The sequence below is a fragment of the Pseudophryne corroboree genome, assembly GCF_028390025.1.
Source record: "Pseudophryne corroboree isolate aPseCor3 chromosome 7 unlocalized genomic scaffold, aPseCor3.hap2 SUPER_7_unloc_11, whole genome shotgun sequence".
NCBI lineage: Eukaryota > Metazoa > Chordata > Amphibia > Anura > Myobatrachidae > Pseudophryne > Pseudophryne corroboree.
Genome location: NW_026967610.1, coordinates 313,460 through 457,638, shown reverse-complemented (window position 1 = coordinate 457,638; position 144,179 = coordinate 313,460).

Sequence of the window (144,179 nt, the reverse complement as noted above, 5' to 3'; positions counted from 1 at the left end):
ACCAGGATGGTTATCACCATATACTACCACAGGACAAGACTGACCACAGTGCTACACCAGGATGGTTATCACCATATACTACCACAGGACTAGAGATGAGCGCCTGAAATTTTTCGGGTTTTGTGTTTTGGTTTTGGGTTCGGTTCCGCGGCCGTGTTTTGGGTTCGAACGCGTTTTGGCAAAACCTCACCGAATTATTTTTGTCGGATTCGGGTGTGTTTTGGATTCGGGTGTTTTTTTCAAAAAACCCTAAAAAACAGCTTAAATCATAGAATTTGGGGGTAATTTTGATCCCAAAGTATTATTAACCTCAAAAAACATAATTTACACTCATTTTCAGCCTATTCTGAACACATCACACCTCACAATATTATTTTTAGTCCTAAAATTTGCACCGAGGTCGCTGTGTGAGTAAGATAAGCGACCCTAGTGGCCGACACAAACACCGGGCCCATCTAGGAGTGGCACTGCAGTGTCACGCAGGATGTCCCTTCCAAAAAACCCTCCCCAAACAGCACATGACGCAAAGAAAAAAAGAGGCGCAATGAGGTAGCTGTGTGAGTAAGATTAGCGACCCTAGTGGCCGACACAAACACCGGGCCCATCTAGGAGTGGCACTGCAGTGTCACGCAGGATGGCCCTTCCAAAAAACCCTCCCCAAACAGCACATGACGCAAAGAAAAAAAGAGGCGCAATGAGGTAGCTGTGTGAGTAAGATTAGCGACCCTAGTGGCCGACACAAACACCGGGCCCATCTAGGAGTGGCACTGCAGTGTCACGCAGGATGGCCCTTCCAAAAAACCCTCCCCAAACAGCACATTACGCAAAGAAAAAAAGAGGCGCAATGAGGTAGCTGTGTGAGTAAGATTAGCGACCCTAGTGGCCGACACAAACACCGGGCCCATCTAGGAGTGGCACTGCAGTGTCACGCAGGATGGCCCTTCCAAAAAACCCTCCCCAAACAGCACATGACGCAAAGAAAAAAAGAGGCGCAATGAGGTAGCTGACTGTGTGAGTAAGATTAGCGACCCTAGTGGCCGACACAAACACCGGGCACATCTAGGAGTGGCACTGCAGTGTCACGCAGGATGTCCCTTCCAAAAAACCCTCCCCAAACAGCACATGACGCAAAGAAAAAAAGAGGCGCAATGAGGTAGCTGTGTGAGTAAGATTAGCGACCCTAGTGGCCGACACAAACACCGGGCCCATCTAGGAGTGGCACTGCAGTGTCACGCAGGATGTCCCTTCCAAAAAACCCTCCCCAATCAGCACATGATGCAAAGAAAAAGAAAAGAAAAAAGAGGTGCAAGATGGAATTATCCTTGGGCCCTCCCACCCACCCTTATGTTGTATAAACAAAACAGGACATGCACACTTTAACCAACCCATCATTTCAGTGACAGGGTCTGCCACACGACTGTGACTGATATGACGGGTTGGTTTGGACCCCCCCCAAAAAAGAAGCAATTAATCTCTCCTTGCACAAACTGGCTCTACAGAGGCAAGATGTCCACCTCATCTTCACCCTCCGATATATCACCGTGTACATCCCCCTCCTCACAGATTATCAATTCGTCCCCACTGGAATCCACCATCTCAGCTCCCTGTGTACTTTGTGGAGGCAATTGCTGCTGGTCAATGTCTCCGCGGAGGAATTGATTATAATTCATTTTAATGAACATCATCTTCTCCACATTTTCTGGATGTAACCTCGTACGCCGATTGCTGACAAGGTGAGCGGCGGCACTAAACACTCTTTCGGAGTACACACTTGTGGGAGGGCAACTTAGGTAGAATAAAGCCAGTTTGTGCAAGGGCCTCCAAATTGCCTCTTTTTCCTGCCAGTATAAGTACGGACTGTGTGACGTGCCTACTTGGATGCGGTCACTCATATAATCCTCCACCATTCTATCAATGTTGAGAGAATCATATGCAGTGACAGTAGACGACATGTCCGTAATCGTTGTCAGGTCCTTCAGTCCGGACCAGATGTCAGCATCAGCAGTCGCTCCAGACTGCCCTGCATCACCGCCAGCGGGTGGGCTCGGAATTCTGAGCCTTTTCCTCGCACCCCCAGTTGCGGGAGAATGTGAAGGAGGAGATGTTGACAGGTCGCGTTCCGCTTGACTTGACAATTTTGTCACCAGCAGGTCTTTCAACCCCAGCAGACCTGTGTCTGCCGGAAAGAGAGATCCAAGGTAGGCTTTAAATCTAGGATCGAGCACGGTGGCCAAAATGTAGTGCTCTGATTTCAACAGATTGACCACCCGTGAATCCTTGTTAAGCGAATTAAGGGCTGCATCCACAAGTCCCACATGCCTAGCGGAATCGCTCCGTGTTAGCTCCTTCTTCAATGCCTCCAGCTTCTTCTGCAAAAGCCTGATGAGGGGAATGACCTGACTCAGGCTGGCAGTGTCTGAACTGACTTCACGTGTGGCAAGTTCAAAGGGCATCAGAACCTTGCACAACGTTGAAATCATTCTCCACTGCACTTGAGACAGGTGCATTCCATCTCCTATATCGTGCTCAATTGTATAGGCTTGAATGGCCTTTTGCTGCTCCTCCAACCTCTGAAGCATATAGAGGGTTGAATTCCACCTCGTTACCACTTCTTGCTTCAGATGATGGCAGGGCAGGTTCAGTAGTTTTTGGTGGTGCTCCAGTCTTCTGTACGTGGTGCCTGTACGCCGAAAGTGTCCCGCAATTTTTCTGGCCACCGACAGCATCTCTTGCACGCCCCTGTCGTTTTTTAAAAAATTCTGCACCACCAAATTCAAGGTATGTGCAAAACATGGGACGTGCTGGAATTTGCCCATATTTAATGCACACACAATATTGCTGGCGTTGTCCGATGCCACAAATCCACAGGAGAGTCCAATTGGGGTAAGCCATTCCGCGATGATCTTCCTCAGTTGCCGTAAGAGGTTTTCAGCTGTGTGCGTATTCTGGAAAGCGGTGATACAAAGCGTAGCCTGCCTAGGAAAGAGTTGGCGTTTGCGAGATGCTGCTACTGGTGCCGCCGCTGCTGTTCTTGCGGCGGGAGTCCATACATCTACCCAGTGGGCTGTCACAGTCATATAGTCCTGACCCTGCCCTGCTCCACTTGTCCACATGTCCGTGGTTAAGTGGACATTGGGTACAACTGCATTTTTTAGGACACTGGTGAGTCTTTTTCTGACGTCCGTGTACATTCTCGGTATCGCCTGCCTAGAGAAGTGGAACCTAGATGGTATTTGGTAACGGGGGCACACTGCCTCAATAAATTGTCTAGTTCCCTGTGAACTAACGGCGGATACCGGACGCACGTCTAACACCAACATAGTTGTCAAGGACTCAGTTATCCGCTTTGCAGTAGGATGACTGCTGTGATATTTCATCTTCCTCGCAAAGGACTGTTGAACAGTCAATTGCTTACTGGAAGTAGTACAAGTGGGCTTACGACTTCCCCTCTGGGATGACCATCGACTCCCAGCGGCAACAACAGCAGCGCCAGCAGCAGTAGGCGTTACACGCAAGGATGCATCGGAGGAATCCCAGGCAGGAAAGGACTCGTCAGACTTGCCAGTGACATGGCCTGCAGGACTATTGGCATTCCTGGGGACGGAGGAAATTGACACTGAGGGAGTTGGTGGGGTGGTTTGCGTGAGCTTGGTTACAAGAGGAAGGGATTTACTGGTCAGTGGACTGCTTCCGCTGTCACCCAAAGTTTTTGAACTTGTCACTGACTTATTATGAATGCGCTGCAGGTGACGTATAAGGGAGGATGTTCCGAGGTGGTTAACGTCCTTACCCCTACTTATTACAGCTTGACAAAGGGAACACACGGCTTGACACCTGTTGTCCGCATTTCTGGTGAAATACCTCCACACCGAAGAGCTGATTTTTTTGGTATTTTCACCTGGCATGTCAACGGCCATATTCCTCCCACGGACAACAGGTGTCTCCCCGGGTGCCTGACTTAAACAAACCACCTCACCATCAGAATCCTCCTGGTCAATTTCCTCCCCAGCGCCAGCAACACCCATATCCTCCTCATCCTGGTGTACTTCAACACTGACATCTTCAATCTGACTATCAGGAACTGGACTGCGGGTGCTCCTTCCAGCACTTGCAGGGGGCATGCAAATAGTGGAAGGCGCATGCTCTTCACGTCCAGTGTTGGGAAGGTCAGGCATCGCAAACGACACAATTGGACTCTCCTTGTGGATTTGGGATTTCAAAGAACGCACAGTTCTTTGCGGTGCTTTTGCCAGCTTGAGTCTTTTCAGTTTTCTAGCGAGAGGCTGAGTGCTTCCATCCTCATGTGAAGCTGAACCACTAGCCATGAACATAGGCCAGGGCCTCAGCCGTTCCTTGCCACTCCGTGTGGTAAATGGCATATTGGCAAGTTTACGCTTCTCCTCCGACAATTTTATTTTAGGTTTTGGAGTCCTTTTTTTTCTGATATTTGGTGTTTTGGATTTGACATGCTCTGTACTATGACATTGGGCATCGGCCTTGGCAGACGACGTTGCTGGCATTTCATCGTCTCGGCCATGACTAGTGGCAGCAGCTTCAGCACGAGGTGGAAGTGGATCTTGATCTTTCCCTAATTTTGGAACCTCAACTTTTTTGTTCTCCATATTTTATAGGCAGAACTAAAAGGCACCTCAGGTAAACAATGGAGATGGATGGATTGGATAGTTTACTAGTATACAATTATGGACGGACTGCCACGGTTAGGTGGTATAAAAAAACCACGGTTAGGTGGTATATATTATAATAATAATACAATTATGGATGGACGGACTGCCTGCCGACTGCCGACACAGAGGTAGCCACAGCCGTGAACTACCGCACTGTACACTGGTTGATAAAGAGATAGTAGTATACTCGTAACAACTAGTATGACACTATGACGACGGTATAAAGAATGCAAAAAAAAACACGGTTAGGTGGTATATATTATAATAATAATACAATTATGGATGGACGGACTGCCTGCCGACTGCCGACACAGAGGTAGCCACAGCCGTGAACTACCGCACTGTACACTGGTTGATAAAGAGATAGTAGTATACTCGTAACAACTAGTATGACACTATGACGACGGTATAAAGAATGCAAAAAAAACCACGGTTAGGTGGTATATATTATAATAATAATACAATTATGGATGGACGGACTGCCTGCCGACTGCCGACACAGAGGTAGCCACAGCCGTGAACTACCGCACTGTACACTGGTTGATAAAGAGATAGTAGTATACTCGTAACAACTAGTATGACACTATGACGACGGTATAAAGAATGCAAAAAAAACCACGGTTAGGTGGTATATATTATAATAATAATACAATTATGGATGGACGGACTGCCTGCCGACTGCCGACACAGAGGTAGCCACAGCCGTGAACTACCGCACTGTACACTGGTTGATAAAGAGATAGTAGTATACTCGTAACAACTAGTATGACACTATGACGACGGTATAAAGAATGAAAAAAAAACCACGGTTAGGTGGTATATATTATAATAATAATACAATTATGGATGGACGGACTGCCTGCCGACTGCCGACACAGAGGTAGCCACAGCCGTGAACTACCGCACTGTACACTGGTTGATAAAGAGATAGTAGTATACTCGTAACAATTAGGATGACACTATGACGGTATAAAGAATGAAAAAAAAACCACGGTTAGGTGGTAGGTATATAATAATAAATAATACAATTCTGGTCGGACGGACTGCCTGCCGTGTGCCGACACAGAGGTAGCCACAGCCGTGAACTACCGCACTGTACACTGGTTGATAAAGAGATAGTAGTATACTCGTAACAATTAGGATGACACTATGACGGTATAAAGAATGAAAAAAAAACCACGGTTAGGTGGTAGGTATATAATAATAAATAATACAATTCTGGTCGGACGGACTGCCTGCCGTGTGCCGACACAGAGGTAGCCACAGCCGTGAACTACCGCACTGTACACTGGTTGATAAAGAGATAGTAGTATACTCGTAACAATTAGGATGACACTATGACGGTATAAAGAATGAAAAAAAAACCACGGTTAGGTGGTAGGTATATAATAATAAATAATACAATTCTGGTCGGACGGACTGCCTGCCGTGTGCCGACACAGAGGTAGCCACAGCCGTGAACTACCGCACTGTACACTGGTTGATAAAGAGATAGTAGTATACTCGTAACAATTAGGATGACACTATGACGGTATAAAGAATGAAAAAAAAACCACGGTTAGGTGGTAGGTATATAATAATAAATAATACAATTCTGGTCGGACGGACTGCCTGCCGTGTGCCGACACAGAGGTAGCCACAGCCGTGAACTACCGCACTGTACACTGGTTGATAAAGAGATAGTAGTATACTCGTAACAATTAGGATGACACTATGACGGTATAAAGAATGAAAAAAAAACCACGGTTAGGTGGTAGGTATATAATAATAAATAATACAATTCTGGTCGGACGGACTGCCTGCCGTGTGCCGACACAGAGGTAGCCACAGCCGTGAACTACCGCACTGTACACTGGTTGATAAAGAGATAGTAGTATACTCGTAACAATTAGGATGACACTATGACGGTATAAAGAATGAAAAAAAAACCACGGTTAGGTGGTAGGTATATAATAATAAATAATACAATTCTGGTCGGACGGACTGCCTGCCGTGTGCCGACACAGAGGTAGCCACAGCCGTGAACTACCGCACTGTACACTGGTTGATAAAGAGATAGTAGTATACTCGTAACAATTAGGATGACACTATGACGGTATAAAGAATGAAAAAAAAACCACGGTTAGGTGGTAGGTATATAATAATAAATAATACAATTCTGGTCGGACGGACTGCCTGCCGTGTGCCGACACAGAGGTAGCCACAGCCGTGAACTACCGCACTGTACACTGGTTGATAAAGAGATAGTAGTATACTCGTAACAATTAGGATGACACTATGACGGTATAAAGAATGAAAAAAAAACCACGGTTAGGTGGTAGGTATATAATAATAAATAATACAATTCTGGTCGGACGGACTGCCTGCCGTGTGCCGACACAGAGGTAGCCACAGCCGTGAACTACCGCACTGTACACTGGTTGATAAAGAGATAGTAGTATACTCGTAACAATTAGGATGACACTATGACGGTATAAAGAATGAAAAAAAAACCACGGTTAGGTGGTAGGTATATAATAATAAATAATACAATTCTGGTCGGACAGACTGCCTGCCGTGTGCCGACACAGAGGTAGCCACAGCCGTGAACTACCGCACTGTACACTGGTTGATAAAGAGATAGTAGTATACTCGTAACAATTAGGATGACACTATGACGGTATAAAGAATGAAAAAAAAACCACGGTTAGGTGGTAGGTATATAATAATAAATAATACAATTCTGGTCGGACGGACTGCCTGCCGTGTGCCGACACAGAGGTAGCCACAGCCGTGAACTACCGCACTGTACACTGGTTGATAAAGAGATAGTAGTATACTCGTAACAATTAGGATGACACTATGACGGTATAAAGAATGAAAAAAAAACCACGGTTAGGTGGTAGGTATATAATAATAAATAATACAATTCTGGTCGGACGGACTGCCTGCCGTGTGCCGACACAGAGGTAGCCACAGCCGTGAACTACCGCACTGTACACTGGTTGATAAAGAGATAGTAGTATACTCGTAACAATTAGGATGACACTATGACGGTATAAAGAATGAAAAAAAAACCACGGTTAGGTGGTAGGTATATAATAATAAATAATACAATTCTGGTCGGACGGACTGCCTGCCGTGTGCCGACACAGAGGTAGCCACAGCCGTGAACTACCGCACTGTACACTGGTTGATAAAGAGATAGTAGTATACTCGTAACAATTAGGATGACACTATGACGGTATAAAGAATGAAAAAAAAACCACGGTTAGGTGGTAGGTATATAATAATAAATAATACAATTCTGGTCGGACGGACTGCCTGCCGTGTGCCGACACAGAGGTAGCCACAGCCGTGAACTACCGCACTGTACACTGGTTGATAAAGAGATAGTAGTATACTCGTAACAATTAGGATGACACTATGACGGTATAAAGAATGAAAAAAAAACCACGGTTAGGTGGTAGGTATATAATAATAAATAATACAATTCTGGTCGGACGGACTGCCTGCCGTGTGCCGACACAGAGGTAGCCACAGCCGTGAACTACCGCACTGTACACTGGTTGATAAAGAGATAGTAGTATACTCGTAACAATTAGGATGACACTATGACGGTATAAAGAATGAAAAAAAAACCACGGTTAGGTGGTAGGTATATAATAATAAATAATACAATTCTGGACGGACTGCCTGCCGTGTGCCGACACAGAGGTAGCCACAGCCGTGAACTACCGCACTGTACTGTGTCTGCTGCTAATATAGACTGGTTGATATTTAAAGAGATATTAGTAGTATACAACAATACTATACTGGTGGTCAGGCACTGGTCACCACTCCTGCAGCAAAAGTGTGCACTGTTAATTAATATAATTGTACTCCTGGCTCCTGCTAACAACCTGCAGTGCTCCCCAGTCTCCCCCACAATTAATTATAAGCTTTTAATTTATACATTGATGACTGTGCAGCACACTGGGCTGAGCTGAGTGCACACAGACTGAGTCACACTGTGTGACTGACTGTGCTGTGTATCGTTTTTTTTTTCAGGCAGAGAACGGATATAGCAGAGAGAACTGAACGGATATATTATATTAAATAAAAGTTAACTAGCAACTGCACTGGTCACTGACTGTGGTAAACTAACTCTGTCTGCGACTCTGCACAATCTCTCTCTATCTAATCTATCTATCTCTATTCTAATGGAGAGGACGCCAGACACGTCCTCTCCCTATCAATCTCAATGCACGAGTGAAAATGGCGGCAACGCGCGGCTCCTTATATAGAATCCGAGTCTCGCGATAGAATCCGAGCCTCGCGAGAATCCGACAGCGTCATGATGACGTTCGGGCGCGCTCGGGTTAACCGAGCAAGGCGGGAAGATCCGAGTCGCTCGGACCCGTGGAAAAAAAAGTGAAGTTCGTGCGGGTTCGGATTCAAAGAAACCGAACCCGCTCATCTCTACACAGGACAAGACTGACCACAGTGCTACACCAGGATGGTTATCACCATATACTGCCACAGGACAAGACTGACCACAGTGCTACACCAGGACGGTTATCACCACATACTACCACAGGACAAGACTGACCACAGTGCTACACCAGGATGGTTATCACCACATACTACCACAGGACAAGCCTTACAACAGTGCTACACCAGGATGGTTATCACCACATAACACCACAAAACAAGACTAACCACAGTGCTACACCAGGATGGTTATCACCATATACTACCACAGGACAAGACTAACCACAGTGCTACACCAGGATGGTTATCACCATATACTACCACAGGACAAGACTAACCACAGCGCTACACCAGGATGGTTATCACCACATAGTACCACAGGACAAGACTAACCACAGCGCTACAGCAGGATGGTTATCACCACATACTACCACAGGACAAGACTGACCACAGTGCTACACCAGGATGGTTATCACCCCATACTACCACAGGACAAGACTGACCACAGTGCTACACCAGGATGGTTATCACCAAATTCTACCACATGACAAGACTGACCACAGTGCTACACCAGGATGGTTATCACCATATACTACCACAGGACAAGACTAACCACAGTGCTACACCAGGATGGTTATCACCATATACTACCACAGGACAAGACTTACCACAGCGCTACACCAGGATGGTTATCACCACATACTACCACAGGACAAGACTGACCACAGCGCTACACCAGGATGGTTATCACCATATACTACCACAGGACAAGACTGACCACTGTGCTACACCAGGATGGTTATCACCATATACTATCACAAGACAAGACTGACCACAGTGCTACACCAGTATGGTTATCACCATATACTACCACAGGACAAGACTGACCACAGTGCTACACCAGGATGGTTATCACCACATACTACCACATGACAAGACTGACCACAGCGCTACACCAGGATGGTTATCACCCCATACTACCACAGGACAAGACTGACCACAGTGCTACACCAGGATGGTTATCACCACATACTACCACAGGACAAGACTTACCACAGTGCTACACCTGGATGGTTATCACCCCATACTACCACAGGACAAGACTGACCACAGTGCTACACCAGGATGGTTATCACCACATACTACCACAGGACAAGACTGACCACAGTGCTACACCTGGATGGTTATCACCCCATACTACCACAGGACAAGACTGACCACAGTGCTACACCAGGATGGTTATCACCAAATTCTACCACATGACAAGACTGACCACAGTGCTACACCAGGATGGTTATCACCATATACTACCACAGGACAAGACTGACCACAGTGCTACACCAGGATGGTTATCACCATATACTACCACAGGACAAGACTAACCACAGTGCTACACCAGGATGGTTATCACCACATACTACCACAGGACAAGATTGACCACAGTGCTATACCAGGATGGTTATCACTGCATACTACCACAGGACAAGACTTACCACAGTGCTACACCAGGATGGTTATCACCGCATACTACCACAGGACAAGACTTACCACAGCGCTACACCAGGATGGTTACTTATCACCATATACTACCACAGGACAAGACTGACCACAGCGCTACACCAGGATGGTTATCACCACATACTACCACAGGACAAGACTGACCACAGTGCTACACCAGGATGGTTATCACCACATACTACCACAGGACAAGACTAACCACAGCGCTACACCAGGATGGTTATCACCACATACTACCACTGGACAAGACTTACCACAGCGCTACACCAGGATGGTTATCACCGTATACTATCACAGGACAAGACTGACCACTGTGCTACACCAGGATGGTTATCACCATATGCTACCACAGGACAAGACTTACCACAGTGCTACACCAGGATGGTTATCACCATATGCTACCACAGGACAAGACTGACCACAGTGCTACACCAGGATGGTTATCACCACATACTACCAGTCTACCACAGGACAAGACTAACAACAGTGCTACACCAGGATGGTTATCACCATATGCTACCCTAGGACAAGACTGACCACAGTGCTACACCAGGATGGTTATCACCATATACTACCACAGGACAAGACTGACCACAGCGCTACACCAGGATGGTTATCACCACATACTACCACAGGACAAGACTAACCACAGTGCTACACCAGGATGGTTATCACCATATGCTACCCTAGGACAAGACTGACCACAGTGCTACACCAGGATGGTTATCACCATATACTACCACATGACAAGACTGACCACAGTGCTACACGAGGATGGTTATCACCACATAGTACCACAGGACAAGACTAACCACAGTGCTACACCAGGATGGTTATCACCATATACTACCACATGACAAGACTGACCATAGCGCTACACCAGGATGGTTATCACCACATACTACCACAGGACAAGACTTACCACAGTGCTACAAAAGGATGGTTACTTATCACCTCATACTACCACAGGACAAGACTTACCACAGTGCTACACCAGGATGGTTATCACCATATACTACCACAGGACAAGACTGACCACAGTGCTACACCAGGATGGTTATCACCATATACTACCACAGGACAAGACTGACCACAGTGCTACACCAGGATGGTTATCACCATATACTACCACAGGACAAGACTGACCACAGTGCTACACCAGGATGGTTATCACCACATACTACCACAGGACAAGACTTACCACAGTGCTACACCTGGATGGTTATCACCATATGCTACCACAGGACAATACTGACCACAGTGCTACACCAGGATGGTTATCACCATATACTACCACAGGACAAGACTTACCACAGTGCTACACCAAGATGGTTATCACCATATACTACCAAAGGACAATACTGACCAGAGTGCTACACCAGGATGGTTATCACCATATACTACCACAGGACAAGACTGACCACAGTGCTACACCAGGATGGTTATCACCATATACTACCACAGGACAAGACTGACCACAGTGCTACACCAGGATGGTTATCACCGCATACTACCACAGGACAGGACAAGACTTACCACAGCGCTACACCAGGATGGTTATCATCATATACTACCGCAGGACAAGACTTACCACAGTGCTACACCAGGATGGTTATCACCACATACTACCGCAGGACAAGACTGACCACAGTGCTACACCAGGATGGTTATCACCATATACTACCACAGGACAAGACTAACCAAAGTGCTACACCAGGATGGTTATCACCACATACTACCACAGGACAAGACTGACCACAGTGCTACACCAGGATGGTTATCAACATATACTACCACAGGACAAGACTGACCACAGTGCTACACCAGGATGGTTATCACCACATACTACCACAGGACAAGACTGACCACAGTGCTACACCAGGATGGTTATCACCATATACTGCCACAGGACAAGACTGACCACAGTGCTACACCAGGATGGTTATCACCATATACTACCACAGGACAAGACTGACCACAGTGCTACACCAGGATGGTTATCACCGCATACTACCACAGGACAAGACTAACCACAGTGCTACACCAGGATGTTTATCACCACATACTACCACAGGACAAGACTGACCACAGTGCTACACCAGGATGGTTATCACCACATACTACCACATGACAAGACTGACCACAGTGCTACACCAGGATGGTTATCACCACATACTACCACATGACAAGACTGACCACAGTGCTACACGAGGATGGTTATCACCACATACTACCACATGACAAGACTGACCACAGTGCTACACCAGGATGGTTATCACCACATACTACCACATGACAAGACTGACCACAGTGCTACACCAGGATGGTTATCACCATATACTACCACAGGACAAGACTTACCACAGTGCTACACCAGGATGTTAATCACCACATACTACCACATGACAAGACTGACCACAGTGCTTCACCAGGATGGTTAATACCATATACTACCACAGGACAAGACTTACCACAGTGCTACACCAGGATGTTTATCACCACATACCACCACATGACAAGACTGACCACAGTGCTACACCAGGATGGTTATCACCATATACTACCACAGGACAAGACTTACCACAGTGCTACACCAGGATGGTTATCACCACATACTACCACAGGACAAGACTTACCACAGTGCTACACCAGGATGGTTATCACCACATAGTACCACAGGACAAGACTGACCACAGTGCTACACCAGGATGGTTATCACCACATACTACCACAGGACAAGACTGACCACAGTGCTACACCAGGATGGTTATCACCACATAGTACCACAGGACAAGACTGACCACAGTGCTACACCAGGATGGTTATCACCACATACTACCACAGGACAAGACTGACCACAGCGCTACACCAGGATGGTTATCACCACATAGTACCACAGGATAAGACTAACCACAGCGCTACACCAGGATGGTTATCACCACATACTACCACAGGACAAGACTGACCACAGTGCTACACCAGGATGGTTATCACCACATACTACCACATGACAAGACTGACCACAGCGCTACACCAGGATGGTTATCACCACATACTACCACAGGACAAGACTAACCACAGCGCTACATCAGTATGGTTATCACCATATACTACCACAGGACAAGACTAACCACAGTGCTACACCAGGATGGTTATCACCACATACTACCACAGGACAAGACTGACCACAGCGCTACACCAGGATGGTTATCACCATATACTACCACAGGACAAGACTTACCACAGTGCTACACCAGGATGGTTATCACCATATACTACCACAGGACAAGACTGACCACAGCGCTACACCAGGATGGTTATCACCATATACTACCACAGGACAAGACTTACCACAGTGCTACACCAGGATGGTTATCACCATATACTACCACAGGACAAGACTTACCACAGTGCTACACCAGGATGGTTATCACCATATGCTACCCTAGGAGAAGACTGACCACAGTGCTACACCAGGATGGTGGATGGTTATCACCATATACTACAACAGGACAAGACTTACCACAGTGCTACACCAAGATGGTTATCACCATATACTACCACAGGACAATACTGACCACAGTGCTACACCAGGATGGTTATCACCATATACTACCACAGGACATGACTGACCACAGTGCTACACCAGGATGGTTATCAGCACATACTACCACAGGACAAGACTGACCACAGCGCTACACCAGGATGGTTATCACCATATACTACCACAGGACAAGACTGACCACAGTGCTACACCAGGATGGTTATCACCACATACTACCACAGGACAAGACTGACCACAGCGCTACACCAGGATGGTTATCACCTCATACTACCACAGGACAAGACTTACCACAGTGCTACACCAGGATGGTTACTTATCACCATATACTACCACAGGACAAGACTGACCACAGCGCTACACCAGGATGGTTATCACCACATTCTGCCACAGGACAAGACTTACCACAGTGCTACACCAGGATGGTTATCACCACATTCTACCACATGACAAGACTGACCACAGCGCTACACCAGGATGGTTACTTATCACCACATACTACCACAGGACAAGACTGACCACAGTGCTACACCAGGATGGTTATCACCACATTCTACCACATGACAAGACTGACCACAGCGCTACACCAGGATGGTTATCACCATATACTACCACATGACAAGACTTACCACAGTGCTACACCATGTTAGGGTCTCCTGCTCTGTGCTGCCACGTCGTCATGGCAACCGGGAGACAAGTGCTAGCGGAGTAACCTGAGCGTAGCTGATACTCCGGTTCGGGTCTTTTGCTGTGCAGTGGTTACAGGCTCTGTGCACGGCAGGGGATCCGGTGCTGGTTTTTGTGCTCACAGTCTGTGAGGTCTGAGTGGGGCGTGGACAGCACCTGCTATATAAACCCTCTTCTCAGGTTAGGCAGATGCTGCTGAATCTTTGTTGGTTAGTCAGTTCCTGAAAGCTAGCTAGTACTGTGTAAACTTTGTATTTGTTTGTTGCTTACTGCAAATAGGCCTTGGGATTTGGTATTACACTCTGCCAATCCAGACCTAGCAGTAAGACTGGAGTCAGTCGTTTAACCTGCTGGGGTTCTTTTGCTACTCTGTGAACCTAGCAAGTTTGCGGCTGTATTCTCAGACTTGCCTGCCAAAATCCTTTCTCACTGTGCAAGGTGTTCAGGTGTCAGTTTAGTGGCAGTAAGCTGAACCAGTGCACTGCAAGTGAGGACTATGATTGTGCAGACTCTCCTTGTGTCTATTATTCCATCTCTGACCAAGGAGTTTACTGCCACACCCGTTGGTAACCCTTTAGGGTTTTGCTGTTGCCCTTAGCAACAGCATTTCGGGTTCTCTACGTATTAAATCACTACATCTCGCTTCTTTCCATCTGAGCATTCCTAATACTAGGGAGACACCCAGTTTCTTAGCCTTTGGGCTTCTCTGTTCACTTTGTGTTTATTTTGTTACCCTATCACCTTCTGTGCATGTAATGTCATATTCCCCAGTCTGTCTGTGAGTTCATTTGTTTTGCATCCCTCACCGTTCAGACACCAGTACATTCCTGCTGGCACTGGTGTGCATAACACACTAGGATGGTTATCACCGCATACTACCACAGGACAAGACTAACCACAGTGCTACACCAGGATGGTTATCACCATATACTACCACAGGACAAGACTAACCACAGTGCTACACCAGGATGGTTATCACCACATACTACCACAGGACAAGACTAACCACAGTGCTACACCAGGATGGTTATCACCATATACTACCACAGGACAAGACTAACCACAGTGCTACACCAGGATGGTTATCACCACATACTACCACAGGACAAGACTGACCACAGTGCTACACCAGGATGGTTATCACCACATACTACCACAGGACAAGACTGACCACAGTGCTACACCAGGATGGTTATCACCATATACTACCACAGGACAAGACTTACCACAGTGCTACACCAGGATGGTTATCACCACATACTACCACAGGACAAGACTGACCACAGTGCTACACCAGGATGGTTATCACCACATAGTACCACAGGACAAGACTAACCACAGCGCTACACCAGGATGGTTATCACCACATACTACCACATGACAAGACTGACCACAGTGCTACACCAGGATGGTTATCACCACATACTACCACATGACAAGACTGACCACAGTGCTACACCAGGATGGTTATCACCACATTCTACCACATGACAAGACTGACCACAGTGCTACACCAGGATGGTTATCACCACATACTACCACAGGACAAGACTGACCACAGTGCTACACCAGGATGGTTATCACCACATACTACCACAGGACAAGACTGACCACAGTGCTACACCAGGATGGTTATCACCATATACTACAACAGGACAAGACTTACCACAGTGCTACACCAGGATGGTTATCACCACATACTACCACATGACAAGACTGACCACAGCGCTACACCAGGATGGTTATCACCACATACTACCACAGGACAAGACTAACCACAGCGCTACACCAGGATGGTTATCACCACATACTACCACAGGACAAGACTAACCACAGTACTACACCAGGATGGTTATCACCATATACTACCACAGGACAAGACTTACCACAGTGCTACACCAGGATGGTTATCACCACATACTACCACATGACAAGACTGACCACAGTGCTACACCAGGATGGTTATCACCACATTCTACCACATGACAAGACTGACCACAGTGCTACACCAGGATGGTTATCACCATATACTACCACAGGACAAGACTTACCACAGTGCTACACCAGGATGGTTATCACCACATACTACCACAGGACAAGACTTACCACAGTGCTACACCAGGATGGTTATCACCGCATACTACCACAGGACAAGACTTACCACAGCGCTACACCAGGATGGTTACTTATCACCATATACTACCACAGGACAAGACTGACCACAGCGCTACACCAGGATGGTTATCACCACATACTACCACAGGACAAGACTGACCACAGTGCTACACCAGGATGGTTATCACCACATACTACCACAGGACAAGACTAACCACAGCGCTACACCAGGATGGTTATCACCACATACTACCACTGGACAAGACTTACCACAGCGCTACACCAGGATGGTTATCACCGTATACTATCACAGGACAAGACTGACCACTGTGCTACACCAGGATGGTTATCACCATATGCTACCACAGGACAAGACTTACCACAGTGCTACACCAGGATGGTTATCACCATATGCTACCACAGGACAAGACTGACCACAGTGCTACACCAGGATGGTTATCACCACATACTACCAGTCTACCACAGGACAAGACTAACAACAGTGCTACACCAGGATGGTTATCACCATATGCTACCCTAGGACAAGACTGACCACAGTGCTACACCAGGATGGTTATCACCATATACTACCACAGGACAAGACTGACCACAGCGCTACACCAGGATGGTTATCACCACATACTACCACAGGACAAGACTAACCACAGTGCTACACCAGGATGGTTATCACCATATGCTACCCTAGGACAAGACTGACCACAGTGCTACACCAGGATGGTTATCACCATATACTACCACATGACAAGACTGACCACAGTGCTACACGAGGATGGTTATCACCACATAGTACCACAGGACAAGACTAACCACAGTGCTACACCAGGATGGTTATCACCATATACTACCACATGACAAGACTGACCATAGCGCTACACCAGGATGGTTATCACCACATACTACCACAGGACAAGACTTACCACAGTGCTACAAAAGGATGGTTACTTATCACCTCATACTACCACAGGACAAGACTTACCACAGTGCTACACCAGGATGGTTATCACCATATACTACCACAGGACAAGACTGACCACAGTGCTACACCAGGATGGTTATCACCATATACTACCACAGGACAAGACTGACCACAGTGCTACACCAGGATGGTTATCACCATATACTACCACAGGACAAGACTGACCACAGTGCTACACCAGGATGGTTATCACCACATACTACCACAGGACAAGACTTACCACAGTGCTACACCTGGATGGTTATCACCATATGCTACCACAGGACAATACTGACCACAGTGCTACACCAGGATGGTTATCACCATATACTACCACAGGACAAGACTTACCACAGTGCTACACCAAGATGGTTATCACCATATACTACCAAAGGACAATACTGACCAGAGTGCTACACCAGGATGGTTATCACCATATACTACCACAGGACAAGACTGACCACAGTGCTACACCAGGATGGTTATCACCATATACTACCACAGGACAAGACTGACCACAGTGCTACACCAGGATGGTTATCACCGCATACTACCACAGGACAGGACAAGACTTACCACAGCGCTACACCAGGATGGTTATCATCATATACTACCGCAGGACAAGACTTACCACAGTGCTACACCAGGATGGTTATCACCACATACTACCGCAGGACAAGACTGACCACAGTGCTACACCAGGATGGTTATCACCATATACTACCACAGGACAAGACTAACCAAAGTGCTACACCAGGATGGTTATCACCACATACTACCACAGGACAAGACTGACCACAGTGCTACACCAGGATGGTTATCAACATATACTACCACAGGACAAGACTGACCACAGTGCTACACCAGGATGGTTATCACCACATACTACCACAGGACAAGACTGACCACAGTGCTACACCAGGATGGTTATCACCATATACTGCCACAGGACAAGACTGACCACAGTGCTACACCAGGATGGTTATCACCATATACTACCACAGGACAAGACTGACCACAGTGCTACACCAGGATGGTTATCACCGCATACTACCACAGGACAAGACTAACCACAGTGCTACACCAGGATGTTTATCACCACATACTACCACAGGACAAGACTGACCACAGTGCTACACCAGGATGGTTATCACCACATACTACCACATGACAAGACTGACCACAGTGCTACACCAGGATGGTTATCACCAAATACTACCACATGACAAGACTGACCACAGTGCTACACGAGGATGGTTATCACCACATACTACCACATGACAAGACTGACCACAGTGCTACACCAGGATGGTTATCACCACATACTACCACATGACAAGACTGACCACAGTGCTACACCAGGATGGTTATCACCATATACTACCACAGGACAAGACTTACCACAGTGCTACACCAGGATGTTAATCACCACATACTACCACATGACAAGACTGACCACAGTGCTTCACCAGGATGGTTAATACCATATACTACCACAGGACAAGACTTACCACAGTGCTACACCAGGATGTTTATCACCACATACCACCACATGACAAGACTGACCACAGTGCTACACCAGGATGGTTATCACCATATACTACCACAGGACAAGACTTACCACAGTGCTACACCAGGATGGTTATCACCACATACTACCACAGGACAAGACTTACCACAGTGCTACACCAGGATGGTTATCACCACATAGTACCACAGGACAAGACTGACCACAGTGCTACACCAGGATGGTTATCACCACATACTACCACAGGACAAGACTGACCACAGTGCTACACCAGGATGGTTATCACCACATAGTACCACAGGACAAGACTGACCACAGTGCTACACCAGGATGGTTATCACCACATACTACCACAGGACAAGACTGACCACAGCGCTACACCAGGATGGTTATCACCACATAGTACCACAGGATAAGACTAACCACAGCGCTACACCAGGATGGTTATCACCACATACTACCACAGGACAAGACTGACCACAGTGCTACACCAGGATGGTTATCACCACATACTACCACATGACAAGACTGACCACAGCGCTACACCAGGATGGTTATCACCACATACTACCACAGGACAAGACTAACCACAGCGCTACATCAGTATGGTTATCACCATATACTACCACAGGACAAGACTAACCACAGTGCTACACCAGGATGGTTATCACCACATACTACCACAGGACAAGACTGACCACAGCGCTACACCAGGATGGTTATCACCATATACTACCACAGGACAAGACTTACCACAGTGCTACACCAGGATGGTTATCACCATATACTACCACAGGACAAGACTGACCACAGCGCTACACCAGGATGGTTATCACCATATACTACCACAGGACAAGACTTACCACAGTGCTACACCAGGATGGTTATCACCATATACTACCACAGGACAAGACTTACCACAGTGCTACACCAGGATGGTTATCACCATATGCTACCCTAGGAGAAGACTGACCACAGTGCTACACCAGGATGGTGGATGGTTATCACCATATACTACAACAGGACAAGACTTACCACAGTGCTACACCAAGATGGTTATCACCATATACTACCACAGGACAATACTGACCACAGTGCTACACCAGGATGGTTATCACCATATACTACCACAGGACATGACTGACCACAGTGCTACACCAGGATGGTTATCAGCACATACTACCACAGGACAAGACTGACCACAGCGCTACACCAGGATGGTTATCACCATATACTACCACAGGACAAGACTGACCACAGTGCTACACCAGGATGGTTATCACCACATACTACCACAGGACAAGACTGACCACAGCGCTACACCAGGATGGTTATCACCTCATACTACCACAGGACAAGACTTACCACAGTGCTACACCAGGATGGTTACTTATCACCATATACTACCACAGGACAAGACTGACCACAGCGCTACACCAGGATGGTTATCACCACATTCTGCCACAGGACAAGACTTACCACAGTGCTACACCAGGATGGTTATCACCACATTCTACCACATGACAAGACTGACCACAGCGCTACACCAGGATGGTTACTTATCACCACATACTACCACAGGACAAGACTGACCACAGTGCTACACCAGGATGGTTATCACCACATTCTACCACATGACAAGACTGACCACAGCGCTACACCAGAATGGTTATCACCATATACTACCACATGACAAGACTTACCACAGTGCTACACCATGTTAGGGTCTCCTGCTCTGTGCTGCCACGTCGTCATGGCAACCGGGAGACAAGTGCTAGCGGAGTAACCTGAGCGTAGCTGATACTCCGGTTCGGGTCTTTTGCTGTGCAGTGGTTACAGGCTCTGTGCACGGCAGGGGATCCGGTGCTGGTTTTTGTGCTCACAGTCTGTGAGGTCTGAGTGGGGCGTGGACAGCACCTGCTATATAAACCCTCTTCTCAGGTTAGGCAGATGCTGCTGAATCTTTGTTGGTTAGTCAGTTCCTGAAAGCTAGCTAGTACTGTGTAAACTTTGTATTTGTTTGTTGCTTACTGCAAATAGGCCTTGGGATTTGGTATTACACTCTGCCAATCCAGACCTAGCAGTAAGACTGGAGTCAGTCGTTTAACCTGCTGGGGTTCTTTTGCTACTCTGTGAACCTAGCAAGTTTGCGGCTGTATTCTCAGACTTGCCTGCCAAAATCCTTTCTCACTGTGCAAGGTGTTCAGGTGTCAGTTTAGTGGCAGTAAGCTGAACCAGTGCACTGCAAGTGAGGACTATGATTGTGCAGACTCTCCTTGTGTCTATTATTCCATCTCTGACCAAGGAGTTTACTGCCACACCCGTTGGTAACCCTTTAGGGTTTTGCTGTTGCCCTTAGCAACAGCATTTCGGGTTCTCTACGTATTAAATCACTACATCTCGCTTCTTTCCATCTGAGCATTCCTAATACTAGGGAGACACCCAGTTTCTTAGCCTTTGGGCTTCTCTGTTCACTTTGTGTTTATTTTGTTACCCTATCACCTTCTGTGCATGTAATGTCATATTCCCCAGTCTGTCTGTGAGTTCATTTGTTTTGCATCCCTCACCGTTCAGACACCAGTACATTCCTGCTGGCACTGGTGTGCATAACACACTAGGATGGTTATCACCGCATACTACCACAGGACAAGACTAACCACAGTGCTACACCAGGATGGTTATCACCATATACTACCACAGGACAAGACTAACCACAGTGCTACACCAGGATGGTTATCACCACATACTACCACAGGACAAGACTAACCACAGTGCTACACCAGGATGGTTATCACCATATACTACCACAGGACAAGACTAACCACAGTGCTACACCAGGATGGTTATCACCACATACTACCACAGGACAAGACTGACCACAGTGCTACACCAGGATGGTTATCACCACATACTACCACAGGACAAGACTGACCACAGTGCTACACCAGGATGGTTATCACCATATACTACCACAGGACAAGACTTACCACAGTGCTACACCAGGATGGTTATCACCACATACTACCACAGGACAAGACTGACCACAGTGCTACACCAGGATGGTTATCACCACATAGTACCACAGGACAAGACTAACCACAGCGCTACACCAGGATGGTTATCACCACATACTACCACATGACAAGACTGACCACAGTGCTACACCAGGATGGTTATCACCACATACTACCACATGACAAGACTGACCACAGTGCTACACCAGGATGGTTATCACCACATTCTACCACATGACAAGACTGACCACAGTGCTACACCAGGATGGTTATCACCACATACTACCACAGGACAAGACTGACCACAGTGCTACACCAGGATGGTTATCACCACATACTACCACAGGACAAGACTGACCACAGTGCTACACCAGGATGGTTATCACCATATACTACAACAGGACAAGACTTACCACAGTGCTACACCAGGATGGTTATCACCACATACTACCACATGACAAGACTGACCACAGCGCTACACCAGGATGGTTATCACCACATACTACCACAGGACAAGACTAACCACAGCGCTACACCAGGATGGTTATCACCACATACTACCACAGGACAAGACTAACCACAGTACTACACCAGGATGGTTATCACCATATACTACCACAGGACAAGACTTACCACAGTGCTACACCAGGATGGTTATCACCACATACTACCACATGACAAGACTGACCACAGTGCTACACCAGGATGGTTATCACCACATTCTACCACATGACAAGACTGACCACAGTGCTACACCAGGATGGTTATCACCATATACTACCACAGGACAAGACTTACCACAGTGCTACACCAGGATGGTTATCACCACATACTACCACAGGACAAGACTTACCACAGCGCTACACCAGGATGGTTATCACCACATAGTACCACAGGATAAGACTAACCACAGCGCTACACCAGGATGGTTATCACCACATACTACCACAGGACAAGACTGACCACAGTGCTACACCAGGATGGTTATCACCACATACTACTACAGGACAAGACTGACCACAGTGCTACACCAGGATGGTTATCACCACATACTACCACATGACAAGACTGACCACAGTGCTACACCAGGATGGTTATCACCACATACTACCACATGACAAGACTGACCACAGCGCTACACCAGGATGGTTATCACCACATACTACCACAGGACAAGACTAACCACAGCGCTACATCAGTATGGTTATCACCATATACTACCACAGGACAAGACTAACCACAGTGCTACACCAGGATGGTTATCACCACATACTACCACAGGACAAGACTGACCACAGCGCTACACCAGGATGGTTATCACCATATACTACCACAGGACAAGACTTACCACAGTGCTACACCAGGATGGTTATCACCATATACTACCACAGGACAAGACTGACCACAGCGCTACACCAGGATGGTTATCACCATATACTACCACAGGACAAGACTTACCACAGTGCTACACCAGGATGGTTATCACCATATACTACCACAGGACAAGACTTACCACAGTGCTACACCAGGATGGTTATCACCATATGCTACCCTAGGACAAGACTGACCACAGTGCTACACCAGGATGGTGGATGGTTATCACCATATACTACAACAGGACAAGACTTACCACAGTGCTACACCAAGATGGTTATCACCATATACTACCACAGGACAATACTGACCACAGTGCTACACCAGGATGGTTATCACCATATACTACCACAGGACATGACTGACCACAGTGCTACACCAGGATGGTTATCACCACATACTACCACAGGACAAGACTGACCACAGCGCTACACCAGGATGGTTATCACCATATACTACCACAGGACAAGACTGACCACAGTGCTACACCAGGATGGTTATCACCACATACTTCTACAGGACAAGACTGACCACAGTGCTACACCAGGATGGTTATCACCTCATACTACCACAGGACAAGACTTACCACAGTGCTACACCAGGATGGTTACTTATCACCATATACTACCACAGGACAAGACTGACCACAGCGCTACACCAGGATGGTTATCACCACATTCTGCCACAGGACAAGACTTACCACAGTGCTACACCAGGATGGTTATCACCACATTCTACCACATGACAAGACTGACCACAGCGCTACACCAGGATGGTTACTTATCACCACATACTACCACAGGACAAGACTGACCACAGTGCTACACCAGGATGGTTATCACCACATTCTACCACATGACAAGACTGACCACAGCGCTACACCAGGATGGTTATCACCATATACTACCACATGACAAGACTTACCACAGTGCTACACCATGTTAGGGTCTCCTGCTCTGTGCTGCCACGTCGTCATGGCAACCGGGAGACAAGTGCTAGCGGAGTAACCTGAGCGTAGCTGATACTCCGGTTCGGGTCTTTTGCTGTGCAGTGGTTACAGGCTCTGTGCACGGCAGGGGATCCGGTGCTGGTTTTTGTGCTCACAGTCTGTGAGGTCTGAGTGGGGCGTGGACAGCACCTGCTATATAAACCCTCTTCTCAGGTTAGGCAGATGCTGCTGAATCTTTGTTGGTTAGTCAGTTCCTGAAAGCTAGCTAGTACTGTGTAAACTTTGTATTTGTTTGTTGCTTACTGCAAATAGGCCTTGGGATTTGGTATTACACTCTGCCAATCCAGACCTAGCAGTAAGACTGGAGTCAGTCGTTTAACCTGCTGGGGTTCTTTTGCTACTCTGTGAACCTAGCAAGTTTGCGGCTGTATTCTCAGACTTGCCTGCCAAAATCCTTTCTCACTGTGCAAGGTGTTCAGGTGTCAGTTTAGTGGCAGTAAGCTGAACCAGTGCACTGCAAGTGAGGACTATGATTGTGCAGACTCTCCTTGTGTCTATTATTCCATCTCTGACCAAGGAGTTTACTGCCACACCCGTTGGTAACCCTTTAGGGTTTTGCTGTTGCCCTTAGCAACAGCATTTCGGGTTCTCTACGTATTAAATCACTACATCTCGCTTCTTTCCATCTGAGCATTCCTAATACTAGGGAGACACCCAGTTTCTTAGCCTTTGGGCTTCTCTGTTCACTTTGTGTTTATTTTGTTACCCTATCACCTTCTGTGTATTTAATGTCATATTCCCCAGTCTGTCTGTGAGTTCATTTGTTTTGCATCCCTCACCGTTCAGACACCAGTACATTCCTGCTGGCACTGGTGTGCATAACACACTAGGATGGTTATCACCGCATACTACCACAGGACAAGACTAACCACAGTGCTACACCAGGATGGTTATCACCACATACTACCACAGGACAAGACTGACCACAGTGCTACACCAGGATGGTTATCACCACATACTACCACAGGACAAGACTGACCACAGTGCTACACCAGGATGGTTATCACCATATACTACCACAGGACAAGACTTACCACAGTGCTACACCAGGATGGTTATCACCACATACTACCACAGGACAAGACTGACCACAGTGCTACACCAGGATGGTTATCACCACATAGTACCACAGGACAAGACTAACCACAGCGCTACACCAGGATGGTTATCACCACATACTACCACATGACAAGACTGACCACAGTGCTACACCAGGATGGTTATCACCACATACTACCACATGACAAGACTGACCACAGTGCTACACCAGGATGGTTATCACCACAATCTACCACATGACAAGACTGACCACAGTGCTACACCAGGATGGTTATCTTATCACAACATACTACCACAGGACAAGACTAACCACAGTGCTACACCAGGATGATTATCACCACATACTACCACAGGACAAGACTGACCACAGTGCTACACCAGGATGGTTATCACCACATACTACCACAGGACAAGACTTACCACAGTGCTACACCAGGATGGTTATCACCACATACTACCACATGACAAGACTGACCACAGCGCTACACCAGGATGGTTATCACCACATACTACCACAGGACAAGACTAACCACAGCGCTACACCAGGATGGTTATCACCACATACTACCACAGGACAAGACTGACCACAGTGCTACACCAGGATGGTTATCACCACATACTACCACAGGACAAGACTGACCACAGCGCTACACCAGGATGGTTATCACCATATACTACCACAGGACAAGACTTACCACAGTGCTACACCAGGATGGTTATCACCACATACTACCACATGACAAGACTGACCACAGTGCTACACCAGGATGGTTATCACCACATTCTACCACATGACAAGACTGACCACAGTGCTACACCAGGATGGTTATCACCATATACTACCACAGGACAAGACTAACCACAGTGCTACACCAGGATGGTTATCACCATATACTACCACAGGACAAGACTAACCACAGTGCTACACCAGGATGGTTATCACCATATACTACCACAGGACAAGACTAACCACAGTGCTACACCAGGATGGTTATCACCATATACTACCACAGGACAAGACTGACCACAGCGCTACACCAGGATGGTTATCACCATATACTACCACAGGACAAGACTAACCACAGTGCTACACCAGTATGGTTATCACCATATACTATCACAAGACACGACTGACCACAGTGCTACACCAGTATGGTTATCACCATATACTACCACAGGACAAGACTTACCACAGTGCTACACCAGGATGGTTATCACCACATACTACCACATGACAAGACTGACCACAGTGCTACACCAGGATGGTTATCACCACATTCTACCACATGACAAGACTGACCACAGCGCTACACCAGGATGGTTATCACCACATACTACCACATGACAAGACTGACCACAGCGCTACACCAGGATTGTTATCACCACATACTACCACAGGACAAGACTGACCACAGTGCTACACCAGGATGGTTATCACCATATACTATCACAAGACAAGACTGACCACAGTGCTACACCAGTATGGTTATCACCATATACTACCACAGGACAAGACTAACCACAGTGCTACACCAGGATGGTTATCACCACATACTACCACATGACAAGACTGACCACAGTGCTACACCAGGATGGTTATCACCACATACTACCACATGACAAGACTGACCACAGTGCTACACGAGGATGGTTATCACCACATTCTACCACATGACAAGACTGACCACAGTGCTACACCAGGATGGTTATCTTATCACCACATACTACCACAGGACAAGACTAACCACAGTGCTACACCAGGATGGTTATCACCACATACTACCACAGGACAAGACTGACCACAGTGCTACACCAGGATGGTTATCACCACATACTACCACATGACAAGACTGACCACAGCGCTACACCAGGATGGTTATCACCACATACTACCACAGGACAAGACTAACCACAGCGCTACACCAGGATGGTTATCACCACATACTACCACAGGACAAGACTAACCACAGTACTACACCAGGATGGTTATCACCATATACTACCACAGGACAAGACTTACCACAGTGCTACACCAGGATGGTTATCACCACATACTACCACATGACAAGACTGACCACAGTGCTACACCAGGATGGTTATCACCACATTCTACCACATGACAAGACTGACCACAGTGCTACACCAGGATGGTTATCACCATATACTACCACAGGACAAGACTGACCACAGTACTACACCAGGATGGTTATCACCATATACTACCACAGGACAAGACTTACCACAGTGCTACACCAGGATGGTTATTACCACATACTACCACAGGACAAGACTAACCACAGTGCTACACCAGGATGGTTATCACCGCATACTACCACAGGACAAGACTAACCACAGTGCTACACCAGGATGGTTATCACCACATACTACCACAGGACAAGACTGACCACAGTGCTACACCAGGATGGTTATCACCATATACTACCACAGGACAAGACTGACCACATGCTACACCAGGATGGTTATCACCATATACTATCACAAGACAAGACTGACCACAGTGCTACACCAGTATGGTTATCACCATATACTACCACATGACAAGACTGACCACAGTGCTACACCAGGATGGTTATCACCACATACTACCACATGACAAGACTGACCACAGTGCTACACGAGGATGGTTATCACCACATTCTACCACATGACAAGACTGACCACAGTGCTACACCAGGATGGTTATCACCACATTCTACCACATGACAAGACTGACCACAGTGCTACACCAGGATTGTTATCACCACATACTACCACAGGACAAGACTGACCACAGTGCTACACCAGGATGGTTATCACCATATACTACCACAGGACAAGACTTACCACAGTGCTACACCAGGATGGTTATTACCACATACTACCACAGGACAAGACTTACCACATTGCTACACCAGGATGGTTATCACCGCATACTACCACAGGACAAGACTAACCACAGTGCTACACCAGGATGGTTATCACCATATACTACCACAGGACAAGACTAACCACAGTGCTACACCAGGATGGTTATCACCACATACTACCACAGGACAAGACTGACCACAGTGCTACACCAGGATGGTTATCACCATATACTACCACAGGACAAAACTTACCACAGTGCTACACCAGGATGGTTATCACCACATACTACCACAGGACAAGACTGACCACAGTGCTACACCAGGATGGTTATCACCATATACTATCACAAGACAAGACTGACCACAGTGCTACACCAGTATGGTTATCACCATATACTACCACAGGACAAGACTAACCACAGTGCTACACCAGGATCGTTATCACCACATACTACCACAGGACAAGACTGACCACAGTGCTACACCAGGATGGTTATCACCATATGCTACCACAGGACAAGACTTACCACAGTGCTACACCAGGATGGTTATCACCACATAGTACCACAGGACAAGACTAACCACAGCGCTACACCAGGATGGTTATCACCACATACTACCACATGACAAGACTGACCACAGTGCTACACCAGGATGGTTATCACCACATACTACCACATGACAAGACTGACCACAGTGCTACACCAGGATGGTTATCACCACATTCTACCACATGACAAGACTGACCACAGCGCTACACCAGGATGGTTATCACCATATACTACCACAGGACAAGACTGACCACAGCGCTACACCAGGATGGTTATCACCACATACTACCACATGACAAGACTGACCACAGTGCTACACCAGGATGGTTATCACCACATACTACTACAGGACAAGACTGACCACAGTGCTACACCAGGATGGTTATCACCATATACTACCACAGGACAAGACTTACCACAGTGCTACACCAGGATGGTTATCACCACATACTACCACAGGACAAGACTGACCACAGTGCTACACCAGGATGGTTATCACCATATACTATCACAAGACAAGACTGACCACAGTGCTACACCAGTATGGTTATCACCATATACTACCACAGGACAAGACTGACCACAGCGCTACACCAGGATGGTTATCACCACATACTACCACAGGACAAGACTGACCACAGTGCTACACCAGGATGGTTATCACCATATACTACCACAGGACAAGACTGACCACAGTGCTACACCAGGATGGTTACTTATCACCACATACTACCACACGACAAGACTGACCACAGCGCTACACCAGGATGGTTATCACCATATAATACCACAGGACAAGACTGACCACAGTGCTACACCAGGATGGTTATCACCATATACTACCACAGGACAAGACTGACCACAGTGCTACACCAGGATGGTTATCACCATATACTACCACAGGACAAGACTGACCACAGTGCTACACCAGGATGGTTACTTATCACCACATACTACCACAGGACAAGACTGACCACAGTGCTACACCAGGATGGTTATCACCATATACTACCACAGGACAAGACTAACCACAGTGCTACACCAGGATGGTTATCACCATATACTACCACAGGACAAGACTGACCACAGTGCTACACCAGGATGGTTATCACCATATACTACCACAGGACAAGACTGACCACAGTGCTACACCAGTATGGTTATCACCATATACTACCACAGGACAAGACTGACCACAGTGCTACACCAGGATGGTTATCACCATATACTACCACAGGACAAGACTAACCACAGTGCTACACCAGGATGGTTATCACCATATACTATCACAAGACAAGACTGACCACAGTGCTACACCAGTATGGTTATCACCATATACTACCACAGGACAAGACTGACCACAGTGCTACACCAGGATGGTTATCACTGCATACTACCACAGGACAAGACTTACCACAGTGCTACACCAGGATGGTTATCACCATATACTACCACAGGACAAGACTAACCACAGTGCTACACCAGGATGGTTATCACCATATACTACCACAGGACAAGACTGACCACAGTGCTACACCAGGATGGTTATCACCATATGCTACCACAGGACAAGACTAACCACAGCGCTACACCAGGATGGTTATCACCATATACTACCACAGGACAAGACTAACCACAGTGCTACACCAGGATGGTTATCACCATATACTACCACAGGACAAGATTGACCACAGTGCTACACCAGGATGGTTATCACCATATACTACCACAGGACAAGACTTACCACAGCGCTACACCAGGATGGTTATCACCACATACTACCACAGGACAAGACTAACCACAGCGCTACACCAGGATGGTTATCACCATATACTACCACAGGACAAGACTAACCACAGTGCTACACCAGGATGGTTATCACCACATACTACCACAGGACAAGACTGACCACGGCGCTACACCAGGATGGTTATCACCATATACTACCACAGGACAAGACTGACCACAGCGCTACACCAGGATGGTTATCACCATATACTACCACAGGACAAGACTTACCACAGCGCTACACCAGGATGGTTATCACCATATACTACCACAGGACAAGACTTACCACAGCGCTACACCAGGATGGTTATCACCATATACTACCACAGGACAAGACTAACCACAGTGCTACACCAGGATGGTTATCACCATATACTACCACAGGACAAGACTAACCACAGTGCTACACCAGGATGGTTATCACCATATACTACCACAGGACAAGACTAACCACAGTGCTACACCAGGATGGTTATCACCACATACTACCACAGGACAAGACTAACCACAGCGCTACACCAGGATGGTTATCACCATATACTACCACAGGACAAGACTGACCACAGCGCTACACCAGGATGGTTATCACCATATACTACCACAGGACAAGACTGACCACTGTGCTACACCAGGATGGTTATCACCATATACTATCACAAGACAAGACTGACCACAGTGCTACACCAGTATGGTTATCACCATATACTACCACAGGACAAGACTGACCACAGTGCTACACCAGTATGGTTATCACCATATACTACCACAGGACAAGACTGACCACAGTGCTACACCAGGATGGTTACTTATCACCACATACTACCACAGGACAAGACTGACCACAGTGCTACACCAGGATGGTTATCACCATATACTACCACAGGACAAGACTAACCACAGTGCTACACCAGGATGGTTATCACCACATACTACCACAGGACAAGACTTACCACAGCGCTACACCAGGATGGTTATCACCACATACTACCACAGGACAAGACTAACCACAGCGCTACACCAGGATGGTTATCACCATATACTACCACAGGACAAGACTAACCACAGTGCTACACCAGGATGGTTATCACCATACACTACCACAGGACAAGACTAACCACAGTGCTACACCAGGATGGTTATCACCATATACTACCACAGGACAAGACTAAACACAGTGCTACACCAGGATGGTTATCACCATATACTACCACAGGACAAGACTAACCACAGTGCTACACCAGGATGTTTATCACCATATACTACCACAGGACATGACTGACCACAGTGCTACACCAGGATGGTTACTTATCACCACATACTGCCACAGGACAAGACTGACCACAGCGCTACACCAGGATGGTTATCACCACATAGTACCACAGGACAAGACTTACCACAGTGCTACACCAGGATGGTTATCACCACATACTACCACAGGACAAGACTGACCACAGTGCTACACCAGGATGGTTATCACCATATACTACCACAGGACAAGACTTACCACAGTGCTACACCAGGATGGTTATCACCACATACTACCACAGGACAAGACTTACCACAGTGCTACACCAGGATGGTTATCACCACATACTACCACAGGACAAGACTAACCACAGCGCTACACCAGGATGGTTATCACCATATAATATCACAAGACAAGACTGACCACAGTGCTACACCAGTATGGTTATCACCATATACTACCACAGGACAAGACTAACCACAGTGCTACACCAGGATGGTTATCACCACATACTACCACATGACAAGACTGACCACAGTGCTACACCAGGATGGTTATCACCACATACTACCACATGACAAGACTGACCACAGTGCTACACCAGGATGGTTATCACCACATACTACCACATGACAAGACTGACCACAGTGCTACACGAGGATGGTTATCACCACATTCTACCACATGACAAGACTGACCACAGTGCTACACCAGGATGGTTATCTTATCACCACATACTACCACAGGACAAGACTAACCACAGTGCTACACCAGGATGGTTATCACCACATACTACAACAGGACAAGACTTACCACAGTGCTACACCAGGATGGTTATCACCACATACTACCACATGACAAGACTAACCACAGTGCTACACCAGGATGGTTATCACCACATACTACCACATGACAAGACTGACCACAGTGCTACACCAGGATGGTTATCACCACATTCTACCACATGACAAGACTGACCACAGTGTTACACCAGGATGGTTATCACCATATACTACCACAGGACAAGACTAACCACAGTGCTACACCAGGATGGTTATCACCATATACTACCACAGGACAAGACTTACCACAGCGCTACACCAGGATGGTTATCACCACATACTACCACAGGACAAGACTAACCACAGCGCTACACCAGGATGGTTATCACCATATACTACCACAGGACAAGACTAACCACAGTGCTACACCAGGATGGTTATCACCACATACTACCACAGGACAAGACTGACCACAGCGCTACACCAGGATGGTTATCACCATATACTACCACAGGACAAGACTGACCACAGCGCTACACCAGGATGGTTATCACCATATACTACCACAGGACAAGACTTACCACAGCGCTACACCAGGATGGTTATCACCATATACTACCACAGGACAAGACTTACCACAGCGCTACACCAGGATGGTTATCACCATATACTACCACAGGACAAGACTAACCACAGTGCTACACCAGGATGGTTATCACCATATACTACCACAGGACAAGACTAACCACAGTGCTACACCAGGATGGTTATCACCATATACTACCACAGGACAAGACTAACCACAGTGCTACACCAGGATGATTATCACCACATACTACCACAGGACAAGACTGACCACAGTGCTACACCAGGATGGTTATCACCACATACTACCACAGGACAAGACTGACCACAGTGCTACACCAGGATGGTTATCACCACATACTACCACAGGACAAGACTTACCACAGTGCTACACCAGGATGGTTATCACCACATACTACCACATGACAAGACTGACCACAGCGCTACACCAGGATGGTTATCACCACATACTACCACAGGACAAGACTAACCACAGCGCTACACCAGGATGGTTATCACCACATACTACCACAGGACAAGACTGACCACAGTGCTACACCAGGATGGTTATCACCACATACTACCACAGGACAAGACTGACCACAGCGCTACACCAGGATGGTTATCACCATATACTACCACAGGACAAGACTTACCACAGTGCTACACCAGGATGGTTATCACCACATACTACCACATGACAAGACTGACCACAGTGCTACACCAGGATGGTTATCACCATATACTACTACAGGACAAGACTAACCACAGTGCTACACCAGGATGGTTACTTATCACCACATACTACCACAGGACAAGACTGACCACATGCTGCACCAGGATGGTTATCACCACATACTACCACAGGACAAGACTGACCACAGCGCTACACCAGGATGGTTATCACCATATACTACCACAGGACAAGACTAACCACAGTGCTACACCAGTATGGTTATCACCATATACTATCACAAGACAAGACTGACCACAGTGCTACACCAGTATGGTTATCACCATATACTACCACAGGACAAGACTTACCACAGTGCTACACCAGGATGGTTATCACCACATACTACCACATGACAAGACTGACCACAGTGCTACACCAGGATGGTTATCACCACATTCTACCACATGACAAGACTGACCACAGCGCTACACCAGGATGGTTATCACCACATACTACCACATGACAAGACTGACCACAGCGCTACACCAGGATTGTTATCACCACATACTACCACAGGACAAGACTGACCACAGTGCTACACCAGGATGGTTATCACCATATACTATCACAAGACAAGACTGACCACAGTGCTACACCAGTATGGTTATCACCATATACTACCACAGGACAAGACTAACCACAGTGCTACACCAGGATGGTTATCACCACATACTACCACATGACAAGACTGACCACAGTGCTACACCAGGATGGTTATCACCACATACTACCACATGACAAGACTGACCACAGTGCTACACGAGGATGGTTATCACCACATTCTACCACATGACAAGACTGACCACAGTGCTACACCAGGATGGTTATCTTATCACCACATACTACCACAGGACAAGACTAACCACAGTGCTACACCAGGATGGTTATCACCACATACTACCACATGACAAGACTGACCACAGCGCTACACCAGGATGGTTATCACCACATACTACCACAGGACAAGACTAACCACAGCGCTACACCAGGATGGTTATCACCACATACTACCACATGACAAGACTGACCACAGTGCTACACCAGGATGGTTATCACCATATACTACCACATGACAAGACTGACCACAGTGCTACACCAGGATGGTTATCACCACATTCTACCACATGACAAGACTGACCACAGCGCTACACCAGGATGGTTATCACCATATACTACCACAGGACAAGACTGACCACAGCGCTACACCAGGATGGTTATCACCACATACTACCACATGACAAGACTGACCACAGTGCTACACCAGGATGGTTATCACCACATACTACCACAGGACAAGACTGACCACAGTGCTACACCAGGATGGTTATCACCATATACTACCACAGGACAAGACTTACCACAGTGCTACACCAGGATGGTTATCACCACATACTACCACAGGACAAGACTGACCACAGTGCTACACCAGGATGGTTATCACCATATACTATCACAAGACAAGACTGACCACAGTGCTACACCAGTATGGTTATCACCATATACTACCACAGGACAAGACTGACCACAGCGCTACACCAGGATGGTTATCACCACATACTACCACAGGACAAGACTGACCTCAGTGCTACACCAGGATGGTTATCACCATATACTACCACAGGACAAGACTGACCACAGTGCTACACCAGGATGGTTACTTATCACCACATACTACCACACGACAAGACTGACCACAGCGCTACACCAGGATGGTTATCACCATATAATACCACAGGACAAGACTGACCACAGTGCTACACCAGGATGGTTATCACCATATACTACCACAGGACAAGACTGACCACAGTGCTACACCAGGATGGTTATCACCATATACTACCACAGGACAAGACTGACCACAGTGCTACACCAGGATGGTTACTTATCACCACATACTACCACAGGACAAGACTGACCACAGTGCTACACCAGGATGGTTATCACCATATACTACCACAGGACAAGACTAACCACAGTGCTACACCAGGATGGTTATCACCATATACTACCACAGGACAAGACTAACCACAGTGCTACACCAGGATGGTTATAACCATATACTACCACAGGACAAGACTGACCACAGTGCTACACCAGGATGGTTATCACCATATACTACCACAGGACAAGACTGACCACAGTGCTACACCAGTATGGTTATCACCATATACTACCACAGGACAAGACTGACCACAGTGCTACACCAGGATGGTTATCACCATATACTACCACAGGACAAGACTAACCACAGTGCTACACCAGGATGGTTATCACCATATACTATCACAAGACAAGACTGACCACAGTGCTACACCAGTATGGTTATCACCATAAACTACCACAGGACAAGACTGACCACAGTGCTACACCAGGATGGTTATCACTGCATACTACCCCAGGACAAGACTTACCACAGTGCTACACCAGGATGGTTATCACCATATACTACCACAGGACAAGACTAACCACAGTGCTACACCAGGATGGTTATCACCATATGCTACCACAGGACAAGACTAACCACAGCGCTACACCAGGATGGTTATCACCATATACTACCACAGGACAAGACTAACCACAGTGCTCCACCAGGATGGTTATCACCATATACTACCACAGGACAAGATTGACCACAGTGCTACACCAGGATGGTTATCACCATATACTACCACAGGACAAGACTTACCACAGCGCTACACCAGGATGGTTATCACCACATACTACCACAGGACAAGACTAACCACAGCGCTACACCAGGATGGTTATCACCATATACTACCACAGGACAAGACTAACCACAGTGCTACACCAGGATGGTTATCACCACATACTACCACAGGACAAGACTGACCACAGCGCTACACCAGGATGGTTATCACCATATACTACCACAGGACAAGACTGACCACAGCGCTACACCAGGATGGTTATCACCATATACTACCACAGGACAAGACTTACCACAGCGCTACACCAGGATGGTTATCACCATATACTACCACAGGACAAGACTTACCACAGCGCTACACCAGGATGGTTATCACCATATACTACCACAGGACAAGACTAACCACAGTGCTACACCAGGATGGTTATCACCATATACTACCACAGGACAAGACTAACCACAGTGCTACACCAGGATGGTTATCACCATATACTACCACAGGACAAGACTAACCACAGTGCTACACCAGGATGGTTATCACCATATACTACCACAGGACAAGACTAACCACAGCGCTACACCAGGATGGTTATCACCATATACTACCACAGGACAAGACTGACCACAGCGCTACACCAGGATGGTTTTCACCATATACTACCACAGGACAAGACTGACCACTGTGCTACACCAGGATGGTTATCACCATATACTATCACAAGACAAGACTGACCACAGTGCTACACCAGTATGGTTATCACCATATACTACCACAGGACAAGACTGACCACAGTGCTACACCAGTATGGTTATCACCATATACTACCACAGGACAAGACTGACCACAGTGCTACACCAGGATGGTTACTTATCACCACATACTACCACAGGACAAGACTGACCACAGTGCTACACCAGGATGGTTATCACCATATACTACCACAGGACAAGACTAACCACAGTGCTACACCAGGATGGTTATCACCACATACTACCACAGGACAAGACTTACCACAGCGCTACACCAGGATGGTTATCACCACATACTACCACAGGACAAGACTAACCACAGCGCTACACCAGGATGGTTATCACCATATACTACCACAGGACAAGACTAACCACAGTGCTACACCAGGATGGTTATCACCATACACTACCACAGGACAAGACTAACCACAGTGCTACACCAGGATGGTTATCACCATATACTACCACAGGACAAGACTAAACACAGTGCTACACCAGGATGGTTATCACCATATACTACCACAGGACAAGACTAACCACAGTGCTACACCAGGATGTTTATCACCATATACTACCACAGGACATGACTGACCACAGTGCTACACCAGGATGGTTACTTATCACCACATACTGCCACAGGACAAGACTGACCACAGCGCTACACCAGGATGGTTATCACCACATAGTACCACAGGACAAGACTTACCACAGTGCTAAACCAGGATGGTTATCACCACATACTACCACAGGACAAGACTGACCACAGTGCTACACCAGGATGGTTATCACCATATACTACCACAGGACAAGACTTACCACAGTGCTACACCAGGATGGTTATCACCACATACTACCACAGGACAAGACTTACCACAGTGCTACACCAGGATGGTTATCACCACATACTACCACAGGACAAGACTAACCACAGCGCTACACCAGGATGGTTATCACCATATACTACCACAGGACAAGACTAACCACAGTGCTACACCAGGATGGTTATCACCATATAATATCACAAGACAAGACTGACCACAGTGCTACACCAGTATGGTTATCACCATATACTACCACAGGACAAGACTAACCACAGTGCTACACCAGGATGGTTATCACCACATACTACCACATGACAAGACTGACCACAGTGCTACACCAGGATGGTTATCACCACATACTACCACATGACTAGACTGACCACAGTGCTACACCAGGATGGTTATCACCACATACTACCACATGACAAGACTGACCACAGTGCTACACGAGGATGGTTATCACCACATTCTACCACATGACAAGACTGACCACAGTGCTACACCAGGATGGTTATCTTATCACCACATACTACCACAGGACAAGACTAACCACAGTGCTACACCAGGATGGTTATCACCACATACTACAACAGGACAAGACTTACCACAGTGCTACACCAGGATGGTTATCACCACATACTACCACATGACAAGACTGACCACAGTGCTACACCAGGATGGTTATCACCACATACTACCACATGACAAGACTGACCACAGTGCTACACCAGGATGGTTATCACCACATTCTACCACATGACAAGACTGACCACAGTGCTACACCAGGATGGTTATCACCATATACTACCACAGGACAAGACTGACCACAGTACTACACCAGGATGGTTATCACCACATACTACCACATGACAAGACTGACCACAGCGCTACACCAGGATTGTTATCACCACATACTACCACAGGACAAGACTGACCACAGTGCTACACCAGGATGGTTATCACCATATACTACCACAGGACAAGACTTACCACAGTGCTACACCAGGATGGTTATTACCACATACTACCACAGGACAAGACTTACCACATTGCTACACCAGGATGGTTATCACCGCATACTACCACAGGACAAGACTAACCACAGTGCTACACCAGGATGGTTATCACCATATACTACCACAGGACAAGACTAACCACAGTGCTACACCAGGATGGTTATCACCACATACTACCACAGGACAAGCCTGACCACAGTGCTACACCAGGATGGTTATCACCATATACTACCACAGGACAAGACTTACCACAGTGCTACACCAGGATGGTTATCACCACATACTACCACAGGACAAGACTGACCACAGTGCAACACCAGGATGGTTATCACCATATACTATCACAAGACAAGACTGACCACAGTGCTACACCAGTATGGTTATCACCATATACTACCACAGGACAAGACTAACCACAGTGCTACACCAGGATGGTTATCACCACATACTACCACAGGACAAGACTGACCACAGTGCTACACCAGGATTGTTATCACCATATACTACCACAGGACAAGACTTACCACAGTGCTACACCAGGATGGTTACTTATCACCACATACTACCACACGACAAGACTGACCACAGCGCTACACCAGGATGGTTATCACCATATAATACCACAGGACAAGACTGACCACAGTGCTACACCAGGATGGTTATCACCATATACTACCACAGGACAAGACTGACCACAGTGCTACACCAGGATGGTTATCACCATATACTACCACAGGACAAGACTGACCACAGTGCTACACCAGGATGGTTACTTATCACCACATACTACCACAGGACAAGACTGACCACAGTGCTACACCAGGATGGTTATCACCATATACTACCACAGGACAAGACTAACCACAGTGCTACACCAGGATGGTTATCACCATATACTACCACAGGACAAGACTAACCACAGTGCTACACCAGGATGGTTATCACCATATACTACCACAGGACAAGACTGACCACAGTGCTACACCAGGATGGTTATCACCAAATACTACCACAGGACAAGACTGACCACAGTGCTACACCAGTATGGTTATCACCATATACTACCACAGGACAAGACTGACCACAGTGCTACACCAGGATGGTTATCACCATATACTACCACAGGACAAGACTAACCACAGTGCTACACCAGGATGGTTATCACCATATACTATCACAAGACAAGACTGACCACAGTGCTACACCAGTATGGTTATCACCATATACTACCACAGGACAAGACTGACCACAGTGCTACACCAGGATGGTTATCACTGCATACTACCACAGGACAAGACTTACCACAGTGCTACACCAGGATGGTTATCACCATATAGTACCACAGGACAAGACTAACCACAGTGCTACACCAGGATGGTTATGACCATATGCTACCACAGGACAAGACTAACCACAGCGCTACACCAGGATGGTTATCACCATATACTACCACAGGACAAGACTAACCACAGTGCTACACCAGGATGGTTATCACCATATACTACCACAGGACAAGATTGACCACAGTGCTACACCAGGATGGTTATCACCATATACTACGACAGGACAAGACTTACCACAGCGCTACACCAGGATGGTTATCACCACATACTACCACAGGACAAGACTAACCACAGCGCTACACCAGGATGGTTATCACCATATACTACCACAGGACAAGACTAACCACAGTGCTACACCAGGATGGTTATCACCACATACTACCACAGGACAAGACTGACCACAGCGCTACACCAGGATGGTTATCACCATATACTACCACAGGACAAGACTGACCACAGCGCTACACCAGGATGGTTATCACCATATACTACCACAGGACAAGACTTACCACAGCGCTACACCAGGATGGTTATCACCATATACTACCACAGGACAAGACTTACCACAGCGCTACACCAGGATGGTTATCACCATATACTACCACAGGACAAGACTAACCACAGTGCTACACCAGGATGGTTATCACCATATACTACCACAGGACAAGACTAACCACAGTGCTACACCAGGATGGTTATCACCATATACTACCACAGGACAAGACTAACCACAGTGCTACACCAGGATGGTTATCACCACATACTACCACAGGACAAGACTAACCACAGCGCTACACCAGGATGGTTATCACCATATACTACCACAGGACAAGACTGACCACAGCGCTACACCAGGATGGTTATCACCATATACTACCACAGGACAAGACTGACCACTGTGCTACACCAGGATGGTTATCACCATATACTATCACAAGACAAGACTGACCACAGTGCTACACCAGTATGGTTATCACCATATACTACCACAGGACAAGACTGACCACAGTGCTACACCAGTATGGTTATCACCATATACTACCACAGGACAAGACTGACCACAGTGCTACACCAGGATGGTTACTTATCACCACATACTACCACAGGACAAGACTGACCACAGTGCTACACCAGGATGGTTATCACCATATACTACCACAGGACAAGACTGACCACAGTGCTACACCAGGATGGTTACTTATCACCACATACTACCACAGGACAAGACTGACCACAGTGCTACACCAGGATGGTTATCACCATATACTACCACAGGACAAGACTGACCACAGTACTACACCAGGATGGTTATCACCACATACTACCACATGACAAGACTGACCACAGTGCTACACCAGGATGGTTATCACCATATACTACCACAGGACAAGACTGACCACAGTGCTACACCAGGATGGTTATCACCATATACTACCACAGGACAAGACTTACCACAGTGCTACACCAGGATGGTTATCACCGCATACTACCACAGGACAAGACTAACCACAGTGCTACACCAGGATGGTTATCACCATATACTACCACAGGACAAGACTAACCACAGTGCTACACCAGGATGGTTATCACCACATACTACTACAGGACAAGACTGACCACAGCGCTACACCAGGATGGTTATCACCATATACTACCACAGGACAAGACTAACCACAGCGCTACACCAGGATGGTTATCACCATATACTATCACAAGACAAGACTGACCACAGTGCTACACCAGTATGGTTATCACCATATACTACCACAGGACAAGACTAACCACAGTGCTACACCAGGATGGTTATCACCACATACTACCACAGGACAAGACTGACCACAGTGCTACACCAGGATTGTTATCACCATATACTACCACAGGACAAGACTTACCACAGTGCTACACCAGGATGGTTACTTATCACCACATACTACCACACGACAAGACTGACCACAGCGCTACACCAGGATGGTTATCACCATATAATACCACAGGACAAGACTGACCACAGTGCTACACCAGGATGGTTATCACCATATACTACCGCAGGACAAGACTGACCACAGTGCTACACCAGGATGGTTATCACCATATACTACCACAGGACAAGACTGACCACAGTGCTACACCAGGATGGTTACTTATCACCACATACTACCACAGGACAAGACTGACCACAGTGCTACACCAGGATGGTTATCACCATATACTACCACAGGACAAGACTAACCACAGTGCTACACCAGGATGGTTATCACCATATACTACCACAGGACAAGACTAACCACAGTGCTACACCAGGATGGTTATCACCATATACTACCACAGGACAAGACTGACCACAGTGCTACACCAGGATGGTTATCACCATATACTACCACAGGACAAGACTGACCACAGTGCTACACCAGTATGGTTATCACCATATACTACCACAGGACAAGACTGACCACAGTGCTACACCAGGATGGTTATCACCATATACTACCACAGGACAAGACTAACCACAGTGCTACACCAGGATGGTTATCACCATATACTATCACAAGACAAGACTGACCACAGTGCTACACCAGTATGGTTATCACCATATACTACCACAGGACAAGACTGACCACAGTACTACACCAGGATGGTTATCACCACATACTACCACATGACAAGACTGACCACAGTGCTACACCAGGATGGTTATCACCATATACTACCACAGGACAAGACTAACCACAGTGCTACACCAGGATGGTTATCACCATATGCTACCACAGGACAAGACTAACCACAGCGCTACACCAGGATGGTTATCACCATATACTACCACAGGACAAGACTAACCACAGTGCTACACCAGGATGGTTATCACCATATACTACCACAGGACAAGATTGACCACAGTGCTACACCAGGATGGTTATCACCATATACTACCACAGGACAAGACTTACCACAGCGCTACACCAGGATGGTTATCACCATATACTACCACAGGACAAGACTAACCACAGCGCTACACCAGGATGGTTATCACCATATACTACCAGATGACTAGACTAACCACAGTGCTACACCAGGATGGTTATCACCACATACTACCACAGGACAAGACTGACCACAGCGCTACACCAGGATGGTTATCACCATATACTACCACAGGACAAGACTAACCACAGCGCTACACCAGGATGGTTATCACCATATACTACCACAGGACAAGACTTACCACAGCGCTACACCAGGATGGTTATCACCATATACTACCACAGGACAAGACTTACCACAGCGCTACACCAGGATGGTTATCACCATATACTACCACAGGACAAGACTAACCACAGTGCTACACCAGGATGGTTATCACCATATACTACCACAGGACAAGACTAACCACAGTGCTACACCAGGATGGTTATCACCATATACTACCACAGGACAAGACTAACCACAGTGCTACACCAGGATGGTTATCACCACATACTACCACAGGACAAGACTAACCACAGCGCTACACCAGGATGGTTATCACCATATACTACCACAGGACAAGACTGACCACAGCGCTACACCAGGATGGTTATCACCATATACTACCACAGGACAAGACTGACCACTGTGCTACACCAGGATGGTTATCACCATATACTATCACAAGACAAGACTGACCACAGTGCTACACCAGTATGGTTATCACCATATACTACCACAGGACAAGACTGACCACAGTGCTACACCAGTATGGTTATCACCATATACTACCACAGGACAAGACTGACCACAGTGCTACACCAGGATGGTTACTTATCACCACATACTACCACAGGACAAGACTGACCACAGTGCTACACCAGGATGGTTATCACCATATACTACCACAGGACAAGACTAACCACAGTGCTACACCAGGATGGTTATCACCACATACTACCACAGGACAAGACTTACCACAGCGCTACACCAGGATGGTTATCACCACATACTACCACAGGACAAGACTAACCACAGCGCTACACCAGGATGGTTATCACCATATACTACCACAGGACAAGACTAACCACAGTGCTACACCAGGATGGTTATCACCATACACTACCACAGGACAAGACTAACCACAGTGCTACACCAGGATGGTTATCACCATATACTACCACAGGACAAGACTAACCACAGTGCTACACCAGGATGGTTATCACCATACACTACCACAGGACAAGACTGACCACAGTGCTACACCAGGATGGTTATCACCATATACTACCACAGGACAAGACTAAACACAGTGCTACACCAGGATGGTTATCACCATATACTACCACAGGACAAGACTAACCACAGTGCTACACGAGGATGTTTATCACCATATACTACCACAGGACATGACTGACCACAGTGCTACACCAGGATGGTTACTTATCACCACATACTGCCACAGGACAAGACTGACCACAGCGCTACACCAGGATGGTTATCACCACATAGTACCACAGGACAAGACTTACCACAGTGCTACACCAGGATGGTTATCACCATATACTACCACAGGACAAGACTAACCACAGTGCTACACCAGGATGGTTATCACCATATACTACCACAGGACAAGACTGACCACAGTGCTACACCAGGATGGTTATCACCATATACTACCACAGGACAAGACTTACCACAGTGCTACACCAGGATGGTTATCACCATATACTATCACAGGACAAGACTAACCACAGCGCTACACCAGGATGGTTATCACCATATACTACCACAGGACAAGACTAACCACAGTGCTACACCAGGATGGTTATCACCATATACTATCACAAGACAAGACTGACCACAGTGCTACACCAGTATGGTTATCACCATATACTACCACAGGACAAGACTAACCACAGTGCTACACCAGGATGGTTATCACCACATACTACCACATGACAAGACTGACCACAGTGCTACACCAGGATGGTTATCACCACATACTACCACATGACAAGACTGACCACAGTGCTACACCAGGATGGTTATCACCACATACTACCACATGACAAGACTGACCACAGTGCTACACGAGGATGGTTATCACCACATTCTACCACATGACAAGACTGACCACAGTGCTACACCAGGATGGTTATCTTATCACCACATACTACCACAGGACAAGACTAACCACAGTGCTACACCAGGATGGTTATCACCACATACTACAACAGGACAAGACTAACCACAGTGCTACACCAGGATGGTTATCACCACATACTACCACAGGACAAGACTGACCACAGTGCTACACCAGGATGGTTATCACCACATACTACCACATGACAAGACTGACCACAGTGCTACACCAGGATGGTTATCACCACATTCTACCACATGACAAGACTGACCACAGTGCTACACCAGGATGGTTATCACCATATACTACCACAGGACAAGACTGACCACAGTACTACACCAGGATGGTTATCACCACATACTACCACATGACAAGACTGACCACAGCGCTACACCAGTATTGTTATCACCACATACTACCACAGGACAAGACTGACCACAGTGCTACACCAGGATGGTTATCACCATATACTACCACAGGACAAGACTTACCACAGTGCTACACCAGGATGGTTATCACCACATACTACCACAGGACAAGACTGACCACAGTGCTACACCAGGATGGTTATCACCATATACTACCACAGGACAAGACTGACCACAGTGCTACACCAGGATGGTTACTTATCACCACATACTACCACAGGACAAGACTGACCACAGTGCTACACCAGGATGGTTATCACCATATACTACCACAGGACAAGACTAACCACAGTGCTACACCAGGATGGTTATCACCATATACTACCACAGGACAAGACTAACCACAGTGCTACACCAGGATGGTTATCACCATATACTACCACAGGACAAGACTGACCACAGTGCTACACCAGGATGGTTATCACCATATACTACCACAGGACAAGACTGACCACAGTGCTACACCAGTATGGTTATCACCATATACTACCACAGGACAAGACTGACCACAGTGCTACACCAGGATGGTTATCACCATATACTACCACAGGACAAGACTAACCACAGTGCTACACCAGGATGGTTATCACCATATACTATCACAAGACAAGACTGACCACAGTGCTACACCAGTATGGTTATCACCATATACTACCACAGGACAAGACTGACCACAGTGCTACACCAGGATGGTTATCACTGCATACTACCACAGGACAAGACTTACCACAGTGCTACACCAGGATGGTTATCACCATATAGTACCACAGGACAAGACTAACCACAGTGCTACACCAGGATGGTTATGACCATATGCTACCACAGGACAAGACTAACCACAGCGCTACACCAGGATGGTTATCACCATATACTACCACAGGACAAGACTAACCACAGTGCTACACCAGGATGGTTATCACCATATACTACCACAGGACAAGATTGACCACAGTGCTACACCAGGATGGTTATCACCATATACTACGACAGGACAAGACTTACCACAGCGCTACACCAGGATGGTTATCACCACATACTACCACAGGACAAGACTAACCACAGCGCTACACCAGGATGGTTATCACCATATACTACCACAGGACAAGACTAACCACAGTGCTACACCAGGATGGTTATCACCACATACTACCACAGGACAAGACTGACCACAGCGCTACACCAGGATGGTTATCACCATATACTACCACAGGACAAGACTGACCACAGCGCTACACCAGGATGGTTATCACCATATACTACCACAGGACAAGACTTACCACAGCGCTACACCAGGATGGTTATCACCATATACTACCACAGGACAAGACTTACCACAGCGCTACACCAGGATGGTTATCACCATATACTACCACAGGACAAGACTAACCACAGTGCTACACCAGGATGGTTATCACCATATACTACCACAGGACAAGACTAACCACAGTGCTACACCAGGATGGTTATCACCATATACTACCACAGGACAAGACTAACCACAGTGCTACACCAGGATGGTTATCACCACATACTACCACAGGACAAGACTAACCACAGCGCTACACCAGGATGGTTATCACCATATACTACCACAGGACAAGACTGACCACAGCGCTACACCAGGATGGTTATCACCATATACTACCACAGGACAAGACTGACCACTGTGCTACACCAGGATGGTTATCACCATATACTATCACAAGACAAGACTGACCACAGTGCTACACCAGTATGGTTATCACCATATACTACCACAGGACAAGACTGACCACAGTGCTACACCAGTATGGTTATCACCATATACTACCACAGGACAAGACTGACCACAGTGCTACACCAGGATGGTTACTTATCACCACATACTACCACAGGACAAGACTGACCACAGTGCTACACCAGGATGGTTATCACCATATACTACCACAGGACAAGACTGACCACAGTGCTACACCAGGATGGTTACTTATCACCACATACTACCACAGGACAAGACTGACCACAGTGCTACACCAGGATGGTTATCACCATATACTACCACAGGACAAGACTGACCACAGTACTACACCAGGATGGTTATCACCACATACTACCACATGACAAGACTGACCACAGTGCTACACCAGGATGGTTATCACCATATACTACCACAGGACAAGACTGACCACAGTGCTACACCAGGATGGTTATCACCATATACTACCACAGGACAAGACTTACCACAGTGCTACACCAGGATGGTTATCACCGCATACTACCACAGGACAAGACTAACCACAGTGCTACACCAGGATGGTTATCACCATATACTACCACAGGACAAGACTAACCACAGTGCTACACCAGGATGGTTATCACCACATACTACTACAGGACAAGACTGACCACAGCGCTACACCAGGATGGTTATCACCATATACTACCACAGGACAAGACTAACCACAGCGCTACACCAGGATGGTTATCACCATATACTATCACAAGACAAGACTGACCACAGTGCTACACCAGTATGGTTATCACCATATACTACCACAGGACAAGACTAACCACAGTGCTACACCAGGATGGTTATCACCACATACTACCACAGGACAAGACTGACCACAGTGCTACACCAGGATTGTTATCACCATATACTACCACAGGACAAGACTTACCACAGTGCTACACCAGGATGGTTACTTATCACCACATACTACCACACGACAAGACTGACCACAGCGCTACACCAGGATGGTTATCACCATATAATACCACAGGACAAGACTGACCACAGTGCTACACCAGGATGGTTATCACCATATACTACCGCAGGACAAGACTGACCACAGTGCTACACCAGGATGGTTATCACCATATACTACCACAGGACAAGACTGACCACAGTGCTACACCAGGATGGTTACTTATCACCACATACTACCACAGGACAAGACTGACCACAGTGCTACACCAGGATGGTTATCACCATATACTACCACAGGACAAGACTAACCACAGTGCTACACCAGGATGGTTATCACCATATACTACCACAGGACAAGACTAACCACAGTGCTACACCAGGATGGTTATCACCATATACTACCACAGGACAAGACTGACCACAGTGCTACACCAGGATGGTTATCACCATATACTACCACAGGACAAGACTGACCACAGTGCTACACCAGTATGGTTATCACCATATACTACCACAGGACAAGACTGACCACAGTGCTACACCAGGATGGTTATCACCATATACTACCACAGGACAAGACTAACCACAGTGCTACACCAGGATGGTTATCACCATATACTATCACAAGACAAGACTGACCACAGTGCTACACCAGTATGGTTATCACCATATACTACCACAGGACAAGACTGACCACAGTACTACACCAGGATGGTTATCACCACATACTACCACATGACAAGACTGACCACAGTGCTACACCAGGATGGTTATCACCATATACTACCACAGGACAAGACTAACCACAGTGCTACACCAGGATGGTTATCACCATATGCTACCACAGGACAAGACTAACCACAGCGCTACACCAGGATGGTTATCACCATATACTACCACAGGACAAGACTAACCACAGTGCTACACCAGGATGGTTATCACCATATACTACCACAGGACAAGATTGACCACAGTGCTACACCAGGATGGTTATCACCATATACTACCACAGGACAAGACTTACCACAGCGCTACACCAGGATGGTTATCACCATATACTACCACAGGACAAGACTAACCACAGCGCTACACCAGGATGGTTATCACCATATACTACCAGATGACTAGACTAACCACAGTGCTACACCAGGATGGTTATCACCACATACTACCACAGGACAAGACTGACCACAGCGCTACACCAGGATGGTTATCACCATATACTACCACAGGACAAGACTGACCACAGCGCTACACCAGGATGGTTATCACCATATACTACCACAGGACAAGACTTACCACAGCGCTACACCAGGATGGTTATCACCATATACTACCACAGGACAAGACTTACCACAGCGCTACACCAGGATGGTTATCACCATATACTACCACAGGACAAGACTAACCACAGTGCTACACCAGGATGGTTATCACCATATACTACCACAGGACAAGACTAACCACAGTGCTACACCAGGATGGTTATCACCATATACTACCACAGGACAAGACTAACCACAGTGCTACACCAGGATGGTTATCACCACATACTACCACAGGACAAGACTAACCACAGCGCTACACCAGGATGGTTATCACCATATACTACCACAGGACAAGACTGACCACAGCGCTACACCAGGATGGTTATCACCATATACTACCACAGGACAAGACTGACCACTGTGCTACACCAGGATGGTTATCACCATATACTATCACAAGACAAGACTGACCACAGTGCTACACCAGTATGGTTATCACCATATACTACCACAGGACAAGACTGACCACAGTGCTACACCAGTATGGTTATCACCATATACTACCACAGGACAAGACTGACCACAGTGCTACACCAGGATGGTTACTTATCACCACATACTACCACAGGACAAGACTGACCACAGTGCTACACCAGGATGGTTATCACCATATACTACCACAGGACAAGACTAACCACAGTGCTACACCAGGATGGTTATCACCACATACTACCACAGGACAAGACTTACCACAGCGCTACACCAGGATGGTTATCACCACATACTACCACAGGACAAGACTAACCACAGCGCTACACCAGGATGGTTATCACCATATACTACCACAGGACAAGACTAACCACAGTGCTACACCAGGATGGTTATCACCATACACTACCACAGGACAAGACTAACCACAGTGCTACACCAGGATGGTTATCACCATATACTACCACAGGACAAGACTAACCACAGTGCTACACCAGGATGGTTATCACCATACACTACCACAGGACAAGACTGACCACAGTGCTACACCAGGATGGTTATCACCATATACTACCACAGGACAAGACTAAACACAGTGCTACACCAGGATGGTTATCACCATATACTACCACAGGACAAGACTAACCACAGTGCTACACGAGGATGTTTATCACCATATACTACCACAGGACATGACTGACCACAGTGCTACACCAGGATGGTTACTTATCACCACATACTGCCACAGGACAAGACTGACCACAGCGCTACACCAGGATGGTTATCACCACATAGTACCACAGGACAAGACTTACCACAGTGCTACACCAGGATGGTTATCACCATATACTACCACAGGACAAGACTAACCACAGTGCTACACCAGGATGGTTATCACCATATACTACCACAGGACAAGACTGACCACAGTGCTACACCAGGATGGTTATCACCATATACTACCACAGGACAAGACTTACCACAGTGCTACACCAGGATGGTTATCACCATATACTATCACAGGACAAGACTAACCACAGCGCTACACCAGGATGGTTATCACCATATACTACCACAGGACAAGACTAACCACAGTGCTACACCAGGATGGTTATCACCATATACTATCACAAGACAAGACTGACCACAGTGCTACACCAGTATGGTTATCACCATATACTACCACAGGACAAGACTAACCACAGTGCTACACCAGGATGGTTATCACCACATACTACCACATGACAAGACTGACCACAGTGCTACACCAGGATGGTTATCACCACATACTACCACATGACAAGACTGACCACAGTGCTACACCAGGATGGTTATCACCACATACTACCACATGACAAGACTGACCACAGTGCTACACGAGGATGGTTATCACCACATTCTACCACATGACAAGACTGACCACAGTGCTACACCAGGATGGTTATCTTATCACCACATACTACCACAGGACAAGACTAACCACAGTGCTACACCAGGATGGTTATCACCACATACTACAACAGGACAAGACTAACCACAGTGCTACACCAGGATGGTTATCACCACATACTACCACAGGACAAGACTGACCACAGTGCTACACCAGGATGGTTATCACCACATACTACCACATGACAAGACTGACCACAGTGCTACACCAGGATGGTTATCACCACATTCTACCACATGACAAGACTGACCACAGTGCTACACCAGGATGGTTATCACCATATACTACCACAGGACAAGACTGACCACAGTACTACACCAGGATGGTTATCACCACATACTACCACATGACAAGACTGACCACAGCGCTACACCAGGATTGTTATCACCACATACTACCACAGGACAAGACTGACCACAGTGCTACACCAGGATGGTTATCACCATATACTACCACAGGACAAGACTTACCACAGTGCTACACCAGGATGGTTATCACCACATACTACCACAGGACAAGACTGACCACAGTGCTACACCAGGATGGTTATCACCACATACTACCACAAGACAAGACTGACCACAGTGCTACACCAGTATGGTTATCACTATATACTACCACAGGACAAGACTAACCACAGTGCTACACCAGGATGGTTATCACCACATACTACCACAGGACAAGACTGACCACAGTGCTACACCAGGATGGTTATCACCATATACTACCACAGGACAAGACTTACCACAGTGCTACACCAGGATGGTTATCACCACATAGTACCACAGGACAAGACTAACCACAGCGCTACACCAGGATGGTTATCACCATATACTATCACAAGACAAGACTGACCACAGTGCTACACCAGGATGGTTATCACCATATACTACCACATGACAAGACTGACCATAGTGCTACACCAGGATGGTTATCACCACATTCTACCACATGACAAGACTGACCACAGCGCTACACCAGGATGGTTATCACCATATACTACCACAGGACAAGACTGACCACAGCGCTACACCAGGATGGTTATCACCACATACTACCACATGACAAGACTGACCACAGCGCTACACCAGGATGGTTATCACCATATACTACCACAGGACAAGACTGACCACAGCGCTACACCAGGATGGTTATCACCACATACTACCACATGACAAGACTGACCACAGTGCTACACCAGGATGGTTATCACCACATACTACCACAGGACAAGACTGACCACAGTGCTACACCAGGATGGTTATCACCATATACTACCACAGGACAAGACTTACCACAGTGCTACACCAGGATGGTTATCACCACATACTACCACAGGACAAGACTGACCACAGTGCTACACCAGGATGGTTATCACCATATACTATCACAAGACAAGACTGACCACAGTGCTACACCAGTATGGTTATCACCATATACTACCACAGGACAAGACTGACCACAGCGCTACACCAGGATGGTTATCACCACATACTACCACAGGACAAGACTGACCACAGTGCTACACCAGGATGGTTATCACCATATACTACCACAGGACAAGACTGACCACAGTGCTACACCAGGATGGTTACTTATCACCACATACTACCACACGACAAGACTGACCACAGCGCTACACCAGGATGGTTATCACCATATAATACCACAGGACAAGACTGACCACAGTGCTACACCAGGATGGTTATCACCATATACTACCACAGGACAAGACTGACCACAGTGCTACACCAGGATGGTTATCACCATATACTACCACAGGACAAGACTGACCACAGTGCTACACCAGGATGGTCACTTATCACCACATACTACCACAGGACAAGACTGACCACAGTGCTACACCAGGATGGTTATCACCATATACTACCACAGGACAAGACTAACCACAGTGCTACACCAGGATGGTTATCACCATATACTACCACAGGACAAGACTAACCACAGTGCTACACCAGGATGGTTATAACCATATACTACCACAGGACAAGACTGACCACAGTGCTACACCAGGATGGTTATCACCATATACTACCACAGGACAAGACTGACCACAGTGCTACACCAGGATGGTTATCACCATATACTACCACAGGACAAGACTGACCACAGTGCTACACCAGGATGGTTATCACCATATACTACCACAGGACAAGACTAACCACAGTGCTACACCAGGATGGTTATCACCATATACTATCACAAGACAAGACTGACCACAGTGCTACACCAGTATGGTTATCACCATATACTACCACAGGACAAGACTGACCACAGTGCTACACCAGTATGGTTATCACCATATACTACCACAGGACAAGACTGACCACAGTGCTACACCAGGATGGTTACTTATCACCACATACTACCACAGGACAAGACTGACCACAGTGCTACACCAGGATGGTTATCACCATATACTACCACAGGACAAGACTAACCACAGTGCTACACCAGGATGGTTATCACCATATGCTACCACAGGACAAGACTAACCACAGCGCTACACCAGGATGGTTATCACCATATACTACCACAGGACAAGACTAACCACAGTGCTACACCAGGATGGTTATCACCATATACTACCACAGGACAAGATTGACCACAGTGCTACACCAGGATGGTTATCACCATATACTACCACAGGACAAGACTTACCACAGCGCTACACCAGGATGGTTATCACCATATACTACCACAGGACAAGACTAACCACAGTGCTACACCAGGATGGTTATCACCATATACTATCACAAGACAAGACTGACCACAGTGCTACACCAGTATGGTTATCACCATATACTACCACAGGACAAGATTGACCACAGTGCTACACCAGGATGGTTATCACCATATACTACCACAGGACAAGACTTACCACAGCGCTATACCAAGATGGTTATCACCATATACTACCACAGGACAAGACTTACCACAGCGCTACACCAGGATGGTTATCACCACATACTACCACAGGACAAGACTTACCACAGCGCTATACCAAGATGGTTATCACCATATACTACCACAGGACAAGACTTACCACAGTGCTACACCAGGATGGTTATCACCATATACTACCACAGGACAAGACTTACCACAGCGCTACACCAGGATGGTTATCACCACATACTACCACAGGACAAGACTAACCACAGCGCTACACCAGGATGGTTATCACCATATACTACCACAGGACAAGACTAACCACAGCGCTACACCAGGATGGTTATCACCACATGCTACCACAGGACAAGACTAACCACAGCGCTACACCAGGATGGTTATCACCACATACTACCACAGGACAAGACTGACCACAGCGCTACACCAGGATGGTTATCACCATATACTACCACAGGACAAGACTTACCACAGCGCTACACCAGGATGGTTATCACCATATACTACCACAGGACAAGACTTACCACAGCGCTACACCAGGATGGTTATCACCATATACTACCACAGGACAAGACTAACCACAGTGCTACACCAGGATGGTTATCACCATATACTACCACAGGACAAGACTAACCACAGTGCTACATCAGGATGGTTATCACCATATACTACCACAGGACAAGACTAACCACAGTGCTACACCAGGATGGTTATCACCACATACTACCACAGGACAAGTCTAACCACAGCGCTACACCAGGATGGTTATCACCATATACTACCACAGGACAAGACTGACCACTGTGCCACACCAGGATGGTTATCACCATATACTATCACAAGACAAGACTGACCACAGTGCTACACCAGTATGGTTATCACCATATACTACCTCAGGACAAGACTGACCACAGCGCTACACCAGGATGGTTATCACCACATACTACCACAGGACAAGACTGACCACAGTGCTACACCAGGATGGTTATCACCATATACTACCACAGGACAAGACTGACCACAGTGCTACACCAGGATGGTTACTTATCACCACATACTACCACACGACAAGACTGACCACAGCGCTACACCAGGATGGTTATCACCATATAATACCACAGGACAAGACTGACCACAGTGCTACACCAGGATGGTTATCACCATATACTACCACAGGACAAGACTGACCACAGTGCTACACCAGGATGGTTATCACCATATACTACCACAGGACAAGACTGACCACAGTGCTACACCAGGATGGTTACTTATCACCACATACTACCACAGGACAAGACTGACCACAGTGCTACACCAGGATGGTTATCACCATATACTACCACAGGACAAGACTGACCACAGTGCTACACCAGGATGGTTATCACCATATACTACCACAGGACAAGACTAACCACAGTGCTACACCAGGATGGTTATCACCATATACTACCACAGGACAAGACTGACCACAGTGCTACACCAGGATGGTTATCACCATATACTACCACAGGACAAGACTGACCACAGTGCTACACCAGGATGGTTATCACCATATACTACCACAGGACAAGACTGACCACAGTGCTACACCAGGATGGTTATCACCATATACTACCACAGGACAAGACTAACCACAGTGCTACACCAGGATGGTTATCACCATATACTACCACAGGACAAGACTAACCACAGTGCTACATCAGGATGGTTATCACCATATACTACCACAGGACAAGACTAACCACAGTGCTACACCAGGATGGTTATCACCACATACTACCACAGGACAAGTCTAACCACAGCGCTACACCAGGATGGTTATCACCATATACTACCACAGGACAAGACTGACCACTGTGCCACACCAGGATGGTTATCACCATATACTATCACAAGACAAGACTGACCACAGTGCTACACCAGTATGGTTATCACCATATACTACCACAGGACAAGACTGACCACAGTGCTACACCAGTATGGTTATCACCATATACTACCACAGGACAAGACTGACCACAGTGCTACACCAGGATGGTTACTTATCACCACATTCTACCACAGGACAAGACTGACCACAGTGCTACACCAGGATGGTTATCACCACATACTACCACAGGACAAGACTAACCACAGCGCTACACCAGGATGGTTATCACCATATACTACCACATGACAAGACTAACCACAGTGCTACACCAGGATGGTTATCACCATACACTACCACAGGACAAGACTAACCACAGTGCTACACCAGGATGGTTATCACCATACACTACCACAGGACAAGACTAACCACAGTGCTACACCAGGATGGTTATCACCATATACTACCACAGGACAAGACTAACCACAGTGCTACACCAGGATGGTTATCACCATATACTACCACAGGACAAGACTAACCACAGTGCTACACCAGGATGTTTATCACCATATACTACCACAGGACATGACTGACCACAGTGCTACACCAGGATGGTTACTTATCACCACATACTGCCACAGGACAAGACTGACCACAGCGCTACACCAGGATGGTTATCACCACATAGTACCACAGGACAAGACTTACCACAGTGCTACACCAGGATGGTTATCACCACATACTACCACAGGACAAGACTGACCACAGTGCTACACCAGGATGGTTATCACCACATACTACCACAGGACAAGACTTACCACAGTGCTACACCAGGATGGTTATCACCACATACTACCACAGGACAAGACTAACCACAGCGCTACACCAGGATGGTTATCACCATATACTACCACAGGACAAGACTAACCACAGTGCTACACCAGGATGGTTATCACCACATACTACCACAGGACAAGACTGACCACAGCGCTACACCAGGATGGTTATCACCATATACTACCACAGGACAAGACTTACCACAGTGCTACACCAGGATGGTTATCACCATATACAGCCACAGGACAAGACTGACCACAGTGCTACACCAGGATGGTTATCACCACATTCTACCACAGGACAAGACTGACCAATGCAGGGAACTGGCAGCTATGATCCCATGTGAATGTATTTATCTCTGATGTTTTATTTTTCCCATTAATGTAGCAGCTGCATAATGAGGGTCAGGTACAATGATGGAGATTGCTGGTCTATTCAGGGAGTGAGGGAGATCGTTGCTATTTCAGGGAGTCTCCTGCAGAATGAGGGATGGTAGGCAACTATGCGATATGATGGAATATATTATAGTCTATGTCCTTTATCAGAGAACCTGGCTGCATTGTGTGTGACCCAGAAGTAAAGTGTATTTGGAAAGCCCAGGTTTCTTTGACCTATTATCATTAGCAGAAAAGGAAATATATACGTTATGATGCTCAGGTCTTGTTGTTTACGGTCGGATGAAGCGGAGGACTCTCTTTGATTGGGCTGCAGGTGTTCCTCAGTCTTACATTTGCCTTCTGAAGTGAGAAATCCCAGGATTTAAGTTTTTATAATTGTGAAGAAGAAAAAACATGAGAGCAAAGCCAAGACCTTAATACTGTAATAACACATTAGTGCAACCGTCTAGGTTACACAAACAGAGCTGAATGGAGAGCAGCCAGCCATGGGCTAATCAGCTATGTACAGGCTTCCATTGCACATTAACGTTCTGCAGAATGAGGTCCTGGTAGCTGGAAATCCTCCTCCAGGGAGAACTGGTATATAAGCCGCACACAATCAGGATCTTGTCCTGTAACGTCCGCTTACATTAATAATTATAGGGCCGTGTGACTCTGCAGTTCCCAGACCCATCTGTCTGGCCTCCTATAATCCCAGGCGCTCTAATATCACGCCAGTCACATGCGCTGCAAATAGAATAAACGCAATAGTTGTTTCTTATGTTATTTCATTGTCCACCTGGAGACACAGCACATTCCCAGTCACACAGTCCGGCACCTCCATTACTCTCTGTTGTGTCTGATTGTGTTACAGCACACAGCACATTCCCGGTCACACAGTCCAGCGTCTCCATTACTCTCTGATGTGTCTGATTGTGTTACAGCACACAGCACATTCCAGGTCACACAGTCCAGCGTCTCCATTACTCTCTGTTGTGTCTGATTGCGTTACAGCACACAGCAAATTCCCGGTCACACAGTCCAGCGTCTCCATTACTCTCTGTTGTGTCTGATTGTGTTACAGCACACAGCACATTCCAGGTGACACAGTCCAGCGTCTCCATTACTCTCTGTTGTGTCTGATTGTGTTACAGCACACAGCACATTCCAGGTCACACAGTCCAGCGTCTCCATTACTCTCTGTTGTGTCTGATTGCGTTACAGCACACAGCACATTCCGAGTCACACAGTCCAGCACTTCCATTACTCTCTGTTGTGGCTGATTGTGTTACAGCACACAGCAAATTCCCGGTCACACAGTCCAGCGTCTCCATTACTCTCTGTTGTGTCTGATTGCGTTACAGCACACAGCACATTCCGAGTCACACAGTCCAGCACCTCCATTACTCTCTGTTGTGGCTGATTGTGTTACAGCACACAGCACATTCCCGGTCACACAGTCCAGCACCTCCATTACTCTCTGTTGTGTCTGATTGTGTTACAGCACACAGCACATTCCAGGTCACACAGTCCAGCACCTCCATTACTCTCTGTTGTGTCTGATTGTGTTACAGCACACAGCACATTCCCGGCCACACAGTCCAGCACCTCCATTACTCTCTGTTGTGTCTGATTGTGTTACAGCACACAGCACATTCCCGGTCACACAGTCCAGCGCCTCCATTACTCTCTGTTGTGTCTGATTGTGTTACAGCACACAGCAAATTCCCGGTCACACAGTCCAGCGTCTCTATTACTCTCTGTTGTGTCTGATTGCGTTACAGCACACAGCACATTCCCGGTCACACAGTCCGGCACCTCCATTACTCTCTGTTGTGTCTGATTGTGTTACAGCACACAGCAAATTCCCGGTCACACAGTCCAGCGTCTCCATTACTCTCTGTTGTGTCTGATTGCGTTACAGCACACAGCACATTCCGAGTCACACAGTCCAGCACCTCCATTACTCTCTGTTGTGGCTGATTGTGTTACAGCACACAGCACATTCCCGGTCACACAGTCCAGCACCTCCATTACTCTCTGTTGTGTCTGATTGTGTTACAGCACACAGCACATTCCAGGTCACACAGTCCAGCACCTCCATTACTCTCTGTTGTGTCTGATTGTGTTACAGCACACAGCACATTCCCGGTCACACAGTCCAGCACCTCCATTACTCTCTGTTGTGTCTGATTGTGTTACAGCACACAGCAAATTCCCGGTCACACAGTCCAGCACCTCCATTACTCTCTGTTGTGTCTGATTGTGTTACAGTACACCGCAAATTCCCGGTCACACAGTCCAGCACCTCCATTACTCTCTGTTGTGTCTGATTGTGTTACAGCACACAGCACATTCCCGGTCACACAGTCCAGCACCTCCATTACTCTCTGTTGTGTCTGATTGTGTTACAGTACACCGCAAATTCCCGGTCACACAGTCCAGCACCTCCATTACTCTCTGTTGTGTCTGATTGTGTTACAGCACACAGCACATTCCGGGTCACACTGTCCAGCACCTCCATTACTCTCTGTTGTGGCTGATTGTGTTACAGCACACAGCACATTCCCGGTCACACAGTCCAGCACCTCCATTACTCTCTGTTGTGTCTGATTGTGTTACAGCACACAGCAAATTCCCGGTCACACAGTCCAGCACCTCCATTACTCTCTGTTGTGTCTGATTGTGTTACAGTACTCCGCAAATTCCCGGTCACACAGTCCAGCACCTCCATTACTCTCTATTGTGTCTGATTGTGTTACAGCACACAGCACATTCCCGGTCACACAGTCCAGCACCTCCATTACTCTCTGTTGTGTCTGATTGTGTTACAGTACACCGCAAATTCCCGGTCACACAGTCCAGCACCTCCATTACTCTCTGTTGTGTCTGATTGTGTTACAGCATACAGCACATTCCCGGTCACACAGTCCAGCACCTCCATTACTCTCTGTTGTGTCTGATTGTGTTACAGTACACTGCAAATTCCCGGTCACACAGTCCAGCACCTCCATTACTCTCTGTTGTGTCTGATTGTGTTACAGCACACAGCACATTCCGGGTCACACAGTCCAGCACCTCTATTACTCTCTGTTGTGGCTGATTGTGTTACAGCACACAGCACATTCCCGGTCACACAGTCCAGCACCTCCATTACTCTCTGTTGTGTCTGATTGTGTTACCGCACACAGCAAATTCCCGGTCACACAGTCCAGCACCTCCATTACTCTCTGTTGTGTCTGATTGTGTTACAGCACACAGCACATTCCCGGTCACACAGTCCAGCACCTCCATTACTCTCTGTTGTGTCTGATTGTGTTACAGCACACAGCACATTCCCGGTCACACAGTCCAGCACCTCCATTACTCTCTGTTGTGTCTGATTGTGTTACAGCACACAGCACATTCCCGGTAACACAGTCCGGCACCTCCATTACTCTCTGTTGTGTCTGATTGTGTTACAGCACACCGCAAATTCCCGGTCACACAGTCCGGCACCTCCATTACTCTCTGTTGTGTCTGGTTGGGTTACAGCACACAGCACATTCCCGGTCACACAGTCCGGCACCTCCATTACTCTCTGTTGTGTCTGATTGTGTTACAGCACACCGCAAATTCCCGGTCACACAGTCCAGCACCTCCTTTACTCTCTGTTGTGTCTGATTGTGTTACAGCACACAGCACATTCCCGGTCACACAGTCCAGCACCTCCATTACTATTAGTTGTGTCTGATTGTGTTACAGCACACAGCACATTCCCGGTCACACAGTCCAGCACCTCCATTACTCTCTGTTGTGTCTGATTGTGTTACAGCACACCGCAAATTCCCGGTCACACAGCCCAGCACCTCCATTACTCTCTGTTGTGTCTGATTGTGTTACAGCACACAGCACATTCCCGGTCACACAGTCCAGCACCTCCATTACTCTTAGTTGTGTCTGATTGTGTTACAGCACACAGCACATTCCAGGTCACACAGTCCAGCGTCTCCATTACTCTCTGTTGTGTCTGATTGTGTTACAGCACACAGCACATTCCGCGTCACACAGTCCAACGTCTCCATTACTCTCTGTTGTGTCTGATTGTGTAACTGCACACAGCACATTCCCGGTCACACAGTCCAGTACCTCCATTACTCTCTGATGTGTCTGATTGTGTTACAGCACATTCCGGGTCACACAGTCAAGCGTCTCCATTACTCTCTGTTGTGTCTGATTGTGTTACAGCACACAGCACATTCCAGGTCACACAGTCCAGCGTCTCCATTACTCTCTGTTGAGTCTGATTGTGTTACAGCACATTCCGGGTCACACAGTCCGGCACCTCCATTACTCTCTGTTGTGTCTGATTGTGTTACAGCACACAGTACATTCCCGGTCACACAGTCCAGCACCTCCATTACTCTCTGTTGTGTCTTATTGTGTTACAGCACACAGCACATTCCCGGTCACACAGTCCAGCGTCTCCATTACTCTCTGTTGTGTCTGATTGTGTTACAGCACACAGCGCATTCCAGGTCACACAGTCCAGCGTCTCCATTACTCTCTGTTGTGTCTGATTGTGTTACAGCACACAGCACATTCCGCGTCACACAGTCCAACGTCTCCATTACTCTCTGTTGAGTCTGATTGTGTTACAGCACAATCCGGGTCATACAGTCCGGCACCTCCATTACTCTCTGTTGTGTCTGATTGTGTTACAGCACACAGCACATCCCGGGTCACACAGTCCAGCATCTCCATTACTCTCTGTTGTGTCTGATTGTGTTACAGCACACAGCACATTCCCGGTCACACAGTCCAGCACCTCCATTACTCTCTGTTGTGTCTGATTGTGTTACAGCACACAGCACATTCCCGGTCACACAGTCCAGCGTCTCCATTACTCTCTGTTGTGTCTGATTGTGTTACAGCACACAGCGCATTCCAGGTCACACAGTCCAGCGTCTCAATTACTCTCTGTTGTGTCTGATTGTGTTAAAGCACACAGCACATTCCGGGTCACACAGTCCAGCGTCTCCATTACTCTCTGTTGAGTCTGATTGTGTTACAGCACATTCCGGGTCACACAGTCCGGCACCTCCATTACTCTCTGTTGTGTCTGATTGTGTTACAGCACACAGCACATTCCGGGTCACACAGTCCAGCGTCTCCATTACTCTCTGTTGTGTCTGATTGTGTTACAGCACATAACGCATTCCAGGTCACACAGTCCAGCGCCTCCATTACTCTCTGTTGTGTCTGATTGTGTTAAAGCACACAGCACATTTCGGGTCACACAGTCCAGCACCTCCATTACTCTCTGTTGTGTCTGATTGTGTTACAGCACACAGCACATTCCGGGTCACACAGTCCAGCACCTCCATTACTCTCTGTTGTGTCTGATTGTGTAACAGCACACAGCACGTTCCAGGTCACACAGTCCAGCGTCTCCATTACTCTCTGTTGTGTCTGATTGTGTAACTGAACACAGCAAATTCCGGGTCACACAGTCCGGCACCTCCATTACTCTCTGTTGTGTCTGATTGTGTTACAGCACACAGCACATTCCGGGTCACACAGTCCAGCACCTCCATTACCCTCTGTTGTGTCTGATTGTGTTACAGCACACAGCTCATTCCGGGTCACATAGTCCAGCACCTCCATTACTCTCTGTTGTGTCTGATTGTGTTACAGCACACAGCGCATTCCGGGTCACACAGTCCAGCGTCTCCATTACTCTCTGTTGTGTCTGATTGTGTTAAAGCACACAACGCATTCTGGGTCACACAGTCCAGCGTCTCCATTACTCTCTGTTGTGTCTGATTGTGTTACAGCACATTCCAGGTCACACAGTCCGGCACCTCCATAACTCTCTGTTGTGTCTGATTGTGTTACAGCACACAGCGCATTCCAGGTCACACAGTCCGGCACCTCCATTACTCTCTGTTGTGGCTGATTGTGTTACAGCACACAACGCATTCCAGGTCACACAGTCCAGCGCCTCCATTACTCTCTGTTGTGTCTGATTGTGTTAAAGCACACAGCACATTCCGGGTCACACAGTCCAGAACCTCCATTACTCTCTGTTGTGTCTGATTGTGTTACAGCACACTGCACATTCCGGGTCACACAGTCCAGCACCTCCATTACTCTCCGTTATATCTGATTGTGTTACAGCACACAGCACATTCCGGGTCACACAGTCCAGCACATCCATTACTCTCTGTTGTGTCTGATTGCGTTACAGCACACAGCACATTCTGGGTCACACAGTCCAGCACCTCCATTACTCTCTGTTGTGTCTGATTGTTTTACAGCACACAGCACATTCCCGGTCACACAGTCCAGCACCTCCATTACTCTCTGTTGTGTCTGATTGTGTTACAGCACACAGCACATTCTGGGTCACACAGTCCAGCACCTCCATTACTCTCTGTTGTGGCTGATTGTGTTACAGCACACAACGCATTCCAGGTCACACAGTCCAGCGCCTCCATTACTCTCTGTTGTGGCTGATTGTGTTAAAGCACACAGCACATTCCGGGTCACACAGTCCAGAACCTCCATTACTCTCTGTTGTGTCTGATTGTGTTACAGCACACAGCACATTCCGGGTCACACAGTCCAGCACCTCCATTACTCTCCGTTGTGTCTGATTGTGTTACAGCACACAGCACATTCCGGGTCACACAGTCCAGCACCTCCATTACTCTCTGTTGTGTCTGATTGTGTTACAGCATACAGCACATTCCGGGTCACACAGTCCAGCACCTCCATTACTCTCTGTTGTGTCTGATTGTGTTACAGTACACTGCAAATTCCCGGTCACACAGTCCAGCACCTCCATTACTCTCTGTTGTGTCTGATTGTGTTACAGCACACAGCACATTCCGGGTCACACAGTCCAGCACCTCTATTACTCTCTGTTGTGGCTGATTGTGTTACAGCACACAGCACATTCCCGGTCACACAGTCCAGCACCTCCATTACTCTCTGTTGTGTCTGATTGTGTTACCGCACACAGCAAATTCCCGGTCACACAGTCCAGCACCTCCATTACTCTCTGTTGTGTCTGATTGTGTTACAGTACACCGCAAATTCCCGGTCACACAGTCCAGCACCTCCATTACTCTCTGTTGTGTCTGATTGTGTTACAGCACACAGCACATTCCCGGTCACACAGTCCAGCACCTCCATTACTCTCTGTTGTGTCTGATTGTGTTACAGCACACAGCACATTCCCGGTCACACAGTCCAGCACCTCCATTACTCTCTGTTGTGTCTGATTGTGTTACAGCACACAGCACATTCCCGGTAACACAGTCCGGCACCTCCATTACTCTCTGTTGTGTCTGATTGTGTTACAGTACACCGCAAATTCCCGGTCACACAGTCCGGCACCTCCATTACTCTCTGTTGTGTCTGGTTGGGTTACAGCACACAGCACATTCCCGGTCACACAGTCCGGCACCTCCATTACTCTCTGTTGTGTCTGATTGTGTTACAGCACACCGCAAATTCCCGGTCACACAGTCCAGCACCTCCATTACTCTCTGTTGTGTCTGATTGTGTTACAGCACACAGCACATTCCCGGTCACACAGTCCAGCACCTCCATTACTATTAGTTGTGTCTGATTGTGTTACAGCACACAGCACATTCCCGATCACACAGTCCAGCACCTCCATTACTCTCTGTTGTGTCTGATTGTGTTACAGCACACCGCAAATTCCCGGTCACACAGCCCAGCACCTCCATTACTCTCTGTTGTGTCTGATTGTGTTACAGCACACAGCACATTCCCGGTCACACAGTCCAGCACCTCCATTACTCTTAGTTGTGTCTGATTGTGTTACAGCACACAGCACATTCCAGGTCACACAGTCCAGCGTCTCCATTACTCTCTGTTGTGTCTGATTGTGTTACAGCACACAGCACATTCCGCGTCACACAGTCCAACGTCTCCATTACTCTCTGTTGTGTCTGATTGTGTAACTGCACACAGCACATTCCCGGTCACACAGTCCAGTACCTCCATTACTCTCTGATGTGTCTGATTGTGTTACAGCACATTCCGGGTCACACAGTCAAGCGTCTCCATTACTCTCTGTTGTGTCTGATTGTGTTACAGCACACAGCACATTCCAGGTCACACAGTCCAGCGTCTCCATTACTCTCTGTTGAGTCTGATTGTGTTACAGCACATTCCGGGTCACACAGTCCGGCACCTCCATTACTCTCTGTTGTGTCTGATTGTGTTACAGCACACAGTACATTCCCGGTCACACAGTCCAGCACCTCCATTACTCTCTGTTGTGTCTTATTGTGTTACAGCACACAGCACATTCCCGGTCACACAGTCCAGCGTCTCCATTACTCTCTGTTGTGTCTGATTGTGTTACAGCACACAGCGCATTCCAGGTCACACAGTCCAGCGTCTCCATTACTCTCTGTTGTGTCTGATTGTGTTACAGCACACAGCACATTCCGCGTCACACAGTCCAACGTCTCCATTACTCTCTGTTGAGTCTGATTGTGTTACAGCACAATCCGGGTCATACAGTCCGGCACCTCCATTACTCTCTGTTGTGTCTGATTGTGTTACAGCACACAGCACATCCCGGGTCACACAGTCCAGCATCTCCATTACTCTCTGTTGTGTCTGATTGTGTTACAGCACACAGCACATTCCCGGTCACACAGTCCAGCACCTCCATTACTCTCTGTTGTGTCTGATTGTGTTACAGCACACAGCACATTCCCGGTCACACAGTCCAGCGTCTCCATTACTCTCTGTTGTGTCTGATTGTGTTACAGCACACAGCGCATTCCAGGTCACACAGTCCAGCGTCTCAATTACTCTCTGTTGTGTCTGATTGTGTTAAAGCACACAGCACATTCCGGGTCACACAGTCCAGCGTCTCCATTACTCTCTGTTGAGTCTGATTGTGTTACAGCACATTCCGGGTCACACAGTCCGGCACCTCCATTACTCTCTGTTGTGTCTGATTGTGTTACAGCACACAGCACATTCCGGGTCACACAGTCCAGCGTCTCCATTACTCTCTGTTGTGTCTGATTGTGTTACAGCACATAACGCATTCCAGGTCACACAGTCCAGCGCCTCCATTACTCTCTGTTGTGTCTGATTGTGTTAAAGCACACAGCACATTTCGGGTCACACAGTCCAGCACCTCCATTACTCTCTGTTGTGTCTGATTGTGTTACAGCACACAGCACATTCCGGGTCACACAGTCCAGCACCTCCATTACTCTCTGTTGTGTCTGATTGTGTAACAGCACACAGCACGTTCCAGGTCACACAGTCCAGCGTCTCCATTACTCTCTGTTGTGTCTGATTGTGTAACTGCACACAGCACATTCCGGGTCACACAGTCCGGCACCTCCATTACTCTCTGTTGTGTCTGATTGTGTTACAGCACACAGCACATTCCGGGTCACACAGTCCAGCACCTCCATTACCCTCTGTTGTGTCTGATTGTGTTACAGCACACAGCTCATTCCGGGTCACATAGTCCAGCACCTCCATTACTCTCTGTTGTGTCTGATTGTGTTACAGCACACAGCGCATTCCGGGTCACACAGTCCAGCGTCTCCATTACTCTCTGTTGTGTCTGATTGTGTTAAAGCACACAATGCATTCTGGGTCACACAGTCCAGCGTCTCCATTACTCTCTGTTGTGTCTGATTGTGTTACAGCACATTCCAGGTCACACAGTTCGGCACCTCCATAACTCTCTGTTGTGTCTGATTGTGTTACAGCACACAGCGCATTCCAGGTCACACAGTCCGGCACCTCCATTACTCTCTGTTGTGGCTGATTGTGTTACAGCACACAACGCATTCCAGGTCACACAGTCCAGCGCCTCCATTACTCTCTGTTGTGTCTGATTGTGTTAAAGCACACAGCACATTCCGGGTCACACAGTCCAGAACCTCCATTACTCTCTGTTGTGTCTGATTGTGTTACAGCACACAGCACATTCCGGGTCACACAGTCCAGCACCTCCATTACTCTCCGTTATATCTGATTGTGTTACAGCACACAGCACATTCCAGGTCACACAGTCCAGCACATCCATTACTCTCTGTTGTGTCTGATTGCGTTACAGCACACAGCACATTCTGGGTCACACAGTCCAGCACCTCCATTACTCTCTGTTGTGTCTGATTGTTTTACAGCACACAGCACATTCCCGGTCACACAGTCCAGCACCTCCATTACTCTCTGTTGTGTCTGATTGTGTTACAGCACACAGCACATTCTGGGTCACACAGTCCAGCACCTCCATTACTCTCTGTTGTGGCTGATTGTGTTACAGCACACAACGCATTCCAGGTCACACAGTCCAGCGCCTCCATTACTCTCTGTTGTGGCTGATTGTGTTAAAGCACACAGCACATTCCGGGTCACACAGTCCAGAACCTCCATTACTCTCTGTTGTGTCTGATTGTGTTACAGCACACAGCACATTCCGGGTCACACAGTCCAGCACCTCCATTACTCTCCGTTGTGTCTGATTGTGTTACAGCACACAGCACATTCCGGGTCACACAGTCCAGCACCTCCATTACTCTCTGTTGTGTCTGATTGTTTTACAGCACACAGCACATTCCCGGTCACACAGTCCAGCGTCTCCATTACTCTCTGTTGTGTCTGATTGTGTTACAGCACACAGCACATTCTGGGTCACACAGTGCAGCAACTCCATTACTCTCTGTTGTGGCTGATTGTGTTACAGCACACAACACATTCCAGGTCACACAGTCCAGCGCCTCCATTACTCTCTGTTGTGGCTGATTGTGTTAAAGCACACAGCACATTCCGGGTCACACAGTCCAGAACCTCCATTACTCTCTGTTGTGTCTGATTGTGTTACAGCACACAGCACATTCCGGGTCACACAGCCAGCAACTCCGTTACTCTCTTTTGTGGCTGATTGCGTTACAGCACACAACACATTCCGGGTCACACAGTCCAGCACCTCCATTACTCTCTGTTGTGTCTGATTGTGTTACAGCACACAGCACATTCTGGGTCACACAGTCCAGCAACTCCATTACTCTCTGTTGTGGCTGATTGTGTTACAGCACACAACGCATTCCAGGTCACACAGTCCAGCGCCTCCATTACTCTCTGTTGTGGCTGATTGTGTTAAAGCACACAGCACATTCCGGGTCACAGAGTCCAGAACCTCCATTACTCTCTGTTGTGTCTGATTGTGTTACAGCACACAGCACATTCCGGGTCACACAGTCCAGCACCTCCATTACTCTCCGTTGTGTCTGATTGTGTTACAGCACACAGCACATTCCAGGTCACACAGTCCAGCACATCCATTACTCTCTGTTGTGTCTGATTGTGTTACAGCACACAGCACATTCTGGGTCACACAGTCCAGCACCTCCATTACTCTCTGTTGTGTCTGATTGTGTTACAGCACACAGCACATTCCGGGTCACACAGTCCAGCACCTCCATTACTCTCTGTTGTGTCTGATTGTGTTACAGCACACAGCACATTCCGGGTTACACAGTCCAGAACCTCCATTACTCTCTGTTGTGTCTGATTATGTTACAGCACACAGCACATTCCGGGTCACACAGTCCAGCACCTCCATTACTCTCTGTTGTGTCTGATTGTGTTACAGCACACAGCACATTCCCGGTCACACAGTCCAGCGTCTCCATTACTCTCTGTTGTGTCTGATTGTGTTACAGCACACAGCACATTCCCGGTCACACAGTCCAGCGTCTCCATTACTCTCTGTTGTGTCTGATTGTGTTACAGCACACAGCACATTCCGAGTCACACAGTCCAGCACCTCCATTACTCTCTGTTGTGTCTGATTGTGTTACAGCACAAAGCACATTCCCGGTCACACAGCCCAGCACCTCCATTACTCTCTGTTGTGTCTGATTGTGTTACAGCACACAGCACATTCCCGGTCACACAGTCCAGCGTCTCCATTACTCTCTGTTGTGTCTGATTGTGTTACAGCACACAGCACATTCCCGGTCACACAGTCCAGCGTCTCCATTACTCTCTGTTGTGTCTGATTGGGTTACAGCACACAGCACATTCTGGGTCACACAGTCCAGCGTCTCCATTACTCTCTGTTGTGTCTGATTGTGTTACATCACACAGCACATTCCGGGTCACACAGTCCAGCACCTCCATTACTCTCCGTTATATCTGATTGTGTTACAGCACACAGCACATTCCAGGTCACACAGTCCAGCACATCCATTACTCTCTGTTGTGTCTGATTGCGTTACAGCACACAGCACATTCTGGGTCACACAGTCCAGCACCTCCATTACTCTCTGTTGTGTCTGATTGTTTTACAGCACACAGCACATTCCCGGTCACACAGTCCAGCACCTCCATTACTCTCTGTTGTGTCTGATTGTGTTACAGCACACAGCACATTCTGGGTCACACAGTCCAGCACCTCCATTACTCTCTGTTGTGGCTGATTGTGTTACAGCACACAACGCATTCCGGGTCACACAGTCCAGCGTCTCCATTACTCTCTGTTGTGTCTGATTGTGTTACAGCACACAGCACATTCCGGGTCACACAGTCCAGCACCTCCATTACTCTCTGTTGTGTCTGATTGTGTTACAGCACACAGCACATTCTGGGTCACACAGTCCAGCGTCTCCATTACTCTCTGTTGTGTCTGATTGTGTTACAGCACACAGCACATTCCGGGTCACACAGTCCAGCACCTCCATTACTCTCTGTTGTGTCTGATTGTGTTACAGCACACAGCACATTCCGGGTCACACAGTCCAGCACCTCCATTACTCTCTGTTGTGTCTGATTGTGTTACAGCACACAGCACATTCCGGGTCACACAGTCCAGCGTCTCCATTACCCTCTGTTGTGTCTGATTGTGTTACAGCACACAGCACATTCCGGGTCACACAGTCCAGCGTCTCCATTACTCTCTGTTGTGTCTGATTGTGTTACAGCACACAGCACATTCTGGGTCACACAGTCCAGCACCTCCATTACTCTCTGTTGTGTCTGATTGGGTTACAGCACACAGCACATTCTGGGTCACACAGTCCAGCGTCTCCATTACTCTCTGTTGTGTCTGATTGTGTTACAGCACACAGCACATTCCGGGTCACACAGTCCAGCACCTCCATTACTCTCTGTTGTGTCTGATTGGGTTACAGCACACAGCACATTCCGGGTCACACAGTCCAGCACCTCCATTACTCTCTGTTGTGTCTGATTGTGTTACAGCACACAGCACATTCCGGGTCACACAGTCCAGCACCTCCATTACTCTCTGTTGTGGCTGATTGTGTTACAGCACACAGCACATTCCCGGTCACACAGTCCAGCACCTCCATTACTCTCTGTTGTGTCTGATTGTGTTACAGCACACAGCACATTCCAGGTCACACAGTCCAGCACCTCCATTACTCTCTGTTGTGTCTGATTGTGTTACAGCACACAGCACATTCCCGGCCACACAGTCCAGCACCTCCATTACTCTCTGTTGTGTCTGATTGTGTTACAGCACACAGCACATTCCCGGTCACACAGTCCAGCGCCTCCATTACTCTCTGTTGTGTCTGATTGTGTTACAGCACACAGCAAATTCCCGGTCACACAGTCCAGCGTCTCCATTACTCTCTGTTGTGTCTGATTGCGTTACAGCACACAGCACATTCCCGGTCACACAGTCCGGCACCTCCATTACTCTCTGTTGTGTCTGATTGTGTTACAGCACACAGCAAATTCCCGGTCACACAGTCCAGCGTCTCCATTACTCTCTGTTGTGTCTGATTGCGTTACAGCACACAGCACATTCCGAGTCACACAGTCCAGCACCTCCATTACTCTCTGTTGTGGCTGATTGTGTTACAGCACACAGCACATTCCCGGTCACACAGTCCAGCACCTCCATTACTCTCTGTTGTGTCTGATTGTGTTACAGCACACAGCACATTCCAGGTCACACAGTCCAGCACCTCCATTACTCTCTGTTGTGTCTGATTGTGTTACAGCACACAGCACATTCCCGGTCACACAGTCCAGCACCTCCATTACTCTCTGTTGTGTCTGATTGTGTTACAGCACACAGCAAATTCCCGGTCACACAGTCCAGCACCTCCATTACTCTCTGTTGTGTCTGATTGTGTTACAGTACACCGCAAATTCCCGGTCACACAGTCCAGCACCTCCATTACTCTCTGTTGTGTCTGATTGTGTTACAGCACACAGCACATTCCCGGTCACACAGTCCAGCACCTCCATTACTCTCTGTTGTGTCTGATTGTGTTACAGTACACCGCAAATTCCCGGTCACACAGTCCAGCACCTCCATTACTCTCTGTTGTGTCTGATTGTGTTACAGCACACAGCACATTCCGGGTCACACTGTCCAGCACCTCCATTACTCTCTGTTGTGGCTGATTGTGTTACAGCACACAGCACATTCCCGGTCACACAGTCCAGCACCTCCATTACTCTCTGTTGTGTCTGATTGTGTTACAGCACACAGCAAATTCCCGGTCACACAGTCCAGCACCTCCATTACTCTCTGTTGTGTCTGATTGTGTTACAGTACTCCGCAAATTCCCGGTCACACAGTCCAGCACCTCCATTACTCTCTGTTGTGTCTGATTGTGTTACAGCACACAGCACATTCCCGGTCACACAGTCCAGCACCTCCATTACTCTCTGTTGTGTCTGATTGTGTTACAGTACACCGCAAATTCCCGGTCACACAGTCCAGCACCTCCATTACTCTCTGTTGTGTCTGATTGTGTTACAGCATACAGCACATTCCCGGTCACACAGTCCAGCACCTCCATTACTCTCTGTTGTGTCTGATTGTGTTACAGTACACTGCAAATTCCCGGTCACACAGTCCAGCACCTCCATTACTCTCTGTTGTGTCTGATTGTGTTACAGCACACAGCACATTCCGGGTCACACAGTCCAGCACCTCCATTACTCTCTGTTGTGGCTGATTGTGTTACAGCACACAGCACATTCCCGGTCACACAGTCCAGCACCTCCATTACTCTCTGTTGTGTCTGATTGTGTTACCGCACACAGCAAATTCCCGGTCACACAGTCCAGCACCTCCATTACTCTCTGTTGTGTCTGATTGTGTTACAGTACACCGCAAATTCCCGGTCACACAGTCCAGCACCTCCATTACTCTCTGTTGTGTCTGATTGTGTTACAGCACACAGCACATTCCCGGTCACACAGTCCAGCACCTCCATTACTCTCTGTTGTGTCTGATTGTGTTACAGCACACAGCACATTCCCGGTCACACAGTCCAGCACCTCCATTACTCTCTGTTGTGTCTGATTGTGTTACAGCACACAGCACATTCCCGGTAACACAGTCCGGCACCTCCATTACTCTCTGTTGTGTCTGATTGTGTTACAGCACACCGCAAATTCCCGGTCACACAGTCCGGCACCTCCATTACTCTCTGTTGTGTCTGGTTGGGTTACAGCACACAGCACATTCCCGGTCACACAGTCCGGCACCTCCATTACTCTCTGTTGTGTCTGATTGTGTTACAGCACACCGCAAATTCCCGGTCACACAGTCCAGCACCTCCATTACTCTCTGTTGTGTCTGATTGTGTTACAGCACACAGCACATTCCCGGTCACACAGTCCAGCACCTCCATTACTCTTAGTTGTGTCTGATTGTGTTACAGCACACAGCACATTCCAGGTCACACAGTCCAGCGTCTCCATTACTCTCTGTTGTGTCTGATTGTGTTACAGCACACAGCACATTCCGCGTCACACAGTCCAACGTCTCCATTACTCTCTGTTGTGTCTGATTGTGTAACTGCACACAGCACATTCCCGGTCACACAGTCCAGTACCTCCATTACTCTCTGATGTGTCTGATTGTGTTACAGCACATTCCGGGTCACACAGTCAAGCGTCTCCATTACTCTCTGTTGTGTCTGATTGTGTTACAGCACACAGCACATTCCAGGTCACACAGTCCAGCGTCTCCATTACTCTCTGTTGAGTCTGATTGTGTTACAGCACATTCCGGGTCACACAGTCCGGCACCTCCATTACTCTCTGTTGTGTCTGATTGTGTTACAGCACACAGTACATTCCCGGTCACACAGTCCAGCACCTCCATTACTCTCTGTTGTGTCTTATTGTGTTACAGCACACAGCACATTCCCGGTCACACAGTCCAGCGTCTCCATTACTCTCTGTTGTGTCTGATTGTGTTACAGCACACAGCGCATTCCAGGTCACACAGTCCAGCGTCTCCATTACTCTCTGTTGTGTCTGATTGTGTTACAGCACACAGCACATTCCGCGTCACACAGTCCAACGTCTCCATTACTCTCTGTTGAGTCTGATTGTGTTACAGCACAATCCGGGTCATACAGTCCGGCACCTCCATTACTCTCTGTTGTGTCTGATTGTGTTACAGCACACAGCACATCCCGGGTCACACAGTCCAGCATCTCCATTACTCTCTGTTGTGTCTGATTGTGTTACAGCACACAGCACATTCCCGGTCACACAGTCCAGCACCTCCATTACTCTCTGTTGTGTCTGATTGTGTTACAGCACACAGCACATTCCCGGTCACACAGTCCAGCGTCTCCATTACTCTCTGTTGTGTCTGATTGTGTTACAGCACACAGCGCATTCCAGGTCACACAGTCCAGCGTCTCAATTACTCTCTGTTGTGTCTGATTGTGTTAAAGCACACAGCACATTCCGGGTCACACAGTCCAGCGTCTCCATTACTCTCTGTTGAGTCTGATTGTGTTACAGCACATTCCGGGTCACACAGTCCGGCACCTCCATTACTCTCTGTTGTGTCTGATTGTGTTACAGCACACAGCACATTCCGGGTCACACAGTCCAGCGTCTCCATTACTCTCTGTTGTGTCTGATTGTGTTACAGCACATAACGCATTCCAGGTCACACAGTCCAGCGCCTCCATTACTCTCTGTTGTGTCTGATTGTGTTAAAGCACACAGCACATTTCGGGTCACACAGTCCAGCACCTCCATTACTCTCTGTTGTGTCTGATTGTGTTACAGCACACAGCACATTCCGGGTCACACAGTCCAGCACCTCCATTACTCTCTGTTGTGTCTGATTGTGTAACAGCACACAGCACGTTCCAGGTCACACAGTCCAGCGTCTCCATTACTCTCTGTTGTGTCTGATTGTGTAACTGCACACAGCACATTCCGGGTCACACAGTCCGGCACCTCCATTACTCTCTGTTGTGTCTGATTGTGTTACAGCACACAGCACATTCCGGGTCACACAGTCCAGCACCTCCATTACCCTCTGTTGTGTCTGATTGTGTTACAGCACCCAGCTCATTCCGGGTCACATAGTCCAGCACCTCCATTACTCTCTGTTGTGTCTGATTGTGTTACAGCACACAGCGCATTCCGGGTCACACAGTCCAGCGTCTCCATTACTCTCTGTTGTGTCTGATTGTGTTAAAGCACACAACGCATTCTGGGTCACACAGTCCAGCGTCTCCATTACTCTCTGTTGTGTCTGATTGTGTTACAGCACATTCCAGGTCACACAGTCCGGCACCTCCATAACTCTCTGTTGTGTCTGATTGTGTTACAGCACACAGCGCATTCCAGGTCACACAGTCCGGCACCTCCATTACTCTCTGTTGTGGCTGATTGTATTACAGCACACAACGCATTCCAGGTCACACAGTCCAGCGCCTCCATTACTCTCTGTTGTGTCTGATTGTGTTAAAGCACACAGCACATTCCGGGTCACACAGTCCAGAACCTCCATTACTCTCTGTTGTGTCTGATTGTGTTACAGCACACAGCACATTCCGGGTCACACAGTCCAGCACCTCCATTACTCTCCGTTATATCTGATTGTGTTACAGCACACAGCACATTCCAGGTCACACAGTCCAGCACATCCATTACTCTCTGTTGTGTCTGATTGCGTTACAGCACACAGCACATTCTGGGTCACACAGTCCAGCACCTCCATTACTCTCTGTTGTGTCTGATTGTTTTACAGCACACAGCACATTCCCGGTCACACAGTCCAGCACCTCCATTACTCTCTGTTGTGTCTGATTGTGTTACAGCACACAGCACATTCTGGGTCACACAGTCCAGCACCTCCATTACTCTCTGTTGTGGCTGATTGTGTTACAGCACACAACGCATTCTAGGTCACACAGTCCAGCGCCTCCATTACTCTCTGTTGTGGCTGATTGTGTTAAAGCACACAGCACATTCCGGGTCACACAGTCCAGAACCTCCATTACTCTCTGTTGTGTCTGATTGTGTTACAGCACACAGCACATTCCGGGTCACACAGTCCAGCACCTCCATTACTCTCCGTTGTGTCTGATTGTGTTACAGCACACAGCACATTCCGGGTCACACAGTCCAGCACCTCCATTACTCTCTGTTGTGTCTGATTGTTTTACAGCACACAGCACATTCCCGGTCACACAGTCCAGCGTCTCCATTACTCTCTGTTGTGTCTGATTGTGTTACAGCACACAGCACATTCTGGGTCACACAGTGCAGCAACTCCATTACTCTCTGTTGTGGCTGATTGTGTTACAGCACACAACACATTCCAGGTCACACAGTCCAGCGCCTCCATTACTCTCTGTTGTGGCTGATTGTGTTAAAGCACACAGCACATTCCGGGTCACACAGTCCAGAACCTCCATTACTCTCTGTTGTGTCTGATTGTGTTACAGCACACAGCACATTCCGGGTCACACAGCCAGCAACTCCGTTACTCTCTTTTGTGGCTGATTGCGTTACAGCACACAACACATTCCGGGTCACACAGTCCAGCACCTCCATTACTCTCTGTTGTGTCTGATTGTGTTACAGCACACAGCACATTCTGGGTCACACAGTCCAGCAACTCCATTACTCTCTGTTGTGGCTGATTGTGTTACAGCACACAACGCATTCCAGGTCACACAGTCCAGCGCCTCCATTACTCTCTGTTGTGGCTGATTGTGTTAAAGCACACAGCACATTCCGGGTCACAGAGTCCAGAACCTCCATTACTCTCTGTTGTGTCTGATTGTGTTACAGCACACAGCACATTCCGGGTCACACAGTCCAGCACCTCCATTACTCTCCGTTGTGTCTGATTGTGTTACAGCACACAGCACATTCCAGGTCACACAGTCCAGCACATCCATTACTCTCTGTTGTGTCTGATTGTGTTACAGCACACAGCACATTCTGGGTCACACAGTCCAGCACCTCCATTACTCTCTGTTGTGTCTGATTGTGTTACAGCACACAGCACATTCCGGGTCACACAGTCCAGCACCTCCATTACTCTCTGTTGTGTCTGATTGTGTTACAGCACACAGCACATTCCGGGTTACACAGTCCAGAACCTCCATTACTCTCTGTTGTGTCTGATTATGTTACAGCACACAGCACATTCCAGGTCACACAGTCCAGCACCTCCATTACTCTCTGTTGTGTCTGATTGTGTTACAGCACACAGCACATTCCCGGTCACACAGTCCAGCGTCTCCATTACTCTCTGTTGTGTCTGATTGTGTTACAGCACACAGCACATTCCCGGTCACACAGTCCAGCGTCTCCATTACTCTCTGTTGTGTCTGATTGTGTTACAGCACACAGCACATTCCGAGTCACACAGTCCAGCACCTCCATTACTCTCTGTTGTGTCTGATTGTGTTACAGCACAAAGCACATTCCCGGTCACACAGCCCAGCACCTCCATTACTCTCTGTTGTGTCTGATTGTGTTACAGCACACAGCACATTCCCGGTCACACAGTCCAGCGTCTCCATTACTCTCTGTTGTGTCTGATTGTGTTACAGCACACAGCACATTCCCGGTCACACAGTCCAGCGTCTCCATTACTCTCTGTTGTGTCTGATTGGGTTACAGCACACAGCACATTCTGGGTCACACAGTCCAGCGTCTCCATTACTCTCTGTTGTGTCTGATTGTGTTACAGCACACAGCACATTCCGGGTCACACAGTCCAGCACCTCCATTACTCTCTGTTGTGTCTGATTGTGTTACAGCACACAGCACATTCCGGGTCACACAGTCCAGCACCTTCATTACTCTCTGTTGTGTCTGATTGTGTTACAGCACACAGCACATTCCGGGTCACACAGTCCAGCACCTCCATTACTCTCTGTTGTGTCTGATTGTGTTACAGCACACAGCACATTCCGGCTCACACAGTCCAGCACCTCCATTACTCTCTGTTGTGTCTGATTGTGTTACAGCGCACAGCACATTCCGGGTCACACAGTCCAGCGTCTCCATTACCCTCTGTTGTGTCTGATTGTGTTACAGCACACAGCACATTCCGGGTCACACAGTCCAGCGTCTCCATTACTCTCTGTTGTGTCTGATTGTGTTACAGCACACAGCACATTCCGGGTCACACAGTCCAGCACCTCCATTACTCTCTGTTGTGTCTGATTGTGTTACAGCACACAGCACATTCTGGGTCACACAGTCCAGCGTCTCCATTACTCTCTGTTGTGTCTGATTGTGTTACAGCACACAGCACATTCCGGGTCACACAGTCCAGCACCTCCATTACTCTCTGTTGTGTCTGATTGTGTTACAGCACACAGCACATTCCGGGTCACACAGTCCAGCGTCTCCATTACCCTCTGTTGTGTCTGATTGTGTTACAGCACACAGCACATTCCAGGTCACACAGTCCAGCGTCTCCATTACTCTCTGTTGTGTCTGATTGTGTTACAGCACACAACACATTCCGGGTCACACAGTCCAGCACCTCCATTACTCTCTGTTGTGTCTGATTGGGTTACAGCACACAGCACATTCCGGGTCACACAGTCCAGCGTCTCCATTACTTTCTGTTGTGTCTGATTGTGTTACAGCACACAGCACATTCCGGGTCACACAGTCCAGCACCTCCATTACTCTCTGTTGTGTCTGATTGTGTTACAGCACACAGCACATTCCGGGTCACACAGTCCAGCGTCTCCATTACCCTCTGTTGTGTCTGATTGTGTTACAGCACACAGCACATTCCGGGTCACACAGTCCAGCGTCTCCATTACTCTCTGTTGTGTCTGATTGTGTTACAGCACACAGCACATTCCCGGTCACACAGTCCAGCACCTCCATTACTCTCTGTTGTGTCTGATTGTGTTACAGCACACAGCACATTCCGGGTCACACAGTCCAGCGTCTCCATTACCCTCTGTTGTGTCTGATTGTGTTACAGCACACAGCACATTCCGGGTCACACAGTCCAGCGTCTCCATTACTCTCTGTTGTGTCTGATTGTGTTACAGCACACAGCACATTCCGGGTCACACAGTCCAGCGTCTCCATTACTCTCTGTTGTGTCTGATTGTGTTACAGCACACAGCACATTCCCGGTCACACAGTCCAGCACCTCCATTACTCTCTGTTGTGTCTGATTGTGTTACAGCACACAGCACATTCCGGGTCACACAGTCCAGCACCTCCATTACTCTCTGTTGTGTCTGATTGTGTTACAGCACACAGCACATTCCCGGTCACACAGTCCAGCACCTCCATTACTCTCTGTTGTGTCTGATTGTGTTACAGCACATTCCGGGTCACACAGTCCAGCGCCTCCATTACTCTCTGTTGTGTCTGATTGTGTTACAGCACACAGCACATTCCAGGTCACACAGTCCAGCACCTCCATTACTCTCTGTTGTGTCTGATTGTGTTACAGCACACAGCACATTCCGGGTCACACAGTCCAGCACCTCCATTACTCTCTGTTGTGTCTGATTGTGTTACAGCACACAGCACATCCCGGGTCACACAGTCCAGCACCTCCATTACTCTCTGTTGTGTCTGATTGTGTTACAGCACACAGCACATCCCGGGTCACACAGTCCAGCACCTCCATTACTCTCTGTTGTGTCTGATTGTGTTACAGCACACAGCACATTCCGGGTCACACAGTCCAGCACCTCCATTACTCTCTGTTGTGTCTGATTGTGTTACAGCACACAGCACATTCCGGGTCACACAGTCGAGCGCCTCCATTACTCTCTGTTGTGTCTGATTGTGTTACAGCACACAGCACATTCCGGGTCACACAGTCCAGCGCCTCCATTACTCTCTGTTGTGTCTGATTGTGTTACAGCACACAGCATATTCCGGGTCACACAGTCCAGCGCCTCCATTACTCTCTGTTGTGTCTGATTGTGTTACAGCACACAGCACATTCCGGGTCACACAGTCCAGCGCCTCCATTACTCTCTGTTGTGTCTGATTGTGTTACAGCACACAGCACATTCCGGGTCACACAGTCCAGCGCCTCCATTACTCTCTGTTGTGTCTGATTGTGTTACAGCACACAGCACATTCCGGGTCACACAGTCCAGCGCCTCCATTACTCTCTGTTGTGTCTGATTGTGTTACAGCACACAGCACATTCCGGGTCACACAGTCCAGCGCCTCCATTACTCTCTGTTGTGTCTGATTGTGTTACAGCACACAGCACATCCCGGGTCACACAGTCCAGCACCTCCATTACTCTCTGTTGTGTCTGATTGTGTTACAGCACACAGCACATTCCGGGTCACACAGTCCAGCACCTCCATTACTCTCTGTTGTGTCTGATTGTGTTACAGCACACAGCACATTCCGGGTCACACAGTCCAGCGCCTCCATTACTCTCTGTTGTGTCTGATTGTGTTACAGCACACAGCACATTCCGGGTCACACAGTCCAGCGCCTCCATTACTCTCTCTTGTGTCTGATTGTGTTACAGCACATTCCGGGTCACACAGTCCAGCGCCTCCATTACTCTCTGTTGTGTCTGATTGTGTTACAGCACACAGCACATTCCGGGTCACACAGTCCAGCGCCTCCATTACTCTCTGTTGTGTCTGATTGTGTTACAGCACACAGCACATTCCGGGTCACACAGTCCAGCACCTCCATTACTCTCTGTTGTGTCTGATTGTGTTACAGCACACAGCACATTCCGGGTCACACAGTCCAGCACCTCCATTACTCTCTGTTGTGTCTGATTGTGTTACAGCACACAGCACATTCCGGGTCACACAGTCCAGCGCCTCCATTACTCTCTGTTGTGTCTGATTGTGTTACAGCACACAGCACATTCCGGGTTACACAGTCCAGCACCTCCATTACTCTCTGTTGTGTCTGATTGTGTTACAGCACACAGCACATTCCGGGTCACACAGTCCAGCACCTCCATTACTCTCTGTTGTGGCTGATTGTGTTACAGCACACAGCACATTCCAGATCACACAGTCCAGTGTCTCCATTACTCTCTGTTGTGTCTGATTGTGTAACTGCACACAGCACATTCCGGGTCACACAGTCCGGCACCTCCATTACTCTCTGTTGTGTCTGATTGTGTTACAGCACACAGCACATTCCGGGTCACACAGTCCAGCACCTCCATTACCCTCTGTTGTGTCTGATTGTGTTACAGCACACAGCTCATTCCGCGTCACACAGTCCAGCACCTCCATTACTCTCTGTTGTGTCTGATTGTGTTACAGCACACAGCGTATTCCGGGTCACACAGTCCAGCGTCTCCATTACTCTCTGTTGTGTCTGATTGTGTTAAAGCACACAGCGCATTCTGGGTCACACAGTCCAGCGTCTCCATTACTCTCTGTTGTGTCTGATTGTGTTACAGCACATTCCAGGTCACACAGTCCGGCACCTCCATAACTCTCTGTTGTGTCTGATTGTGTTACAGCACACAGCGCATTCCAGGTCACACAGTCCGGCACCTCCATTACTCTCTGTTGTGTCTGATTGTGTTACAGCACACAACGCATTCCAGGTCACACAGTCCAGCACCTCCATTACTCTCTGTTGTGTCTGATTGTGTTACAGCACATTCCAGGTCACACAGTCCGGCACCTCCATAACTCTCTGTTGTGTCTGATTGTGTTACAGCACACAGCGCATTCCAGGTCACACAGTCCGGCACCTCCATTACTCTCTGTTGTGTCTGATTGTGTTACAGCACACAGCACATTCCCGGTCACACAGTCCAGCGTCTCCATTACTCTCTGTTGTGTCTGATTGTGTTACAGCACACAGCACATTCCGGGTCACACAGTCCAGCGCCTCCATTACTCTCTGTTGTGTCTGATTGTGTTACAGCACACAGCACATTCCGGGTCACACAGTCCAGCGCCTCCATTACTCTCTGTTGTGTCTGATTGTGTTACAGCACACAGCACATTCCGGGTCACACAGTCCAGCGCCTCCATTACTCTCTGTTGTGTCTGATTGTGTTACAGCACACAGCACATTCCGGGTCACACAGTCCAGCGCCTCCATTACTCTCTGTTGTGTCTGATTGTGTTACAGCACACAGCACATTCCGGGTCACACAGTCCAGCGCCTCCATTACTCTCTGTTGTGTCTGATTGTGTTACAGCACACAGCACATTCCGGGTCACACAGTCCAGCGCCTCCATTACTCTCTGTTGTGTCTGATTGTGTTACAGCACACAGCACATTCCGGGTCACACAGTCCAGCACCTCCATTACTCTCTGTTGTGTCTGATTGTGTTACAGCACACAGCACATTCCGGGTCACACAGTCCAGCGTCTCCATTACTCTCTGTGACAGGACGATACCGTACGGAAGCACTCGCAGCTTCCGCGTCCCGTTGACTGCGCACAGAATGGAAGGTCAAGCCGCACGAGGCCTGACCACATAGGGGATTCCCGCTTACCGTCAGTAACCGCCTGTTACTGACTCCACCCACTGCGCTGTGGGTGGGTTCTCGCTGCCACCACCAAACTCCTAACCTGCCGTGGCGTTTGGAACCACGGTTCTGCTCTGTATGTGCCGACGCACTGCTTTACCACACCTGTGTGGTGTCGACGAATCCCCACTAGCCACTTGCTAGGCCTCTACCGGTAGCTGGCGGAAGGCGGAGCTTGGAGACGTCAGGTGCTTCCCTGGACAGCCGGAGGACGGGGCTAGGTTTGGCCTAACCCTGTTGGTCACAAGATGAAGCAGTCTTCTTGAGGCAAAGGTGTTTATTGCTCAAATAACCTTTAAAAAGGCTCCTCCCTATTGCTGGGGGCAACAGCATACAATCAAGATGTTTCAGCAGAAGAAGATGTTACAATACACACTCCTATGGGCCAACTGCCCTTCTTTTATCCCTCTCCAAGACCCCTTACCACAGGGGGTAAGCCCGCCCTGTGGTGTTCAACCAATCAATGTTTACCCATGAGCTGTGCATGCTCTGGTCTCATGCACACCTAACATTGTTCCCTATGGACAGTGGGGAGTGGTCGGTCTCCTTTGACGCTCCTACCTTGGAGAATCAGGATACTCCCCGGTGCCGTCCAGTCTGGCTGGGGGGAAGTTTTCCCTCCTAAATCTGACTTCCAGAAACCTGCCCGGGACCCCTCTCACTGCCTGCAGCCTGGATTTGGGCTCCAGAGCTGGGCAGCCGGGCTCCCCGGTCCAGGTTTCTTGGCCACTACGGCTGATCTCCATGGAGCTCCAAGAAACCACTCAGCTTGTTTCATAGCTAAGCTGCTTCTCTTTCTCCCTGGGCCCATTGGAACTGTGAGGCTGGATGGGAAAGCATTCCGTTTTTAGGGAAAAGGTCTGGGAGAATCCATCAGCCTGCACAGCTATGGATTCCCCCCTCCTGGGACACACAATCAAGTAAGTGCATTTTACCTTTACATACATTACATTTAAATCACACTGTACATGTTTATACATTTAAATACATTCTGAGCCTGCACAGGCTCCACATACCTAGGCACTGCATGTTTTACACAATGTCCTAACTACTGTGCCTTCCCTAGCCCTGCAGCCTGGCTGCTAGGGCTCTCCCTCTGTGCTGGAAGTATGGGGCTGGCTTCCCCCATCCTCCAGCCTGCCTTCCTGCCTCTGGGGTTCCAGGGAGCTGGCTCTCCCTGTCCCCCCAGTGTGGCACTACTTTTGTGGCCCCGCCGCACGCAGCGGCGCACCCCCCTGTACCGAAGTCCGGCGGCCCGGGACACTTGTCCCGGCCGCCGTGACCCTGGCTTGTTTCAGCGCTGAGGCGCCGGGAGCGTAGCTCCCGGACCCCAGCGCTCACCATCCTGCTGGGCAGCCTACTTTCACCCACGCCGCTAGGGAGCCGGCTAGCCCGGTCCCCCATGAGCGGCGCCTGTCTGGTAGCCTCGCTGCAGCGTCCGGCGGGGAGCCGAGCTGCAGCGCACCACCCTCGCCGGCTAGCAGCCCGGGACGTCCGTCCCGGCTGCTGCGGCTGGCCACCCGTGCTGGGCTGAGGCGCTGGGAGCAGAGCTCCCGGCCCCCAGCGGCGGCTCTCACATAGAGCACTGCAGCGGGAGCCGAGCTCCCAGCCGCAGCGCTCACCCTTCTCCCCGGCGCGCACACTCCAGTGCGCCCGGGGCTACACTGACCGCTGCCGGGAGCGGAGCTCCCGGACTCCGGCGGTCAGCGGCTGCCTCCTCTCCCCCGGCGTGCACACTCTGCTGAGCGCGCCGGGGGCTGTCCTCCCTGCCGTGGTCTCCGGAGGGGTCCGGGACCACGGCACAGTTTAAAATACATTTTTGACATTAATAAAACACGGCGCCTAGCGCCCACAATACATTTTTTAAATCTGGCGCCAAGCGCCCTTTGTCCTTAAAAATGGCGCCGGGCACTAGGGATTAACCCCTTCAGTGCCAGGGCGGCCATTTGCCTCGTGGCTGGGTGTCTCTCCGGCCACACTCCTCCCCCCCCATTCAAGCGGGTCAACCAGGGACCCATGTCCCAACGATTTGGGTCCTGGTCCCGCAGTCCGTTGGGGTGAAGGGGACGCTACCTGGGGGGTGTAGGCTCTGGCCTAGACAGTTCATCCATAGTGTAGTGGGCCTCTCTTCGTGGGTGCACAATGTTCAAATAGTCCACCTGAAGTCCAAGTTCAAGGCTCCACCACAAAAGTCTGTCCAATTCCCCCAAGGTAGGTTGCAGCCACCTAACAGGTAGGTGGTAAGTCACCACTGTGGGGGGCCGGTTACAAACAAGTGCCACCCACGGTGTCCCAACTGTGGCATACCCCACCTCCCACAATAGCAGTTTTCTACTCAAACAGGCCACAGGGTGCTCCTGCCCATATGGCTCTTTCTGGCTCGGTACAGCTCCCAGTCCGTGCAGTGGCGCAATAGTTCGTAACACACAGTCCTGGTCAAGAATGTGCGCCATCAGCACTGGAGCGGGTACCCGAGTCTTCTTCAATGACTGGAATGCCAACTCGCAAGCGGGTGCAAAGTCCACTGACTTGGGAATGCCCTTCCTAGCCATCTCTGTCAAGGGGTTCACTACAGGACTAAAGTCAATGACAACATGTCGTAGGGCCTTACAGGTTCTAAGGTCAGTACCGGTCTGGGTGATGTGGGTCGGGGACAGCCTCTGGTTGCCTCCACCCCCTCTGGGTTGGGCCTACCCCTGTCTCCTCCCACATGGTGCCCCAGGCACTGCACCTCCGTCATTCCTACCTGGCAACTGTCTGCCCTAACTGTCAGACCTGCCCTCCAATCCTCTTCTGTCGACCTATGACTCGGGAAACCTACCCTGTCACCTAGGCCTACTCCTTCCTCCTCGTCCGCTACCTGTGCCACAGGGATGGCGGCCAGACCACCAGCCTCTGGATCCTGTGTGGCATCCACTACAGGGAGGCTGCGTGTCTTCCCCGATCTACTGCGCACAGGCAGGGGACCTGCTATGTCCACAGCAACTTGCTGCAAGGGTTCTCCTATGGGCAGAGGCCCAGAGACAACACAACCGCTGGAGTGCCCCGGCTGCCAACGCATGGCACCAGCCTTACAGTTGGTCTGGGCGTCATCCGACATTCCAGACCAGGGTAAGCTCTGTGTCAGGCACTTCAGGGTACGGTCTGTCTCCGGGTTACTGTCCAAAGGGGTTTCGCTGGCAACCGACACCGGTTGCACAGGAACGTACCCTGAGGGGACCAGTTGGACACATTCCCTATCTGGTCTATCCCCTCCCACTTTCCTGGCTACCCTGTACCTTAACCCTTCCCGCCAGGTCAACCTCCCCGCCCCAACCCTGTCAAGGCCGCTGCCAGAGTGGCGCCTCATGCCTTTCGGGGATGGGTCAGAGAGTTGAGCCTCCCTAAACTCCTGCCTGTGGCCCTCAATCTCTCCTAAATTGGGACACTCTACAGGGGGATCTAGGGGGGGGACTACTAGGGTCAGTCTGGTAGGGGTCAGTCATGGAAAAGTCAATGTGGTTTCTCATACTCACCGCCGGAGTTGGCAAACCACTTGGGTCAGGAACATCATTGGGCACCCCCACAGGATCACACGAGCTGGAACCGACATCCTCTGCGTTGCTAGGGGACGTAGGCATACCAGAGGCAAAAGGCATGTACTGATCTAGCCGCTGTGATCTTTTCCTCTGGGCTGGTTGATGCTGTGGTTGGCTGTGCTGGCAGTTGTCTAGCAGCTGTAGTCTTTTCCTCTGGGCTGGGCTGTGCTGGAGTAGCTGATGTCAACGGTGGTTTTGGAACTTGACTCCGGGAAATGGCGCCAACAAACGTAGTGACGATCCCACCACCCAGATCATTTCCTAGGACCACATCAGTTGGGAGACCATCCATGACGGCAACTTCTCGCAACTCTGGTCCAGCTCCCCAGTCCAGGTAGACTCTTGCCATGGGAACCGCTTTTTCTGTTCCTTCTGCCAGGGTGATCGTGGCAGTGCGACCCTGCAATACTGCAGCAGGATCTATAAGGTGGGGGCTCACCACAGTGATTGAGGCCCCAGAGTCTCTTAGGCCTTCTCCCTGCAGGGGTCCCACGTGGACTGACTGCAGGTGCCTCCACATGTTGTGTAGGGGCTGTTTGGCCATGCAGGTAACTCTCTCCGCAGAGTGCACCTGTCTCTCGCCACACTCCATCGGACTGACTGGAGGGGGAACAGTCTCTGTAGGCTCATCTCCTCTCGTCAAACAAGCGATCCGGGCTCCAGCACTCGGATTTGGGGCACGAGTCTGGGGTGCTTGGGATGCAGGACAGTTCATCCTCAGATGTCCGATTTTCCCACAGCCGTAGCACTTCTTCTCCAGTCGTGGCACCGATGATCTCTGATCAGTTGCAGGGACGCTGCGGTGCGGTTGCTGGCCAAGAGCACCCGGGTTGGAAGATGCTTGTCTTTGGGGGTGATGAGCTGAAGAGGGTGGTCCCTTTGGTGGTACAGTCTGTTGGAGCTGGCTGCTGGCGGGGCGCTTCTGCCCCCGTGGCCGAATTGCCACATATTTGTCGGCTAATTGGGCAGCCATCTTTAAGCTGGGTGGCTCCCGATCTAGCACCCACTCCTTCACTTCTTGGGCGCACCTGCGGTAGAACTGCTCCCTGCAGATCAGGTCGATCAGTGCGTCCCATGTAGTGGCTTCCGAATCCTTCACCCACTTCACCACGTACTGCCGCAGCTGGGTGGCGAACTGCTCATGGGTGCTGCTAGGATTCTTGGGCAAGTCTCTGAACTTCTTCCTGTAAGACTCTGGAGTGATGAAGAATCGCTGGAGGAGGGCCTTCGCGACTTCGTCGTAGTTCCCACAGTCCTCCGTCGCCACTCCTCGATAGGCCTCCAAGGCCTCTCCATGCAGAGTGGGCACAAGGTGTCTCACCCACTCCGACTTGGGTAGATCGTGTAGTTTGCAAGTCCTTTCAAAAACTTGTAAATGTCCATCAATGTCCCCATCACTGTCTGCAAACTTGGCAAACTGAATACGTCCTGATCTGTGTACAACAGCTGACAACGGCTCCCGGGGTACCACGGCCTGTGGTGCCCGCTCCGCATGCCACATCCGAATGACAAGCATGCGTTCTTGCTCCGTTGCCCTTTCCCCCAATTCCGCTAGCCGATCTGCTAGGGTATCCGGGTCGCCCCCCCTGGGACGTTGGGATCCTGGCCCTGCTAGGGATTGCTGGGAAACATGGCTGCTGTGAGAGAGGGCGGGGCTTGTGGTTCTCACCGGTTCCTCACGAAGGTCCACTGGTGGGCCGTCCTCTGCGATGCTGACGCCGTCAGTGCTTTCCACCTCCGCCCGATGAGACTCCTCCCAGCTCCTGAGCGCCGCCTGCATGACGCTCCTGGACGCGTTGGAAGGGATATCCACACCCTTCCCCTGGCATACGATCTCCAGATCCTCCTTGGACATTCCGCTGAATTCCGCCATCTTGTGCGTTCTCCTGCGCTGCAGTTACTCCTCTCCTGAGTAACTCGGCTTCTCCAATCGGGTGATGAAAAGCCGCCTGGGATTATCCCACCACTATGCCACCAATTTCTGTGACAGGACGATACCGTACGGAAGCACTCGCAGCTTCCGCGTCCCGTTGACTGCGCACAGAATGGAAGGTCAAGCCGCACGAGGCCTGACCACATAGGGGATTCCCGCTTACCGTCAGTAACCGCCTGTTACTGACTCCACCCACTGCGCTGTGGGCGGGTTATCGCTGCCACCACCAAACTCCTAACCTGCCGTGGCGTTTGGAACCACGGTTCTGCTCTGTATGTGCCGACGCACTGCTTTACCACACCTGTGTGGTGTCGACGAATCCCCACTAGCCACTTGCTAGGCCTCTACCGGTAGCTGGCGGAAGGCGGAGCTTGGAGACGTCAGGTGCTTCCCTGGACAGCCGGAGGACGGGGCTAGGTTTGGCCTAACCCTGTTGGTCACAAGATGAAGCAGTCTTCTTGAGGCAAAGGTGTTTATTGCTCAAATAACCTTTAAAAAGGCTCCTCCCTATTGCTAGGGGCAACAGCATACAATCAAGATGTTTCAGCAGAAGAAGATGTTACAATACACACTCCTATGGGCCAACTGCCCTTCTTTTATCCCTCTCCAAGACCCCTTACCACAGGGGGTAAGCCCGCCCTGTGGTGTACAACCAATCAATGTTTACCCATGAGCTGTGCATGCTCTGGTCTCATGCACACCTAACATTGTTCCCTATGGACAGTGGGGAGTGGTCGGTCTCCTTTGACGCTCCTACCTTGGAGAATCAGGATACTCCCCGGTGCCGTCCAGTCTGGCTGGGGGGAAGTTTTCCCTCCTAAATCTGACTTCCAGAAACCTGCCCGGGACCCCTCTCACTGCCTGCAGCCTGGATTTGGGCTCCAGAGCTGGGCAGCCGGGCTCCCCGGTCCAGGTTTCTTGGCCACTACGGCTGATCTCCATGGAGCTCCAAGAAACCACTCAGCTTGTTTCATAGCTAAGCTGCTTCTCTTTCTCCCTGGGCCCATTGGAACTGTGAGGCTGGATGGGAAAGCATTCCGTTTTTAGGGAAAAGGTCTGGGAGAATCCATCAGCCTGCACAGCTATGGATTCCCCCCTCCTGGGACACACAATCAAGTAAGTGCATTTTACCTTTACATACATTACATTTAAATCACACTGTACATGTTTATACATTTAAATACATTCTGAGCCTGCACAGGCTCCACATACCTAGGCACTGCATGTTTTACACAATGTCCTAACTACTGTGCCTTCCCTAGCCCTGCAGCCTGGCTGCTAGGGCTCTCCCTCTGTGCTGGAAGTATGGGGCTGGCTTCCCCCACCCTCCAGCCTGCCTTCCTGCCTCTGGGGTTCCAGGGAGCTGGCTCTCCCTGTCCCCCCAGTGTGGCACTACTTTTGTGGCCCCGCCGTACGCAGCGGCGCACCCCCCTGTACCGAAGTCCGGCGGCCGCCGTGACCCTGGCTTGTTTCAGCGCTGAGGCGCCGGGAGCGTAGCTCCCGGACCCCAGCGCTCACCATCCTGCTGGGCAGCCTACTTTCACCCACGCCGCTAGGGAGCCGGCTAGCCCGGTCCCCCATGAGCGGCGCCTGTCTGGTAGCCTCGCTGCAGCGTCCGGCGGGGAGCCGAGCTGCAGCGCACCCCCCTCGCCGGCTAGCAGCCCGGGACGTCCGTCCCGGCTGCTGCGGCTGGCCACCCGTGCTGGGCTGAGGCGCTGGGAGCAGAGCTCCCGGCCCCCAGCGGCGGCTCTCACATAGAGCACTGCAGCGGGAGCCGAGCTCCCAGCCGCAGCGCTCACCCTTCTCCCCGGCGCGCACACTCCAGTGCGCCCGGGGCTACACTGACCGCTGCCGGGAGCGGAGCTCCCGGACTCCGGCGGTCAGCGGCTGCCTCCTCTCCCCCGGCGTGCACACTCTGCTGAGCGCGCCGGGGGCTGTCCTCCCTGCCGTGGTCTCCGGAGGGGTCCGGGACCACGGCACAGTTTAAAATACATTTTTGACATTAATAAAACACGGCGCCTAGCGCCCACAATACATTTTTTAAATCTGGCGCCAAGCGCCCTTTGTCCTTAAAAATGGCGCCGGGCACTAGGGATTAACCCCTTCAGTGCCAGGGCGGCCATTTGCCTCGTGGCTGGGGGTCTCTCCGGCCACACTCTCTGTTGTGTCTGATTGTGTTACAGCACACAGCACATTCCGGGTCACACAGTCCAGCACCTCCATTACTCTCTGTTGTGTCTGATTGTGTTACAGCACACAGCACATTCCGGGTCACACAGTCCAGCACCTCCATTACTCTCTGTTGTGTCTGATTGTGTTACAGCACACAGCACATTCCGGGTCACACAGTCCAGCACCTCCATTACTCTCTGTTGTGTCTGATTGTGTTACAGCACACAGCACATTCCGGGTCACACAGTCCAGCACCTCCATTACTCTCTGTTGTGTCTGATTGTGTTACAGCAGAGGCTACAGAATAATGATACATTTCCCCGCAGTGATCATGGTTCTGTTTGCTGTATTGGGCTGGATTCGGAGCTGGACACAAATGCCATCTCTACTGCGATCACGGACGCAGCGGCTCTATGAATGCATAGTAATTCTGCGGCAACTGTCTTGTACACAGAGACACCCAGTGATGGCGGCTGTGATCCACTGCTTGCATAGAGACACACCATCGGTCACACCATCGATGGTTGCTCAGAATGTCCATTACAAGTAAGTCACTGGAGCCTTTACAGCTGCATGTAAATTTGCTGTCGCAGGCTCAAACACACCCGTGAAATGGCCACGCCATTGAAGCCACACCCCCATTACCTCCCACAATCAGTCATTGCCTGTCACTCACTGATAAATGCATCTGCTGTGGCTGATAGGTGCTTCTTCAGGCTGCTTATTGGATGTTCCTCAGTTGGTATCAGGTGAGGGGAAGGTGTTGGCTCACACACCCCTAGGAGAAGGTACACTGTCAGACTGCACACATGTTGGGCCTGTGAGGGGAACCCTGCACAGTCCTGACTATCAAACCTGACAGGGGTCTGGATCAGGGTCGCTTTATAAGAGGAGGACGCCCATGTCCTGCCCCCTCCGTTTGACCCCCCTCTGACGGCTGCGCTGGAGAGTCTGAGCACTAGAGGGCGCTGGAGAGTCTGAGCACTAGAGGGCGCTGGAGAGTCTGAGCACTAGAGGGCGCTGGAGAGTCTGAGCACTAGAGGGCGCTGGAGAGTCTGAGCACTAGAGGGCGCTGGAGAGTCTGAGCACTAGAGGGCGCTGGAGAGTCTGAGCACTAGAGGGCTCAGACTCTACTGTGCACACGCAGATCACCGGGAAAATAAGATTTTAATCCTACCGGTAAATCTATTTCTCCTAGTCCGTAGAGGATGCTGGGGACTCCGTAAGGACCATGGGGTATAGACGGGCTCCGCAGGAGATAGGGCACCTAAAAAGAACTTTGACTATGGGTGTGCACTGGCTCCTCCCTCTATGCTCCTCCTCCAGACCTCAGTTACAGAACTGTGCCCAGAGGAGATGGACAATACAAGGCAGGATTTAGCAATCCAAGGGCAAGATTCATACCAGCCCACACCAATCATACCATGTAACCTGGAACATACATAACCAGTTAACAGTATGAACAAACAACAGTAACGGTCCTAGACCGATGTCAACTGTAACATAACCCTTATGTAAGCAACAACTATATACAAGTCTTGCAGAGTTTCCGCACTGGGACGGGCGCCCAGCATCCTCTACGGACTAGGAGAAATAGATTTACCGGTAGGTTTAAAATCTTATTTTCTCTTATGTCCTAGAGGATGCTGGGGACTCCGTAAGGACCATGGGGATTATACCAAAGCAACCAATCAGGCGGGAGAGTGCGTATGACTCTGCAGCATCGACTGAGCAAACGCTAGGTCCTCATCAGCCAGGGTATCAAACTTGTAGAATTTAGCAAAAGTGTTTGACCCCGACCAAGTCGCCGCTCGGCAAAGCTGTAATGCCGAGACGCCTCGGGCAGCCGCCCAAGAAGAGCCCACCTCCTAGTGGAATGGGCTTTAACCGAATATGGTACCGGCAATCCAGCCGTAGAATTAGTGATGAGCACCGGAAATTTTTCGGGTTTTGTGTTTTGGTTTTGGGTTCGGTTCCGCGGCCGTGTTTTGGGTTCGAACGAGTTTTGGCAAAACCTCACCGAATTTTTTTTGTCGGATTCGGGTGTGTTTTGGATTCGGGTGTTTTTTTCAAAAAACCCTAAAAAACAGCTTAAATCATAGAATTTGGGGGTCATTTTGATCCCAAAGTATTATTAACCTCAATACCCATAATTTCCACTCATTTTCAGTCTATTCTGAACACCTCACACCTCACAATATTATTTTTAGTCCTAAAATTTGCACCGAGGTCGCTGGATGACTAAGCTCAGCGACCCAAGTGGCCGACACAAACACCTGGCCCATCTAGGCGTGGCACTGCAGTGTCACGCAGGATGGCCTTTCCAAAAAAACCCCCCCAAACAGCACATGACGCAAAGAAGAAAAAAAAGAGCGCAATGAGGTAGCTGTGTGAGTAAGCTAAGCGACCCTAGTGGCCGACACAAACACCGGGCCCATCTAGGAGTGGCACTGCAGTGTCACGCAGGATGTCCCTTCCAAAAAACCCTCCCCAAACAGCACATGACGCAAAGAAAAAAAGAGGCGCAATGAGGTAGCTGACTGTGTGAGTAAGATTAGCGACCCTAGTGGCCGACACAAACACCGGGCCCATCTAGGAGTGGCACTGCAGTGTCACGCAGGATGTCCCTTCAAAAAACCCTCCCCAATCAGCACATGATGCAAAGAAAAAGAAAAGAAAAAAGAGGTGCAAGATGGAATTGTCCTTGGGCCCTCCCACCCACCCTTATGTTGTATAAACAGGACATGCACACTTTAACCAACCCATCATTTCAGTGACAGGGTCTGCCACACGACTGTGACTGAAATGACGGGTTGGTTTGGACCCCCACCAAAAAAGAAGCAATTAATCTCTCCTTGCACAAACTGGCTCTACAGAGGCAAGATGTCCACCTCATCATCATCCTCCGATATATCACCGTGTACATCCCCCTCCTCACAGATTATCAATTCGTCCCCACTGGAATCCACCATCTCAGCTCCCTGTGTACTTTGTGGAGGCAATTGCTGCTGGTCAATGTCTCCGCGGAGGAATTGATTATAATTCATTTTAATGAACATCATCTTCTCCACATTTTCTGGATGTAACCTCGTACGCCGATTGCTGACAAGGTGAGCGGCGGCACTAAACACTCTTTCGGAGTACACACTTGTGGGAGGGCAACTTAGGTAGAATAAAGCCAGTTTGTGCAAGGGCCTCCAAATTGCCTCTTTTTCCTGCCAGTATAAGTACGGACTGTCTGACGTGCCTACTTGGATGCGGTCACTCATATAATCCTCCACCATTCTTTCAATGGAGAGAGAATCATATGCAGTGCCAGTAGACGACATGTCCGTAATCGTTGGCAGGTCCTTCAGTCCGGACCAGATGTCAGCATCAGCAGTCGCTCCAGACTGCCCTGCATCACCGCCAGCGGGTGGGCTCGGAATTCTGAGCCTTTTCCTTGCACCCCCAGTTGCGGGAGAATGTGAAGGAGGATATGTTGACAGGTCGCGTTCCGCTTGACTTGACAATTTTCTCACCAGCAGTTCTTTGAACCCCTGCAGACTTGTGTCTGCCGGAAAGAGAGATACAACGTAGGTTTTAAATTAGAGATGAGCGGGTTCGGTTTCTCTGAATCCGAACCCGCCAGAACTTCATGTTTTTTTTCACGGGTCCGAGCGACTCGGATCTTCCCGCCTTGCTCGGTTAACCCGAGCGCGCCCGAACGTCATCATGACGCTGTCGGATTCTCGCGAGGCTCGGATTCTATCGCGAGACTCGGATTCTATATAAGGAGCCGCGCGTCGCCGCCATTTTCACACGTGCATTGAGATTGATAGGGAGAGGACGTGGCTGGCGTCCTCTCCATTTAGATTATAAGAGACTGAGAGAGATTTACTGGAGCTGACTAGGAGGAGTACTGTTACTGTAGAAGTGTAGAGACTGAGTGGAGAGAGTTTACTAGTGAGGACAGTGCAGTTTACTTTATAATCCGTTCTCTGCCTGAAAAAAGCGATACACACAGTGACTCAGTCACATACCATATCTGTGTGCACTGCTCAGGCTCAGGCCAGTGTGCTGCATCATCTATTATCTATATATAATATTATATATATCTGTCTGACTGCTCAGCTCACACAGCTTATAATTGTGGGGGAGACTGGGGAGCACTACTGCAGTGCCAGTTATAGGTTATAGCAGGAGCCAGGAGTACATAATATATTATATAGTGAGTGACCACCAGACACACAGTGCAGTTTATTTAATATATCCGTTCTCTGCCTGAAAAAAGCGATACACACAGTGACTCAGTCAGTCACATACCATATCTGTGTGCACTGCTCAGGCTCAGGCCAGTGTGCTGCATCATCTATATATATATATTATATATCTGTCTGACTGCTCAGCTCACACAGCTTATAATTGTGGGGGAGACTGGGGAGCACTACTGCAGTGCCAGTTATAGGTTATAGCAGGAGCCAGGAGTACATAATATTATATTAAAATTAAACAGTGCACACTTTTGCTGCAGGAGTGCCACTGCCAGTGTGACTAGTGACCAGTGACCTGACCACCAGTATATATAATATTAGTAGTATACTATCTCTTTATCAACCAGTCTATATTAGCAGCAGACACAGTACAGTGCGGTAGTTCACGGCTGTGGCTACCTCTGTGTCGGCACTCGGCAGCCCGTCCATAATTGTATATACCACCTAACCGTGTTTTTTTTTCTTTCTTTATACATACATACTAGTTACGAGTATACTATCTCTTATCAACCAGTCTATATATTAGCAGCAGACACAGTACAGTGCGGTAGTTCACGGCTGTGGCTACCTCTGTGTCGGCACTCGGCAGCCCGTCCATAATTGTATATACCACCTAACCGTGTTTTTTTTTTCTTTCTTTATACATACTAGTTACGAGTATACTATCTCTTTATCAACCAGTCTATATATTAGCAGCAGACACAGTACAGTGCGGTAGTTCACGGCTGTGGCTACCTCTGTGTCGGCACTCGGCAGCCCGTCCATAATTGTATATACCACCTAACCGTGGTTTTTTTTTCTTTCTTTATACATACATACTAGTTACGAGTATACTATCTCTTTATCAACCAGTCTATATATTAGCAGCAGACACAGTACAGTGCGGTAGTTCACGGCTGTGGCTACCTCTGTGTCGGCACTCGCAGCCCGTCCATAATTGTATATACCACCTAACCGTGGTTTTTTTTTCTTTCTTTATACATACATACTAGTTACGAGTATACTATCTCTTTATCAACAGTCTATATATTAGCAGCTGACACAGTACAGTGCGGTAGTTCACGGGTCGTGGTGGCTACCTCTGTGTCGGCACTCGGCAGCCCGTCCATAATTGTATATACCAGTGACCTAACCGTGGGTTTTTTTTCTTTCTTTATACATACATACTAGTTACGAGTATACTATCTCTTTATCAACCAGTCTATATATTAGCAGCAGACACAGTACAGTGCGGTAGTTCACGGCTGTGGCTACCTCTGTGTCGGCACTCGGCAGCCCGTCCATAATTGTATATACCACCTAACCGTGGTTTTTTTTTCTTTCTTTATACATACATACTAGTTACGAGTATACTATCTCTTTATCAACCAGTCTATATATTAGCAGCAGACACAGTACAGTGCGGTAGTTCACGGCTGTGGCTACCTCTGTGTCGGCACTCGGCAGCACCGTCCATAATTGTATATACCACCTAACCGTGGTTTTTTTTTTCTTTCTTTATACATACATACTAGTTACGAGTATACTATCTCTTTATCAACCAGTCTATATATTAGCAGCAGACACAGTACAGTGCGGTAGTTCACGGCTGTGGCTACCTCTGTGTCGGCACTCGGCAGCCCGTCCATAATTGTATATACCACCTAACCGTGGTTTTTTTTTCTTTCTTTATACATACATACTAGTTACGAGTATACTATCTCTTTATCAACCAGTCTATATATTAGCAGCAGACACAGTACAGTGCGGTAGTTCACGGCTGTGGCTACCTCTGTGTCGGCACTCGGCAGCCCGTCCATAATTGTATATACCACCTAACCGTGGTTTTTTTTTCTTTCTTTATACATACATACTAGTTACGAGTATACTATCTCTTTATCAACCAGTCTATATATTAGCAGCAGACACAGGTTACAGTGCGGTAGTTCACGGCTGTGGCTACCTCTGTGTCGGCACTCGGCAGCCCGTCCATAATTGTATATACCACCTAACCGTGGTTTTTTTTTCTTTCTTTATACATACATACTAGTTACGAGTATACTATCTCTTTATCAACCAGTCTATATATTAGCAGCAGACACAGTACAGTGCGGTAGTTCACGGCTGTGGCTACCTCTGTGTCGGCACTCGGCAGCCTGTCCATAATTGTATATACCACCTAACCGTGGTTTTTTTTTTCTTTCTTTATACATACATACTAGTTACGAGTATACTATCTCTTTATCAACCAGTCTATATATTAGCAGCAGACACAGTACAGTGCGGTAGTTCACGGCTGTGGCTACCTCTGTGTCGGCACTCGCAGCCGTCCATAATTGTATATACCACCTAACCGTGGTTTTTTTTTCTTTCTTTATACATACATACTAGTTACGAGTATACTATCTCTTTATCAACCAGTCTATATATTAGCAGCAGACACAGTACAGTGCGGTAGTTCACGGCTGTGGCTACCTCTGTGTCGGCACTCGGCAGCCCGTCATAATTGTATATACCACCTAACCGTGTTTTTTTTTTCTTTCTTTATACATACATACTAGTTACGAGTATACTATCTCTTTATCAACCAGTCTATATATTAGCAGCAGACACAGTACAGTGCGGTAGTTCACGGCTGTGGCTACCTCTGTGTCGGCACTCGGCAGCCCGTCCATAATTGTATATACCACCTAACCGTGGTTTTTTTTTCTTTCTTTATACATACATACTAGTTACGAGTTACTATCTCTTTATCAACCAGTCTATATATTAGCAGCAGACACAGTACAGTGCGGTAGTTCACGGCTGTGGCTACCTCTGTGTCGGCACTCGGCAGCCCGTCCATAATTGTATATACCACCTAACCGTGGTTTTTTTTTTCTTTCTTTATACATACATACTAGTTACGAGTATACTATCTCTTTATCAACCAGTCTATATATTAGCAGCAGACACAGTACAGTGCGGTAGTTCACGGCTGTGGCTACCTCTGTGTCGGCACTCGGCAGCCCGTCCATAATTGTATATACCACCTAACCGTGGTTTTTTTTTTCTTTCTTTATACATACATACTAGTTACGAGTATACTATCTCTTTATCAACCAGTCTATATATTAGCAGCAGACACAGTACAGTGCGGTAGTTCACGGCTGTGGCTACCTCTGTGTCGGCACTCGGCAGCCGTCCATAATTGTATATACCACCTAACCGTGTTTTTTTTTCTTCTTTATACATACATACTAGTTACGAGTATACTATCTCTTTATCAACCAGTCTATATATTAGCAGCAGACACAGTACAGTGCGGTAGTTCACGGACTGTGGCTACCTCTGTGTCGGCACTCGGCAGCCCGTCCATAATTGTATATACCACCTAACCGTGGTTTTTTTTTTCTTTCTTTATACATACATACTAGTTACGAGTATACTATCTCTTTATCAACCAGTCTATATATTAGCAGCAGACACAGTACAGTGCGGTAGTTCACGGCTGTGGCTACCTCTGTGTCGGCACTCGGCAGCCCGTCCATAATTGTATATACCACCTAACCGTGTTTTTTTTTTCTTTCTTTATACATACATACTAGTTACGAGTATACTATCTCTTTATCAACCAGTCTATATATTAGCAGCAGACACAGTACAGTGCGGTAGTTCACGCTGTGGCTACCTCTGTGTCGGCACTCGGCAGCCCGTCCATAATTGTATATACCACCTAACCGTGGTTTTTTTTTCTTTCTTTATACATACATACTAGTTACGAGTATACTATCTCTTTATCAACCAGTCTATATATTAGCAGCAGACACAGTACAGTGCGGTAGTTCACGGCTGTGGCTACCTCTGTGTCGGCACTCGGCAGCCCGTCCATAATTGTATATACCACCTAACCGTGGTTTTTTTTCTTTCTTTATACATACATACTAGTTACGAGTATACTATCTCTTTATCAACCAGTCTATATATTAGCAGCAGACACAGTACAGTGCGGTAGTTCACGGCTGTGGCTACCTCTGTGTCGGCACTCGGCAGCCCGTCCATAATTGTATATACCACCTAACCGTGGTTTTTTTTCTTTCTTTATACATACATACTAGTTACGAGTATACTATCTCTTTATCAACCAGTCTATATATTAGCAGCAGACACAGTACAGTGCGGTAGTTCACGGCTGTGGCTACCTCTGTGTCGGCACTCGGCAGCCCGTCCATAATTGTATATACCACCTAACCGTGGTTTTTTTTTTTCTTTCTTTATACATACATACTAGTTACGAGTATACTATCTCTTTATCAACCAGTCTATATATTAGCAGCAGACACAGTACAGTGCGGTATCACGGCTGTGGCTACCTCTGTGTCGGCACTCGGCAGCCCGTCCATAATTGTATATACCACCTAACCGTGGTTTTTTTTTCTTTCTTTATACATACATACTAGTTACGAGTATACTATCTCTTTATCAACCAGTCTATATATTAGCAGCAGACACAGTACAGTGCGGTAGTTCACGGCTGTGGCTACCTCTGTGTCGGCACTCGGCAGCCCGTCCATAATTGTATATACCACCTAACCGTGGTTTTTTTTTCTTTCTTTATACATACATACTAGTTACGAGTATACTATCTCTTTATCAACCAGTCTATATATTAGCAGCAGACACAGTACAGTGCGGTAGTTCACGGCTGTGGCTACCTCTGTGTCGGCACTCGGCAGCCCGTCCATAATTGTATATACCACCTAACCGTGGTTTTTTTTTCTTTCTTTATACATACATACTAGTTACGAGTATACTATCTCTTTATCAACCAGTCTATATATTAGCAGCAGACACAGTACAGTGCGGTAGTTCACGGCTGTGGCTACCTCTGTGTCGGCACTCGGCAGCCCGTCCATAATTGTATATACCACCTAACCGTGGTTTTTTTTTCTTTCTTTATACATACATACTAGTTACGAGTATACTATCTCTTTATCAACCAGTCTATATATTAGCAGCAGACACAGTACAGTGCGGTAGTTCACGGCTGTGGCTACCTCTGTGTCGGCACTCGGCAGCCCGTCCATAATTGTATATACCACCTAACCGTGGTTTTTTTTTCTTTCTTTATACATACATACTAGTTACGAGTATACTATCTCTTTATCAACCAGTCTATATATTAGCAGCAGACACAGTACAGTGCGGTAGTTCACGGCTGTGGCTACCTCTGTGTCGGCACTCGGCAGCCCGTCCATAATTGTATACTAGTATCCAATCCATCCATCTCCATTGTTTACCTGAGGTGCCTTTTAGTTGTGCCTATTAAAATATGGAGAACAAAAATGTTGAGGTTCCAAAATTAGGGAAAGATCAAGATCCACTTCCACCTCGTGCTGAAGCTGCTGCCACTAGTCATGGCCGAGACGATGAAATGCCAGCAACGTCGTCTGCCAAGGCCGATGCCCAATGTCATAGTACAGAGCATGTCAAATCCAAAACACCAAATATCAGTAAAAAAAGGACTCCAAAACCTAAAATAAAATTGTCGGAGGAGAAGCGTAAACTTGCCAATATGCCATTTACCACACGGAGTGGCAAGGAACGGCTGAGGCCCTGGCCTATGTTCATGGCTAGTGGTTCAGCTTCACATGAGGATGGAAGCACTCAGCCTCTCGCTAGAAAAATGAAAAGACTCAAGCTGGCAAAAGCAGCACAGCAAAGAACTGTGCATTCTTCGAAATCCCAAATCCACAAGGAGAGTCCAATTGTGTCGGTTGCGATGCCTGACCTTCCCAACACTGGACGTGAAGAGCATGCGCCTTCCACCATTTGCACGCCCCCTGCAAGTGCTGGAAGGAGCACCCGCAGTCCAGTTCCTGATAGTCAGATTGAAGATGTCAGTGTTGAAGTACACCAGGATGAGGAGGATATGGGTGTTGCTGGCGCTGGGGAGGAAATTGACCAGGAGGATTCTGATGGTGAGGTGGTTTGTTTAAGTCAGGCACCCGGGGAGACACCTGTTGTCCGTGGGAGGAATATGGCCGTTGACATGCCAGGTGAAAATACCAAAAAAATCAGCTCTTCGGTGTGGAGGTATTTCACCAGAAATGCGGACAACAGGTGTCAAGCCGTGTGTTCCCTTTGTCAAGCTGTAATAAGTAGGGGTAAGGACGTTAACCACCTCGGAACATCCTCCCTTATACGTCACCTGCAGCGCATTCATAATAAGTCAGTGACAAGTTCAAAAACTTTGGGTGACAGCGGAAGCAGTCCACTGACCAGTAAATCCCTTCCTCTTGTAACCAAGCTCACGCAAACCACCCCACCAACTCCCTCAGTGTCAATTTCCTCCTTCCCCAGGAATGCCAATAGTCCTGCAGGCCATGTCACTGGCAATTCTGACGAGTCCTCTCCTGCCTGGGATTCCTCCGATGCATCCTTGCGTGTAACGCCTACTGCTGCTGGCGCTGCTGTTGTTGCCGCTGGGAGTCGATGGTCATCCCAGAGGGGAAGTCGTAAGCCCACTTGTACTACTTCCAGTAAGCAATTGACTGTTCAACAGTCCTTTGCGAGGAAGATGAAATATCACAGCAGTCATCCTACTGCAAAGCGGATAACTGAGTCCTTGACAACTATGTTGGTGTTAGACGTGCGTCCGGTATCCGCCGTTAGTTCACAGGGAACTAGACAATTTATTGAGGCAGTGTGCCCCCGTTACCAAATACCATCTAGGTTCCACTTCTCTAGGCAGGCGATACCGAGAATGTACACGGACGTCAGAAAAAGACTCACCAGTGTCCTAAAAAATGCAGTTGTACCCAATGTCCACTTAACCACGGACATGTGGACAAGTGGAGCAGGGCAGGGTCAGGACTATATGACTGTGACAGCCCACTGGGTAGATGTATGGACTCCCGCCGCAAGAACAGCAGCGGCGGCACCAGTAGCAGCATCTCGCAAACGCCAACTCTTTCCTAGGCAGGCTACGCTTTGTATCACCGCTTTCCAGAATACGCACACAGCTGAAAACCTCTTACGGCAACTGAGGAAGATCATCGCGGAATGGCTTACCCCAATTGGACTCTCCTGTGGATTTGTGGCATCGGACAACGCCAGCAATATTGTGTGTGCATTAAATATGGGCAAATTCCAGCACGTCCCATGTTTTGCACATACCTTGAATTTGGTGGTGCAGAATTTTTTTAAAAACGACAGGGGCGTGCAAGAGATGCTGTCGGTGGCCAGAAAAATTGCGGGACACTTTCGGCGTACAGGCACCACGTACAGAAGACTGGAGCACCACCAAAAACTACTGAACCTGCCCTGCCATCATCTGAAGCAAGAAGTGGTAACGAGGTGGAATTCAACCCTCTATATGCTTCAGAGGTTGGAGGAGCAGCAAAAGGCCATTCAAGCCTATACAATTGAGCACGATATAGTAGGTGGAATGCACCTGTCTCAAGTGCAGTGGAGAATGATTTCAACGTTGTGCAAGGTTCTGATGCCCTTTGAACTTGCCACACGTGAAGTCAGTTCAGACACTGCCAGCCTGAGTCAGGTCATTCCCCTCATCAGGCTTTTGCAGAAGAAGCTGGAGGCATTGAAGAAGGAGCTAAAAGGGAGCGATTCCGCTAGGCATGTGGGACTTGTGGATGCAGCCCTTAATTCGCTTAACAAGGATTCACGGGTGGTCAATCTGTTGAAATCAGAGCACTACATTTTGGCCACCGTGCTCGATCCTAGATTTAAAGCCTACCTTGGATCTCTCTTTCCGGCAGACACAGGTCTGCTGGGGTTGAAAGACCTGCTGGTGACAAAATTGTCAAGTCAAGCGGAACGCGACCTGTCAACATCTCCTCCTTCACATTCTCCCGCAACTGGGGGTGCGAGGAAAAGGCTCAGAATTCCGAGCCCACCCGCTGGCGGTGATGCAGGGCAGTCTGGAGCGACTGCTGATGCTGACATCTGGTCCGGACTGAAGGACCTGACAACGATTACGGACATGTCGTCTACTGTCACTGCATATGATTCTCTCAACATTGATAGAATGGTGGAGGATTATATGAGTGACCGCATCCAAGTAGGCACGTCACACAGTCCGTACTTATACTGGCAGGAAAAAGAGGCAATTTGGAGGCCCTTGCACAAACTGGCTTTATTCTACCTAAGTTGCCCTCCCACAAGTGTGTACTCCGAAAGAGTGTTTAGTGCCGCCGCTCACCTTGTCAGCAATCGGCGTACGAGGTTACATCCAGAAAATGTGGAGAAGATGATGTTCATTAAAATGAATTATAATCAATTCCTCCGCGGAGACATTGACCAGCAGCAATTGCCTCCACAAAGTACACAGGGAGCTGAGATGGTGGATTCCAGTGGGGACGAATTGATAATCTGTGAGGAGGGGGATGTACACGGTGATATATCGGAGGGTGAAGATGAGGTGGACATCTTGCCTCTGTAGAGCCAGTTTGTGCAAGGAGAGATTAATTGGTTCTTTTTTGGGGGGGGTCCAAACCAACCCGTCATATCAGTCACAGTCGTGTGGCAGACCCTGTCACTGAAATGATGGGTTGGTTAAAGTGTGCATGTCCTGTTTTGTTTATACAACATAAGGGTGGGTGGGAGGGCCCAAGGACAATTCCATCTTGCACCTCTTTTTTCTTTTCTTTTTCTTTGCATCATGTGCTGATTGGGGAGGGTTTTTTGGAAGGGACATCCTGCGTGACACTGCAGTGCCACTCCTAGATGGGCCCGGTGTTTGTGTCGGCCACTAGGGTCGCTAATCTTACTCACACAGTCAGCTACCTCATTGCGCCTCTTTTTTTCTTTGCGTCATGTGCTGTTTGGGGAGGGTTTTTTGGAAGGGCCATCCTGCGTGACACTGCAGTGCCACTCCTAGATGGGCCCGGTGTTTGTGTCGGCCACTAGGGTCGCTAATCTTACTCACACAGCTACCTCATTGCGCCTCTTTTTTTCTTTGCGTCATGTGCTGTTTGGGGAGGGTTTTTTGGAAGGGACATCCTGCGTGACACTGCAGTGCCACTCCTAGATGGGCCCGGTGTTTGTGTCGGCCACTAGGGTCGCTAATCTTACTCACACAGCTACCTCATTGCGCCTCTTTTTTTCTTTGCGTCATGTGCTGTTTGGGGAGGGTTTTTTGGAAGGGCCATCCTGCGTGACACTGCAGTGCCACTCCTAGATGGGCCCGGTGTTTGTGTCGGCCACTAGGGTCGCTAATCTTACTCACACAGCTACCTCATTGCGCCTCTTTTTTTCTTTGCGTCATGTGCTGTTTGGGGAGGGTTTTTTGGAAGGGACATCCTGCGTGACACTGCAGTGCCACTCCTAGATGGGCCCGGTGTTTGTGTCGGCCACTAGGATCGCTTATCTTACTCACACAGCGACCTCGGTGCAAATTTTAGGACTAAAAATAATATTGTGAGGTGTGAGGTATTCAGAATAGACTGAAAATGAGTGTAAATTATGGTTTTTGAGGTTAATAATACTTTGGGATCAAAATGACCCCCAAATTCTATGATTTAAGCTGTTTTTTAGTGTTTTTTGAAAAAAACACCCGAATCCAAAACACACCCGAATCCGACAAAAAAAATTCGGTGAGGTTTTGCCAAAACGCGGTCGAACCCAAAACACGGCCGCGGAACCGAACCCAAAACCAAAACACAAAACCCGAAAAATTTCAGGCGCTCATCTCTAATATATTATATATCTGTCTGACTGCTCAGCTCACACAGCTTATAATTGTGGGGGAGACTGGGGAGCACTACTGCAGTGCCAGTTATAGGTTATAGCAGGAGCCAGGAGTACATAATATTATATTAAAATTAAACAGTGCACACTTTTGCTGCAGGAGTGCCACTGCCAGTGTGACTAGTGACCAGTGACCTGACCACCAGTATATATAATATTAGTAGTATACTATCTCTTTATCAACCAGTCTATATTAGCAGCAGACACAGTACAGTGCGGTAGTTCACGGCTGTGGCTACCTCTGTGTCGGCACTCGGCAGCCCGTCCATAATTGTATATACCACCTAACCGTGGTTTTTTTTTCTTTCTTTATACATACATACTAGTTACGAGTATACTATCTCTTTATCAACCAGTCTATATATTAGCAGCAGACACAGTACAGTGCGGTAGTTCACGGCTGTGGCTACCTCTGTTTCGGCACTCGGCAGCCCGTCCATAATTGTATATACCACCTAACCGTGGTTTTTTTTTCTTTCTTTATAGTCATACTAGTTACGAGTATACTATCTCTTTATCAACCAGTCTATATTAGCAGCAGACACAGTACAGTGCGGTAGTTCACGGCTGTGGCTACCTCTGTGTCGGCACTCGGCAGCCCGTCCATAATTGTATATACCACCTAACCGTGGTTTTTTTTTCTTTCTTTATACATACATACTAGTTACGAGTATACTATCTCTTTATCAACCAGTCTATATTAGCAGCAGACACAGTACAGTGCGGTAGTTCACGGCTGTGGCTACCTCTGTGTCGGCACTCGGCAGCCCGTCCATAATTGTATATACCACCTAACCGTGGTTTTTTTTTCTTTCTTTATACATACATACTAGTTACGAGTATACTATCTCTTTATCAACCAGTCTATATATTAGCAGCAGACACAGTACAGTGCGGTAGTTCACGGCTGTGGCTACCTCTGTGTCGGCACTCGGCAGCCCGTCCATAATTGTATATACCACCTAACCGTGGTTTTTTTTTCTTTCTTTATACATACATACTAGTTACGAGTATACTATCTCTTTATCAACCAGTCTATATTAGCAGCAGACACAGTACAGTGCGGTAGTTCACGGCTGTGGCTACCTCTGTGTCGGCACTCGGCAGCCCGTCCATAATTGTATATACCACCTAACCGTGGTTTTTTTTTCTTTCTTTATACATACATACTAGTTACGAGTATACTATCTCTTTATCAACCAGTCTATATTAGCAGCAGACACAGTACAGTGCGGTAGTTCACGGCTGTGGCTACCTCTGTGTCGGCACTCGGCAGCCCGTCCATAATTGTATATACCACCTAACCGTGGTTTTTTTTCCTTTCTTTATACATACATACTAGTTACGAGTATACTATCTCTTTATCAACCAGTCTATATATTAGCAGCAGACACAGTACAGTGCGGTAGTTCACGGCTGTGGCTACCTCTGTGTCGGCACTCGGCAGCCCGTCCATAATTGTATATACCACCTAACCGTGGTTTTTTTTTCTTTCTTTATAGTCATACTAGTTACGAGTATACTATCTCTTTATCAACCAGTCTATATTAGCAGCAGACACAGTACAGTGCGGTAGTTCACGGCTGTGGCTACCTCTGTGTCGGCACTCGGCAGCCCGTCCATAATTGTATATACCACCTAACCGTGGTTTTTTTTTCTTTCTTTATACATACATACTAGTTACGAGTATACTATCTCTTTATCAACCAGTCTATATATTAGCAGCAGACACAGTACAGTGCGGTAGTTCACGGCTGTGGCTACCTCTGTGTCGGCACTCGGCAGCCCGTCCATAATTGTATATACCACCTAACCGTGGTTTTTTTCCTTTCTTTATACATACATACTAGTTACGAGTATACTATCTCTTTATCAACCAGTCTATATATTAGCAGCAGACACAGTACAGTGCGGTAGTTCACGGCTGTGGCTACCTCTGTGTCGGCACTCGGCAGCCCGTCCATAATTGTATATACCACCTAACCGTGGTTTTTTTTTCTTTCTTTATACATACATACTAGTTACGAGTATACTATCTCTTTATCAACCAGTCTATATATTAGCAGCAGACACAGTACAGTGCGGTAGTTCACGGCTGTGGCTACCTCTGTGTCGGCACTCGGCAGCCCGTCCATAATTGTATACTAGTATCCAATCCATCCATCTCCATTGTTTACCTGAGGTGCCTTTTAGTTGTGCCTATTAAAATATGGAGAACAAAAATGTTGAGGTTCCAAAATTAGGGAAAGATCAAGATCCACTTCCACCTCGTGCTGAAGCTGCTGCCACTAGTCATGGCCGAGACGATGAAATACCAGCAACGTCGTCTGCCAAGGCCGATGCCCAATGTCATAGTACAGAGCATGTCAAATCCAAAACACCAAATATCAGTAAAAAAAGGACTCCAAAACCTAAAATAAAATTGTCGGAGGAGAAGCGTAAACTTGCCAATATGCCATTTACCACACGGAGTGGCAAGGAACGGCTGAGGCCCTGGCCTATGTTCATGGCTAGTGGTTCAGCTTCACATGAGGATGGAAGCACTCAGCCTCTCGCTAGAAAAATGAAAAGACTCAAGCTGGCAAAAGCAGCACAGCAAAGAACTGTGCATTCTTCGAAATCCCAAATCCACAAGGAGAGTCCAATTGTGTCGGTTGCGATGCCTGACCTTCCCAACACTGGACGTGAAGAGCATGCGCCTTCCACCATTTGCACGCCCCCTTCAAGTGCTGGAAGGAGCACCCGCAGTCCAGTTCCTGATAGTCAGATTGAAGATGTCAGTGTTGAAGTACACCAGGATGAGGAGGATATGGGTGTTGCTGGCGCTGGGGAGGAAATTGACCAGGAGGATTCTGATGGTGAGGTGGTTTGTTTAAGTCAGGCACCCGGGGAGACACCTGTTGTCCGTGGGAGGAATATGGCCTTTGACATGCCAGGTGAAAATACCAAAAAAATCAGCTCTTCGGTGTGGAGGTATTTCACCAGAAATGCGGACAACAGGTGTCAAGCCGTGTGTTCCCTTTGTCAAGCTGTAATAAGTAGGGGTAAGGACGTTAACCACCTCGGAACATCCTCCCTTATACGTCACCTGCAGCGCATTCATAATAAGTCAGTGACAAGTTCAAAAACTTTGGGTGACAGCGGAAGCAGTCCACTGACCAGTAAATCCCTTCCTCTTGTAACCAAGCTCACGCAAACCACCCCACCAACTCCCTCAGTGTCAATTTCCTCCATCCCCAGGAATGCCAATAGTCCTGCAGGCCATGTCACTGGCAATTCTGACGAGTCCTCTCCTGCCTGGGATTCCTCCGATGCATCCTTGCGTGTAACGCCTACTGCTGCTGGCGCTGCTGTTGTTGCCGCTGGGAGTCGATGGTCATCCCAGAGGGGAAGTCGTAAGCCCACTTGTACTACTTCCAGTAAGCAATTGACTGTTCAACAGTCCTTTGCGAGGAAGATGAAATATCACAGCAGTCATCCTACTGCAAAGCGGATAACTGAGGCCTTGACAACTATGTTGGTGTTAGACGTGCGTCCGGTATCCGCCGTTAGTTCACAGGGAACTAGACAATTTATTGAGGCAGTGTGCCCCCGTTACCAAATACCATCTAGGTTCCACTTCTCTAGGCAGGCGATACCGAGAATGTACACGGACGTCAGAAAAAGACTCACCAGTGTCCTAAAAAATGCAGTTGTACCCAATGTCCACTTAACCACGGACATGTGGACAAGTGGAGCAGGGCAGGGTCAGGACTATATGACTGTGACAGCCCACTGGGTAGATGTATGGACTCCCGCCGCAAGAACAGCAGCGGCGGCACCAGTAGCAGCATCTCGCAAACGCCAACTCTTTCCTAGGCAGGCTACGCTTTGTATCACCGCTTTCCAGAATACGCACACAGCTGAAAACCTCTTACGGCAACTGAGGAAGATCATCGCGGAATGGCTTACCCCAATTGGACTCTCCTGTGGATTTGTGGCATCGGACAACGCCAGCAATATTGTGTGTGCATTAAATATGGGCAAATTCCAGCACGTCCCATGTTTTGCACATACCTTGAATTTGGTGGTGCAGAATTTTTTAAAAAACGACAGGGGCGTGCAAGAGATGCTGTCGGTGGCCAGAAAAATTGCGGGACACTTTCGGCGTACAGGCACCACGTACAGAAGACTGGAGCACCACCAAAAACTACTGAACCTGCCCTGCCATCATCTGAAGCAAGAAGTGGTAACGAGGTGGAATTCAACCCTCTATATGCTTCAGAGGTTGGAGGAGCAGCAAAAGGCCATTCAAGCCTATACAATTGAGCACGATATAGGAGGTGGAATGCACCTGTCTCAAGTGCAGTGGAGAATGATTTCAACGTTGTGCAAGGTTCTGATGCCCTTTGAACTTGCCACACGTGAAGTCAGTTCAGACACTGCCAGCCTGAGTCAGGTCATTCCCCTCATCAGGCTTTTGCAGAAGAAGCTGGAGGCATTGAAGAAGGAGCTAAAAGGGAGCGATTCCGCTAGGCATGTGGGACTTGTGGATGCAGCCCTTAATTCGCTTAACAAGGATTCACGGGTGGTCAATCTGTTGAAATCAGAGCACTACATTTTGGCCACCGTGCTCGATCCTAGATTTAAAGCCTACCTTGGATCTCTCTTTCCGGCAGACACAAGTCTGCTGGGGTTGAAAGACCTGCTGGTGACAAAATTGTCAAGTCAAGCGGAACGCGACCTGTCAACATCTCCTCCTTCACATTCTCCCGCAACTGGGGGTGCGAGGAAAAGGCTCAGAATTCCGAGCCCACCCGCTGGCGGTGATGCAGGGCAGTCTGGAGCGACTGCTGATGCTGACATCTGGTCCGGACTGAAGGACCTGACAACGATTACGGACATGTCGTCTACTGTCACTGCATATGATTCTCTCAACATTGATAGAATGGTGGAGGATTATATGAGTGACCGCATCCAAGTAGGCACGTCACACAGTCCGTACTTATACTGGCAGGAAAAAGAGGCAATTTGGAGGCCCTTGCACAAACTGGCTTTATTCTACCTAAGTTGCCCTCCCACAAGTGTGTACTCCGAAAGAGTGTTTAGTGCCGCCGCTCACCTTGTCAGCAATCGGCGTACGAGGTTACATCCAGAAAATGTGGAGAAGATGATGTTCATTAAAATGAATTATAATCAATTCCTCCGCGGAGACATTGACCAGCAGCAATTGCCTCCACAAAGTACACAGGGAGCTGAGATGGTGGATTCCAGTGGGGACGAATTGATAATCTGTGAGGAGGGGGATGTACACGGTGATATATCGGAGGGTGAAGATGAGGTGGACATCTTGCCTCTGTAGAGCCAGTTTGTGCAAGGAGAGATTAATTGGTTCTTTTTTGGGGGGGGTCCAAACCAACCCGTCATATCAGTCACAGTCGTGTGGCAGACCCTGTCACTGAAATGATGGGTTGGTTAAAGTGTGCATGTCCTGTTTTGTTTATACAACATAAGGGTGGGTGGGAGGGCCCAAGGACAATTCCATCTTGCACCTCTTTTTTCTTTTCTTTTTCTTTGCATCATGTGCTGATTGGGGAGGGTTTTTTGGAAGGGACATCCTGCGTGACACTGCAGTGCCACTCCTAGATGGGCCCGGTGTTTGTGTCGGCCACTAGGGTCGCTAATCTTACTCACACAGTCAGCTACCTCATTGCGCCTCTTTTTTTCTTTGCGTCATGTGCTGTTTGGGGAGGGTTTTTTGGAAGGGCCATCCTGCGTGACACTGCAGTGCCACTCCTAGATGGGCCCGGTGTTTGTGTCGGCCACTAGGGTCGCTAATCTTACTCACACAGCTACCTCATTGCGCCTCTTTTTTTCTTTGCGTCATGTGCTGTTTGGGGAGGGTTTTTTGGAAGGGACATCCTGCGTGACACTGCAGTGCCACTCCTAGATGGGCCCGGTGTTTGTGTCGGCCACTAGGGTCGCTAATCTTACTCACACAGCTACCTCATTGCGCCTCTTTTTTTCTTTGCGTCATGTGCTGTTTGGGGAGGGTTTTTTGGAAGGGCCATCCTGCGTGACACTGCAGTGCCACTCCTAGATGGGCCCGGTGTTTGTGTCGGCCACTAGGGTCGCTAATCTTACTCACACAGCTACCTCATTGCGCCTCTTTTTTTCTTTGCGTCATGTGCTGTTTGGGGAGGGTTTTTTGGAAGGGACATCCTGCGTGACACTGCAGTGCCACTCCTAGATGGGCCCGGTGTTTGTGTCGGCCACTAGGGTCGCTTATCTTACTCACACAGCGACCTCGGTGCAAATTTTAGGACTAAAAATAATATTGTGAGGTGTGAGGTATTCAGAATAGACTGAAAATGAGTGTAAATTATGGTTTTTGAGGTTAATAATACTTTGGGATCAAAATGACCCCCAAATTCTATGATTTAAGCTGTTTTTTAGTGTTTTTTGAAAAAAACACCCGAATCCAAAACACACCCGAATCCGACAAAAAAAATTCGGTGAGGTTTTGCCAAAACGCGTTCGAACCCAAAACACGGCCGCGGAACCGAACCCAAAACCAAAACACAAAACCCGAAAAATTTCAGGCGCTCATCTCTATTTTAAATCTAGGATCGAGCACGGTGGCCAAAATGTAGTGCTCTGATTTCAACAGATTGACCACCCGTGAATCCTTGTTAAGCGAATTAAGGGCTCCATCCACAAGTCCCACATGCCTAGCGGAATCGCTCTGTGTTAGCTCCTCCTTCAATGTCTCCAGCTTCTTCTGCAAAAGCCTGATGAGGGGAATGACCTGACTCAGGCTGGCAGTGTCTGAACTGACTTCACGTGTGGCAAGTTCAAAAGGTTGCAGAACCTTGCACAACGTTGAAATCATTCTCCACTGCGCTTGAGACAGGTGCATCCCACCTCCTATATCGTGCTCAGTTGTATAGGCTTGAATGGCCTTTTGCTGCTCCTCCAACCTCTGAAGCATATAGAGTGTTGAATTCCACCTCGTTACCACTTCTTGCTTCAGATGATGGCAGGGCAGGTTCAGGCGTTTTTGGTGGTGCTCCAGTCTTCTGTACGTGGTGCCTGTACGCCGAAAGTGTGCCGCAATTCTTCTGGCCACCGACAGCATCTCTTGCACGCCCCTCTCGTTTTTTAAATAATTCTGCACCACCAAATTCAAGGTATGTGCAAAACATGGGACGTGCTGGAATTTGCCCAGATTTAATGCACACACAATATTGCTGGCGTTGTCCGATGCCACAAATCCACAGGAGAGTCCAATTGGGGTAAGCCATTCCGCGATGATCTTCCTCAGTTGCCGTAAGAGGTTTTCAGCTGTGTGCGTATTCTGGAAAGCGGTGATACAAAGCGTAGCCTGCCTAGGAAAGAGTTGGCGTTTGCGAGATGCTGCTACTGGTGCCGCCGCTACCTCCAACAAGTCTCTAGTTGGCTCTGCAGTAATGATGGATACCGGAACCACGTTTCTCACCGCCCAGGATGCCAAGGCCTCAGTTATCCGCTTTGCAGCAGGATGACTGCTGTGATATTTCATCTTCCTCGCAAAGGACTGTTGGACAGTCAATTGCTTGGTGGAAGTAGTAAAAGTGGTCTTACGACTTCCCCTCTGGGATGACGATCGACTCCCAGCAGCAACAACAGCAGCGCCAGCAGCAGTAGGCGTTACACGCAAGGATGCATCGGAGGAATCCCAGGCAGGAGAGGACTCGTCAGAATTGCCAGTGACATGGCCTGCAGGACTATTGGCATTCCTGGGGAAGGAGGAAATTGACACTGAGGGAGTTGGTGGGGTGGTTTGCGTGAGCTTGGTTACAAGAGGAAGGGATTTACTGGTCAGTGGACTGCTTCCGCTGTCGCCCAAAGTTTTTGAACTTGTCACTGACTTATGATGAATGCGCTGCAGGTGACGTATAAGGGAGGATGTTCCGAGGTGGTTAACGTCCTTACCCCTACTTATTACAGCTTGACAAAGGCAACACACGGCTTGACAAATGTTGTCCGCATTTCTGTTGAAATACTTCCACACTGAAGAGCTGATTTTTTTGGTATTTTCACCAGGCATGTCAATGGCCATATTCCTCCCACGGACAACAGTTGTCTCCCTGGGTGCCTGACTTAAACAAACCACCTCACCATCAGAATCCTCCTGGTCAATTTCCTCCCCAGCGCCAGCAACACCCATATCCTCCTCATCCTGGTGTACTTCAACACTGACATCTTCAATCTGACTATCAGGAACTGGACTGCGGGTGCTCCTTCCAGCACTTGCAGGGGGCGTGCAAATGGTGGAAGGCGCATGCTCTTCACGTCCAGTGTTGGGAAGGTCAGGCATCGCAACCGACACAATTGGACTCTCCTTGTGGATTTGTGATTTCGAAGAACGCACAGTTCTTTGCTGTGCTTTTGCCAGCTTAAGTCTTTTCATTTTTCTAGCGAGAGGCTGAGTGCTTCCATCCTCATGTGAAGCTGAACCACTAGCCATGAACATAGGCCAGGGCCTCAGCCGTTCCTTGCCACTCCGTGTGGTAAATGGCATATTGGCAAGTTTACGCTTCTCCTCCGACGATTTTATTTTAGATTTTTGAGTCCTTTTTTTACTGATATTTGGTGTTTTGGATTTTACATGCTCTGTACTATGACATTGGGCATCGGCCTTGGCAGACGACGTTGATGGCATTTCATCGTCTCGGCCATGACTAGTGACAGCAGCTTCAGCACGAGGTGGAAGTGGATCTTGATCTTTCCCTATTTTTGGAACCTCAACATTTTTGTTCTCCATATTTTAATAGGCACAACTAAAAGGCACCTCAGGTAAACAATGGAGATGGATGGATACTAGTATACTTATGGATGACGAGCGACTGCCGACACAGAGGTAGCTACAGCCGTGGACTACCGTACTGCGTCTGCTAGTATAGACTGGATGATAATGATATAAAAAATATATATATATCACTACTGCAGGACAGGTATATATTGTATAATGACGGACCTGCTGGACACTGTCAGCAGAATGCGTTTATATATAGAATAAAAAAAAAAAACACCACACGAGTGTTTAACTTTTTCAGGCAGACAATATACTGGTGGTCACTGCTGGTCAGTCACACTGGCACTCTGGCAGCAAAAGTGTGCACTGTTAAATATGTACTCCTGCTATAACTGCTCCCCAGTCTCCCCCACAATTAAGCTGTGTGAGCAGTGAGCACTACTCAGCACAGTCAGATATACATAGATGATATTATCATGCAGCACACTGAGGCTGAGCACAGATATGGTATGTGACTGTGTATCGTTTTTTTTCAGGCAGAGAACGGATTATATTAAATAATAAATAAAACTGGTGGTCGTATATAGTATAACTATCAGCAAAACTCTGCACTCTGAGTACTCCTAATGCTCCAGTAAATCAAGTGTCTCACTCTCTATCTAAACGGAGAGGACGCCAGCCACGTCCTCTCCCTATCAATCTCAATGCACGTGTGAAAATGGCGGCGACGCGCGGCTCCTTATATAGAATCCGAGTCTCGCGATAGAATACGAGCCTCGCGAGAATCCGACAGCGGGATGATGACGTTCGGGCGCGCTCGGGTTAGCCGAGCAAGGCGGGAAGATCCGAGTCTGCCTCGGACCCGTGTAAAAAGCGTGAAGTTCGGGGGGGTTTGGTTTCCGAGAAACCGAACCCGCTCATCACTACGTAGAATGAGCCTGCTGAATCGTATTACAGATCCAGCGAGCAATAGTCTGCTTCGAAACAGGTGCGCCAATCTTATTAGCAGCATACAGGACAAACAGAGCCTCTGTTTTCCTAATTTTAGCCGTTCTGGCTGCATAAATCTTTAAGGCCCTGACTACATCCAGGGATCTGGAATCCTCCAAGTCACTTGTAGCCACGGGCACCACAATAGGTTGATTCATATGGAACGAAGAAACCACTTTAGGCAAAAATTGCGGACGTGTCCTCAATTCAGCTCGATCCACATGAAAAATCAAGTAGGGGCTCTTGTGTGACAAAGCCGCCAATTCAGACACTCGCCTTGCTGATGCCAAGGCCAACAGCATGACCACCTTCCAGGTAAGAAATTTTAACTCAACCTTGTTAAGCGGTTCAAACCAGTGTGATTTTAGGAACTGCAACACCACGTTCAGGTCCCATGATGCCACTGGAGGCACAAAAGGGGGCTGGATGTGCAGCACTCCCTTTACAAACGTCTGGACTTCTGGAAGAGAAGCCAATTCCTTCTGAAAGAAAATCGAGAGGGCCGAAATCTGCACCTTAACAGAGCCTAATTTCAGGCCCATATCCACTCCTGTCTGTAGGAAGTGGAGAAAACGACCCAGATGAAAATCTTCCGTAGGTGCATTCTTGGTCTCACACCAAGACACATACTTTCGCCAGATACGGTGATAATGCTTAACCGTCACCTCCTTCCTAGCCTTTATTAAAGTAGGGATGACCTCTTCCGGAATCCCCTTTTTCGCTAGGATTCGGCGTTCAACCGCCATGTCGTCAAACGTAACCGCGGTAAGTCTTGAAATACACAGGGCCCCTGTTGCAACAGGTCTTCCCTCAGAGGATGAGGCCAGGGATCTCCTGTGAGCATCTCTTGTAGATCTGAGTACCAGGCCCTTCGAGGCCAGTCTGGGACAACGAGTATTGTCTGTACGTTTCTTTGCCTTATGATCCTCAACACTTTTGTGATGAGAGGAAGAGGAGGAAACACGTAGACCGATTTGAACAGCCACGGTGTTATCAGAGCATCTACTGCCACTGCCTGAGGGTCCCGAGACCTGGCACAGTACCTCCAAAGCTTTTTGTTGAGGCGTGACGCCATCATGTCTATTTGAGGAGTTCCCCAAAGACGTGTTATGTCTGCAAAGACTTCTTGATGTGTGAACGCTCCCCATCCTCGGAGGCTCGCGTCCGTGGTGGTAACCAGGATCCAATCCTGAATTCCGAACCTGCGACCCTCCAGCAGGTGAGCACTTTGCAACCACCACAGGACAGACACTCTGGCCCCTGGGGACAGAGTTATTTTCCGATGTAAGTGCAGATTGGACCCGGACCACTTGTTCAGAAGGTCCCATTGAAAAGTCCTTGCATGGAACCTTCCGAAGGGAATGGCCTCGTAGGCCGCCACCATTTTTCCCAGAACTCGAGTGCATTGGTGAACTGACACCCTTTTCGGTTTTAGCAGGTCTCTGACCATGTTCTGGATGTCCTGAGCTTTCTCTATTGGGAGGAAGACCTTAATTTGTTCCGTATCCAGTATCATACCTAGGAACGGTAGTCGAGTTGTCGGAATCAACTGTGACTTCGGTAGATTTAGAATCCAACCGTGTTGCTGGAGCACTCTCAGAGAGAGCGCCACACTGCACAGCAATTTCTCCCTTGATCTCGCTTTTATCAGGAGATCGTCCAAGTATGGGATAATTGTGACTCCATGCTTGCGCAGGACCACCATCATTTCCGCCATTATCTTGGTGAAAATCCTCGGGCCGTGGAAAGTCCAAACGGCAACGTCTGAAATTGGTAATGACAATCCTGTACAGCGAATCTCAGGTATTCCTGATGGGGGGCATATATGGGGACATGAAGGTACGCATCCTTTATGTCCAGAGACACCATAAACTCCCCCTCCTCCATGTTGGCTATTATCGCTCTGAATGATTCCATTTTGAATTTGAATCTTTTTATGTACAGGTTTAGGGATTTCAGATTCAAAATAGGTCTGACCGAACCGTCCGGTTTCGGGACCACAAATAGGGTTGAGTAGTAACCTCTTCCCTGCTGGTGCAGGGGAACCTTGATGATCACTTGCTGTATACACAGCGTTTGAATTGCAGCTAACACTATATCTCTTTCCGATGTGGATGCTGGTAGGGCCGATTTGAAAAATCGGCGCGGGAGCACATCCTCGAATTCCAATTTGTAACCCTGGGAAACTATGTCCAACACCCAGGGATTCAGGTCCGAACTGACCCAGGCCTGACTGAAAAGTCGAAGACGTGCCCCCACCGGTGCGGACTCCCTCAGGGGAGCCCCAGCGTCATGCTGTGGGTTTTGGAGCAGCCGGGGAGGACTTTTGTTCCTGGGCACCTGCCGAAGCAGGTGCTCTCTTGCCTCTGCCCTTACCCCTGGCGAGAAAAGAGGATCCCCGACCTCTTCTGGACTTGTGCGACCGAAAGGACTGCATCTGATAGGGTGTTACTTTCTTTTGCTGTTGGAGAATATATGGTAAAAAATTTGATTTACCTGCTGTAGCTGTGGAAACCAGGTCCATCACCCTTATAGGGTAGTACTTCCATATGTTTTTTGGAATCCGCATCACCCGTCCATTGGCGAGTCCATAAGGATCTTCTCGCTGAGATAGACATGGCATTGGCCCTAGAAGCTAGCAATCCAATGTCCCTTTGAGCATCCCTCATAAATAAGACTGCGTCTTTTATATGGGCTAGAGTTAGGAATGTAGTATCCTTATCCATATTATCAAATTGATCTGTCAGCTCATCTGTCCAAGCTGAAATCGCACTACACACCCATGCCGACGCAATTGTCGGCCTTAGCACAGCACCTGTATGAGAATAAATACACTTTAAGGTAGTTTCTTGCCTGCGATCTGCAGGGTCCTTAAGGGCCGCTGTGTCAGGAGACGGTAGCGCCATTTTCTTGGACAGGCGCGTCAGGGCCTTGTCCACAGTGGGAGGTGATTCCCAAATCTCCCTGTCCTGCTTAGGGAAGGGGTATGCCATATAAATTCTTTTGGGGATCTGCGGTCTCTTATCCGGAGTCTCCCAAGCTTTTCCAAAGAAATCATTTAATTCATGAGATGTGGGAAAGTTAATAATCTGTTTCTTTTCCTTAAACATGTGTACCCTTGTGTCAGGGACCGAGGGTTCATCCTCAATATGCAACACATTCCTTATTGCCACAATCATACACTGAATAGTTTTAGTCACCCTAGGGTGCAATTTTACTTCGTCGTAGTCGACACTGGAATCAGAATCCGTGTCGGTAGTAGTGTCTGTGTTAAGGGATGCTTTTGAGACCCCGACGGGCCCTGTGAGTCGGTCCAATCCGAGGATTGACCCCCTGATGTCCCCCCTAATACAGCCTTATCAAGCCTTTTATGTAAAGATGCCACACTTGCATTCAACATATGCCACATGTCCATCCAATCCGGAGTCGGCACAACCAACGGGGACACACCACTCATTTGCTCCACCTCCTCCTTGGAGAAGCCTTCCGCCTCAGACATGTCGACACACACGTACCGACACCCCACACACACAGGGATTAACCTATAAGGGGACAAAACCCCAACCAGGCCCTAAGGAGAGACAGAGAGAGAGTATGCCAGCACACACCAGCGCTTAAAAACACTGGAAAAAATATGACCAGATAGCGCTTTTCTATATATATTATGCCAATTCCCACTCACTGCGTCGCTAATGTGCCCCCCTCCTCTTTTTTCCAGCCTGTGAAGTTCAGCAGGGGAGAGACCAGGGAGCCAGCGTTTTCCTCATGCAGCTTCTGTGGAGAAAATGGCGCTGGTTAGTGCTGAGGATCAAGCCCCGCCCACCCGACGGCGGGCTTCGGTCCTAGTGATTTTTCAATAAAAATGGCGGGGGATCATAGATTTACTGCCTCCGCAGCCTAATCAATCTGAATTTGCCCAAATGTGAGGTTTATTGCTGCCCAGGACGCCCCCCCCCCTGCGCCCTGCACCCTTCAGTGCTGCTCCGTGTGTGTGTGACTGGGAGCAATGGCGCGCAGCTTACCGCTGCGCGCCTTACCTCATGAAGATCTGATGTCTTCTGCCGCCTAAGATGTCTTCTGCCTTCTCATACGGTTTCTATCTTCGGCATGTGTGAGGAGGACGGCGGCGCGGCTCCGGGACGAACCCCAGGTGAGACCTGTGTTCCGACTCCCTCTGGAGCTAATGGTGTCCAGTAGCCTTAGAAGCAGTGCCCAACTTTACAAGCCAGCTCTGCTTCTCTCACCTCGGTCCCACGATGCAGGGAGCCTGTTGCCAACAGGACTCCCTGAAAATAAAAAACCTAACAAAATGATTTTTCCACAGAAAACTCTGGAGAGCTCTCTGCAGTGCACCCATTCTCCTCTGGGCACAAGATCTAACTGAGGTCTGGAGGAGGGGCATAGAGGGAGGAGCCAGTGCACACCCATAGTCAAAGTTCTTTTTAGGTGCCCTATCTCCTGCGGAGCCTGTCTATACCCCATGGTCCTTACGGAGTCCCCAGCATCCTCTAGGATGTAAGAGAAAATGGCACGATGGCCATTTTCCCAGTGATTTCTCTACTGTGCATGCACAGAACACTGTGAAAATGGCTGCTGCGCCTTTTTTACGGTGATTCCACAGCGCTGCTGACATCGGTGCGGGACTCCGGTGGGATTCTGTGTGTGCAGGGGGGCCCCCTCTGGACTCAGCGGCCCGTGTGCACTGCACACACTGCACCCATTGTAGATACGTCAGTGGTCTGGATGCAGACGGTCTGCCCAGTGGACAATGGTCTTAAATGATGTGATGTTTTATCACGAGTGGCAGCTGGCTGCAACCTGGAGTTCTTCAGAGCATCTCGCCAGGGGTGTAGCTTCATATTGGCCAGGATGGCACTCGCAAGGGGCGCCAGCCAAGGAGGGGCACCGTCCAGAGGTGCCACCCATGGGCAGTAGGTAAATTCACTTTTAGAGGCAGCAGCTATCTCCCCAACCCCGTGTAGTTCCTCACCAGCAGGGGTGCCCAGTAATGATCACAGCATGCAGCAACGGCTGCTGGGAGGTGTAGTTTACAGTATGTAGAGTTTCTTGTCTGTATTATGGTGTGGTGCTGGACCCCGGCGCCAATTACAGTGGCTGCTGCTGCATTCTTTGATCATTAATGGGCATCCCTGATGTTGAGGAACTACATGGAGGTGGGGGGATAGCTGCTGCCTCTAAAAACGAATCTACCTAAAAGTGCTGCCTTTAATAGTAAAATCAACATGGGGCATACGTGTATCTGGCACTATGGGGCATACGTGTATCTGGCACTGTGGGGGCATATGTGTATCTGGCACTGTGGGGGCATATGTGTATCTGGCACTGTGGGAGCATATGTGTATCTGGCACTGTGGGGGCATATGTGTATCTGGCACTGTCGGGGCATACGTGTATCTGGCACTATGGGGGCATACGTGTATCTGGCACTGTGGGGACATACGTGTTCCTGGCACTGTGGGGGCATACGTGTATCTGGCACTGTGGGGGCATATGAGTATCTGGCACTGTGGAGGCATATGTGTATCTGGCACTGTGGAGGCATATGTGTATCTGGCACTGTGGGGGCATACGTGTATCTGGCACTGTGGGGACATACGTGTTCCTGGCACCGTGGGGGCATACGTGTTCCTGGCACTGTGGGGGCATACGTGTATCTGGCACTGTGGGGGCATATGTGTATCTGGCACTGTGGGGGCATATGTGTATCTGGCACTATACTCTGAGGCATTATGTGTATCTGGCACTGCACTACTGGGGTCGTTATGTGTAACTGGCACTATACTGAGAACATTATGTGTAAAGAGAACTACCGTGGGTATTGTGTGTAAGGCTGCTAATTGTGTGTGTGCATGTGTAGGGGATGTGATTATATATCTATAGTTTTATATCATAATAGAAAATTGTGAGGCCACGCCCACTTTCCCAAGAGCGTGCACGCCTTCCCATATATATATATATATATAGGCACTACTGTGTAGCATAACGTGAATAATGTACATTACTGTGCTGTGTAATGTGAGTAAGGCACACTACTGTGGTGTGATTTGAATTGGGGTACTATTGAGTGACCACGCCCCTTGTTTGGCACATGTGCCTTCCTATTTCAAATATGGAGGGGGGGGGGGGCACCAGTCCTTTACTTTGACAGGGGTGCTCGGACCCGTCAATACACCCCTGCTGATCTTGCACACTGTTCTCAATGTGTTTGATTCAGAGTTGTTTGCTAACTCGATAGTTGTGTACTACTCACATGGCGTGTGGACTGTACACCTGCCCCTGTCCCCCGGGGTCACTGTCGGCGGAGTTGGGATGCGTCGGTCGGTCATGTGACTGCTGGCATCCCAATCATCGGCATCGCGTGTACACCCGCAGGCTCAGTGTCCCATTTGTAGGTGTGAAAGTAACGCGACGCCTGTCTGCTCTCCGAACACGCGAGAAATCCGCTCATTTCTCATCTTCTTCTGAGACGGCCGGAACTTTCCTAATAACAGATACGTGCGCGGAATCTCTCACTTTCCTCTTATTTTCCATACTAACAGTGAAATATACAGCGGAGGCTCAGAGTCGTCACTGCCACAGACTTTCCACATTAACAGTCAGCGCGAGACCACGACACAGAGCCGAGAATGTGACGGCATCTAGTTCCCGCTTTTCCTTCTATCCTTTTGGTAACTTGGACCCTATCTGTCCCTATAGAAACATAGAATATGATGGCATGATCAGGTTATACAGATATCCAAGGCCGGGGTGTCTCCAGAGGGCACAAGGTCGATTCTGTGGGTGCTCCCGGGCCCGAGCCTCCACGGAAAATAATGAGCACCCACGGGCGGTCCATAGGTGTGCACACAGGCAGTGCTGTTTCTAGCGGCGGGCAAGCCATGCGACTGCACGAGGTGCCCGCCGCTGCACTTTCCCCCTGTCCTGACTGCTCCCCGTCCTCCCTTTCATAGTACTCCGCTTGGGGGTGGAGTTTCGTGGAATGATGTATTTGCGTCATGACATCACAATGCAATGCGTCATTTCGTGAGCGGAGTTCTATGACAGGGAGGAGAGGGAGCGGGCAGGGGAGCTGGCTGACTGTGGGTGGCTGTACACACCCGTGACAGGGAGCATTACCCCTGGCAACAAGCATGATACCCGTCCCAGAGCAAGCCACACCCTATGCCATGAAGCCATGCCCTTTTCGCAACCGGCCGCATCAGTTGTTTACAGGTGAGTGACGCTTCTGAAGTTTGAGATACAGGAAGCAGTGGAGGTAGAGAGGGCCATGTATGTGAGGGAGAGGAGTTCTGTTGGGGAATAGAGCCGGTGCAGGTTATGGCAGAAGAGAATGGAGCCGGTGCAGGTTATGGCAGAGGGGAATGGAGCCGGTGCAGGTTATGGCAGAGGGGAATGGAGCCGGTGCAGGTTATGGCAGAGGGGAATGGAGCCGGTGCAGGTTATGGCAGAGGAGAATGGAGCCAGGGCAGGTTATGGCAGAGGGGAATGGAGCCGGTGCAGGTTATGGCAGAGGGGAATGGAGCCTGTGCAGGTTATGGCAGAGGGGAATGGAGCCGGTGCAGGTTATGGCAGAGGGGAATGGAGCCGGTGCAGGTTACGAGAGAGGGGAATGGAGCCGGTGCAGGTTATGAGAGAGGGGAATGGAGCCGGTGCAGGTTATGGCAGAGGGGAATGGAGCCGGTGCAGGTTATGGCAGAGGAGAATGGAGCCGGTGCAGGTTATGGCAGAGGGGAATGGAGCCGGTGCAGGTTATGGCAGAGGGGAATGGAGCCGGTGCAGGTTATGGCAGAGGGGAATGGAGCCGGTGCAGGTTATGGCAGAGGAGAATGGAGCCAGGGCAGGTTAGGGCAGAGGGGAATGGAGCCGGTGCAGGTTATGGCAGAGGGGAATGGAGCCTGTGCAGGTTATGGCAGAGGGGAATGGAGCCGGTGCAGGTTATGGCAGAGGGGAATGGAGCCGGTGCAGGTTACGAGAGAGGGGAATGGAGCCGGTGCAGGTTATGAGAGAGGGGAATGGAGCCGGTGCAGGTTATGGCAGAGGGGAATGGAGCCGGCGCAGGTTATGAGAGAGGGGAATGGAGCCGGCGCAGGTTATGGCAGAGGGAAATGGAGCCGGTGCAGGTTATGAGAGAGGGGAATGGAGCCGGCGCAGGTTATGGCAGAGGGGAATGGAGCCGGCGCAGGTTATGGCAGAGGGGAATGGAGCCTGTGCAGGTTATGGCAGAGGGGAATGGAGCCGGTGCAGGTTATGGCAGAGGGGAATGGAGCCGGTGCAGGTTATGGCAGAGGGGAATGGAGCCGGTGCAGGTTACGAGAGAGGGGAATGGAGCCGGCGCAGGTTATGAGAGAGGGGAATGGAGCCGGTGCAGGTTATGGCAGAGGGGAATGGAGCCGGTGCAGGTTATGAGAGAGGCGAATGGAGCCGGCGCAGGTTATGGCAGAGGGGAATGGAGCCGGTGCAGGTTATGAGAGAGGGGAATGGAGCCGGCGCAGGTTATGGCAGAGGGGAATGCAGCTGGTGCAGGTTATGGCAGAGGGGAATGCAGCCGGTGCAGGTTATGGCAGAGGGGAATGGAGCCGGTGCAGGTTATGGCAGAGGGGAATGGAGCTGGTGCAGGTTATGGCAGAGGGGAATGCAGCCGGTGCAGGTTATGGCAGAGGGGAATGGAGCCAGTGCAGGTTATGGCAGAGGGGAATGGAGCTGGTGCAGGTTATGGCACAGGAGATAGGAGCTGGTGCAGGTTTTCAGAGAGAGGAATGGAGCCGGTGCAGGTTATGAGAGAGGGGAATGGAGCCGGTGCAGGTTATGAGAGAGGGGAATGGAGCCGGTGCAGGTTATGGCAGAGGGGAATGGAGCCGGTGCAGGTTACGGCAGAGGGGAATGGAGCCGGTGCAGGTTACGGCAGAGGGGAATGGAGCCGGTGCAGGTTACGGCAGAGGGGAATGGAGCCGGTGCAGGTTACGGCAGAGGGGAATGGAGTCGGTGCAGGTTATGGCAGAGGGGAATGGAGCCGGTGCAGGTTACCATACCTCCCAACTGTCCCGATTTTCGCGGGACAGTCCCGTTTTTTGGGGACTGTCCCGCTGTCCCACCCACGGGCCACAGTGTCCCGCGGTGGGGGGGTCAGTTGGGAGGCTCTGTCAATCGCTGCTCTGCTTAGCAGAGCAGCGGTGAATAGACACTGAGCGCATGCGCACAGCGTCTATTCAGTGGAGTCAGAGGGAGAGGGAGCATGCCAGCGGCTCACAGAGCGCTGGGCATGCCCCCTCAGTGACGAAAACGGGGGCGTGGCTCGCGATCGCGGGTACTCCATGAAGCCACGCCCCTTTTTTATAGACCACACCCCTTTTTGGGAGCGCGCGCGGCATTCCCGCGCGAGTGTCCCGCTTCACTAAAGAACAATGTTGGGAGGTATGGGTTACGGCAGAAGGGAATGGAGCCGGCGCAGGTTACGGCAGGAGGGAATGGAGCCGGCGCAGGTTACGGCAGGAGGGGAATGGAGCCGGCACAGGTTATGGCAGAGGGTAATGGAGCCGGTGCAGATTATAGCAGAGGGAAATGGAGCCGGTGCAGGTTATGGCAGAGGAGAATGGAGCCGGTGCAGGTTATGAGAGAGGGGAATGGAGTCGTTGCAGGTTATGGCAGAGGGGAATGGAGCCGGTGCATGTTATGGTAGAGGGGAATGGAGCCGGTGCAGGTTACGGCAGAGGGGAATAGAGCCGGTGCAGGTTATGGCAGAGGGGAATGTAGCCGGTGCAGGTTATAGCAGAGGAGAAAGGAGTCGTGCAGGTTATGAGAGAGGGGAATGGAGCCGGTGCAGGTTACGGCAGAGGGGAATGGAGTCGGTGCAGGTTACGGCAGAGGGAAATTGAGCCGGCGCAGGTTACGGCAGAAAGGAATGGAGCCAGCGCAGGTTATGCAGGAGGGGAATGGAGCCGGCGCAGGTTACGGCAGAGAGGAATGTAGCCGGTGCAGATTATAGCATAGGAAAATGGAGCCGGTGCAGGTTATGGCAGAGGAGAATGGAGCCGGTGCAGGTTATGAGAGAGGGGAATGGTGCCGGTGCAGGTTATGGCAGAGAGGAATGGAGCCGGTGCAGGTTATGGCAGAGGGGAATGGAGCCAGTGCAGGTTATGGGAGAGGAGAATGGAGTCGGTGCAGGTTATGAGAGAGGGGAATGGAGCCGATGCAGGTTATGGCAGAGGGGAATGGAGCCGGTGCAGGTTATGGCAGAGGGGAATGGAGCCGGTGCAGGTTATGAGAGAGGTGAATGGAGCCGGTGCAGGTTATGGCAGAGGGGAATGGAGCCGGTGCAGGTTATGGCAGAGGGGAATGGAGCCGGTGCAGGTTATGGCAGAGGGGAATGGAGCCGGTGCAGGTTATGGCAGAGGGAATGAAGCCGGTGCAGGTTATGGCAGAGGGGAATGGAGCCGGTGCAGGTTATGGTAGAGGAGAATGGAGTCGGTGCAGGTTATGAGAGAGGGGAATGGAGCCGGTGCAAGTTATGGCAGAGGGGAATGGAGCCGGTGCAGGTTATGGCAGAGGGGAATGGAGCCGGTGCAGGTTATGGCAGACGGGAATGGAGCCGGTGCAGGTTATAGCAGAGGAGAATGGAGCCGGTGCAGGTTATGGCAGAGGAGAATGGAGCCGGTGCAGGTTATGGCAGAGGGGAATGGAGCCGGTGCAGGTTATGGCAGACGGGAATGGAGCCGGTGCAGGTTATGAGAGAGGGGAATGGAGCCGGTGCAGGTTATGGCAGAGGGGAATGGAGCCGGTGCAGGTTATGAGAGAGGGGAATGGAGCCGGTGCAGGTTATGGCAGAGGGGAATGGAGCCGGTGCAGGTTATGGCAGAGGGGAATGGAGCCGGTGCAGGTTATGGCAGAGGGGAATGGAGCCGGTGCAGGTTATGGCAGAGGGGAATGGAGCCGGTGCAGGTTATGGCAGAGGGGAATGGAACCGGTGCAGGTTATGGCAGAGGGGAATGGAGCCGGTGCAGGTTATGGCAGATGGGAATGGAGCCGGTGCAGGTTATGGCAGAGGAGAATGGAGCTGGTGCAGGTTATGGCAGAGGAGAATGGAGCCGGTGCAGGTTATGGCAGAGGGGAATGGAGCCGGTGCAGGTTACGGCAGAGGGGAATGGAGCCGGTGCTGGTTATGGCAGAGGGGAATGGAGCTGGTGCAGGTTATGGCAGAGGGGAATGGAGCCGGTGCAGGTTACGGCAGAGGGGAATGGAGCCGGTGCAGGTTACGGCAGAGGGTAATGGAGTCGGTGCAGGTTATGGCAGAGGGGAATGGAGCCGGTGCAGGTTACCATACCTCCCAACTGTCCCGATTTTCGCGGGACAGTCCAGTTTTTTGGGGACTGTCCCGCTGTCCCACCCGCGGGCCACAGTGTCCCGCGGTGGGGGGGTCAGTTGGGAGGCTCTGTCAATCGCTGCTCTGCTTAGCAGAGCAGCGGTGAATAAACACTGTGCGCATGCGCACAGCGTCTATTCAGTGGAGTCAGAGGGAGAGGGAGCATGCCAGCGGCTCACAGAGCGCTGGGCATGCCCCCTCAGTGACGAAAACGGGGGCGTGGCTCGCGATAGCGGGTACTCCATGAAGCCACGCCCCCTTTTATAGACCACACCCCTTTTTGGGAGCGCGCGAGTGTCCCGCTTCACTAAAGACAATGTTGGGAGGTATGGGTTACGGCAGAAGGGAATGGAGCCGGCGCAGGTTATGGCAGGAGGGAATGGAGCCGGCGCAGATTACGTCAGGAGGGGAATGGAGCCGGCGCAGGTTATGGCAGAGGGTAATGGAGCCGGTGCAGATTATAGCAGAGGGAAATGGAGCCGGTGCAGGTTATGGCAGAGGGGAATGGAGCCGGTGCAGGTTATGAGAGAGGGGAATGGAGCCGGCGCAGGTTATGGCAGAGGGGAATGGAGCCGGCGCAGGTTATGAGAGAGGGGAATGGAGCCGGCGCAGGTTATGGCAGAGGGGAATGCAGCTGGTGCAGGTTATGGCAGAGGGGAATGCAGCCGGTGCAGGTTATGGCAGAGGGGAATGGAGCCGGTGCAGGTTATGGCAGAGGGGAATGGAGCTGGTGCAGGTTATGGCAGAGGGGAATGCAGCCGGTGCAGGTTATGGCAGAGGGGAATGGAGCCAGTGCAGGTTATGGCAGAGGGGAATGGAGCTGGTGCAGGTTATGGCACAGGAGAATGGAGCTGGTGCAGGATTTCAGAGAGAGGAATGGAGCCGGTGCAGGTTATGAGAGAGGGGAATGGAGCCGGTGCAGGTTATGGCTGAGGGGAATGGAGCCGGTGCAGGTTACGGCAGAGGGGAATGGAGCCGGTGCAGGTTACGGCAGAGGGGAATAGAGCCGGTGCAGGTTACGGCAGAGGGGAATGGAGCCGGTGCAGGTTACGGCAGAGGGGTATGGAGTCGGTGCAGGTTATGGCAGAGGGGAATGGAGCCGGTGCAGGTTACGGCAGAGGGGAATGGAGCCGGTGCAGGTTACGGCAGAGGGGAATGGAGCCGGTGCAGGTTACGGCAGAGGGGAATGGAGTCGGTGCAGGTTACGGCAGAGGGGAATGGAGCCGGTGCAGGTTATGAGAGAGGGGAATGGAGCCGGTGCAGGTTATGGCAGAGGGGAATGGAGCCGGTGCATGTTATGGTAGAGGGGAATGGAGCCGGTGCAGGTTACGGCAGAGGGGAATAGAGCCGGTGCAGGTTACGGCAGAGGGGAATGGAGCCGGTGCAGGTTACGGCAGAGGGGAATGGAGTCGGTGCAGGTTATGGCAGAGGGGAATGGAGCCGGTGCAGGTTACCATACCTCCCAACTGTCCCGATTTTCGCGGGACAGTCCCGTTTTTTGGGGACTGTCCCGCTGTCCCACCCGCGGGCCACAGTGTCCCGCGGTGGGGGGGTCAGTTGGGAGGCTCTGTCAATCGCTGCTCTGCTTAGCAGAGCAGCGGTGAATAGACACTGAGCGCATGCGCACAGCGTCTATTCAGTGGAGTCAGAGGGAGAGGGAGCATGCCAGCGGCTCACAGAGCGCTGGGCATGCCCCCTCAGTGACGAAAACGGGGGCGTGGCTCGCGATCGCGGGTACTCAATGAAGCCACGCCCCTTTTTATAGACCACACCCCTTTTTGGGAGCGCGCGCGGCATTCCCGCGCGAGAGTCCCGCTTCACTAAAGAACAATGTTGGGAGGTATGGGTTACGGCATAAGGGAATGGAGCCGGCGCAGGTTACGGCAGGAGGGAATGGAGCCGGCGCAGGTTACGGCAGGAGGGGAATGGAGCCGGCGCAGGTTATGGCAGAGGGTAATGGAGCCGGTGCAGATTATAGCAGAGGGAAATGGAGCCGGTGCAGGTTATGGCAGAGGAGAATGGAGCCGGTGCAGGTTATGAGAGAGGGGAATGGAGTCGTTGCAGGTTATGGCAGAGGGGAATGGAGCCGGTGCATGTTATGGTAGAGGGGAATGGAGCCGGTGCAGGTTACGGCAGAGGGGAATAGAGCCGGTGCAGGTTATGGCAGAGGGGAATGTAGCCGGTGCAGGTTATAGCAGAGGAGAAAGGAGTCGGTGCAGGTTATGAGAGAGGGGAATGTAGCCGGTGCAGGTTACGGCAGAGGGGAATGCAGTCGGTGCAGGTTACGGCAGAGGGAAACGGAGCCGGCGCAGGTTACGGCAGAAAGGAATGGAGCCAGCGCAGGTTATGCAGGAGGGGAATGGAGCCGGCGCAGGTTACGGCAGAGAGGAATGTAGCCGGTGCAGATTATAGCATAGGAAAATGGAGCCGGTGCAGGTTATGGCAGACGGGAATGGAGCCGGTGCAGGTTATGAGAGAGGGGAATGGAGCCGGTGCAGGTTATGGCAGAGGGGAATGGAGCCGGTGCAGGTTATAGCAGATGGGAATGGAGCCGGTGCAGGTTATGAGAGAGGGGAATGGAACTGGTGCAGGTTATGGCAGAGGGGAATGGAGCCGATGCAGGTTATGGCAGAGGGGAATGGAGCCGGTGCAGGTTATGGCAGAGGAGAATGGAGCCGGTGCAGGTTATGAGAGAGAGGAATGGAGCCGGTGCAGGTTATGGCAGAGGAGAATGGAGCTGGTGCAGGTTATGGCAGAGGAGAATGGAGCCGGTGCAGGTTATGGCAGAGGGGAATGGAGCCGGTGCAGGTTACGGCAGAGGGGAATGGAGCCGATGCAGGTTATGGCAGAGGGGAATGGAGCCGGTGCTGGTTATTGCAGAGGGGAATGGAGCCGGTGCAGGTTATGGCAGAGGGGAATGGAGCCGGTGCAGGTTACGGCAGAGGGGAATGGAGCCGGTGCAGGTTACGGCAGAGGGGAATGGAGTCGGTGCAGGTTATGGCAGAGGGGAATGGAGCCGGTGCAGGTTACCATACCTCCCAACTGTCCCGATTTTCGCGGGACAGTCCAGTTTTTTGGGGACTGTCCCGCTGTCCCACCCGCGGGCCACAGTGTCCCGCAGTGGGGGGGGGTCAGTTGGGAGGCTCTGTCAATCGCTGCTCTGCTTAGCAGAGCAGCGGTGAATAAACACTGTGCGCATGCGCACAGCGTCTATTCAGTGGAGTCAGAGGGAGAGGGAGCATGCCAGCGGCTCACAGAGCGCTGGGCATGCCCCCTCAGTGACGAAAACGGGGGCATGGCTCGCGATCGCGGGTACTCCACGAAGCCACGCCCCCTTTTTATAGACCACACCCCTTTTTGGGAGCGCGCAGAAGAGAATGGAGCCGGTGCAGGTTATGGCAGACGGGAATGGAGCCGGTGCAGGTTATGAGAGAGGGGAATGGAGCCGGTGCAGGTTATGGCAGAGCGGAATGGAGCCGGTGCAGGTTATGGCAGAGGGGAATGGAGCCGGCGCAGGTTATGAGAGAGGGGAATGGAGCCGGTGCAGGTTATGGCAGAGGGGAATGGAGCCGGTGCAGGTTATGGCAGAGGGGAATGGAGCCGGTGCAGGTTATGGCAGAGGGGAATGGAGCCGGTGCAGGTTATGGCAGAGGGGAATGGAGCCGGTGCAGGTTATGGCAGAGGGGAATGGAGCCGGTGCAGGTTATGGCAGAGGGGAATGGAGCCGGTACAGGTTATGGCAGATGGGAATGGAGCCGGTGCAGGTTATGGCAGAGGAGAATGGAGCTGGTGCAGGTTATGGCAGAGGAGAATGGAGCCGGTGCAGGTTATGGCAGAGGGGAATGGAGCCGCTGCAGGTTATGGCAGACGGGAATGGAGCCGGTGCAGGTTATGAGAGAGGGGAATGGAGCCGGTGCAGGTTATGGCAGAGGGGAATGTAGCCGGTGCAGGTTATAGCAGACGGGAATGGAGCCGGTGCAGGTTATGAGAGAGGGGAATGGAGCCGGTGCAGGTTATGGCAGAGGGGAATGGAGCCGGTGCAGGTTATGGCAGAGGGGAATGGAGCCGGTGCAGGTTATGGCAGAGGAGAATGGAGTCGGTGCAGGTTATGAGAGAGGGGAATGGAGCCGGTGCAGGTTATGGCAGAGGGGAATGGAGCCAGTGCAGGTTATGGCAGAGGGGAATGGAGCCGGTGCAGGTGATGAGAGAGGAGAATGGAGCGGGTGCAGGTTATGGCAGAGGGGAATGGAGCCGATGCAGGTTATGGCAGAGGAGAATGGAGTCGGTGCAGGTTATGAGAGAGGGGAATGGAGCCGGTGCAGGTTATGGCAGAGGGGAATGGAGCCAGTGCAGGTTATGGCAGAGGGGAATGGAGCCGGTGCAGGTGATGAGAGAGGAGAATGGAGCGGGTGCATGTTATGGCAGAGGGGAATGGAGCCGATGCAGGTTATGGCAGAGGGGAAATGAGCCGGTGCTGGTTATGGCAGAGGGGAATGGAGCCGGTGCAGGTTATGGCAGAGGGGAATGGAGCCGGTGCAGGTTATGGGAGAGGGGAATGGAGCCTGTGCAGGTTATGGCAGAGGGGAATGGAGCCGGTGCAGGTTATGGCAGACGGGAATGGAGCCGGTGCAGGTTATAGCAGAGGAGAATGGAGCCGGTGCAGGTTATGGCAGAGGGGAATGGAGACGGTGCAGGTTATGGCAGAGGGGAATGGAGCCGGTGCAGGTTATGGCAGAGGGGAATGGAGCCGGTGCAGGTTATGGCAGACGGGAATGTAGCCGGTGCAGGTTATAGCGGAGGGGAATGGAGCCGGTGCAGGTTATGGCAGATGGGAATGGAGCCGGTGCAGGTTATAGCAGAGGAGAATGGAGCTGGTGCAGGTTATGGCAGAGGGGAATGGAGCCGGTGCAGGTTATGGGAGAGGAGAATGGAGTCGGTGCAGGTTATGAGGGAGGGGAATGGAGCCGATGCAGGTTATGGCAGAGGGGAATGGAGCCGGTGCAGGTTATGGCAGAGGGGAATGGAGCCGGTGCAGGTTATGAGAGAGGTGAATGGAGCCGGTGCAGGTTATGGCAGAGGGGAATGGAGCCGGTGCAGGTTATGGCAGAGGGGAATGGAGCCGGTGCAGGTTATGGCAGAGGGGAATGGAGCAGGTGCAGGTTATGGCAGAGGGGAATGGAGCCGGTGCAGGTTATGGCAGAGGGGAATGTAGCCGGTGCAGGTTATAGCAGACGGGAATGGAGCCGGTGCAGGTTATGAGAGAGGGGAATGGAGCCGGTGCAGGTTATGGCAGAGGGGAATGGAGCCGGTGCAGGTTATGGCAGAGGGGAATGGAGCCGGTGCAGGTTATGGCAGAGGAGAATGGAGTCGGTGCAGGTTATGAGAGAGGGGAATGGAGCCGGTGCAGGTTATGGCAGAGGGGAATGGAGCCAGTGCAGGTTATGGCAGAGGGGAATGGAGCCGGTGCAGGTGATGAGAGAGGAGAATGGAGCGGGTGCAGGTTATGGCAGAGGGGAATGGAGCCGATGCAGGTTATGGCAGAGGAGAATGGAGTCGGTGCAGGTTATGAGAGAGGGGAATGGAGCCGGTGCAGGTTATGGCAGAGGGGAATGGAGCCAGTGCAGGTTATGGCAGAGGGGAATGGAGCCGGTGCAGGTGATGAGAGAGGAGAATGGAGCGGGTGCATGTTATGGCAGAGGGGAATGGAGCCGATGCAGGTTATGGCAGAGGGGAAATGAGCCGGTGCTGGTTATGGCAGAGGGGAATGGAGCCGGTGCAGGTTATGGCAGAGGGGAATGGAGCCGGTGCAGGTTATGGGAGAGGGGAATGGAGCCTGTGCAGGTTATGGCAGAGGGGAATGGAGCCGGTGCAGGTTATGGCAGACGGGAATGGAGCCGGTGCAGGTTATAGCAGAGGAGAATGGAGCCGGTGCAGGTTATGGCAGAGGGGAATGGAGACGGTGCAGGTTATGGCAGAGGGGAATGGAGCCGGTGCAGGTTATGGCAGAGGGGAATGGAGCCGGTGCAGGTTATGGCAGACGGGAATGTAGCCGGTGCAGGTTATAGCGGAGGGGAATGGAGCCGGTGCAGGTTATGGCAGATGGGAATGGAGCCGGTGCAGGTTATAGCAGAGGAGAATGGAGCTGGTGCAGGTTATGGCAGAGGGGAATGGAGCCGGTGCAGGTTATGGGAGAGGAGAATGGAGTCGGTGCAGGTTATGAGGGAGGGGAATGGAGCCGATGCAGGTTATGGCAGAGGGGAATGGAGCCGGTGCAGGTTATGGCAGAGGGGAATGGAGCCGGTGCAGGTTATGAGAGAGGTGAATGGAGCCGGTGCAGGTTATGGCAGAGGGGAATGGAGCCGGTGCAGGTTATGGCAGAGGGGAATGGAGCCGGTGCAGGTTATGGCAGAGGGGAATGGAGCAGGTGCAGGTTATGGCAGAGGGGAATGGAGCCGGTGCAGGTTATGGCAGAGGGAATGAAGCCGGTGCAGGTTATGGCAGAGGGGAATGGAGCCGGTGCAGGTTATGGTAGAGGAGAATGGAGTCGGTGCAGGTTATGAGAGAGGGGAATGGAGCCGGTGCAGGTTATGGCAGAGGGGAATGGAGCCGGTGCAGGTTATGGCAGAGGGGAATGGAGCCGGTGCAGGTTATGGCAGACGGGAATGGAGCCGGTGCAGGTTATAGCAGAGGAGAATGGAGCCGGTGCAGGTTATGGCAGAGGAGAATGGAGCCGGTGCAGGTTATGGCAGAGGGGAATGGAGCCGGTGCAGGTTATGGCAGAGGAGAATGGAGTCGGTGCAGGTTATGAGAGAGGGGAATGGAGCCGGTGCAGGTTATGGCAGAGGGGAATGGAGCCAGTGCAGGTTATGGCAGAGGGGAATGGAGCCGGTGCAGGTGATGAGAGAGGAGAATGGAGCGGGTGCAGGTTATGGCAGAGGGGAATGGAGCCGATGCAGGTTATGGCAGAGGAGAATGGAGTCGGTGCAGGTTATGAGAGAGGGGAATGGAGCCGGTGCAGGTTATGGCAGAGGGTAATGGAGCCAGTGCAGGTTATGGCAGAGGGGAATGGAGCCGGTGCAGGTGATGAGAGAGGAGAATGGAGCGGGTGCAGGTTATGGCAGAGGGGAATGGAGCCGATGCAGGTTATGGCAGAGGGGAATGGAGCCGGTGCTGGTTATGGCAGAGGGGAATGGAGCCGGTGCAGGTTATGGCAGAGGGGAATGGAGCCGGTGCAGGTTATGGGAGAGGGGAATGGAGCCTGTGCAGGTTATGGCAGAAGGGAATGGAGCCGGTGCAGGTTATGGCAGACGGGAATGGAGCCGGTGCAGGTTATAGCAGAGGAGAATGGAGCCGGTGCAGGTTATGGCAGAGGGGAATGGAGACGGTGCAGGTTATGGCAGAGGGGAATGGAGCCGGTGCAGGTTATGGCAGAGGGGAATGGAGCCGGTGCAGGTTATGGCAGACGGGAATGGAGCCGGTGCAGGTTATAGCGGAGGGGAATGGAGCCGGTGCAGGTTATGGCAGACGGGAATGGAGCCGGTGCAGGTTATAGCAGAGGAGAATGGAGCTGGTGCAGGTTATGGCAGAGGGGAATGGAGCCGGTGCAGGTTATGGGAGAGGAGAATGGAGTCGGTGCAGGTTATGAGAGAGTGGAATGGAGCCGATGCAGGTTATGGCAGAGGGGAATGGAGCCGGTGCAGGTTATGGCAGAGGGGAATGGAGCCGGTGCAGGTTATGGCAGAGGGGAATGGAGCCGGTGCAGGTTATGAGAGAGGTGAATGGAGCCGGTGCAGGTTATGGCAGAGGGGAATGGAGCCGGTGCAGGTTATGGCAGAGGGGAATGGAGCCGGTGCAGGTTATGGCAGAGGGGAATGGAGCCGGTGCAGGTTATGGCAGAGGGAATGAAGCCGGTGCAGGTTATGGCAGACGGGAATGTAGCCGGTGCAGGTTATAGCGGAGGGGAATGGAGCCGGTGCAGGTTATGGCAGATGGGAATGGAGCCGGTGCAGGTTATAGCAGAGGAGAATGGAGCTGGTGCAGGTTATGGCAGAGGGGAATGGAGCCGGTGCAGGTTATGGGAGAGGAGAATGGAGTCGGTGCAGGTTATGAGGGAGGGGAATGGAGCCGATGCAGGTTATGGCAGAGGGGAATGGAGCCGGTGCAGGTTATGGCAGAGGGGAATGGAGCCGGTGCAGGTTATGAGAGAGGTGAATGGAGCCGGTGCAGGTTATGGCAGAGGGGAATGGAGCCGGTGCAGGTTATGGCAGAGGGGAATGGAGCCGGTGCAGGTTATGGCAGAGGGGAATGGAGCAGGTGCAGGTTATGGCAGAGGGGAATGGAGCCGGTGCAGGTTATGGCAGAGGGAATGAAGCCGGTGCAGGTTATGGCAGAGGGGAATGGAGCCGGTGCAGGTTATGGTAGAGGAGAATGGAGTCGGTGCAGGTTATGAGAGAGGGGAATGGAGCCGGTGCAGGTTATGGCAGAGGGGAATGGAGCCGGTGCAGGTTATGGCAGAGGGGAATGGAGCCGGTGCAGGTTATGGCAGACGGGAATGGAGCCGGTGCAGGTTATAGCAGAGGAGAATGGAGCCGGTGCAGGTTATGGCAGAGGAGAATGGAGCCGGTGCAGGTTATGGCAGAGGGGAATGGAGCCGGTGCAGGTTATGGCAGAGGAGAATGGAGTCGGTGCAGGTTATGAGAGAGGGGAATGGAGCCGGTGCAGGTTATGGCAGAGGGGAATGGAGCCAGTGCAGGTTATGGCAGAGGGGAATGGAGCCGGTGCAGGTGATGAGAGAGGAGAATGGAGCGGGTGCAGGTTATGGCAGAGGGGAATGGAGCCGATGCAGGTTATGGCAGAGGAGAATGGAGTCGGTGCAGGTTATGAGAGAGGGGAATGGAGCCGGTGCAGGTTATGGCAGAGGGTAATGGAGCCAGTGCAGGTTATGGCAGAGGGGAATGGAGCCGGTGCAGGTGATGAGAGAGGAGAATGGAGCGGGTGCAGGTTATGGCAGAGGGGAATGGAGCCGATGCAGGTTATGGCAGAGGGGAATGGAGCCGGTGCTGGTTATGGCAGAGGGGAATGGAGCCGGTGCAGGTTATGGCAGAGGGGAATGGAGCCGGTGCAGGTTATGGGAGAGGGGAATGGAGCCTGTGCAGGTTATGGCAGAAGGGAATGGAGCCGGTGCAGGTTATGGCAGACGGGAATGGAGCCGGTGCAGGTTATAGCAGAGGAGAATGGAGCCGGTGCAGGTTATGGCAGAGGGGAATGGAGACGGTGCAGGTTATGGCAGAGGGGAATGGAGCCGGTGCAGGTTATGGCAGAGGGGAATGGAGCCGGTGCAGGTTATGGCAGACGGGAATGGAGCCGGTGCAGGTTATAGCGGAGGGGAATGGAGCCGGTGCAGGTTATGGCAGACGGGAATGGAGCCGGTGCAGGTTATAGCAGAGGAGAATGGAGCTGGTGCAGGTTATGGCAGAGGGGAATGGAGCCGGTGCAGGTTATGGGAGAGGAGAATGGAGTCGGTGCAGGTTATGAGAGAGTGGAATGGAGCCGATGCAGGTTATGGCAGAGGGGAATGGAGCCGGTGCAGGTTATGGCAGAGGGGAATGGAGCCGGTGCAGGTTATGGCAGAGGGGAATGGAGCCGGTGCAGGTTATGAGAGAGGTGAATGGAGCCGGTGCAGGTTATGGCAGAGGGGAATGGAGCCGGTGCAGGTTATGGCAGAGGGGAATGGAGCCGGTGCAGGTTATGGCAGAGGGGAATGGAGCCGGTGCAGGTTATGGCAGAGGGAATGAAGCCGGTGCAGGTTATGGCAGAGGGGAATGGAGCCGGTGCAGGTTATGGTAGAGGAGAATGGAGTCGGTGCAGGTTATGAGAGAGGGGAATGGAGCCGGTGCAGGTTATGGCAGAGGGGAATGGAGCCGGTGCAGGTTATGGCAGAGGGGAATGGAGACGGTGCAGGTTATGGCAGACGGGAATGGAGCCGGTGCAGGTTATAGCAGAGGAGAATGGAGCCGGTGCAGGTTATGGCAGAGGAGAATGGAGCCGGTGCAGGTTATGGCAGAGGGGAATGGAGCCGGTGCAGGTTATGGCAGACGGGAATGGAGCCGGTGCAGGTTATGAGAGAGGGGAATGGAGCCGGTGCAGGTTTTGGCACAGGGGAATGGAGCCGGTGCAGGTTATGGCAGAGGGGAATGGAGCCGGTGCAGGTTATGAGAGAGGGGAATGGAGCCGGTGCAGGTTATGGGAGAGGGGAATGGAGCTGGTGCAGGTTATGGCAGAGGAGAATGGAGCCGGTGCAGGTTATGGCAGAGGGGAATGGAGCCGGTGCAGGTTATGGCAGACGGGAATGGAGCCGGTGCAGGTTATGAGAGAGGGGAATGGAGCCGGTGCAGGTTATGGCAGAGGGGAATGGAGCCGGTGCAGGTTATAGCAGACGGGACTGGAGCCGGTGCAGGTTATGAGAGAGGGGAATGGAGCCGGTGCAGGTTATGGCAGAGGGGAATGGAGCCGGTGCAGGTTATGGCAGAGGGGAATGGAGCCGGTGCAGGTTATGGCAGAGGAGAATGGAGTCGGTGCAGGTTATGAGAGAGGGGAATGGAGCCGGTGCAGGTTATGAGAGAGGGGAATGGAGCCGGTGCAGGTTATGGCAGAGGGGAATGGAGCCAGTGCAGGTTATGGCAGAGGGGAATGGAGCCGGTGCAGGTGATGAGAGAGGAGAATGGAGCGGGTGCAGGTTATGGCAGAGGGGAATGGAGCCGATGCAGGTTATGGCAGAGGGGAATGGAGCCGGTGCTGGTTATGGCAGAGGGGAATGGAGCCGGTGCAGGTTATGGCAGAGGGGAATGGAGCCGGTGCAGGTTATGGGAGAGGGGAATGGAGCCTGTGCAGGTTATGGCAGAGGGGAATGGAGCCGGTGCAGGTTATGGCAGACGGGAATGGAGCCGGTGCAGGTTATAGCAGAGGAGAATGGAGCCGGTGCAGGTTATGGCAGAGGGGAATGGAGACGGTGCAGGTTATGGCAGAGGGAAATGGAGCCGGTGCAGGTTATGGCAGAGGGGAATGGAGCCGGTGCAGGTTATGGCAGACGGGAATGGAGCCGGTGCAGGTTATAGCGGAGGGGAATGGAGCCGGTGCAGGTTATGGCAGACGGGAATGGAGCCGGTGCAGGTTATAGCAGAGGAGAATGGAGCTGGTGCAGGTTATGGCAGAGGGGAATGGAGCCGGTGCAGGTTATGGGAGAGGAGAATGGAGTCGGTGCAGGTTATGAGAGAGGGGAATGGAGCCGATGCAGGTTATGGCAGAGGGGAATGGAGCCGGTGCAGGTTATGGCAGAGGGGAATGGAGCCGGTGCAGGTTATGAGAGAGGTGAATGGAGCCGGTGCAGGTTATGGCAGAGGGGAATGGAGCCGGTGCAGGTTATGGCAGAGGGGAATGGAGCCGGTGCAGGTTATGGCAGAGGGGAATGGAGCCGGTGCAGGTTATGGCAGAGGGAATGAAGCCGGTGCAGGTTATGGCAGAGGGGAATGGAGCCGGTGCAGGTTATGGTAGAGGAGAATGGAGTCGGTGCAGGTTATGAGAGAGGGGAATGGAGCCGGTGCAGGTTATGGCAGAGGGGAATGGAGCCGGTGCAGGTTATGGCAGAGGGGAATGGAGCCGGTGCAGGTTATGGCAGACGGGAATGGAGACGGTGCAGGTTATAGCAGAGGAGAATGGAGCCGGTGCAGGTTATGGCAGAGGAGAATGGAGCCGGTGCAGGTTATGGCAGAGGGGAATATAGCCGGTGCAGGTTATGGCAGACGGGAATGGAGCCGGTGCAGGTTATGAGAGAGGGGAATGGAGCCGGTGCAGGTTATGGCAGAGGGGAATGGAGCCGGTGCAGGTTATGGCAGAGGGGAATGGAGCCGGTGCAGGTTATGAGAGAGGGGAATGGAGCCGGTGCAGGTTATGGCAGAGGGGAATGGAGCCGGTGCAGGTTATGGCAGAGGGGAATGGAGCCGGTGCAGGTTATGGCAGAGGGGAATGGAGCCGGTGCAGGTTATGGCAGAGGGGAATGGAGCCGGTGCAGGTTATGGCACAGGGGAATGGAGCCGGTGCAGGTTATGGCAGAGGGGAATGGAGCCGGTGTAGGTTATGGCAGATGGGAATGGAGCCGGTGCAGGTTATTGCAGAGGAGAATGGAGCTGGTGCAGGTTATGGCAGAGGAGAATGGAGCCGGTGCAGGTTATGGCAGAGGGGAATGGAGCCGGTGCAGGTTATAGCAGAGGAGAATGGAGTCGGTGCAGGTTATGGCAGAGGGGAATGGAGCCGGTGCAGGTTATGGCAGAGGGGAATGGAGCCGGTGCAGGTTATGGCAGACGGGAATGGAGCCGGTGCAGGTTATAGCGGAGGGGAATGGAGCCGGTGCAGGTTATGGCAGACGGGAATGGAGCCGGTGCAGGTTATAGCAGAGGAGAATGGAGCTGGTGCAGGTTATGGCAGAGGGGAATGGAGCCGGTGCAGGTTATGGGAGAGGAGAATGGAGTCGGTGCAGGTTATGAGAGAGGGGAATGGAGCCGATGCAGGTTATGGCAGAGGGGAATGGAGCCGGTGCAGGTTATGGCAGAGGGGAATGGAGCCGGTGCAGGTTATGAGAGAGGTGAATGGAGCCGGTGCAGGTTATGGCAGAGGGGAATGGAGCCGGTGCAGGTTATGGCAGAGGGGAATGGAGCCGGTGCAGGTTATGGCAGAGGGGAATGGAGCCGGTGCAGGTTATGGCAGAGGGAATGAAGCCGGTGCAGGTTATGGCAGAGGGGAATGGAGCCGGTGCAGGTTATGGTAGAGGAGAATGGAGTCGGTGCAGGTTATGAGAGAGGGGAATGGAGCCGGTGCAGGTTATGGCAGAGGGGAATGGAGCCGGTGCAGGTTATGGCAGAGGGGAATGGAGCCGGTGCAGGTTATGGCAGAGGGGAATGGAGCCGGTGCAGGTTACGGCAGAGGGGAATGGAGTCGGTGCAGGTTATGGCAGAGGGGAATGGAGCCGGTGCAGGTTACCATACCTCCCAACTGTCCCGATTTTCGCGGGACAGTCCCGTTTTTTGGGGACTGTCCCGCTGTCCCACCCGCGGGCCACAGTGTCCCGCGGTGGGGGGGTCAGTTGGGAGGCTCTGTCAATCGCTGCTCTGCTTAGCAGAGCAGCGGTGAATAGACACTGAGCGCATGCGCACAGCGTCTATTCAGTGGAGTCAGAGGGAGAGGGAGCATGCCAGCGGCTCACAGAGCGCTGGGCATGCCCCCTCAGTGACGAAAACGGGGGCGTGGCTCGCGATCGCGGGTACTCAATGAAGCCACGCCCCTTTTTATAGACCACACCCCTTTTTGGGAGCGCGCGCGGCATTCCCGCGCGAGTGTCCCGCTTCACTAAAGAACAATGTTGGGAGGTATGGGTTACGGCATAAGGGAATGGAGCCGGCGCAGGTTACGGCAGGAGAGAATGGAGCCGGCGCAGGTTACGGCAGGAGGGGAATGGAGCCGGCGCAGGTTATGGCAGAGGGTAATGGAGCCGGTGCAGATTATAGCAGAGGGAAATGGAGCCGGTGCAGGTTATGGCAGAGGAGAATGGAGCCGGTGCAGGTTATGAGAGAGGGGAATGGAGTCGTTGCAGGTTATGGCAGAGGGGAATGGAGCCGGTGCATGTTATGGTAGAGGGGAATGGAGCCGGTGCAGGTTACGGCAGAGGGGAATAGAGCCGGTGCAGGTTATGGCAGAGGGGAATGTAGCCGGTGCAGGTTATAGCAGAGGAGAAAGGAGTCGGTGCAGGTTATGAGAGAGGGGAATGTAGCCGGTGCAGGTTACGGCAGAGGGGAATGCAGTCGGTGCAGGTTACGGCAGAGGGAAACGGAGCCGGCGCAGGTTACGGCAGAAAGGAATGGAGCCAGCGCAGGTTATGCAGGAGGGGAATGGAGCCGGCGCAGGTTTCGGCAGAGAGGAATGTAGCCGGTGCAGATTATAGCATAGGAAAATGGAGCCGGTGCAGGTTATGGCAGACGGGAATGGAGCCGGTGCAGGTTATGAGAGAGGGGAATGGAGCCGGTGCAGGTTATGGCAGAGGGGAATGGAGCCGGTGCAGGTTATAGCAGACGGGAATGGAGCCGGTGCAGGTTATGAGAGAGGGGAATGGAACTGGTGCAGGTTATGGCAGAGGGGAATGGAGCCGATGCAGGTTATGGCAGAGGGGAATGGAGCCGGTGCAGGTTATGGCAGAGGAGAATGGAGCCGGTGCAGGTTATGAGAGAGAGGAATGGAGCCGGTGCAGGTTATGGCAGAGGAGAATGGAGCTGGTGCAGGTTATGGCAGAGGAGAATGGAGCCGGTGCAGGTTATGGCAGAGGGGAATGGAGCCGGTGCAGGTTACGGCAGAGGGGAATGGAGCCGATGCAGGTTATGGCAGAGGGGAATGGAGCCGGTGCTGGTTATTGCAGAGGGGAATGGAGCCGGTGCAGGTTATGGCAGAGGGGAATGGAGCCGGTGCAGGTTACGGCAGAGGGGAATGGAGCCGGTGCAGGTTACGGCAGAGGGGAATGGAGTCGGTGCAGGTTATGGCAGAGGGGAATGGAGCCGGTGCAGGTTACCATACCTCCCAACTGTCCCGATTTTCGCGGGACAGTCCAGTTTTTTGGGGACTGTCCCGCTGTCCCACCCGCGGGCCACAGTGTCCCGCGGTGGGGGGGTCAGTTGGGCGGCTCTGTCAATCGCTGCTCTGCTTAGCAGAGCAGCGGTGAATAAACACTGTGCGCATGCGCACAGCGTCTATTCAGTGGAGTCAGAGGGAGAGGGAGCATGCCAGCGGCTCACAGAGCGCTGGGCATGCCCCCTCAGTGACGAAAACGGGGGCGTGGCTCGCGATCGCGGGTACTCCACGAAGCCACGCTCCCCCTTTTATAGACAACACCCCTTTTTGGGAGCGCGCAGAGGAGAATGGAGCCGGTGCAGGTTATGGCAGACGGGAATGGAGCCGGTGCAGGTTATGAGAGAGGGGAATGGAGTCGGTGCAGGTTATGGCAGAGCGGAATGGAGCCGGTGCAGGTTATGGCAGAGGGGAATGGAGCCGGCGCAGGTTATGAGAGAGGGGAATGGAGCCGGTGCAGGTTATGGCAGAGGGGAATGGAGCCGGTGCAGGTTATGGCAGAGGGGAATGGAGCCGGTGCAGGTTATGGCAGAGGGGAATGGAGCCGGTGCAGGTTATGGCAGAGGGGAATGGAGCCGTTGCAGGTTATGGCAGAGGGGAATGGAGCCGGTGCAGGTTATGGCAGAGGGGAATGGAGCCGGTGCAGGTTATGGCAGAGGGGAATGGAGCCGGTACAGGTTATGGCAGATGGGAATGGAGCCGGTGCAGGTTATGGCAGAGGAGAATGGAGCTGGTGCAGGTTATGGCAGAGGAGAATGGAGCCGGTGCAGGTTATGGCAGAGGGGAATGGAGCCGCTGCAGGTTATGGCAGACGGGAATGGAGCCGGTGCAGGTTATGAGAGAGGGGAATGGAGCCGGTGCAGGTTATGGCAGAGGGGAATGGAGCCGGTGCAGGTTATAGCAGACGGGAATGGAGCCGGTGCAGGTTATGAGAGAGGGGAATGGAGCCGGTGCAGGTTATGGCAGAGGGGAATGGAGCCGGTGCAGGTTATGGCAGAGGGGAATGGAGCCGGTGCAGGTTATGGCAGAGGAGAATGGAGTCGGTGCAGGTTATGAGAGAGGGGAATGGAGCCGGTGCAGGTTATGGCAGAGGGGAATGGAGCCAGTGCAGGTAATGGCAGAGGGGAATGGAGCCGGTGCAGGTGATGAGAGAGGAGAATGGAGCGGGTGCAGGTTATGGCAGAGGGGAATGGAGCCGATGCAGGTTATGGCAGAGGAGAATGGAGTCGGTGCAGGTTATGAGAGAGGGGAATGGAGCCGGTGCAGGTTATGGCAGAGGGGAATGGAGCCAGTGCAGGTTATGGCAGAGGGGAATGGAGCCGGTGCAGGTGATGAGAGAGGAGAATGGAGCGGGTGCAGGTTATGGCAGAGGGGAATGGAGCCGATGCAGGTTATGGCAGAGGGGAATGGAGCCGGTGCTGTTTATGGCAGAGGGGAATGGAGCCGGTGCAGGTTATGGCAGAGGGGAATGGAGCCGGTGCAGGTTATGGGAGAGGGGAATGGAGCCTGTGCAGGTTATGGCAGAGGGGAATGGAGCCGGTGCAGGTTATGGCAGACGGGAATGGAGCCGGTGCAGGTTATAGCAGAGGAGAATGGAGCCGGTGCAGGTTATGGCAGAGGGGAATGGAGACGGTGCAGGTTATGGCAGAGGGGAATGGAGCCGGTGCAGGTTATGGCAGAGGGGAATGGAGCCGGTGCAGGTTATGGCAGACGGGAATGTAGCCGGTGCAGGTTATAGCGGAGGGGAATGGAGCCGGTGCAGGTTATGGCAGATGGGAATGGAGCCGGTGCAGGTTATAGCAGAGGAGAATGGAGCTGGTGCAGGTTATGGCAGAGGGGAATGGAGCCGGTGCAGGTTATGGGAGAGGAGAATGGAGTCGGTGCAGGTTATGAGAGAGGGGAATGGAGCCGATGCAGGTTATGGCAGAGGGGAATGGAGCCGGTGCAGGTTATGGCAGAGGGGAATGGAGCCGATGCAGGTTATGAGAGAAGTGAATGGAGCCGGTGCAGGTTATGGCAGAGGGGAATGGAGCCGGTGCAGGTTATGGCAGAGGGGAATGGAGCCGGTGCAGGTTATGGCAGAGGGGAATGGAGCCGGTGCAGGTTATGGCAGACGGGAATGTAGCCGGTGCAGGTTATAGCGGAGGGGAATGGAGCCGGTGCAGGTTATGGCAGATGGGAATGGAGCCGGTGCAGGTTATAGCAGAGGAGAATGGAGCTGGTGCAGGTTATGGCAGAGGGGAATGGAGCCGGTGCAGGTTATGGGAGAGGAGAATGGAGTCGGTGCAGGTTATGAGAGAGGGGAATGGAGCCGATGCAGGTTATGGCAGAGGGGAATGGAGCCGGTGCAGGTTATGGCAGAGGGGAATGGAGCCGATGCAGGTTATGAGAGAAGTGAATGGAGCCGGTGCAGGTTATGGCAGAGGGGAATGGAGCCGGTGCAGGTTATGGCAGAGGGGAATGGAGCCGGTGCAGGTTATGGCAGAGGGGAATGGAGCCGGTGCAGGTTATGGCAGAGGGAATGAAGCCGGTGCAGGTTATGGCAGAGGGGAATGGAGCCGGTGCAGGTTATGGTAGAGGAGAATGGAGTCGGTGCAGGTTATGAGAGAGGGGAATGGAGCCGGTGCAGGTTATGGCAGAGGGGAATGGAGCCGGTGCAGGTTATGGCAGAGGGGAATGGAGCCGGTGCAGGTTATGGCAGACGGGAATGGAGCCGGTGCAGGTTATAGCAGAGGAGAATGGAGCCGGTGCAGGTTATGGCAGAGGAGAATGGAGCCGGTGCAGGTTATGGCAGAGGGGAATGGAGCCGGTGCAGGTTATGGCAGAGGAGAATGGAGTCGGTGCAGGTTATGAGAGAGGGGAATGGAGCCGGTGCAGGTTATGGCAGAGGGGAATGGAGCCAGTGAAGGTTATGGCAGAGGGGAATGGAGCCGGTGCAGGTGATGAGAGAGGAGAATGGAGCGGGTGCAGGTTATGGCAGAGGGGAATGGAGCCGATGCAGGTTATGGCAGAGGAGAATGGAGTCGGTGCAGGTTATGAGAGAGGGGAATGGAGCCGGTGCAGGTTATGGCAGAGGGTAATGGAGCCAGTGCAGGTTATGGCAGAGGGGAATGGAGCCGGTGCAGGTGATGAGAGAGGAGAATGGAGCGGGTGCAGGTTATGGCAGAGGGGAATGGAGCCGATGCAGGTTATGGCAGAGGGGAATGGAGCCGGTGCTGGTTATGGCAGAGGGGAATGGAGCCGGTGCAGGTTATGGCAGAGGGGAATGGAGCCGGTGCAGGTTATGGGAGAGGGGAATGGAGCCTGTGCAGGTTATGGCAGAGGGGAATGGA